The sequence below is a fragment of the Pseudopodoces humilis genome, chromosome 5 (genome assembly GCF_049639895.1).
Source record: "Pseudopodoces humilis isolate 2021_Gansu_Grassland_sample_001 chromosome 5, ASM4963989v1, whole genome shotgun sequence".
Classification (NCBI taxonomy): domain Eukaryota; kingdom Metazoa; phylum Chordata; class Aves; order Passeriformes; family Paridae; genus Pseudopodoces; species Pseudopodoces humilis.
The window spans coordinates 26,572,532-26,696,298 of NC_142204.1; the positions used below are offsets into that span (position 1 = coordinate 26,572,532).

At 44.3% G+C, this 123,767-nt stretch overlaps 25 protein-coding genes across 26 annotated transcripts; 10 read left to right on the plus strand and 15 right to left on the minus strand.

Annotated features, from left to right (window-relative positions):
- The first annotated feature begins 1,369 nt into the window (after positions 1-1,369).
- On the plus strand, positions 1,370-2,083 carry LOC102110955 (histone H4). The gene has a single exon (XM_005519498.3). The coding sequence runs from the start codon at positions 1,391-1,393 to the stop codon at positions 1,700-1,702; it is 312 nt and encodes a 103-aa protein (XP_005519555.1). The 5' UTR covers positions 1,370-1,390; the 3' UTR covers positions 1,703-2,083.
- A 1,257-nt stretch (positions 2,084-3,340) lies between these two features.
- LOC102111138 (histone H3) lies at positions 3,341-3,796 on the plus strand. The gene has a single exon (XM_014248832.2). It carries the CDS (start codon positions 3,342-3,344, stop codon positions 3,750-3,752), a length of 411 nt encoding a protein of 136 aa, XP_014104307.1. The 5' UTR covers position 3,341; the 3' UTR covers positions 3,753-3,796.
- Positions 3,797-7,738: 3,942 nt separating this feature from the next.
- Positions 7,739-8,160, minus strand: LOC102111509 (histone H3). The gene has a single exon (XM_005519501.3). It carries the CDS (start codon positions 8,147-8,149, stop codon positions 7,739-7,741), a length of 411 nt encoding a protein of 136 aa, XP_005519558.3. The 5' UTR covers positions 8,150-8,160.
- Positions 8,161-9,254: 1,094 nt separating this feature from the next.
- Positions 9,255-10,420, minus strand: LOC102110757 (histone H4). The gene has a single exon (XM_088055429.1). It carries the CDS (start codon positions 9,837-9,839, stop codon positions 9,528-9,530), a length of 312 nt encoding a protein of 103 aa, XP_087911555.1. The 5' UTR covers positions 9,840-10,420; the 3' UTR covers positions 9,255-9,527.
- A 9,321-nt stretch (positions 10,421-19,741) lies between these two features.
- On the plus strand, positions 19,742-22,705 carry LOC102110566 (histone H1.01). Its single transcript, XM_005519496.3, has one exon. It carries the CDS (start codon positions 21,426-21,428, stop codon positions 22,089-22,091), a length of 666 nt encoding a protein of 221 aa, XP_005519553.1. The 5' UTR covers positions 19,742-21,425; the 3' UTR covers positions 22,092-22,705.
- Positions 22,706-23,245: 540 nt separating this feature from the next.
- LOC102110189 (histone H2B 1/2/3/4/6) lies at positions 23,246-23,968 on the minus strand. The gene has a single exon (XM_005519494.3). It carries the CDS (start codon positions 23,954-23,956, stop codon positions 23,576-23,578), a length of 381 nt encoding a protein of 126 aa, XP_005519551.1. The 5' UTR covers positions 23,957-23,968; the 3' UTR covers positions 23,246-23,575.
- Positions 23,969-24,218: 250 nt separating this feature from the next.
- Positions 24,219-25,170, plus strand: LOC102110382 (histone H2A.J). The gene has a single exon (XM_005519495.3). The coding sequence runs from the start codon at positions 24,282-24,284 to the stop codon at positions 24,669-24,671; it is 390 nt and encodes a 129-aa protein (XP_005519552.1). The 5' UTR covers positions 24,219-24,281; the 3' UTR covers positions 24,672-25,170.
- Positions 25,171-30,099: 4,929 nt separating this feature from the next.
- LOC102110010 (histone H4) lies at positions 30,100-30,647 on the plus strand. Its single transcript, XM_005519493.3, has one exon. The coding sequence runs from the start codon at positions 30,116-30,118 to the stop codon at positions 30,425-30,427; it is 312 nt and encodes a 103-aa protein (XP_005519550.1). The 5' UTR covers positions 30,100-30,115; the 3' UTR covers positions 30,428-30,647.
- Positions 30,648-31,456: 809 nt separating this feature from the next.
- Positions 31,457-31,875, minus strand: LOC102109710 (histone H3). Its single transcript, XM_014248830.2, has one exon. It carries the CDS (start codon positions 31,873-31,875, stop codon positions 31,465-31,467), a length of 411 nt encoding a protein of 136 aa, XP_014104305.1. The 3' UTR covers positions 31,457-31,464.
- Positions 31,876-32,837: 962 nt separating this feature from the next.
- On the plus strand, positions 32,838-33,332 carry LOC148184311 (histone H3). The gene has a single exon (XM_088055393.1). The coding sequence runs from the start codon at positions 32,838-32,840 to the stop codon at positions 33,246-33,248; it is 411 nt and encodes a 136-aa protein (XP_087911519.1). The 3' UTR covers positions 33,249-33,332.
- Positions 33,333-34,258: 926 nt separating this feature from the next.
- Positions 34,259-34,609, minus strand: LOC148184312 (histone H4). Its single transcript, XM_088055517.1, has one exon. The coding sequence runs from the start codon at positions 34,595-34,597 to the stop codon at positions 34,286-34,288; it is 312 nt and encodes a 103-aa protein (XP_087911643.1). The 5' UTR covers positions 34,598-34,609; the 3' UTR covers positions 34,259-34,285.
- An 11,113-nt stretch (positions 34,610-45,722) lies between these two features.
- LOC102109043 (histone H2A-IV) lies at positions 45,723-46,513 on the minus strand. The gene has a single exon (XM_005519487.3). The coding sequence runs from the start codon at positions 46,425-46,427 to the stop codon at positions 46,038-46,040; it is 390 nt and encodes a 129-aa protein (XP_005519544.1). The 5' UTR covers positions 46,428-46,513; the 3' UTR covers positions 45,723-46,037.
- Positions 46,514-46,764: 251 nt separating this feature from the next.
- Positions 46,765-47,251, plus strand: LOC102109228 (histone H2B 8). Its single transcript, XM_005519488.3, has one exon. The coding sequence runs from the start codon at positions 46,789-46,791 to the stop codon at positions 47,167-47,169; it is 381 nt and encodes a 126-aa protein (XP_005519545.2). The 5' UTR covers positions 46,765-46,788; the 3' UTR covers positions 47,170-47,251.
- Positions 47,252-48,150: 899 nt separating this feature from the next.
- Positions 48,151-56,931, plus strand: LOC102109405 (histone H3). Of its 2 annotated transcripts, XR_015772475.1 has the most exons (3): positions 48,151-48,791; positions 51,188-51,283; positions 52,093-56,931. XR_015772475.1 is itself a non-coding variant. In XM_088054892.1 (2 exons), exon 1 carries the CDS (start codon positions 48,380-48,382, stop codon positions 48,788-48,790), a length of 411 nt encoding a protein of 136 aa, XP_087911018.1. In that variant the 5' UTR covers positions 48,151-48,379; the 3' UTR covers position 48,791; positions 51,188-56,931. The 2 variants fall into 2 exon arrangements, 1 of the variants encoding a protein (XP_087911018.1); XM_088054892.1 differs by having other exon boundaries at positions 51,188-56,931.
- A 918-nt stretch (positions 56,932-57,849) lies between these two features.
- LOC148184313 (histone H4) lies at positions 57,850-58,161 on the plus strand. The gene has a single exon (XM_088055518.1). The coding sequence runs from the start codon at positions 57,850-57,852 to the stop codon at positions 58,159-58,161; it is 312 nt and encodes a 103-aa protein (XP_087911644.1).
- A 262-nt stretch (positions 58,162-58,423) lies between these two features.
- On the minus strand, positions 58,424-58,942 carry LOC102108132 (histone H2B 7). Its single transcript, XM_005519482.3, has one exon. The coding sequence runs from the start codon at positions 58,822-58,824 to the stop codon at positions 58,444-58,446; it is 381 nt and encodes a 126-aa protein (XP_005519539.2). The 5' UTR covers positions 58,825-58,942; the 3' UTR covers positions 58,424-58,443.
- A 368-nt stretch (positions 58,943-59,310) lies between these two features.
- On the minus strand, positions 59,311-59,624 carry LOC102108316 (histone H4). The gene has a single exon (XM_005519483.3). It carries the CDS (start codon positions 59,620-59,622, stop codon positions 59,311-59,313), a length of 312 nt encoding a protein of 103 aa, XP_005519540.1. The 5' UTR covers positions 59,623-59,624.
- Positions 59,625-63,548: 3,924 nt separating this feature from the next.
- Positions 63,549-64,350, plus strand: LOC102108497 (histone H2B 1/2/3/4/6). The gene has a single exon (XM_005519484.3). It carries the CDS (start codon positions 63,567-63,569, stop codon positions 63,945-63,947), a length of 381 nt encoding a protein of 126 aa, XP_005519541.1. The 5' UTR covers positions 63,549-63,566; the 3' UTR covers positions 63,948-64,350.
- Positions 64,351-64,903: 553 nt separating this feature from the next.
- On the minus strand, positions 64,904-67,258 carry LOC102108678 (histone H1). Its single transcript, XM_005519485.3, has one exon. It carries the CDS (start codon positions 65,945-65,947, stop codon positions 65,291-65,293), a length of 657 nt encoding a protein of 218 aa, XP_005519542.1. The 5' UTR covers positions 65,948-67,258; the 3' UTR covers positions 64,904-65,290.
- A 283-nt stretch (positions 67,259-67,541) lies between these two features.
- Positions 67,542-68,511, minus strand: LOC102107940 (histone H2A). Its single transcript, XM_005519481.3, has one exon. It carries the CDS (start codon positions 68,474-68,476, stop codon positions 68,087-68,089), a length of 390 nt encoding a protein of 129 aa, XP_005519538.1. The 5' UTR covers positions 68,477-68,511; the 3' UTR covers positions 67,542-68,086.
- A 1,385-nt stretch (positions 68,512-69,896) lies between these two features.
- On the minus strand, positions 69,897-81,069 carry WBP11 (WW domain binding protein 11). The gene is made up of 12 exons (XM_005519480.3): positions 80,947-81,069; positions 79,842-79,959; positions 78,962-78,993; positions 78,275-78,368; positions 77,683-77,879; positions 76,704-76,837; positions 75,201-75,400; positions 74,221-74,415; positions 73,602-73,703; positions 72,396-72,710; positions 71,650-71,832; positions 69,897-70,997 (listed from the first exon to the last, which is right to left on the minus strand). The coding sequence occupies exons 2-12, from the start codon at positions 79,903-79,905 to the stop codon at positions 70,564-70,566; spliced, it is 1,950 nt and encodes a 649-aa protein (XP_005519537.1). The 5' UTR covers positions 79,906-79,959; positions 80,947-81,069; the 3' UTR covers positions 69,897-70,563.
- A 2,815-nt stretch (positions 81,070-83,884) lies between these two features.
- SMCO3 (single-pass membrane protein with coiled-coil domains 3) lies at positions 83,885-86,670 on the minus strand. Its single transcript, XM_014248883.2, has one exon. It carries the CDS (start codon positions 85,528-85,530, stop codon positions 84,853-84,855), a length of 678 nt encoding a protein of 225 aa, XP_014104358.1. The 5' UTR covers positions 85,531-86,670; the 3' UTR covers positions 83,885-84,852.
- A 2,694-nt stretch (positions 86,671-89,364) lies between these two features.
- Positions 89,365-93,050, minus strand: ART4 (ADP-ribosyltransferase 4 (inactive) (Dombrock blood group)). Its single transcript, XM_005519478.3, has 3 exons — positions 92,584-93,050; positions 91,329-92,046; positions 89,365-90,499 (listed from the first exon to the last, which is right to left on the minus strand). Exons 1-3 carry the CDS (start codon positions 92,674-92,676, stop codon positions 90,405-90,407), a joined length of 906 nt encoding a protein of 301 aa, XP_005519535.2. The 5' UTR covers positions 92,677-93,050; the 3' UTR covers positions 89,365-90,404.
- A 1,958-nt stretch (positions 93,051-95,008) lies between these two features.
- On the minus strand, positions 95,009-100,096 carry LOC102107223 (osteocalcin-like). Its single transcript, XM_005519477.3, has 4 exons — positions 99,949-100,096; positions 99,412-99,447; positions 97,518-97,587; positions 95,009-96,325 (listed from the first exon to the last, which is right to left on the minus strand). The coding sequence occupies exons 1-4, from the start codon at positions 100,013-100,015 to the stop codon at positions 96,196-96,198; spliced, it is 303 nt and encodes a 100-aa protein (XP_005519534.1). The 5' UTR covers positions 100,016-100,096; the 3' UTR covers positions 95,009-96,195.
- A 3,070-nt stretch (positions 100,097-103,166) lies between these two features.
- Positions 103,167-109,247, minus strand: MGP (matrix Gla protein). Its single transcript, XM_005519476.3, has 5 exons — positions 109,152-109,247; positions 106,434-106,584; positions 105,613-105,648; positions 104,412-104,487; positions 103,167-103,540 (listed from the first exon to the last, which is right to left on the minus strand). The coding sequence occupies exons 2-5, from the start codon at positions 106,492-106,494 to the stop codon at positions 103,402-103,404; spliced, it is 312 nt and encodes a 103-aa protein (XP_005519533.1). The 5' UTR covers positions 106,495-106,584; positions 109,152-109,247; the 3' UTR covers positions 103,167-103,401.
- Between the last annotated feature and the right edge of the window lie 14,520 nt (positions 109,248-123,767).

Sequence of the window (123,767 nt, forward strand, 5' to 3'; positions counted from 1 at the left end):
CCAAATAGTTTCTGATATTTTGCAAAGCAAACAGACAGCAACAGACAGAGAAAAATATTACATATAGTGAGAGATCCTAGGCAGAAGCAACTCATTGTGGAGCAGTATTTATATTATGAGGCTTTACCTTCATTTTATTCCATTGGAGAAAAAAACACAAACAAAACAAAGCCCAGAAAGAATGAACTTGTGACAGATCCCATTATTTTCATTTGTTATTGAGGGAGGGGCCACTGAACAGTGATTTCTCTGTTGACAGGTGCAACATCTCTGTCTGTGGTCTACGGGAAGATGAATCGATTACTGTTCAATCTCTTGTTCCATCCTCATGAAAGCATACACTACATAAAGGTGCCCAACCTGTAAGAAAAAAACCCACTATCAAGCAATCAAAAAATTTCTGAGAGGTTATTTTGCTGTCCGTGAGAGGGCAGCAAACACTCAATACAGGAAATATTTTTATCATTCCAGATAATTTTCAGGTCGAAAATTATCTACTTAATAATTTTTACTAAATACTGCTTGATTTCAAAAGCAAAATCTCATAACATTTTCCTCTAATAAAAAGAGCAGAGCCAGAATTAATAAATGCCTGAGAAATGCAAAACTACCCTTCTTTTTAAGAATTTAATTTTTCAATTGCTCTAAAAATAGCTATACTCTTGTCTATTCCACCACTGCTCTGGAAAATTCTGTAAAAAATATTCGCCCAAAAGAATACTTTTACCTTAAAAAATGAAAAATGAAAAAATGAAAGTGAAATATGTAAAATCTCAGTTAGCATACTTGTACTGCTAAATTCACCTTCAGATAACATTCAGAGACGGCGGGAAATGAAGATGTGAAAAAAACCCAAGGACTGGTAGAATTTCTCAGAAACCCGATTGGACAGAATTTGCTGCAAGATTATCCATTAAAAAAAGTGCAGTAACTGTGTAAACGGAGAAGCCACACAGGAAAATCCCTACAAGCAGGTTAAACTGAAATACATTACACATACATCTTTGAAAATAACAAATCAGAGCATAATTTAAATGAATCAATAAGTGAGGTAACTTTTTATGAATGAGCTTTTCCTTCTAAATGATCACGACATATCAAACGAGAATCATTGTAAAAAACAAACACGCTGTCCTTTCTATTTGAAAGACGACGAACGACCCAAAAAGTGAACTCATTGTGCCCCGGGGAAGGGAAATTCACAAAAATCCCGATATTTTCTGCTCTCGGGACACGCGGGAATGAAAGCGGGGGGAGAGCGGGAGCAGGGGCCAAGCCCCGCCCCCTTTGCTCTGCAGTTCTCAACCAGGTCGGACCGCAGCGCATAAAGGCGGCGGCGGGAGCGCCGCTGGCTCAGAGCGGTAGCGGCAGCAGCAGCAGCGGTTCCATCATGTCCGGTCGAGGCAAGGGCGGCAAAGGGCTCGGCAAAGGAGGCGCCAAGCGGCACCGTAAGGTGCTGCGTGACAACATCCAGGGCATTACCAAGCCGGCCATCCGCCGCCTGGCTCGGCGCGGCGGCGTCAAGCGCATCTCGGGGCTCATCTACGAGGAGACGCGCGGCGTGCTCAAGGTGTTCCTGGAGAACGTGATCCGCGACGCCGTCACCTACACGGAGCACGCCAAGAGGAAGACGGTCACCGCCATGGACGTGGTGTACGCCCTCAAGCGCCAGGGCCGCACTCTGTACGGTTTCGGCGGCTAAAGCCTTGTGCTCGTACTGGACCATCTCGACAAGAACCCAAAGGCTCTTTTAAGAGCCACCCACTTATTCTTAAAAGAGCTGTGTTACAGTTTTATGAATATCAGAACGGGGACAACCATGACACCGTTTTATTATCTCTAAAACATTTAATATAATGCTACTAAGTTTTTGAGTGCTTCCTAATGTGTAGCTTCACTGTTTGCAGGAAATTCATGTTTGCTATAGATGATTCCTTTTGTGTTCCAAATTCTCTCAAAACTAATTTCAACTGCTTTGTAATAAAAATATTTTTTGAATGTTTGCTGGTTTAAACATTAAAGTAAAATGCTATTCTCTGTCTTGATTTTTCAATTTTGCATTAAATTTTAAATTTTGCCTTAATTTTGCCTCTTAACTGGATATAGAGAAATTTGGACAAATTTTTCGACTAGGGACAAACCAGAAAGTTGCTCTGAGATAATTTTTTTTTCTAATATTTCAGTTTCAACCCCTTCATTTCTCTGTCTAGGACTTACTTGCTTTTAAAATAATAGTAAATCTATTACGGTTTTCTAGTGATCATTTGAGGAGGGGGATGGGGAGGGGGGGGAAGGGAAGGGCTAGGAGGGAATTAGACAATAAAAGCAAATTATAACTCGAGAGCAGCATCTAAAAAAGTATAAAAAGCCTTGTGTTAACATTTTTTTCATTATCACATACAAAGAGCACTGTAGTCTGGGGCTCACTTCAAGAAAATTTTTCTTGTAATTCACAACTGCAAGGAAAAAAAGTGCTTTCAACTTTATATTAAAAATATTGAAAAAATCACTTGGCACTTGTAAGCAATGATATCAAATATATACGGTCACATCTGGTTTTCTCACTTCGTGCGTAGGGAAAATTAAATAGGAGACTAATATAATCTTTTGCAATTATTTTCACCATAAAATAAAAATGGCCTAAGTATTATCATCATAATCACAATGTTCCTGATGGTATGTAAAGCTTTTCATTCAGAATGTCCTAGTGAAATTAAACATGAAAATATGTGAAAATACTACCTCAAAAACTTCATCATGACAGCCTTGTAAATACTTATCATAGCTACGAACTTGTGTTACTGGATTTTTGGAGCGCCTTTGTTTCAAGGTACCAACCCATCTGTCCTTCGTGTCTCAGTTAATAACGTGCCTAGTCACGTAAGCAGCTTTGTACGGCGCTGAAAAAACCTTTTCCTTCTTTTGTAACCAGCCTATCACTTAAAAAAAGTAAACCGAAACAATTGTGGACACAAAGAAAAAAACCAGGTGCAAGTAACTGCTCAATTGTACCCCCTGCGCTGTTTACAATCTGTCAGGAGGCTGGCAGGGATGTAGAGCCGGAGAAGCAGGAGGGTTACGAGCGCTGTGTCCGGAGCACCCGGCCCGCCCCGGGCCCTGGGAGCGATCGGAGCGGAGCCGAGCGGCTCCGGCACAGCTTCAGCTACCCCTGGCCCTGCTGGCATCCCACGGTAGCCAATCAGAGCGCGCGGCTTGCGGGCCAATCAGAGCACGCGGCTTCCGGGCCAATCAGAGACGCGGCAGCTCTTTAAATACCGGCGGTTCAGGCAGCGCCGAGCTTATTTCTTTTTCTCTCCCTCGCTTTGCGTTCCTGCTTCGCTATGGCGCGCACGAAGCAGACAGCGCGTAAGTCGACGGGCGGGAAGGCGCCCCGCAAGCAGCTGGCTACCAAGGCTGCCCGCAAGAGCGCGCCGGCCACGGGCGGCGTCAAGAAGCCGCATCGCTACCGGCCCGGCACGGTGGCGCTGCGCGAGATCCGGCGCTACCAGAAGTCCACGGAGCTGCTGATCCGCAAGCTGCCCTTCCAGCGCCTGGTGCGCGAGATCGCGCAGGACTTCAAGACGGACCTGCGCTTCCAGAGCTCGGCCGTCATGGCGCTGCAGGAGGCCAGCGAGGCTTACCTGGTGGGGCTCTTCGAGGACACCAACCTGTGCGCCATCCACGCCAAGCGCGTCACCATCATGCCCAAGGACATCCAGCTGGCCCGCCGCATCCGCGGAGAGCGCGCCTGAAGAGTCTCCGACCTCAGGTCCACAGCAAGGGGTCCTGAATTATTTTGCCCAAACCCTAAAGGCTCTTTTAAGAGCCACTACATTGCACAAGAGAGTTGAAACATAGCCTTTCTTACAATACAGTGATTCTAACGTTCTTCGAGATTATTGCAATTCTAGGATAAGCATACTAATAATTTCAATCATTTACCTGGAGCTTCTCTCTTGTTTAGGTAGTGTTGTGTGCTGTTTTAGTGAGGTGCTTGCTAAAGCCCACTGAACCACAGAATAAGTAAATGCACAGAGCAAATGAATGTTCAGATATGCAAATGAAAAATTGCGCTACTAGGTCAGACAGCCCACACTTTACCCCACCCCTTTCCCTCCCCCCACCCATAATTTGATACTTTTTCTGAAATAGACTTCTTGGACTAGCCCCTGTTTTATTTTAAAGCACTGTGGAATGTATAACCTGAGTTAGTATTGGAAGAAAAACATCAAGTTTCACTTTTTATTGACTATTGCATTCTATAGTTGCTTTTGCTGTGGTGTACTCTTGAAATTGTAACTGGATATCTCAGAGCCCTACCTTTACCACGTGACTAAAATAGAAGTGCTAAGATTATAAACTTGATGATAGGATTGAAAATTGAAAAATTCAATAATTTAGTCTAATTGATTTATTTTTTTCCTTTTTTTTTGGTAGCATGTGTTTCTGTGTGAGTGTTATGACTGAGGACAGGCTGGAGAAGATGACCAAGGAGAACCTGGGAGGGCAAAGAGAATCCAGTGGTTGTTTCTGACAGGCCACCTGTCTTCTATTGTCGCAATCCATGGAGATGACTGGCACAGAGGAAGTTCTGTGCCTTCTGTTTGGGACCAGATCAGCTGAAGAAAAGAAAGTGGCTGTGAAGACTTGACAGATTTAGCCAACGGGAGACCCGTAGGAAATAGGATTATATTATTTTGAGCATTAAAGGTAAGTGATTTGTATCTGATGACAAGAAAACTGAGTCAGGAGGGAAACATGCACAGGGAGATCAAAGGCCAACACTTAGCAAAATTTAGTTAATTCAATAAAATTTTGTAGTCAGGAAATTACAGTTGGCCTTTAGTTCAATTTTTGGTTGTGCCAACTCTTAGAGTCTGTCACTGTTTTAGTAGTTTAGAGAGGTCATGTTTTCTACAAATTCACAAATAAAGCACTGAAATTTCTATTGATTTTGCATCTTTGCTCTCACAATGTATTTTCTTCTGTCCTCGACAATGGACTGTCCAAAACCCTCCTGTAAATGTTATCAGCCAAATTGTTCAGAAATTAAAATTCAATTATTTCAGTATAACATGTTGGGAGCCCTGAAAGGGATTTCATATAGTATTTTTCTGAAACAATACATGAGCTAAACATGGTGTATACAAGAAATATTAATAGCATAGGGATGTATGCACAAAAGCTATATAGACACACATATTTAAATGTTATATAACTGTATCCACACTTTCATATGCTCTTCTTCCATTCCCAAATTTCAATTATTTCAGATCCATCCATCTCTTTCTCACTCCCCTCTGCCTCAGCACCATCTGGCATGTTTTTCTGCAGTTCCAATATTATATGGTGTATTAAATAATAGAAAGTGTTTCACAACTGGTACTAGATGATCACTCTAAGTCTCTTCTAGTTGAAATGGTTCTATTATCTTTTATTCTTTTGTTTGTACATTACCACTTGTAGAGTAAGGGGTGAGAATTTATACAGTGGTAGTGCTCCTGCTGGAAGAGTACAGAGACTGTGCCTAAGTGCAATTTAAAAGGAACTGCGTTATTATAATATTAAAATAAACAATATGTCTGCCTACTCTCTAAAACTTTAGTACCTTCCATCCTGATACTACTTGTTGCTACACACTTGCAATTTCTTACTGACTTATAGTTCCTAACTGGTCCCAAATTTGAGGTTAGCAAAGGTTAAAAAGGCTAAAACCTTAGAAGGGTTACAATTGTAAATAAAGAGGCAGGGGTCACTGGTGACTGCTTATTGTGCACACCCAGGCTCTATAAGGAGCCTGCCCTGATAGGAGTCTGTGGAATCTGCTCTCAGAAGCAAATGAGGAAATTCTTCATTATGACTGGCAAGTTTTTCATATCTTCTCTTTGTTCTCAGGTTGCAAAACAGTGACATCCAGTAAAATTGCTAAAAGGGGCTGGGTAGGATCTTACAGTGTTGACATTGTGCTACTTGTTAGAAATAATACAGAGTTTCTCTACTAATTTATTTTTCCTAGTTAGTGTTAAATATGCTCTATTGACACTGAAGCAGAAGGAAGAAAGACTGAGGTTATCCTTTTATTTATTCTTTTCTCTGACTTTTAAGAGAACATGGAATTTCTATGGCCTACTGAAATATTTCCTTCTCTCTCCAGACTATTAGTCCAAAGTTTCTTATAACATTGTGCTGCTTAATCAAGACAAGGAGAAATCTTCATCATGCTACAAGATACAACTTTCCTTCCATTCCAACCTTGTTCCAAAAACCAAATCACAATGATCAATAAAATCATTCAGGGGCCATTATGTGGGAGGAAGAAAAAAAGAAGGGAGGAAACAGATGAAAGGCAGAACTCCCCCCCAAAGAAATCTTTATTCTGTCTGATTGGTACACTCAGCAAGTCTTTCTGCTTTCTTTTCCCAGCCCCCCAAGAGCTGTCTCTGACAGATTGGGTCTGTAGTTCTGTAGTGCAGCATCTCTAAGCAGGCAAATAATGCCCAAAATGACAACAGGGGGACACTTTGTCTTCTAGCAGCAGCCTTCAAGCACTCTCCAGTCCTCAGGACTGTTGCACCCCAAGTACCAGAAGTGAATTTTTGCAGATGGAGAGAAGAAAGGGAAATGGTTCCAAAAATAACTGGAGAAACAACAGCTGCTAATGAATCTGAGGTTTAATTTTTAACTTCGTATTTTGATTCTCAGACTCCTGTTAGAATGTCCTTGTTTCATAGTAAGAATTCAAACAAAGGTGGGTCCTTAGAAGGCTGAAAACTGAAGATGTTTACACCTGTCCTTCCAGAAACTCATAAAGAATCCTAAAGAACTGACTGTAGAAATGATAACTCAGCACATATCAAATATGGAGATCACTACCAGAGAAATACAAATTCAAAGACAAATACTTTTACTTCCACTAGTGCAAGAATACATAAATTTTTGCTCCATGATTTCTATAAAACTTATGAAAATATCCATACCTTCGACAAAAAAAAACACCAGAATGAACAAATAAAACAAAAAAACCACCTACAATAAAAACCCTAAAAAAACCCACAAACCCAAAATGCGCAACCTTTTCCCCCCAAGTTTTGTATTATTATGGTAACAAATCTGGAAAAGCTTGGTATGTTATTCCTGTCTACAGTACTTTTCAATGAGTTTCTTGGCCCTTTCAATTACTTTTCTGTGCTGCAAGAAGCCTTATGGACCCTGTGCCATCACTATGTTCCTCTGATGTTTTGAGACCAGGTGTAACAATATATATCAAACCTGAGATAATCAGAACTGATTTGAGATGGATATTCTTGTCCCTGGTGTTAAGAACTGTCAAAGCAAGGCAGCAGCCCCTCTTAAAGCCATTTGTGTCTGCCCGGTTTGACACTAACACAGGAAGTCTGCTCTGCCTTGAACCAGCCAGCCTGGGCTTAAAGTGCAATTTCCTCCAGACACTGGAATGTCCCTGTCAGCCCCCTTCCACCCCTCCTTTTTCCCTCAGAGCTGTGTCACATCCATCAGTCACAGGGATGTAAACCCCTCCATCCTGACTGAAGCGCTCTAATCACGCTCCTTTAACTAAGATTCATCTCCTTCCCTCATCTAGTGTTAAGTTACTTCACTATTTTCTAAAGCACGGGTGAATTTGAGGAAAAACTTTAAGCAGTGCTACAGCTCTTTTTATTGTGCACGTAGTGGCTCTTAAAAGAGCCTTTGGGTCTAGAGGGCAGCGGCAGGAGACTCTTCAGGCGCGCTCTCCGCGGATGCGGCGGGCCAGCTGGATGTCCTTGGGCATGATGGTGACGCGCTTGGCGTGGATGGCGCACAGGTTGGTGTCCTCGAAGAGCCCCACCAGGTAAGCCTCGCTGGCCTCCTGCAGCGCCATGACGGCCGAGCTCTGGAAGCGCAGGTCCGTCTTGAAGTCCTGCGCGATCTCGCGCACCAGGCGCTGGAAGGGCAGCTTGCGGATCAGCAGCTCCGTGGACTTCTGGTAGCGCCGGATCTCGCGCAGCGCCACCGTGCCGGGCCGGTAGCGATGCGGCTTCTTGACGCCGCCCGTGGCCGGCGCGCTCTTGCGGGCAGCCTTGGTAGCCAGCTGCTTGCGGGGCGCCTTCCCGCCCGTCGACTTACGCGCTGTCTGCTTCGTGCGCGCCATGGCCAAGGAAAGGCACGGAAACCGCGGAGCGGAAGAGAACAAATGGAAGCAGCTCGCTGGCGCGGCCCCTTTTATAGGCTGCTTCCGCTCCCTCATTGGCTGCCAGAAACGCGCCGCTCCTATTGGTTGATTTAAAGCAGGAGAAGCCCGCCAGAAAAGCGCGCGCTTTCACCAACGGCTGCCCGCGCTCAGCTGCCGCCCCAGCCCCTCCCGGTCTCGGCCCCGCCGCTTTTGTTCTAAGGGTGGTCTCTGTCTTTTCAATTTTTACAGCCTCCTTGAAAAATCAGATCCTTACGAAAAAAAGGTTCAAACTGGAAATGAGAAATTGCAAATTATGCCGGGCTGAATGCGTAGGAAATTTATGCTTTTCTCCGTTTGGCTTTTTTTTTTTTTTCTTTTCTTTTTTTCTAAATTGGAGCAATAACGATATTTTGAGGCTTGGATTTTCGTTACTATGGGGTGCATGAGGTTGTGTATTGTGAGGAAGTTTTGGTGGGAAAGGCTGGGTTCCACTTAGTGTAACTTTCATCTGGTAAGGTAAATGCTTTGGTGCCAAAATTAATTGCAAATTTAAGTTTTCTAGTACAAGAGAGTGTTTTCAAACGACTGAATCTTTCAGCATTGCGAAGTATCCTGAGGTTGTCGCTGAAGTACAGTAAGGTGAATTTTCCATTTTCCTTACTCTACGCGTGCAATATTTCCCTATCGGGTGAGCTGCCTTTGGAGCCCGATCACAGAAGGGCTTTCAGGTGAAGGGGAGGAACAGACACCAGGTACAGAGAAAACCTCCGGCACCCCAAATTTAAAAAAATGTATTTCCTAACCTTAAACACAGAAGAATCACAAATAATGGACTCTATCCTGCACACCACAATCAGAGGACAACGGGGATCACTTATTTAGAAGGGACTTAGGGAGCTGATACCTCTCACAGTGAATTACAAAGGACATTAATTTAAATATAAATAGGTATATCCTTGTACTGTTTACACAATGAGGAAAATCCCCCCCACATAAGAGATCCCCGCAGGGAAACAGATACCTTTAAGCCTCTAGCACTAAGCAGGAAACTAGACTTAGATTGTTTTACTGTTTTTTTAGCTAAGCACTTTCTTACTAAGTACTGCCCCTATCTAGCTCTGAACATAAAACGCTCCAGTTATCAGCAACACTTCATGTTTGATGTTTTTAACTAAAATGGCTTTCAACGTACTAACAGTGAAATTTACTGAACAGTGAGTGAGAAAGTAATCATGCATTTCAAGTTAAGACGTAACGTTTCACTTTGAAGCAATACAGCTCTTTTTCAGCGTAAGTGTGCGGCTCTTAAAAGAGCCTTTGGGTTCTTGTTGAGATGGTCTAGTACGAGCACAAGACTTTAGCCGCCGAAGCCGTACAGAGTGCGGCCCTGGCGCTTGAGCGCGTACACCACGTCCATGGCGGTGACCGTCTTCCTCTTGGCGTGCTCCGTGTAGGTGACGGCGTCGCGGATCACGTTCTCCAGGAACACCTTGAGCACGCCGCGCGTCTCCTCGTAGATGAGCCCCGAGATGCGCTTGACGCCGCCGCGCCGAGCCAGGCGGCGGATGGCCGGCTTGGTGATGCCCTGGATGTTATCGCGCAACACCTTGCGGTGCCGCTTGGCGCCTCCTTTGCCGAGCCCCTTGCCTCCCTTGCCTCGACCGGACATGATGGAACCGCTGCTGCTGCCGCTGCTGCTCTAAGCCACCGGCGCCCCCGCCGCCGCCTTTATTGCTGCGGGTCCGACCTGGTTGAGAACTGCAGAGCGGAGTTGGGGGCGGGGGGTGTTCCCGCCGTTTTCCCTGCGCGCGTCACCGGTGGTGAAACCTCGTTGGCCGCTCCCTCCAGGGTGCTGGTAAGTCCGGCAAGTAAAACAGAGAATAAACCTCCCCCGCTCACAAAATGCCAGCGATGGTCGTGTTATACAGTTCGAAAGCTTTGCCAGCCCTCCCCTCAAATTTGTATAAACCCTTTGCGTTTGTGAGCCTACTGTATTTTGTTGCACTGGCAGGGGTTGGTGTAAATGTTTTCAAATTCCCATAATTTTCATTCTGATATTCGTTAATAGTTTCGGTTATTTTGTATTCAAAGTGATATAAATGCTGTTTCCGAATTTTTAGTGATTTCAGATCTCTTAAAAACTCTAAATAAGTTTTCACAAAATTTAATTTTGTTGGCTTCTTTATTTTGCTTTCTACCTCCCATTTCTTAAACATTCCAATTTCACATTAGCAACTTTTTGTCTGTAAATACATATTGACCAGAAGGTGGAATATAATCTTCTTTATATTATTAAAGTTATATTAGTTTATGACTTCTGCTAATTTTGCTCATTTTGAGTTACTGCAGTGGGGTAATTTTAGGGTTTTTTTTTTACAAAATGACCTTTATTATAATTACACACTGAAATTTCTGCTCCTTGATTAGGAAAAAAAAGTCACTCTGCTTTTCACTATAGATTAAGCTTTTCAATTTCCCTTCCCTTCCCTTCCCTTCCCGCACCTTCCCGCACCTTCTATATCAATTCTGGAAACAAAAGATATTCTGAATTATCTGTTGTGTAAGTCAGGAGTAGTCTTTGATTTAGGATGTTCCAAATTTCATCATGTGAAAACATCCTGAACTCGGACAACTGAAATCTTATGGGTAAAAAAAATTATTTTTCTCTTGTCCTTTTATGTATGAAGGGCAAACATAATTTCTATGTACCCTTTTAAAGTGTTAAAGTTTAAAAAAATCATTCATTATATGCTACCAGTATCTCAGGGTTTGAATTTGTGTCAACATTAATAAAAAACAATATTGCCAGACATCATATTTTAAGAATATATATGAATAAAATTCTGGAAATACATTTGTACTTTCAAACTAATGGTTTTGAATTTTATGTAAACATCGAATAAGTTTTCATATTCCTTTTTTTCCACCCACTGGCAGCTGGTGCTTCCTTTCCTCCTCAAAATATTCTCTGTCGCTCTCAAAGGAAGAATAGAAATGCAGTGTGACCTCTGTGAGTGAGACAGGCACAGACCCCTGCTTTGCACTGTGTTCATGCTCTTGTGATCTGCCAGGCTGAATGTGATCATATCTGAGAACACAGATCTCATCTGCAGGAAATAAATAAATTCTTCCCTTGTACCTGAGAACTTTTGATGGACCAGCATATTCCCATGAGAGAGGAGAGCTCGGAGGAGAAGGCCACAACCACAATGAGCTGGAGAAAAACGGCACTGTAAAGAAAACTGCACTTATTTACACATCAGGGAGGCTGAAGAGTTACCATGGTTTTAGACAAGAGAGCTGCACCAGTGAATCATCAGATTTCCTCCGATGATTAACAGAGACCAACGTCTTCCTGAGCAAGCCGGATGAAAATGAGGGGTGGGCAGGATGGGCCGTGTGCATGTGAATCAGCCCAGTGTAACTTGTAAAAACTGGAGAACAAATAAAAAAGTTTGGAGGTAGAAACAGGCTTGAGATGATTTCAACCAACATATTCCTTCGCAGGGACTGGGCAGGGGGGGCAGCATTAATATTGAGCATATAGAGACAAGTAATGAGAATTTCACTTCTGCAGTCATTCAACTGTGTATTGCAAATGCTTTATTATGCTTGGCTGAAATTTCAGTACAGTATCCTGCTAATTACAAATACAATGTAACTTCAAATATGCTCATCAGGAAAATCTGAAATGAAACATTAAACCCTTCTCATGTAATATCTGAAAGAATCTGGATGGAGAGTATTCAACTCCTACAGCATGGTGACGCAATCAGCTGGGACCTGCCTCTACACAGAACTGTAAACCGCACAAGATCTGACTTCTTTGGCAATCCTGAAGCTATTTAATCTACCCCAGTGGTCTTTGTTGTCTGTACCCCAGTGGCCACATACCCCAACTTCAGTTCAGCACATAAGCCATGCAAAAGCTGTGCTTACCAAAATAGAGCAGCCCACATCATTTTGGTAAGAGAATTTTTAAGCACAGAAAGCTCTGATTTTGAGACTGAGGCACATAAGTCAATATTTGCTTGTGTGGATTTACCATTTGGAAGGAATCTTCTGGCAGTAGCATAGGTACAGAAATGGTTTATGCTGTGTGGTAGTTTGGCATTTAGAAAAAAAGTGGAAAACACTTCCAAGCAAAACTCACAAATCTCACAAATTTAGTTTAATGACTGATACACTAATAACTAATTTAGTATTTTCCCTGCCTTTCCCTGCTAATTCAGACAGTCAGAGGTGGAGAGACCCATTCTCATCCTTTTTATTTAACCACTCCAGCTGGTCAGAGATAAAAGAGTTTGGGCTGTAGCCCTCGTTTGGGCTGTTTCCAGCTTCCTTCTTGCTGCCAAATTCAGAAACTACGCAGGGACTGATAAATCAAGAAAATATCTCTGTTGTGGTCCAGCATCTTAGGCTGACCTTTGAGGATGCAGTTTGCCATTCACACGGCGTGGCTTCTACATCAGATGATTCATAGAGAGGCAAAATCTTCCAAAAAACTCTCTTGTGAGCGTGTTGTCTGAGTCACTGCTGTGAAGAAGGCTTGCACGGGCCTCACCACCATCACTCATGCACAAGCTGAAATCTTGCAGGCTCGCTGGACAGCTGGAACTGCTGGTATAGCTGAATAGGTCTAGGAAAAAAAGGCTGGAGGAACTCCTAGATCAGGTTTGGGGTGTTGGGATGTTAATGAAATACCCAGTTCTCCACATGAAGCTTTTATAGGATATGGGAGAGAAGGGACAGGCTCAGTAACCTGTAAGGAGGAGCAAGGGCACCAATGCTGAGCAAATTCTGCACTTGGCCATAGCATTCCTGGGCTTCTCTGAGGAAGACACCAAAGAGCGCACCAGTAAGCGATCCAGGGTGGCCTCTGGAGCCCTGAGCTCAGTAACACACCATGGAAATCTGCTCCTGCCTCCCGGTAGAGACGCAGTGAACAGCAAACCAGCTACCCAGCAACCCCAGCCGACACGGCTGCTCAGGAGCTTTGCTTCTCTCAGACCCTTTCTCTTCTTCCTAAACCATCACTTGAGGCAGCACAGGTCTCGTGATGCACTGTCCCTTGATTAAGCTAGAAGATGAATCCAGAAAGAGTTGTAAACACCACATGTTTTGCACTGCTGAGGCTGAGCAGCATCTCTTGTTGCCTGGGCTCGTGCAGAGCTGCTCTGGGCAGTAAGTTTTTCAGCTGAACTCTACCAACCTATAGAGCTGCAAGCACTTAAAAACACTGAAGTACTGCCGTGTCCAAATGGCCTCTCTGGGGCATAGCTTTCCAAGCACAAATCTAATGTGAGTGCCCCTTTAGGAATTTATTGAATGCTGTCTTGGGCCATGCACTGCTGGAGGAAGCCAACTCTGAAAAATAATGATATGCCTTCTGTTAGTGACTCCAGACACCGCTGCTGTGCTCTGTTTTTGTTACAGCCATACTTGACTGGAAAATTGAAAAATTCCAGTTGAAAACCCCAGCCACTTACAGAGATTTATTCATGGTCATGCTCTGGATAAAGCAGCTTGCCTTTAAGGATACAGCAGTTAAGAAAGGCAGCACAATGCACAATGTCCAGGTCCTGCCCAGGTCACACCAGTCATTACCTGGACTATGCTGAGGCAATAGCATGGAAGTGTCTTCATGTGCAGAAAGTGGCACTTCTCTCTGACAAACTGCACAAGATTTCTGTTGGCCAATATCTCAAGTTTATTAATGTCCCTTTTGTCTGGAAGTATTATTTTTGACCCTGTCTAGCCTTCTTCACTTGGTGCTATCCACACTAGCTAAGTGTACATTCTGTCTCATCACCCAGATTGTTCCAGAAAACACTAAATAATACTAGCCCTGGAGCATTGGTTTGATTCCTGGCTCTCTGCAGACACTAAGTTGTTAACTATAGCCCTTTGGCCCTGTGCTACAGACAATTTTCAAATATCAAAGAGTCTTCTGATCCTGCCTGGAGTCCCTCTGATCCCAAACAAGAACGCTTGGGACATGGTTCCAAAAATATCATGAAATGTCAAGTATATTGCATACAGCATTCCTCCTTTGTCCACACAGATATTCTTTAATCAACAGTTCTATGATAATTACCTACACTTAGACATGATCAATTTTTGTTGCACTCCATCCACTATCAAGTCAATAGAACCCATTTTATTTCTGACACTTACTCTGTCACTGTTTCTTGGAGACTGTTGTCATTCCCTGAAACATTTTCTACTCCATATTAGAATGTATTTCCTTAGTGCTAACTTGCTGCAAAGAACATCTGTTCCTGTGTTTTCTACAACGTATAATAAGGAAAAATTACTTCTTTCTCACAGTGTTTCAAGTTTTTAAGAGGAAACTTCAGTTTTTCAGCATTCTCCTTCAGTCAGGCTACTTCAATAGTACATGCCTTTTCATCAAGGAAGAATTTTTAGACATCTGATAATCGCTATTTCTCTCTTCTGTGTATTGACTTACTGTTCACTTCTCATTACCTGAAATTTGGAACTAAAAACTAGGCCTAAAACTCCAAATGGGAGTGTACCATTCCTGACCACAGAGGAAGATCATCTTCCCCTGTCTTATAGAAGCCTTCATTGTGATCCTTTTCTACTAAAATACTCGTTTTGATTTAATATCAACATGGAACTATAATATGAAGATCCAAATCTACTCAAGTGCTTGTCAGCTCTGCAATATTTCTTAGTATTTGTAAAACTGATGCAATTTATTCCAGATGAAGAATCTAACACATCTTTGAAGACAGTGTCTCTAATCTGGCATGTTTCAGTACATAAAATGTACTCAACCATTTTGATTATTTTTCTGAGTTGATACTCACAGTATTTGCATACAAGCTCTGCAAACTTTAATTCAGATCATAAATAAAATTATACCAGGCCTAGGACTGATCCCTGCAGTCATAGGCTGTTTGAGACTGCAGTTTAATTTTATAGTTGATAAACATAAACATTTAAATATAAATTTCTACCCTGGAAGGGTTAGTGTTTCTGCTAGACCAAATTTTCCTGATTATTACTTTCATTTCTAATACTTTTCTAAAATGAAACAAAATGAAACTGAGAGAAAATCTGTAGTGTATCATCAAGTTCTAGAGGAACATTGCACCCTGTACTGAGATTCTTCTTAAAGTAAATTTTGAGAAAAGCCTATTAAACATGGTTTTCATTTCTTTCTTTATATCTGTTTTGAGTAATATAAAATTTAATTTTTATTCATATCTTCCCTGAAATTGTTTGACCTTGTAATTAGTACAACTCAACATCAATGAGCTGTCCCTTCCTCCGTGTGTGCTGTGTCTGTAACCTGAGAAATGCATTGATCTGTAACCCAAAATGACTGGTTTTGTACTAAGGTCTTGGCCATACTCTTCAGATACTTAAAGAGTAGGAGAGGTTGCATAGGCTGGGTGCATAGCTGGCCCTGCTGCACATTGTGCCAGGAAAACTTTCAGCATCCTGTTTCCCTCCACTCAGAATGAAGGGCTGGAATTACCTTTGCTATCTTAGGGAATGGCATTTAATAACATGTACATCCTGGGTCTCACTGAAGGGGCTGGACAGAGTTTTTCTATACTGATGGCACTGGTTCAATTTGCATTTCTGACTGAATCAGTATTTACAACCTCCATCACAAAAAGAAATAAAAATGGACTCAGTTGTGCACCTGGGAGAATAGACAGCATGTCACATAGTCTCAAATACCACAGTCCAGTTCCTTTTGGGCACTCTGTAAAAGTTACAAGAAGTTACAAAAGTAGAGTTACATTTCCATATTTTTGCATGTAGATCGCTATATTTCCTCATCTTTCTGCACTTTCTTCCCCATTTTCTTCAGCTGAAATCAATACAAATTTAGTTGCTCTGTGGAATAAGGTAACACAGAATCCTGCTCATAAATGAGGTTCCTAAGCATTCTAACACTACTACTGCTACTACTAACAGTAATTCTCAATCCCATGGAAGGATGGAGAGAAGTCAAATTTGGTTAGAAGAGGATATCTGATCCAAAGGCTTTCAGAAGCCAGGAGAAATGTTTTGATGTTTTATGCTCATTGTATGGGGGAAAAGAGAAGATTTGGGGGGGTCATTCATTAAAATGCACCGCCCTTTTTTGCTGGTTGGCAAACATTAGCAGCCAATGGTAGAAAAGTCACTTCTTTGATCAGTCAGTCACCTTTTGATCACTCAAAACTGTAGGAATTTAAGTTTTGCTGAGACTCTAACTAGCCTTAACAAATCCTTTGGTCATATACAGCATGAGCACTGAGCCAAATCAGGGATTCTCAAACTCATCGTGACAAGCCTTGAAACTAAGGACTGTGTGAGAGGTTAAAGTGGTTTTTGAAGCTTTCTCTATTGAACTACCAAAATTTAAAAAGTCATGTGAGTGTCATTCAGGGTTAATCTATACACAGATTCATAAATTAACCTGGAGAAGGACTATGTGCCAAATGGTAGCAAGGGAAATAATTGTTTCCCTCCACTCAGCACTGGTGAGCTAAACTGGAGTGCTGTGTCCATTTCTGACCTTCCCAGGGCAACAGAAACACAAGCAGAACTGGAGTGGGACCACTGAAGGGCCACAAAATTGCTGAAGGGACTGGAGCATCTCTCACATGAGGAGTGTCTTATTAATGTGTTCAGAAATCCCGTGGGGGGAATAGAAGACACAGATTCAGTCTTCTTAGTACTGCCCAGGAAGAGAGGCGATGGGCACAAACTGAAACAAAAGAAATTCAATTAAAATGTAAGAAATAATTTCTTGGAACATGCTCCCCCATGAAGGTTTTAGTGCCCCCCTGCTCAAGCTGATCCTTCTTGGAGCATGGCCAGGACCTATTGCATTAGGTGTTAGATTAAAAGATGAGATACTTTTTTTTTTAGATTTGATTGTCCTAATGCTGAAATAACTGTCCATATATTTTTGTTAGCTTAGTTGAAGTATAACTAAAAGGATGCAGGTTTCTTTACTACTGAAAACTCTTTGACACCTTGAATCTTCCCTACATATAAACTTTGCTGTTGCTGAATCAGTATTGTCAATATAGTTTCAGCATGACAGAGACCTGACTAATGTCTTTTTAGAGAAAAGTTATTGTTATGATGTTTTTATTATTAATATTGTTGAGTGACTGCAAAATTATTATTTATGGAGAAGTCCTCATGCTTCAGTTAAAAGTTTTCAGTTTCTCTGTATCTTCACCATCCTAACTATAGTAGTTGTAATTAAGTGAGTGTAGGCTTTCAGCTAAATTTGTCTAATCAGCTTATCTGGATTGCTCTCCTCCAGCAGTCTGAATGTCTTATTTTCCTTTATTTGTCTAATGTCTAATCTGTTTTTCCTCCTGGAGAACCTCCTCTCTTGACAAGTAGAAAAGTTATGTATTTTCTCTACTATGCATTTTTAGGAATTCTTACATTATATATATGAACTATTTTTGGTTTTTAAGATCCCCACAGTAGAAAATACTCTATCATTTTGTAGGTTCCTCAGTAATCTGCCCTAGCAGCTACAGAGCTGAGCAAGGAAGCGCGTGTGTGGTGGTGCAAGGGAGCAAGGCCATGTTTTGGGTGCACATTTAAAGAGGGCACAAAAATTGGTTTGAGTTCCTCAGTAAGAGGATACAGATATCACTCAGTGAGAGATAAACAGAGACAACAATTGTACAGGTTGCTTGGAAGGGAAATCAGGGAGAATATTGAAAAATGTTTGCTGTTTAATTAAGTATTAAATGAGTCACATTTAAATATCATCTCTTCACACAGAAAATGCAAGCAATTTTTATTACCAGCTCACTCTCAATTTTTATTCTATTTTCAAGTAATTTTTTTGACACAAAGGAAACTTCTCTGTCTAGCTGAAAAACTGTTCACTAATCTACCACTGATTTGAAAAATTATGTGCTCAGATGCTTGCTTTGCTTTGTCTTTTTTCTCTTATCAGTAAAACACCCAGAGCAATGTCAATGCTATTTGTAATGATCAGTCTCTAAAATACAAGCATTTTCATTGTGGTTCAGTATTGTGCTTAAGAGCTATTTCCAGCAGTGCAAACCTGAAAATTGCTCAAAGCTCCTGACAAGTTTGTTTTACCCAACTAACTAGAAAATGTCTCTGCTTGGCCCAGAGCACAGAAATAACCCCTAAAAAGCCTCCCCTTTTCACACTTCCTCATATTCTAAATTCCTTCTCTTTATTAACACACACACAAAAAAATATATTAAAAAAAAAATTTAAAAAATCGCCCTCCCCAGAAACGGATGGTGAGACCAGGAACATTTTGTCTTCTCCCAAGTAGGCCAGGGATAATTCTCTGTGCAGATAAGAGCCTGTGTGATGGTTAAGGAAAGATACAATAAAGGATGCTGACACACAATGCCCGAGGCCAGCTGCCAAGACTTCCAGTGTCTCAGGCTGCTAGGGAAAATCAGAAGTGCAACTCAAAATAGGGAGCAGGGAACACGAGGATTTACAGCGATGCACCCAGAGCTAAATGTGAAAGAACTCCTATATTCTACCCTTGAAATAATTTAGATGACAACCTTCACAATCTTCTTCTCGTGCTTTTCTTACAAAAAAAAAGGACAAAGAAACCCAAAATCCATCCAGAAACGTTCCTGTGCCTTTAAAAGCTAGCACAGAATAGGGACAACAATCCTTATCTGCTGCGGGTGGAGTTCCAATGACCGCTACTTAAGGAGCAAGATCTGAGATCTCCCATCGCTTTCTTCTTGTGTCTTTATCTCTGACCTTTATCCGGTCTGTTTATGGGGGAAGGGAAGGAAAGATCCCCTCTCCTGATGAGCTGAGAACAGGTTTACTAAAAGTAAGCCTGAATGGAAACTTGCCCAAATGAGTGAAGTGAGGGAGGAGGATGCACCCCTGGGGTTCCAGCAGCATTCCTGCAGGAGCGGCCGCTGTCCGCTCCCTCTTGATCCCAGTTTCTCGAGCACTTTCAAGCGTAATAAAAGCAGTCCCAGAGCTCTAACACCAAACTGTCAAAGCTGCAGGGATTAAAGCACATTAACCTAAGTCTTTATTCTCTGAAGAATGTACATCACATTAAACAGGCTCGGATAGATGACAACACTTCCCGGCTCACTTTTGCATCACTTAGTCAGATTCTGCTTTATCTTTGTTCATCTAGACTGGAAAATATGCATAGTGCCCTCATCCTACTACTTTTTTACCTCTGAAACATATTCATAATGTTCACAGGACTTGCCACACTGAACTTTCAAAATCTGCAGCTACTTTGGACTTGGTCTAGTTGTTTATGTGGGATCAATGTCATGTTCACGAGAAGCATGGCAGATTTCACAGCCCACTTCAATATGCCTTTCAGTCTGTTTTTCACTGTGGAGTCCTGACAAATCTAATTTTTTCCAATCTCTGCTTTCCATTCCTCCCCTTCAAAGTATTTATTGCTTCACCTGCATGCAGGCACAACAAAATGAAAATAGAAATGAAAGAGAATATGGAAGAGCCGCAGTTTATTGTTTTCACTTGTAATTTCAACGTATCATTGCCATTTTAATCTGTCTCATTTAAATTAAAACTGCTGTTTATCCTAACAAGCATAACTTTATTGTGTCTTCAACATTCAGTGTATCGGAATACAAGTCAGGGCCTTTTGTAACATACTTCATGTCATCTTGAATCTCAGATTTATCCAGGTCAGAAAAGATGTTTCATTGTTGAAATAGCCCACTGATATTTTGCATGACAAATTTTTACAAAGTGCATTGTGGTAAAATATTAAGTTTAATCTTAACTTCTTTCAAACCAAGGGGAAAAAAATCTGTCTGCTTTTTAATTATTAACAAATAGAGGCTTTTGTTTTCTGATTTAATAAAAAATTAGCTTAAACAATTTACTGCAGTACTAAAAAATTTTAATTAATTTCTATTGTCAGTTTATGGGACTCAATAATTAAGTGGGATTATGATAATTAAAACTGACTCTGATTTATGAGTTTTGTCTTAAAATTATTTCAATATTCTTAGTCTTGGGATGAAAACCTCAATAGCGAATTTTTTTTCCTTTTCCTCCAAAGAAAAGAATTAGAGGAATATGAAACCTATGGGAAAAAAAAAAAAACAAGAACAAAAAATCCCACCCCAAACACACAACCAAAACACAAAACCACAACAGTCAGTGTCCAAATATTTTTAAGTTATATTGAAACTGAAGCATTCTCTTCATGAAGGCGAGATTTCCACATTATTTTATTTATTGTGTGATCCCTGATGTTTCAGCTGGCTCTATGAATGTTTAAGCAGTATATAACACATAGCAGTGTATCAATACCTGTAAGACATTTTTCCTCTCCGAGTCTGCCTCTGATGTTTTTGTAAGTCATAAAGAATTGCATCCACTATTATAACCGAGAAAGTGTTAAACCAGCAGTTTATCTGGAATTTTTAGGCATTAACTAGGCATTAACAGCTTCATTTTACAGACAGACTATTTGTAAAAATGTCAAAATCTTTCTATCCACTTACAGAACACCACACAAAAACCAAAACAAAATAACGCAAAAAAACCCAAAAAAAAAAAAAGCATAACACTGGCAAGTTCCAAACACTTTTCAACAGTATATATATTCCTCTGAAGGTGTCTTCCTTTCCCAAAACAAGAAAATATGTTGAAATACTGTATCCTTAATAGCTAAAGATATGGTTAAGAGAGCCGAATCTTTATCCATATTCAAAGCTCAGCCATGAAATTGTGTTACTTCCTTGTCTTTGAAATCAATTTACGACAAAAATACTCAAGCTGCTCACTCGGTTTCTGTCCTAATCTGAAGAAAACCCCCCAAAGAGTAAGCCTGCAGTACGGGGGAGACTTTTTATCTACGCGTTTTATTTTAATTTAGAAGGAAAAACAAAAGTTTGCCGTTCCCGGGGTCTCTCTGGCTTCACAACGCGGGGTTAAAAACAGCTTTTCTCTGCCATCTGTGGTCCAAACAGCAAGAAACTTGCCCGAATGAAAGTCCACTGTCTTCTCTTCACTCTCCGAAGAAACCGGGGTGATTTTACGGCGCTCCTTTTACGAAAAATATGAATTTATAACTCCGAAGAAACACAGACTCGGAGGAGGAAAAGCTCTTCCTGGCTAACAGTTAGGCGGGCTCTGCAAAGCACCAATCACAGATCACCGCTTCGCTATAAATTCAGGCATCGGGGTTACTGTAGCCCAATTACTTTCTTTTGATTAGGAAGAAGTCTCTGCAGCGATGTCGGAGACCGCTCCCGCCGCCGCTCCCGCTGTCGCGGCCCCCGCCGCCAAGGCCGCCGCCAAGAAGCCGAAGAAGGCGGCGAGCGGCTCGAAAGCCCGCAAGCCCGCGGGGCCCAGCGTCACCGAGCTCATCACCAAGGCCGTGTCCGCCTCCAAGGAGCGCAAGGGGCTCTCCCTCGCCGCGCTCAAGAAGGCGCTGGCCGCCGGCGGCTACGATGTGGAGAAGAACAACAGCCGCATCAAGCTGGGGCTCAAGAGCCTCGTCAGCAAGGGCACCCTGGTGCAGACCAAGGGCACCGGCGCCTCCGGCTCCTTCCGCCTCAGCAAGAAACCCGGGGAAGTGAAGGAAAAAGCCCCCAAGAAGAGAACAGCTGCTGCCAAGCCGAAGAAGCCGGCGGCTAAGAAGCCCGCCAGCGCTGCCAAGAAGCCCAAGAAGGCGGCGGCGGTGAAGAAGAGCCCCAAGAAAGCCAAGAAGCCGGCGGCTGCAGCTGCCAAGAAAGCAGCAAAGAGCCCCAAGAAGGCGACAAAGGCTGCCAAGCCCAAAAAAGCGGCGGCAGCAGCGAAGAGCCCGGCTAAGGCGAAGGCGGTGAAACCCAAAGCAGCCAAGCCCAAGGCGGCCAAACCGAAAGCAGCCAAGGCAAAGAAGGCAGCTCCCAAGAAATAAAGTGTTGAAGTGGAAATACTTTTAAACCCAACGGCTCTTTTAAGAGCCACCCACTATTGTCCCCAAAAGGGCTGATACACTCCGGCACTGAGCTCGGTGCCTGCAGCAGAGACGACTATTCGCCACTATCTGGGTGGGACGTTCGCCTGTGGAGTGGATGGGACGCTAAACTTCCGACCGTGGTTTTACACTGGGACTTGGAAAAATAAAAGTTTACATTCCCTGGGAAAACGCTTTCTAAAGGCTGGTTTGGTTTTTTTTGTTTTTGTTTTTTTATGTTTTTGGTCTTTTTAGCACCGCAAGTGGGTGTATATGTTAAAGGGACTGCTTAAAGGCGGGTACCTTTCTGGGGCGTGGAGGTTCCTTTCGTTGCTCTAAATCAACGCGATTCCTGACAGCACGGATGCGACTGCCACACCTCTTAGTGACCGCAGCAGGGAACTGTCAGCACGGCTCCTCCGCTTCCTTGGCAATGACCTTCCCGCTTGCCAGCGCTGTCGTGGGGCAGGTTTCAGTTTCGGCGTGATTTCACCCACCTACATTTCCGAGGAGGCGAGTGTCGGGGCGGGAGGAGGGTCGGAGCTGCCAGCGCTCCTCTCCCGCAGCCTGGCGGGCCGGGGCTCTGCCGGGGGCTGTCCCGGAGCCCGCGGGCGGCAGCGCAGAGGCGGAGCGGCGCAGAGCCCCGAGCAGCACCGGGGGCTGCCCGGAGCCGCCTCTCAGTGGCTGCTGGGAGAGGCCCCGGCCGCTCATTGGGCCGCTGGGAAATTTGGAAAAGCCCGCGCTGCAGAGGAAGGGGTGGGGAAGAGGGGGGAGGGGAAGTGGGTGCAAAGAGGGAGGAACAGAACGGGGGCTCGGAGCGCTGCCCGCGCTGGCTCTGTGCCTAACCCTGTTCCTGGGTCCCCCCGTTCCGTGAGATCTCATCCCCCTAAAGCGTCTGCCCCATCTCAGTGGTGTAACTCCTTCCCCGAGTCCTGCAGTCCTTGTCTTTTCATATACGAGGCAAAATGTTTCAGCTTAAGAGAATTCCGAAATATCTATACAAAAAGTGAAGAGGGTCAATTGTTTTTCCCTCCGCCTCTTTGAGAAATTTATTTATTTCCTTTTATTTTCTTGAAGCATGTTTGCTTATTCAACTGTGAAACTCCTAATCTGGATGGAACAAACCTTGAAGTATTATCTCACATCTTTACTGTAAAAAGATTTACTATTTTTTCCGTGCTTTGGAAAACTATTTTAACTTTTATATTTATGAATAGTGAGTGCATTAATCACCTGTAAATTGCAAAATACTCAAGGATTTCATAGATATCATTACAGGATTAAGTAACCGATAAAACGTTTGCTTAAAATTCTATCTGCGATTTCTTAAATGAATTATCATACACAAGGAAACCGAAGCAGTACTGTGTGTTAAAGCTCTTTTACTGAAAATGTGGGTGGCTCTTAAAAGAGCCTTTGGGTTGAGAGTGACGGTCCGAGACGCCCTACTTGGAGCTGGTGTACTTGGTGACAGCCTTGGTGCCCTCGGACACGGCGTGCTTGGCCAGCTCGCCGGGCAGCAGCAGCCGCACGGCCGTCTGGATCTCCCGCGACGTGATGGTGGAGCGCTTGTTGTAGTGCGCCAGGCGCGACGCCTCGCCGGCGATGCGCTCGAAGATGTCGTTCACGAAGGAGTTCATGATGCCCATGGCCTTGGACGAGATGCCCGTGTCGGGGTGCACCTGCTTCAGCACCTTGTACACGTAGATGGAGTAGCTCTCCTTGCGACTCTTCTTGCGCTTCTTGTCGCCTTTCTTCTGCGTCTTGGTCACCGCCTTTTTGGAGCCCTTCTTGGGCGCGGGGGCGGACTTGGCCGGCTCAGGCATTTTGGAAGCACTTTTCCTCCCAGAGAAAGCTCTGCACATAAAATGGCCGCAGCGCCCGCTATTTATAGAGACACCGTATGCAAATTTCAGTCTCCGCACATTGCAATGCGATTGGATCTTCCCGAAGTGGGCGTGTCCTCGCCGCGGATTGGTCACCGTACGATCCGTCCGCTCATTGGTTGTTTCAGCAGTGTCCGGTTGCAGCCAATCACGGAGGGCTCAGCCCGCCCAGGGAAGGGATAAAAGGGGAGGAGCGCTTGCGTCAGTATGAGTGCCCCGGTTCTCCGCTCTGTGTGTCCTCTGTGCTGCATCCAACGCTTCCACCATGTCCGGCCGCGGGAAACAGGGAGGCAAAGTCCGAGCTAAGGCCAAGTCGCGCTCGTCGCGGGCCGGGCTGCAGTTCCCCGTGGGCCGCGTGCACCGGCTTCTTCGAAAAGGTAACTACGCGGAGCGGGTGGGTGCTGGAGCTCCTGTCTACATGGCGGCCGTGCTGGAGTACCTGACGGCCGAAATCCTGGAGCTGGCGGGCAACGCGGCCCGCGACAACAAGAAGACGCGCATCATCCCCCGCCACCTGCAGCTCGCCATCCGCAACGACGAGGAGCTCAACAAGCTGCTGGGCAAGGTGACCATCGCGCAGGGCGGCGTGCTGCCCAACATCCAGGCCGTGCTGCTGCCCAAGAAGACTGAGAGCCATAAAGCTAAAAGCAAATAACTTGGCGAGCAAAGCTTCTCAGACTTTGCACGACGTAACATTTTAAACCAAAGGCTCTTTTCAGAGCCACCCACTTAATCAGAAAAGAGTTGTGTTGCTTTCTTTACAAAGGTGGTCTGGTGCTGAGTCTTATATAGTACTACGTTTAACTCGAACTTGTGTGACAGTGCTTTAAAACCTGGTTTATACTGAAGAGGGCTGATATATTTGCTTATTGACCTGCGTTTTTAAATGAACTTTAGTGTTTTCAATGTGTTTTATTACTAGTATAATGCTCAGTATAGGGCTAGTTCTTTAGGATTCTGCTCACCTGTCATGGTCCCACAGCTTAGTTACGATGTAGAAAACAGGACAGTGACTAAAGCACAGGTGGGAGTGGCAAAAGCTCTGCAGCTTGAAGATAAATAGACCATCCTAAACCCCAGACATAGCTACGTCTAACCATCTAAAAAGGCTTTCTTCATTCCCTCGAAAGGCCTTTGTCCTTTAAAAGATGTTAAGTTCCATATTTCTTAAGTTTATGTCTTAATAAAATGAGGAATTCTTTTGGAAAAATGGCATTTTGTTTACATCTCTAGGTAGTCAAACCTGCACTCTAATGCAACAGTGTAACACTTCCATTGAGGAACGCCTTGTAGTGGTGGTATATTCCCATTTTAAGTAGCATTTTCAAACTTTCTACTCATAATTCTCTCACTATTCATTGCTGCTCCTCTTGTTGCATTAATTAACCACAGATAATATTGTGTTTTCTATATTGTTGGCACAAATATCACCTAAGAGCACAACGTCAGATTTCTTTATGATTATAAACTGAGAAAAACTGGCTAATTCCTTTTGCTTGGATATACCCAGAAGCCTCATCTGATGGTTTGTAGCACACTGCATTGAGGTGATTGGTCTCATCTCTGCTTCACCTCTGCTCCTTCCACCCCTGGAGAGAAGGAGGAGTGCTCTGGGCATGGGGGAAGGCATTGCTCCCACTGTGCCTCCTCACCATCCCCAAGCTGTAGCTGAGAGGCCTTTTAGGCAGCATTGAGCCATGGCCAAAGTGGGGCATCAGGGATCATTTGTGGAGAGAAACATAAAGAAGAGAGCTGCTGGAGGACCAGACTAACCTTTTATAGCAATGGTGTCTGTGTCTCAAGGTTTTGTTTGTAAATGGACACGTTTAAGGTTGTAGTGGTTTTATTATGCTGTTTTATTGATCATCATTTGCTAGTTAAATATCTCCTGGCTCTTACACTTCTTTAAAAACTGCAATGGTGATTAAAATTTTATTTTAACATGCATGAACCTTCTACACCTAATTTCTAGAAGAAATTTCTACATAGGTGTTTGTCAGAAAATTTCAGTCTCAGAATGCTTTGGGTGGGAAGGGACCATTAAAGATTATCTTGTCCAAAACCCCTGCTGTGGGCAGGGTCACCTTTCACTAGCCCAGGCTGCTAAAAGCCCCATCCCACCTTACTCCAGGGATGACATCTTCTAGGGATGGGGCATCCACGTTTCCTCCAGACAGCTTTTGTTCAGTGTCCCACAAGCCTCCTTGCAAAAAACTCCTTACTTTTATCTTTCAGTTGAAAATCATTGTCCTTCCTCCTCTCCCCACAGGCCTGAAGAGAAATCTTTCTGTACTGAAAGATTGCAACAGGGTTTCCTCAGAACCTGCTTTTCCCCTGGCCAACCAGCCTCAGCTGTCTCAGCCTTTCTTCATGGAAGAGATGACCTAGATCTGATCATTTTTGTGGCCCTCTCTGGACCTGCTTGGACAGATTCATGTCTTTCGTGTGCCAGAAGATCACAGAGCTGCATGCAGCACTCCAGGTGGGGTCTCAGGAGAGTTGAGTAGAACAGGAGAATCCCCATCCTCCACATTAGGATGGGCTTTCTGGGCCATAAGTGTGCATCTACATCAAAGCACTGGAATTCCAGAGAAAGGTCAGGGGGATAGATGTATCTAAGCAGTAGTTAGATTTCTCTGGACAAGCTCCTGTATGTGGAGGTCAAAGTTGGTAGCACAAGAGAGGACCCCATTGTCTGAGTGTGGAGCTAAGTCAAGTATATCCCTTGATTTTTCCTGTCATCTGACCAGAAATGCATTATTTGCTTCAAAAATTCATTCCAAACACTTATTGTACTCATTTGTCTTCTCACCTCAGTACCTGGAGTTTCATCCTCTGTGATAGTGATCCAGTCCTTAACACTCCCTGGATTTGTCTAAGCCAGCAGAGGTTTCACCAGTGGCTAACTCAGTGATGCCATCAACACTGATGAGGTCTGAAATGTAAAAGTCTGGTAAATCAGATGGATTATATGGTAGTGCTTTCAAGCAAATTCCAGTGGCTGAAGGAATGCAGCCAAACAAGTTTAAATGAATTAATTTATCTCATTTACATATGCAACAAGCAATAGGAAAGAGGAAATCCATATCACGTGGTACCTTAGCTGTGTCATTGGGTTCCAATGCGCCTTCACATCCCAAAGAATTTGTGACAAAAGAAAAGAGAAACAACAAACCCACAACCAAGGTCCCTCAAATGTTATAGATCACAGTTATGCTTGGGGATAACTCAGTAATGTCAGTCTATATATCAAAAGACTCAAAAAACAGCATAGTTAAAAATTTGAAGAGCTTTTTTACCCATTTTCATCTATATTACTTGCAACACTAGCAGAAATGTATGTATTACATTACTTTTGTTTGCATATTATTATACCTATTATGACAGTTGTAGCAGATACAGATATGGATTTAAATTGCTACTTAAGCTCTCAAGAAAATAATGAGCAGCTTTGAAGTTGGTTATATACTGATGCAATTATTTTTTTTTTACTCATTACATACCCTCTTGTGCAGTCATGGTGAGATGTTGCCTTATTGTAATAGACAAATGCAATTTCCTCATTTTAGTTTAATGAGGAACTGGGGCAACTGTACTAATTAATCCACACTTGAAAAGCTACAGATTTTTTTTTTTTTAATGGAGCTGCATTTTGCAAAGATTTCCTTTCTCATTTAGCCCCTAATGCTGTGTGCCCAAATTCATGAGGAAAATGTAATATCTATAACATGCAGATTGGGCACTAAACTTTGATCCAAAATAAATTATCTCAAATCAACAGCTTTATTAGGGATTATATTCAGCAGCAAAATTTTCTTTCTTCTCTTTTTTAAATTATTTTTGCCTAAGCAAATGCTCTGATCCATGAAAGAACTGAATATATCCCTAACAGACACACCTGTGAAATATCTGTGTACACTTGTAGCAAGGTATAGGCAAGGCAGCCTTCTAGAAGACATGATGTTAAATTATACCTAATGTACTACATTTATTGAGGAAAGGGCTTTGCAGCTGTTTAATTTGTTTTAAACTACTGGTCTCAGCCTCTCCATCACCCATCTCTGGCAGAAATGGAAGGGGATTTTCCAAGTCTTGTAGTGGTTATACTGATGGAAGGAAAATTTATGCTAGGATCCTCGCTACACATTTAGGAAGCCTTAGGACTAAATTATTATTTTGACATACCAAAAGATTTTGCATCATTTCTCTTGGCTTTCTTAAGTAATCAGAATGTTGTTTATAATTGGCTCAGGAAACATAGTAAGACACAGATTTTCAGATACAAAGAACAAAGCACACTTTGTGTAGCCAAAAGGGAATGTTAGGCACCAGCCTGGCAGGTCCACTAGAGACAAATCTTTCAGCTAGTAAATAAACAGTCTTAGTTCATTTTGTTCAGTCAAAAAAGCAAACCTAATCTAAATTAAAGAAACATGTAACTCTTTATACTGTATATATGAGTGGCAATTCTTTAAATTTGAAGGAAAAATGAATTCACAGTGATACTTATAACAAGATTTATACCTCTTTGGCACCTGTAACTGAACACATGACTATCTCAATTGCATTTCCTCCTGAATTTAGGGAATATTTTATTCCCAGAAATATTTTGGAGGTGTTGCCAAGGTTCTCTACATTATATTAAAGAATAAATTTAAATAAATAACTGCACAAATTTTAAAGGATATGAAGTTTTCTAAAGGTAGATATCTTTAAAGGACATAATATACTAATAATGTAAGGATTGGCAAGCACCTTAGGCGTGTCAGTTCTATTCTGTGTAATATTTAAAATCTTAACAGATTTAATTTAGAAATACAATCTCATATGTCTCTCAGTGTTTATTTATTCACTTGACAAATACAGTCCAATATATACTGTAAGCAGCATGGATGCCGTTTTCTGCAAAAGTGTGAAACACAGCAAAATTTCTGGCTTCCTCATTGGAATAAGAATTGTTTGGCTCGCGTTCATTATCCAGATGTCAGAGAGCCAGTTGTTTGAGGTATCCGGAACGTTTTCTCTCGCTCGCTGGATCTCGGTGTACAGCAGCGGACACTCCCTTGTGAGGGTGGCGGGAGCGAGCTCCGCGGGGCTGGGCCTGCCTCAAGGATGCAGGATACCTTCTGCACCCTCCAGCGGCCCCTCCGAACCTCCCTGGGTACACCTTTCCCCCCGGAGCCCCTCACTGAGCGCTTCCCCCGCGGTCAGGGCCCGGCTCCCTGCTCCCCTCGCACCGACCTGCAGCCGCTCCGTGCGAACGGGAAAGCACGGATCGCTCCGTGCCCGGGCCCCAGCACCACTGCACGGACACAGCAGCTCTGGGAGTGTCCGGGCACACAAAGGAAACGCGAAGCCGCCATGGCCGAAGCAAACAAAGACAAAGCTGCCCAAGAGAGGCTCCTCCGTGAGGCTCCCCGCGGGCGAGAGGTGGAGGAGCGGCGGGGAGGGGCGGCAGCGCCGGGCCAGCCCCGGCATTGGTCGGATTTTGCCGCAGAGCCGCGGGAGGGACGAGGAAGGGGCGCTGCAGCCCGAAACGCGGACCGAGGGTCGCGGGTCCCCCTCTTATTACTGACCGAGACCCAGAGCTGCTGTGTCCACCGCAGGGAGCAATGGGCAGCACGGGAAAGCAGCGAAGGGACGCGTGGGCTGAGAGCGGGCAGGGACAGTGTAGTACGGCCCGACATTAACTGAGTTGGTTAGAACCCACTGCTAAAAATGCCAACACTGTATGTTCAATCCTTGTATGAGCCAACCCCTTAAGGTCGAGCTCGACGATCCATGTGGATCCCTTCCCTTCTCTCAGAATATTCCATAATACAATCACTGCGAGAAGCGCGGGACGAGCCCCGACCCGCTCGGGAGGGGCGGAGCCGCCTCGCGCGTCCGTGAGCCACGGCAGGGAAAGCGCCTCGGCCAGGTATCGCGAGAACTCCGTGAGGAGAGGCGCGAGGTGGGGGAAGAGGGAGGGCACGGACGGGCAGGAGCACGAGACCCCGCCTCCTGCTGCAGTCCTCAACCAGGTCGGACCCGCAGCAATAAAGAGAGAAGCGGAGGAGCAGTACGGCGCAGTCTGTCTCGTTTTGAGTGGCTTGCATTATGTCTGGTAGGGGCAAGGGCGGCAAGGGGCTCGGCAAAGGAGGTGCCAAGCGGCACCGCAAGGTGTTGCGCGACAACATCCAGGGCATCACCAAGCCGGCCATCCGCCGCCTGGCTCGGCGCGGCGGCGTCAAGCGCATCTCGGGGCTCATCTACGAGGAGACGCGCGGCGTGCTCAAGGTGTTCCTGGAGAACGTGATCCGCGACGCCGTCACCTACACGGAGCACGCCAAGAGGAAGACGGTCACCGCCATGGACGTGGTGTACGCCCTCAAGCGCCAGGGCCGCACTCTGTACGGCTTCGGCGGCTAAACTTCGTTTTAGTTACAGCTTCGTGCTTTTACAACACAAAGGCTCTTTTCAGGGCCACCCACAAATGTCAAAAAAAGAGCTTTATATCGCTAAATCGCTAAAAAACGCACTTAAATAGTAATCGCTGTTATCGTGCTCGTTTTTTTGTGACCCCTGTGGTTGCAGGAAAACAGGACTGGATTTTGTTTCTCCTGGTTTCCCCGAAGCCCAGAGCTGCTTCTCTCCAATCCTAAAGGAGAAGGAAAGTCTTTTTTGGGTAGGAGAGGGGATATCTCGTCGTTACGCGGCAGAACGAAACGGGAACAATGGGTGTACCGCTTCCCTGGGAGCTCGATGCTATAGGGAAATACTTTCTGCTAGTTACATCCTTGATTTCTCTATTTCACTCCACGGAGCACTGCCCGCTCAACACAGACCCTCTCTCGAAAGGGCAATGGAAGGGACACACAGGCCAGAAAAAACAAAGCGGGGGCACGTCGCGGGGAACCGCGATTGCCGTAGCCGCTCTCGCCGCACCAGTTTTACCGTGACACTCTGGAAGGGGAAGGAAGCTCCCGAAATGGCGGAGCTCTCTCTGCCGTTCGGTGGGCGGGACAGAGCGGGAAGAAGAAACAGCCAAGAGCACCCGGTACCGCCCTAGCGACTGCACAGCAAAGACGCTGCGAGCCCGCCGCTCCAAAGCCCTGCCCTCCTCCCCCGCCCTGCTTCTGGGGCTGCCTGTCCGCTACGGACCGCTCTCGCCTGCACCCCAGCACAGCCCCTGACACCCTCCCAGCGCCGGCTGCTTTGGACGGTGAACCTCACGATCACCCAACACATTCGGGCTGCAGGGGAACGCCAGGGCCGGACACCGCGGCAGACCCGCACCCCCCCCCAGTTACCCCGGAATCGGCACGGCCTCGGCACTGAGCAGTGCTTGGCACGGGCTGGGCTGCCTGTGCCCGCTCCGTCCTAACAGAGACAACAGCTCTTCCCGGTGACCTTGTGGTGGCTCTTAAAAGAGCCTTTCGGTTTGAAGGAGAAGGGCAGAAGACTCTTCAGGCGCGCTCGCCGCGGATGCGGCGGGCCAGCTGGATGTCCTTGGGCATGATGGTGACGCGCTTGGCGTGGATGGCGCACAGGTTGGTGTCCTCGAAGAGCCCCACCAGGTAAGCCTCGCTGGCCTCCTGCAGCGCCATGACGGCCGAGCTCTGGAAGCGCAGGTCCGTCTTGAAGTCCTGCGCGATCTCGCGCACCAGGCGCTGGAAGGGCAGCTTGCGGATCAGCAGCTCCGTGGACTTCTGGTAGCGCCGGATCTCGCGCAGCGCCACCGTGCCGGGCCGGTAGCGATGCGGCTTCTTGACGCCGCCCGTGGCCGGCGCGCTCTTGCGGGCAGCCTTGGTAGCCAGCTGCTTGCGGGGCGCCTTCCCGCCCGTCGACTTACGCGCTGTCTGCTTCGTGCGCGCCATCTAAACACCGCCAGTGACCCACGATAAAGTGCAGAGAACAACCCAAGTGGCGTGGAAAGACGGCTCCGTTCTCCTATTTATATCCAAAGGCTCCCTATGATTGGCTGATGGAAACGGCCGCGCTCAGGGGGACGGTTTGAAAATCGCGCGTTAACCCCTCTAATGCTGAGCCCTGCTCTCAAATACCTAGTCCAAAGCAGCCTTTTCTCTTGGTTTTCCTTTTCTTCGGAGGCGACGTTTTTACTTTTTAACTGCTCGTCTTAGTTAATAATTCTTCTACTTAAGTTAGTTAAAATAGATTTTAATTTTCCCAGAATAACCGATAAGACAACATTTTTGTAGGTAGGTTTGCTTACTGTTGTCTTATTTGCTGTAGAAACTGGTCACTTTTATTTTTTCATCGTATATTTTTTATGGAAGCAGTAATAAAGGAATTGGGTGCTTTGTATGAAATCTGAAGGGAAAACTCGAGTAGTAGGATTTTTTTTTTATTCTGCTTGGGTTTGGTTTTTTTCTGTTCTGCTTTCTTGGCGCTTTTGGGGGTATTTATTTCGTTTGTGGTTTTTTTGGGTTTTTTCTTTGTCTTTTTTGTTTATTTGTTTAGTTTGTTGTGGGGTTTAGGGGGATTATCCTTCCCTTCAATAAATGCATTATATGCAATTAAACTGCTTAAAATGCGAAGCTGCAAGTACCATTCGGAAACAACTTCGGAAAAATTAAATATTAGAAGTAGAAAATATATTAGTAAAACACTAATACATGTTGATTTTCCTCTAACAAAAATGAAGCAGTACAAGATTTATTTTCCAAGACAGGCTGGGAGCGACTTCAGTTAGTACCCAATTAAATTCTTTGCTTCTGTGGCAAATCAGCGGTGGGGAGGCGGGGCCGCCGTCAGGAATAAATACGGCTCGCAGAGCCGCCTTGCAACTTTCTAGTTCCGGTTGTTGGGTGCGGTTGTCATGGCGCGCACGAAGCAGACAGCGCGTAAGTCGACGGGCGGGAAGGCGCCCCGCAAGCAGCTGGCCACCAAGGCTGCCCGCAAGAGCGCGCCGGCCACGGGCGGCGTCAAGAAGCCGCATCGCTACCGGCCCGGCACGGTGGCGCTGCGCGAGATCCGGCGCTACCAGAAGTCCACGGAGCTGCTGATCCGCAAGCTGCCCTTCCAGCGCCTGGTGCGCGAGATCGCGCAGGACTTCAAGACGGACCTGCGCTTCCAGAGCTCGGCCGTCATGGCGCTGCAGGAGGCCAGCGAGGCTTACCTGGTGGGGCTCTTCGAGGACACCAACCTGTGCGCCATCCACGCCAAGCGCGTCACCATCATGCCCAAGGACATCCAGCTGGCCCGCCGCATCCGCGGCGAGCGCGCCTGAAGAGTTTTCTGCCCTTCTCCTTCAAACCGAAAGGCTCTTTTAAGAGCCACCACAAGGTCACCGGGAAGAGCTGTTGTCTCTGTTAGGACGGAGCGGGCACAGGCAGCCCAGCCCGTGCCAAGCACTGCTCAGTGCCGAGGCCGTGCCGATTCCGGAGTAACTGGGGGGGAGCGCGGGTCTGCCGCGGTGTCCGGCCCTGGCGTTCCCCTGCAGCCCGAATGTGTTGGGTGATCGTGAGGTTCACCGTCCAAAGCAGCCAGCGCTGGGAGGGTGTCAGGGGCTGTGCTGGGGTGCAGGCGAGAGCGGTCCGTAGCGGACAGGCAGCCCCAGAAGCAGGGCGGGGGAGGAGGGCAGGGCTTTGGAGCGGCGGGCTCGCAGCGTCTTTGCTGTGCAGTCGCTAGGGCGGTGCCGGGTGCTCTTGGCTGTTTCTTCTTCCCGCTCTGTCCCGCCCACCGAACGGCAGAGAGAGCTCCGCCATTTCGGGAGCTTCCTTCCCCTTCCAGAGTGTCACGGTAAAACTGGTGCGGCGAGAGCGGCTACGGCAATCGCGGTTCCCCGCGACGTGCCCCCGCTTTGTTTTTTCTGGCCTGTGTGTCCCTTCCATTGCCCTTTCGAGAGAGGGTCTGTGTTGAGCGGGCAGTGCTCCGTGGAGTGAAATAGAGAAATCAAGGATGTAACTAGCAGAAAGTATTTCCCTATAGCATCGAGCTCCCAGGGAAGCGGTACACCCATTGTTCTCGTTTCGTTCTGCCGCGTAACGACGAGATATCCCCTCTCCTACCCAAAGAAGACTTTCCTTCTCCTTTAGGATTGGAGAGAAGCAGCTCTGGGCTTCGGGGAAACCAGGAGAAACAAAATCCAGTCCTGTTTTCCTGCAACCCCAGGGGACACAGAAAAACGAGCACGATAACAGCGATTACTATTTAAGTGCGTTTTTTAGCGATTTAGCGATATAAAGCTCTTTTTTTGAAATTTGTGGGTGGCTCTGAAAAGAGCCTTTGTGTTGTAAAAGCACGAAGCTGTAACTAAAACGAAGTTTAGCCGCCGAAGCCGTACAGAGTGCGGCCCTGGCGCTTGAGCGCGTACACCACGTCCATGGCGGTGACCGTCTTCCTCTTGGCGTGCTCCGTGTAGGTGACGGCGTCGCGGATCACGTTCTCCAGGAACACCTTGAGCACGCCACGCGTCTCCTCGTAGATGAGCCCCGAGATGCGCTTGACGCCGCCGCGCCGAGCCAGGCGGCGGATGGCCGGCTTGGTGATGCCCTGGATGTTGTCACGCAGCACCTTGCGGTGCCGCTTGGCGCCTCCCTTGCCGAGCCCCTTGCCGCCCTTGCCCCTACCAGACATGACGCCGCTACAACCAAGCTCCGCTCAGTGCCGCCTTTCTTCCCGCTCCTCTCTTTATTGCTGCGGGTCCGACCTGGTTGAGAACCGCGCTGGGGCGGGCTCTGCGCGCGCCCTTCCCCCCGCGGGCCGCCGCTTTCCCGCCCTCTCTCCCCGCGGGGCCGCGCGCGCTCCCGGCTCGCGCCCGCTCCCGCCCCCGGGAGCCCAAAGGCGGCCGGGCCCCGAGCGGCTCCCGGCGGGGTCACCCCGGGCCCGCCGCGCTCCGCCCGCCCAAGGAGCTCTCTCTGCCCGCAGGGAGCGGAGCGGGGCCCCGCCGGCCGCGGGACTGCGGCAAAACCCGGCCCTTGGCGAGGGGGCCCGGAGAGCCGCGTCCCGCCCGCCCTGCGCCGCCGCCATCGAGCTGCGCCCCAACAAAGGGCCCGGCCGGGCCGGGGAGAGAGCGGCTCGTGGTCCCGCTTCTACGGTAAATGCACCCTTTTCCACCGAAGGATGAGAAAGGGGGGTAATGGGTTCCGTTTTTGTTTTTTTTTTTTTTTCTTTTTTTTTCCGTTTCGAAAGAGACACCTTTTTTTAATTTTTTTTACTTTTTTTTCTGTGAAGGGAAGCGTTGCCGTGTCCCACATCTCTGTGTTAGTGATCACTTGGCATTGTGTTTATGGGACGAATGAAGTGATTAGTGCCTCTTTATGATGTACCCATGAAAAAAATCTGCATTCTGCCTGCGCTTTTGAAGATGATGCAAGTCTTTGATAATTTTCATATTTCTATTGTTTCGTGAAGCATAACAAAGCCTTACTTTTGCCGTTCCTTTCTTCACATTTTATTACTTTTTGAACACAAAAAATGGTCTGGAAGTGTTACTTTGTGCTGAGTTTCCTCTTGGCTCTGCGAGTCCATTATGCTGCAGTGACTCTTGGAAGCCTTCAAGCTTTTTCATGTGCACACCTACTTTTACTTTTTCTGAGTTATTATTTAAATTTAACCTGAATATATGTTTGAGGTGTTTTTACTTTGTTCTGTAAGGATTGTCAAGTAAATGCTATCCTGTACTGTTCCTATATACCATCTTTCTTAGCAGGAGTTTTCTTCTGGTTAATTATACCTCTGTGCAGTGCACAGATTTAGGTTTTTTTGCTGGTCAGATATTTCCCAATTTGTTTGATCATCCCCTTCTTTTCCCTATTTCCAATGGATGCCTGTTACCATACAATTCTTTTTGAATGTGAAAAGGTTATGTTAGCCCCATAAAAACCACTGTGAAGAAAAATAATTCCAACCCAGCCAAAACCAATGCATTTAGAATCAGTCTTTGCACAATATTTATCATCACACGTATTCAAGGAAAAAAACAAAGATTTATGTGCAGTTGCTCCCCCGCTGTCACTGCATTTATGGGTTACAACATAGAACACAGTAGAGAACTCAGTAAAATGTCTCCATACCTATAAAACATATTATTCTCTGCCTATTACTGCTCTTAGTATTTGACATCACATACCTTTTCCTTGGCAGTGGTGAGTGTGGCTTTCTCTCTATCTATATTCAGATTAAATATTCTATAAAAATATTCTATATTTTGGTCCCTTCAGAACTCCTGTAAGAATTATTTTTCCCTTTTCATGTGGCATATCTGGTTTTAATCAAGTGATTTTTGGCACATCTGCTCTGTAGCTTTGCTTTAATTTAATTTCAACTGTATAGGTGCTAATATTCTTGAAAATTATTCAATTAAAAAATTTAATTTTATTTATGTGGTTTAATGAGAATAGACATTCTGCCTTGCAAAATGCCCAGTTCACATAACTTGCTCGGTGTTAATTGCCATTTTGCCAAAAAGTTGCAATCTCTTTTAGAATCCATTTCTTGATGCTTTTTAGTTTACTAGATCTCTTTGTGTGGTGCTTATTTTGCAGTTAATATTTTCCCCATTAAATTAAGCCTTTGCTCACTTTTAAGTTATATTTTCTTGATCTTCTCTGTGTAAGACCTCTTTAAATAATCAAGTTTTTACCATTATCAAGGGTCCATTACTTCTTAAGTATTCTTAAGACAAACTCGTATGAAGAACTACAACAGGTATCAGTGTAATTTGTTCCTAAGCAATACCTTAGCTTCAAAGGAATAAACCCCACAGATTACTTAGAGTGAATTTTCATTATGGCAAATTTTACGTGGAAACTTTGTAGATATGACAACAATGTACAAGGACATAGAATAGATTCATGCATTACAGTGTGCTTGGGTTATTTGGGGAAATATTCTATATTTCATGGTTGTCTGAGTAATGCTTACCCAAATCTATCTTTTCCACACCAGATAGCTTAATTTTCATGTTTATATTTCAGCATACTTTATTTATGTATTACTTTTCTTACATCTGTGTGTATAAAGTAACAGAGTGTATATTATTGAAGTATTAGGACACTTCTGAAGATAGACAAAATTAAACCAAAGGGAGGAACAAACAACATGTTTACAGCAGCTCAAACTTTTCAATGTTATTGAAAAGAAAAAATGAGTTCTAAGAAATTAGAATTCACTGAATTCTGAAATAACATTTCAATTTCTTTATAACATCTTTTATGGCCAGTCTCATGTTTAATTGCCAGTGTTCATCCTTCACTCCTGGTGGTTCATCTACATGGATTATTATTTTTACTCAGAACCAACAAGTGAGTATGTGGACTATATTTTTTTATCTGTTATCCATCCATCCATCCATCCATCCATCCATCCATCCATCCATCCATCCATCCATCCATCCATCCATCCATCCATCCTTTCCTGTTAATCAAGACAATAGGAGAAGAGATTTTCCTGATTGGGTTGCATTAGTTGGAAGAGCCCTGAGCCTTGTCCCCTGATGTGGGCAGGCAGTCAGGGCACACTGCAGTGCAGGAACAGGTTGGGGCATTGTGGTGTAGAGAGGGTCCACAGCAGGCTGAGGGTCAGATGAAAGAGTTAGCAGAAAGAAGAAGCCAGCAGGATTCTTGTGTGTCCGTGAGAAGAAGAAAAAGAAGATAAAGGTAGAGGAAAACAAGGAACATCTATGCTGAGAAAAACACCATGGAAAAATGAGATCTGTCTGTATTTTGGATTTTTGGGGATACTTTCTCAAAACAGTGCTTCCACCAATGGACTTAAGGGGTGATGTGGTGATGGCAAATTAAATGGGGTGCACTATAAGGCCAGAAGGGTATAAAAACACTGTGTACAGGCACAATAAAATCTTGGATGAAGTTTCTCACAGATCTGCTTTGTGTCATATCTGCTCCAACAGCAACAAGGATGGCAGGAATGAGTGAGAGAATGACTCCACTTCTTTGCCCACTCTAAGAGTGTCAGCAGATTTTAGCATTTATCTTCCTCTCTCCATCTGCTTTCAATCTCTCATCCTGCCATTTCTCACAACATTCCTGTCCTTCCCAAAAGACAACACTCCCCATGAAGAGGCTCTTGAGATAATGTGATTTTTCAAATCTGTTTTTTCTTTAATGATCTGCTTTTCTTTTAAGTAAAGCTCTTAGCTGAGCTGAAGGAGTTACTGATCACTCAGTGGATCTGCCAGCACATGTAGTTTCATGTCCTTAGGAGAATTAATATTAACTCAGGAAGTCCCTGTGGTGTTTTTTAAATCAGCTAAAAGTATCCTGGAAATACTGAAAATTTGAGATACAGATTTGATTCATATCCTGAAGCAAAAGCTTATGATAGTGCAACTTGATTTAGATGAAATATTTGTGAGGGAAAAGAATAATCTTTTTTTGCATCATCTTCCGAGGGAGATGAGCATCCCAGAGCAGTATCATATGAAATGCACAAGCCCAGCTAAAAATAGAGATGGATTTTTGCCAAGAGCGATGATCAACATGACTAGACATTACAGAAGTTGTCTAATTCCATGGAGAGAAAAAGAAAATATTTTTGAAAGTTGCAGTACAAGCAAAATTAAGGCTTTGTGCACCCTTACTGACATGGAGACTCCAAGCTGTCAATCCCTGCCCATCCCACGGTCCAGGATAGTGAGGACAGGCCTCTCAGCATGGCCAGTGGTTATTCCCACATAATAAAGGGAAATCACACCTTTCACACCTCAATATGTGCCTAAATTGCTGCCAATTGCTCCGTCCTAAATTGCTAAATTGCTCCATCCTAATTTTCATTCTCATTTACCTGGACTAATCCAGGTAGCTGTGTGCTCGAGGCCAGAGCCGATACCCTTAGAGTTGCACTCCTCCAGGCAAAGCTGGACACCAGCATGGATCACATGTCCGGTCCCAGTGGAGTCCATCTCTGACAGAGCATTAAAAATCACACTAAAAGAATATATGTTCTTTTTAGCTACGGTGCTTAAAAGCATTCCCTTTTTATGCATTGATGTGTTTATGCAGAAACCCTCAGTGGGTCTTTCTGGTCATCCCCAAATTCAGAGACACAGACAAAGGACAATTTAAGCTGAAAATAAACAAACATAAAATCCAAAACAACACCACACAGGAGAAAGAGAGTTACCAGTCATTTACAAGGTAATAACTTTTCTTCTTTCTTGTTCATTTTTCTATGTAAGTATAGTAATTAAATATTGATCTTATTAACACTATGCACTGCTGCTTTTATTCTGTATGAACTTCTTGTGGCTACAAGGTCCTTCAGCAATTAGCAGTCTACACTCACACACAGGATTAGGAATTAATGGGAACTCCACTGCCCATAGACATGTGGACTCAGACTTCTGGATCCTAATGATTTGGTTGATCTAATGGCAAATCCAACCATCCTTTTGGTGAGGAATTCTTTGCTTTCCTGATATGCAACAGGGAACTTGCTATGACCTGTATTGCATAAACATTTTGGGCTCTCTATCTTTGGTGTTTTGGGTGTCATTAAATAACAGTAGACTTCAGAATTTTCATTTATTTACTTTTTTTATCAACCATAGTTTTCAATATCACTGAACTGTCCTCTTATGCCTGATTCCTAGCTCGCTCTTCAGAACTGTCTCACCACCATTTTCCACCTTTACTGCATCTTCTGGTTTGATCCTAATTAAAAAAAATCTTCCCACATTTGAAAAGCACAAATAAATAAAACAAATGTGTTCAATGCTCAGAAGCACTACAGTGGAAGTTTAATGTCTAGAACCCCCAGAAGAGGAACAGAGAATAAATCAGGATTTTGTATCTTTGTACCATCGCAGCATTATTTGAAATAGTTCCACCCAGCACAATGTGCACATTTCTGGCCTCTAAATAAACTATTGCAAGAGGTAAAGAAATTTCTGTGAAAAGTGATAAAGGTGATTTAATGCTCAAAATGGCTTATCTACTAAGCATACTAGGACACCTTCAGAACAATGACCACTACTGACTGAAGATGTTCTTTCTTATCTTTATCTGACCTAGGAGGTCAGTGGTTAAATCTATCAAACTTAGTGAAGTCTAATCTAATTATAAAATTAGTTACAACCTAAAGGTTACTGGTATCAGAAATGCTGTCTGAATTTCATAGGCATATTCTTTCATTTCCTTAAGTAAATGGATCCTTACTCTGTAGGCTTTTTTCAAACCAGAGAGAAAGATGATGTGTGGAAAGAAGAAATCAGTGCCATCTCTCTTCTCACAGAAATCAGTTCTGGACTACACAGCTTCTTGCACAAGTCCTAACACTGCTGGTAAATATCTCATAAACCAATCCATTCCAATACATGCATGTCCTGAGGATCAAGTTTGGTTTTTCCATAAGGTAAAAAAAAACAAAAAAAAACCCCAAAACAACTAAAAAATCCCCTCCCCAAATACCAACAGTCCCAAGCAAAAAACTGACCCTACCCTTCCCTCCCCCCACTTTCCCCCACCGCAGCCAAAACACAAACCAACAAACAAAAAAACTTACCCTCAGAAAAGCTCCTATTCGAGTGCTTCATTTCTGATATTTTTTCCTGTGCTTCCCAGTTGCCAGCACCCTGATTTGTGCTGGTATTCTCATGATTCTCTCAGAAACTACTTGTGAAGGCCACAGAGGAATCCCATGACAGGAAAAACCTGTAGCTTCTATAAGAAGAGGATTTATTTTCTATTTGAAAGTTCTCCCTACATGAGAAATGAGGTGTCATTTGTATGCAAAGTGCAGAGGCCTGAAACAATCAAAAATGTGATACACAGAGGTGCCTCCTGGAGAGGAAAAAAAAGGTTTGTTTGTATCAGCCTCGTTACTCTGGCAGGGTTTCTGTACCATGCAGCAATGCATCAAGTGTTTTAGGATAGAATCGACACGAGGAAGGGAAGGATGTAATGATCATGGGCTCCTGATAGAAGTATTTATCAGGTAGGATGGTCCATTGCTCTCTCAGCTTTGAAACCTGCAGAACTGAAATAATATTTTCTAACAGAGCAAGCTGGAACATCCCAGCTGCTCCTTATGCAGAAACCCTCAGCAGGTCTTGCTGGTTATCCCCAAATCCAAATGCTCCTTGGCTTATTTTGGTTTCATGGTGGGTTGTTTAGGGTTTCCTTTGCTTTTGTTTGCTTGTTGGGATTTTTTTCCCCCTTAGCCTGGGCAGCAGCCACGGGATTAAATAAACGGCGGTCAAAAACCACCAGCTTGCACTTGATAAAAAGAACACTAGAAGCATTCCGAAAGCACAGGCTGGTTTTCAGAGCAGTCTGACGAGCTGCTGGTCACCCATGGCCGTGTGGCCCAGCGGATTCACCTCCCTTGGCCGAGGGTGAAGGAAAGGAAAATAACTGGTGGGCGAGGGTGGGGGAGCGGAGCAGGGAAGGGAACCACAGCGAGCCACAGGGGAAGGGAGGGAGAAGGAGGAGAAGGAAGAAGAGGAGAAGGAGGAGGAGGGAGGGGAGCTGTTTCCCGGGCAGGATTGGCTGGAAATTGCTGCAGCCCAGGCGGGTGGTGCTGCGGCCCCGCTCCCCGCCGGGCCCCGGAGCGATGGAGCCCCCGCTCCGCCCGGCCGAGCCACAGCGATGGCACAAAGGGAAAAACACACAGGCTTTTAGCTGGGCTTCACGGCAGTCCGCTTCCCTGCCCGTGATAGACGAGCTCAAAGCATTTTTTGTGCAAGCAAACGCGGTTTTCTGCCGCCGTTCTACAGCTGTAGAAGCTGCAATTGGCTTCCACTTTGACCCAAACATCCCGCTGAGCAGCAATGTTCTCAAACCTGTGTGAATGGAGACAAGTGAATTTCACACATGTGCACCAAAGCCTAAGCTGACCTTGTGCTATGTATTTTAGAGAAATAAACAGTAACTCATTCTTTAAAAAGGGCTTTTGGTGTCTAAGCAGGTCTGGGTTTAAGTGTTTAAGTAAATTACTAATACTTAAGGAGTTATTCAAATTATTTATATAGAATAACACCAGATTTGTAAGATGTTCTAACTGTATTTTATTTGGGTATGCTATGTAAGGTTACAGAAAGATACTAAAGAAACTAAAAATTTGAGTGAAGGAATTCAGGAGTCACTTAATAAAAGAACTATTAAAACTTAACCTTTGCATAGACCAGCTGATGCAAATTTTCATTTAAGTTTCACAAGGAAGAGCCTGGAGCATCCTGGGGATAGCATTGTAAATTCCATTCACGTTTGGGCTAGGTAAATAACCTAGCTTGCCTACATTGTTGATAAAATTTCTAGCCTAAAGCAAATTCTCATGAAAAAAAAAAAAATAAAGAAATCTTCCCCCAAGACTTTGGAACACTGCTTGCTATCAAGGGAGTTGGAACGGTATTTCTATCCTGTCCTCAATCAGGTCACTAGAGAAAAATCAAGCATAGATAATCTTCTTATAAAACAAATTAAAAAAAAAACTCAAACAAAAAATCCTCAAAACCAAATCAGCAAAAAACAAACCAAAACAACAAGAAAAAGATTTTTGGGAGAAAATTAATATCCAAGGACATTTTTTCAGCTCTCTATGGTTACTAAGACAAAGCCTAATAGTAAATGTTCTTTTATAACAACGCTTTTTTTAGACTTGATTCTCAGCATCTTTCTGAATATTTCTGCAACTGAGCATAATTTGATCTTGGTTTTTTGTTTGTTTGTTTTTTAATATTGTCTTGTATGTTATCTCTCCCTGCTTTATGGAAAACAAAATGCTATTGGGTAACTACAGGTTAAGTAACATCTACTTGGGAGCAAGCAATCTGAGAGACTGCACTACCTATGTTAAGGCTGGTACTTTACAGCATAAGGATATATTTTGTGTGGACTTCAAGGTTCAAAATGTATTAAGGTCATATGCTATTAAATGTTTATTTCATGACCAAAAGCATCTGTGATGCACTGTTCTTAAATCTAAATCCTTACTCCTTTTTGAGAATTCAGGTTGGCTGGATAGATCAAACTAAATTTGGAAAGGGAAATTCCACATCTGCAACAAAATAAAATATTCTGCTTTCAAAAAACCACCACTTTGGACTCTCATTTGTCACATACTCAAAGAGGTCGTATAATATGTTTCTCTCTTCTATTTCAATATATAAAAATCTTTTAACTGTGGTATGCAGACAGAGAAGGTGTTCATTTATAACAAGCAGTTACCTGAGGTAGAAGAACATACATTAATTGTGAATGAGTGATCAGGAGAAACACGGATATGCAGTATTAATTGTATTAATTTATTAATTGTACAAAAACCATTCCAGGCATAACTGAAGAAAGCTGAAGAAAAAGAGGATTTAGCATCCAGAACTCATCAGTTCTCCTGTACTAACAAAAATACACTTAAACCCATCATGAGAATCCTGTTGGTGGCATAGAGAATGCAAAAATATTTAAAAATCTCTGTATAAGGAAGCTTGAGAGGTCTCAAGGAGGAATCACGGCTAGAAAGGCAGAGAATGAAATTGTGAGTTTAATAAATTACACTACTGAGCTTAACGAGTTTTTAGTGATGAACATAATAGAAAATCAACAAACACTTTACACTAGATTGCAATCTACCCATATCTTATTTGAAAACTGTTAAAAGAGATGTGTTTTCAAATGATTTGTAAAACATGGGGAGAGGGGGTAGAAATAAGGGAAAAAACCAACAAAATAAGTAATTTCCAAGAGAAGCAGAGCATAAATACTGAGGTGCCTGAGAAGGAAATATGAATATTACTCTTGAAAAGAAATGCTCCCTCCTCGCACCGTGTTTTCAAGGGCAAAAATGAAAGCCGGTAGGCCTCTGTTTCAGGATTTTCAAATGGCCCAATCAGAACCTTGCACAAACCAATTCCCTTCTCCAGGCCCACACAATCTCTTCCTTCTCTGCTAAATATACACCAGTAGAAGATTATTTTACCAAATATGCAAAATACAGCAAAATTGAGATTATGAAACAAAACAAAACAAAATCCTGAAGTGTTTTAAGCCTAATTCTAGCCTCAAATTTCAGAATAGTTACTAATAAAGCCCTGCAGTTCCTGCTGTTTCAAAGTCCAGCTTTGAATGGTAGATGATTAATACCTAGTGCAATTTCTTTCAGCAGGACAGAGATTATTTAAAAAAGGAGGGAAAAAAAAAAAATAAAAAGTCCTCTTCCTGTTTTGGGAGTGAAACGAGAAGCCAAAATAACAAACAAGGAAAAAAAACCAAACAAACAAAAAAAAAACACACACACACAAAAAAACAACCAAACACATCCAATGGAAAACAACTCAAACTGAAAATTGTTTAAGAATCATATACCGCTTAGGAACAGAGCCGAGATTCTTATCTTGTTTCCAAGCAAGACTTCAGGCCGGCACTCCCACGTTATCTCCCTCTGCTTGAAAAACATTTTCCATTAACAGAACGCCCCAGTGACTCACTCCTCCGCCTCCTGAGGCAGAACACTGGAAAAAAAAAAAAACACAAAAGAAAAAATAGAAAAATAAAGAGGAAAAAAACAAAACAAAATAAAAAAGGGCAAAAAAGCAGAGTTTTCCTCGCCGTAGTTCTCAAGGGAGGATTTTAAAGAACAAAGAAAACCCACTCCCCAGCCCTTAGGCAGCCTCGTTCGGAGGCTCCCGGCGCTGCATTCCTGCCTTCCCTTCGGGGAGTTTTCAGCATAAAACATTTCTGAACGAAAAGAAAACCTAAATCGTCATTTACCTACATCTATTCTAACAAAGGAGGGGACGGGGTGTTCTTTACAGTGGTGGGGGGAAAGGGAAAAACCCAGAATTTAACCTGTTCAGAAGAAAGAGAGGGGAGCTGTCGCCGTCTCCCAGCAGTGCGGCCACCCCGAGGCACCAATGGCGGAGAAGCTCCTCCCTGTAAATCCCGATCCCTGGAGTATTGTCTTGATTTCTAAGCCCCTGGCACCCCAAGGAGAGGGATGCAGTGGCTGGCAGCTTTAAACACCGCAGCTTTCCCCGTCACCAAGGCTGTGCCCCGGTTCTCGGGGTGCAAGGGGCTCCCGCAGTCAAGCGGGCCCAGGCAGCCGTAGCGACCAAGGGCACCAAAAAAGACAGCTAAGGCTACCAAATCCAAAAAAGTGTTACCGAATAGCTCAGCGAAGCCAAAGGCAGCAGTACCTAGGAGACCATACTGGATAAACAAAGGAAACTTTTGCAGAAAAACAACAGGAGCGCTTTTAAACATTACTCATGCTGTCAGGATGAAGGAATTAAAACATCATTTCCAGTCCAGACTAGCACACGAGGACTCCCTTCCCCAGGTACGTGTGACTTTCCGTAGTGCTTCTCCATGAGCTCTCACACGAGCCAATTCTGCAAACTGCAGTCACCATCACTTCATTCAGAGTACCTGATGCTGCCTTTTGTAACCCTCCGGATCTGCCCGCCAGGGAAGTACTTACGCTTTTCTTATTATTGCCCGGAAGCTCGAAGTTGCAAAAGAGAAAAAAAAGAGAGAACCTCAGAAAGCAGAAAACCGCAGCAAGCACTGCTCGCAAGGCACTGGAATCCCTCTTCCAGCCGGACCCCAGGGCGGCCGGGCCCGCAGGGAGATGCCCCGGTCCCCCCGAGGTTTGAAGGCCGCGCGCTCCAGCCGGATTGGCCGGGGGAGGTCCCGAGCCCGCCCCGTCCTTCCTCCCTCCCTCCCCCGGGGTGAGAGGCTCTTCACCCCCAGCAAGCGCCGGGAGGCAGCGAGCGCACCCTCGCAGAGTTCACATTTCTTAATCCACACAGCGGTGACCGATTTCATCAGTCACAACCGCTACCTTTTATTGATTTTTTTTTTTTTTTTTTCAAAAAGAGGAACTGACGCACGCTTACATAAGTACCGTAACTTCCAAGATAAAAAAGGCAGGAAGCTACAGATCACCAAGGTAGAATGTAAAGATACATAACATTTTAGAAGGCCCCCCACAACCGGGAGATTTCAAGTTTCTAAATACATTGACATATCACGTATTCCCGGGTTCAAGCGTTCCTGCTCTTTCTAGGAAGATGTGGGTGGCTCTGAAAAGAGCCTTTGGGTTGTTTGTCAGATGAGATTTACTTGGCTTTAGCCTTGTGGCTGTCGGTCTTCTTGGGCAGCAGCACGGCCTGGATGTTGGGCAGCACGCCGCCCTGCGCGATGGTCACCTTGCCCAGCAGCTTGTTGAGCTCCTCGTCGTTGCGGATGGCGAGCTGCAGGTGGCGGGGGATGATGCGCGTCTTCTTGTTGTCGCGGGCCGCGTTGCCCGCCAGCTCCAGGATCTCGGCCGTCAGGTACTCCAGCACGGCCGCCAGGTACACCGGGGCGCCGGCGCCCACGCGCTCCGCGTAGTTGCCCTTGCGCAGCAGCCGGTGCACGCGGCCCACGGGGAACTGCAGCCCGGCCCGCGACGAGCGCGACTTGGCCTTGGCGCGCGCCTTCCCGCCCTGCTTCCCGCGCCCGGACATCGCTGGAAATGCAGAGGAAGCCGAGCGAGTCAAAAAAAGCTGAATAAAAGTTACGAAAGCGCCGAGAAAAAGGATAAATGTTCCAAGAGCTTTCACTCTGCCCTTTTATACCTTCCTTCCGAGGTCCGCTTGGACTTCTGATTGGTGCAGACAAGGATTGTGAATTTATCCAATGAGAACGCAGATGAAAAAGTCGACCAATGGAAGAGGAAGCCTATTTGACGTCACGGACAGGAGTTGTCCAATGGAAAAGCACAGTGTTGAGTCATCTCATTTGCATACCGTCCCTATAAATAAGGGGGGAGTCCGCTTTTGTATCTACGTCGTTCCTGCGGCAGCCAGGTATTGACAGACCCGTAAAATGCCGGAACCAGCTAAATCCGCTCCCGCTCCCAAGAAGGGCTCTAAGAAGGCTGTCACCAAGACTCAAAAGAAAGGTGACAAGAAGCGTAGAAAGACTAGGAAGGAGAGCTACTCCATCTACGTGTACAAGGTGCTGAAGCAGGTGCACCCCGACACGGGCATCTCGTCCAAGGCCATGGGCATCATGAACTCCTTCGTGAACGACATCTTCGAGCGCATCGCCGGCGAGGCGTCGCGCCTGGCGCACTACAACAAGCGCTCCACCATCACGTCGCGGGAGATCCAGACGGCCGTGCGGCTGCTGCTGCCCGGCGAGCTGGCCAAGCACGCCGTGTCCGAGGGCACCAAGGCTGTCACCAAGTACACCAGCTCCAAGTAGGGCGTCTCGGACCGTCACTCTCAACCCAAAGGCTCTTTTAAGAGCCACCCACATTTTCAGTAAAAGAGTCGATCACACTTGATTCTTTTCGGTGAGTGATGCTTCTGTCTGGTAGTCCCTGCGTTAGAACATGCTGTTAAAGGATTAGGGGAATATGTTTATCCTGCTTAAGTATTCGGAAAGATTTGGGTCGTTTTGTCTGTCGTGCTCTGACAGATGGTCCCGCAGGTCTATAAAAAGCGTGTTAAGCGCCTAATGAGTTTTAAAGCTATTAAAGGCTTCTTTCCGTTTTAGCGCATTTGTTCTAATTATTGACAATGACAGTTTGTTGCTCCCTTTAAATACAAGATGTCATTCTGAAATGACTTGGCCGTAAGCCAAAGTGGTTTGTTTACCCGGAAAACTAGGGATTAGTCTGTAATAATTAAAAGATGATGTTTAGTGAAACCTATAGCAGCGAGCACAGCAGATACAAAATGGTATAGAGGACAGCATAATTCTTTAAGTCCTTAAGATTTCATAAGGAAGTGCTGTACTACATTAATGTGGAACAGCGGCAGAATTAAGAAATCCCTAAGCGACAACACAATAGGAAATTACAAGTAAATATAAGACTCTAGGAGAAAAAAATAAAAATTAAAAATATAAAAAAGCGAAGATGAGGGCTTTAACGAAGCTCAGGTAGCTCGGGACGCTCAAGGAAGGCTGTATTTGGGTAAACGCCATTTACATATAGGGGGTTAAATCTTGGTCGTCCCGGGCAGAGGCCGCGAGAAAACTACTGCGGAGCCAGAGTAAGAACTCCATGTCTGCTAGCGGGCTGTAGCTGTGAGAGTGCTCCGGGCCGTCAGCAGCCCCGCTCGGCAGAGCGGAGCTGAGGGATGACAGAAAAGGGAGCGCGGCTTCACCCGTGGAGGGACGGCGGGAGAGGGAGAAGTAAGGACGGGAGGGAGGGAGGGAAGGGACGTCGGGCTGGAAGGAGGGGGCGGTGCGGTGCGGAGCGGGAAGCCGCAGCAGCGGCTCCCGCCCGTCCCCATCCGCCCCCCGCTTCCCCCCAGCGCGCGGGATTTTCAAACTGTGCCCCGTGGCCAATGGCAGCCGTCCCTTGGCGCTGGCCAATCACAGCGCGCTGCTGCCCATAAATAGCGGCCCCGTGGCCACTGCTGGCCCAGTGTTCTCTCACTCAGCAGCCGGGGCTCTTGTGCGGGACATGGCGCGCACGAAGCAGACAGCGCGTAAGTCGACGGGCGGGAAGGCGCCCCGCAAGCAGCTGGCCACCAAGGCTGCCCGCAAGAGCGCGCCGGCCACGGGCGGCGTCAAGAAGCCGCATCGCTACCGGCCCGGCACGGTGGCGCTGCGCGAGATCCGGCGCTACCAGAAGTCCACGGAGCTGCTGATCCGCAAGCTGCCCTTCCAGCGCCTGGTGCGCGAGATCGCGCAGGACTTCAAGACGGACCTGCGCTTCCAGAGCTCGGCCGTCATGGCGCTGCAGGAGGCCAGCGAGGCTTACCTGGTGGGGCTCTTCGAGGACACCAACCTGTGCGCCATCCACGCCAAGCGCGTCACCATCATGCCCAAGGACATCCAGCTGGCCCGCCGCATCCGCGGAGAGCGCGCATAAGGTGTTGATTAATGGAAATTTGAGACCATCGAAAACCCAAAGGCTCTTTTAAGAGCCACCACAGCGTCACTAAAGGGCTGTAAATTCCTTGTTAGCGGTGGGAAATTTTTTGGGTGGCCTTGTAGTCAAGATCTACTGTGTTAAGTAAGTACTAAACATACAGTGCTCAGTGTTTATCGTATATAGTAGGAATTAGATCCTGACTTCTGCAAAACTAGTGCAGTTCTTTTAAAGGGGTTTTGCTAAAACCAGATTTTGCTCAGGGTAAACTGCTTTCTATGTGGTTTTTCTCATGTAGTTTTGTATTCGTGAAAGTCTATTGTGAAAGGGACGATGCTTAAAAGATCGGTGGGTTTTGCCTCAGCGTACGTCTTAAAATCATTTGTTCAAACTCCATTCGTAATGGAAGAAACTTATAGGATCTTGCTCTCATGTTTTGAGTAGTTAAACGCTCTATAAATGCCTCTTGTATATTGTGAGTGTTTTTCTGCCTTTGTCCCTCTACTGTTTTTCAGGTTTTTTTGCTTTATTATGCAATATTGTATTCCTCCTCACTCTTGTTTTTGGGAGAGTGCGTGGAATTCACTTTGTTTCTGAAGGCACAAAAACTCCTTTCCCGCCTTCCCCGGAAGCACTGGCGGTAGTTTTTCTCCGTGTTTTATCAATCCTGTTCGTGAGTGATGTCCTGTGGACATTTTCAGCCCATCTCAAGCATTACTATTTATTTCTGAGTTATATGAATTTCTGAAATTGGAGGGAATGGTGTTTGTATGGAATGTAAGGTGGAGGTAAAGAAGTTTTATGATTCTGAGTCCCTTTTCCAAGTACTCTGCTCCTTGCTGATGTCTTGTCTAGGACCGCACGCATCTTTAATTTTTAGAGATTTTGGCATGCATCAATTTTCTGTCTTTACTGAGGCTCTCAAAAAGATTTGTTCAAGATTTATTTTTAATAAGAATTTGTGCTTGTTGAAGCACCAACCAAGTGCTTTCCAAGAAGTATCTGCTTTAAAACGTGGTGTGTCTAGAATAATTTTTAAATGGAGGCTCTTCCCTATTCATCGTGTTCTGTGATTTTTGTGAACCTACCTGGGAAATAGATTTCTCCTTGACTGTAAATTCAGTCACACACACGTCCCTTTGCTCTCCTAGGAAATAGATCTGTTGTTGCCTGATAAATGTACGTTTCTGAAATTATTTCTGACTTTTTGGCACCTTTATATACATTAATTCTGCAGGTAGTTTTATGTAATTTGAGGAGCCTGCTGTTCCATTAAGTTATTGCAAGTTATGTCCCTTTGGCTTTTCGATGCTATAAATCTGTAAAATCTTAAAGCTGTGGCTTTAAGAAGCATTTGGATTGAGTTAGACAGCCTTCATTTAAACTAGAAAATAAAGAGCCACTGAGAAATGCTTAGAGGAAATATTTCTCCTGGAAAGCCTAAGATTGTAAGACTCTTAATTTGCTCTTAATTGCTGATAAGCTTCATTCTAGGAATATTTCTTTCTCTGTGTCAGAAACTTGGACTCTGCAGCAAAATCTGACCAATCCAGTGCCTCGACACCATTTTCTTTCCTCTGTTTTTCTCACTTTCAGCCATTTTCTATTTCTGAACCTCGGAGGGTTAAAAGAAGGGGGAAGGAATCAGGAGTAGTGCTTTGGGAATTAGGAAGTCTGCTGTGATTTCTTTATTCCCCAGATTTGTGCATTGATGTAGGATTTGCATTTTTACCAACAGATTTTTTAATCTCCGTAGATTACCACCGGGATTGCAGAAATGAGTTTTACTGAAAGCGAACTCATTTCATTCTACCGAGATGGCCAAAGATACGTTTACCAGGACATGTTTGGATATGCTTATAATAAAAAAATTAAAACTCAGATAAAATAACTTTTTCTAATAGTTTATTTAGAAGATATTTGATGTCTAGTATCTTAAATAAGCTATTGGTCAGAGTACTTGATTTCAGCAAAATGTAGCATCAGAAATTTTTTTTTCATCTTCAAGAAACAAATTTTTTTTGAGCAGTGAGACAGGGAAACAGGTTTTATTTATTTGCCTTAATCTCTTGTCATTTTCCTCCAGTCTTTTGAAGACCCCATAATGTTTTACTAAATTAAGTATTATTTGGATTCATTCAGAGAGAGTTACATGTTCGAATTGTAATGAAACCCTAACACTTCATCTGCTGAAAAAGAAAGATGTGCAATGCTTTTTATTTTTTCAGGGCTCATATAAACTCTAGTCTGAAGTAGTTTTGGGGTGTAATACACAGGAAACAGGTGGCATGTAGACACAGGTGACTAAGTGCAAGATTCCCTAAATCCAAGTGAGAATAGAAGTGGAGGTTTCTCTGGTTCCAGCAAGGTTCAGCTGCATTTCTTTGCTTTTTGCAGGGGAGCCTGAGATAAAAGAATGCTGCCAAGTCAAAGCTGGAAGCGAGCAAGACCTCTGTGCTGACCAGCTGAGGATTGCCTTGAGAGTTGCTATTGGTAATCAAGGTGCTTTTGCAGGTGATTTTAGATGCTCAGCAAGGTATTAGGCTAGGACTGTAGCTTGCCCTTCAGCCATTCTCCATGGATTAACTGGCTCAAATTAAAATCATGGCTTGGAAGAATATTCTTATGAGTCCAATGGGTAAAATAGAGGATAGCTACTGGCAAATACTTCGTTTCATCCAAATACATAAAAAAGTCTGATGACAGCATCTTTCTAGAACATAAATATTTGAATCTGTCCTACTTGATGGCTATTAGTTTCTGAAAAAATTTGAACAGATATATACCCATATGAAAGCAAGTTTCTCTTTTGGATTAACTATTGTAATGTAAATATTATGTAAAACTGGTTTCCATGCAAGCCAGTATGCAAAGAGAGGTCCTAAACATGTTTTCATCTGCAAGTCCCTCTTGTGGGCTTTTTCACAATCTGAATCACCTGTTGGTTACAAGCCTCCAGTAACCAGCAGCAGTGGAGTTTGAACTTGGCCAGCCACAGATCTCCTACAGGCCTGGTCAGAACTGTCCTGCTGCATCATTGCCTCTCTCTTCTCTCCCACTTTCAAGTCTTGGTGCATCTTCGAGCTGGGTATCAGCATCTGTCAGGTTGTAGATGTGCAAACAACGTTGTCACAACACTCTGAACACTAATTAAGATTTTACATCATATATTATAAAGTATTTTGTCAGCTACTCCTATTATGGAATTAATTGGACTGGCTGCGATAACAGGGTCTGACCCTAGGATCCTGCTAATTAATGCACTTTTCCAAATGAAAGGTTTCCAATTTGTCTTTTTTTAGTTCTCAGGTTACAGCTTGAGCTGGGTGGATCTGCAGAGTGAGCACTACACCAAAAATTAACCTTCAATCCCATTCAAGCCACCCAGTGCTCAACTCCCAGGTTTGTCAGTTGCTTCTGGTCTGTTGTCTCTTTTGTTGGTTTTGTGGGGGGTTTTGGGATTTTTTTTGTGGTTTTTTTTATCTGACATTACCTCAATTCTTGGAGCTGTTTCCTTGGTCCTTCCTTACCTTTTTCATTCTGCTTTGGGCTAGTTGAACATTAACATCATTAGCTTTTAAAAAAACTTTTATTTTGGTCAGCTTATGTGGCCTAATGCTGTAAGCACTCCAGCAATCAATGCTAAAATACTTAATATATCATGAGAATATGGAGAAAACAGTTAATGAAAATGTCCTGTGCAATACTGTGAAGTAGCACAGGATGAAAAGCTCTGTTCTCAGTTAAGTTGTTATGGCAATACCAGTTTTTAGTAATAAAAACAACAAATTAAGGAACATTGATATATATAAGCAATGCAAACTGAGCTTGAATTAAACCAGTTTGTACATAAAAAATGCAAGCCCATCTGGCTGGGGGCCTCAGCCCCCAGTCTGTGATGACTGATAGGGTTCAGCAAAACAAATCCTTCAGCTCCAGGGACACTGGGGTGGCAAAAGCCGTGCCCCAACCTTGCTCACTGCACACTGGTTTCATCTGTGCCACCCATGGTGCCCTGCATCTCAGTCTAAAGGTGCTTTTAGGTTTGGCTCCAGAGGCACTGGGGCCACCAAAGACCTGCTGAGGTGAACGTGGCACTGCCCCAATGTTGCTGTGGGAGCAGACGCGACACAAAGCAGATCCCTAAGAAACTTCATCCAAGCCTTTATTGTGCCCATACATAGCATTTTATACCCTTCTGACCCCATAGTGCACCCCATTCCATTGGCCATCACCACACCACTCCTCAAGTCCATTGGTGGAAGCACTGTTTTGAGAAAGTAACCCCAAAAATCCAAAATACAGATAGATTTTGTTTTTCCATTGTGTTTTTCTCAGCACTGATGTTCCTTGTTTTCCTCTACCTTTATCTTCTTTTTCTTCTCACAGACACACAAGAATCCTGCTGGCTTCTTCTTTCTGTTAACTCTTTCATCTTACCCTCAGCCTGCTGTGGACCCTCTCCACACCCCAACACTGCTTTCTCCACACCTTTCTCTTTCAGGCCATCCCTGGTGCTGGGCACCTCGGCCTCAGCCCAAGCTTGCTCTTAGGGAAAGGTTTCAGACTCACAAAACCCACTCCTGCAGGGACACTGGGGCAGCAAAGAGCATGTCAAGGGCAGGGTGGCCCTGCCCCAACACTGCTTCCTCCTCACCTTTCTCATCTGAGTCACCTGTGGTGCTTTCTCCAGTTTACATGTATTGACAATGTTCAGTTCAATATCTGTTTCCCAGTCCTTCATGTTCTTTTACCCTTAAACACTGTGAGGTTTTGCTACTCCATTAACATGACGATGCTTTTCTAATGGGCTTGATCACTTTGTCTTTACACATCAGCCAAGTCTGTACTCTGTGGTGCTGTCCTCTGTTCTCATGTGGAGGTTAATGTAATTGAGATATTAAAATACCCAATTATATATCCTCTGTGTCCTTATTGCTTCTCTCTCCACATTTTATTCTTGCTCATCACAATCTGTTTCTGAAGATCTTCCATTTCACTGCATGCTATCCCCATGCCATGAATATTTGATGTATTTATGAGTATCCCCTTTCTCTCTGCCCATGGCTTTTTATTTTTATGCTCTTCCAAGCACAGCACTTATCCATCAAGATGGATCTTTAATGCTATACAAAATTTTGGCCTGTAAGAGCTTCAATTTGTGATGCCATCAATAGGAAAGTAATTGATCCAGAGGGCACATGATATACTTTTCAGTAAGTGTTCCATATGATCCCATTGATTTTAGGGCAGTATGCCAATGTTATAATGAAAACAAAGACCTAGAGCCTAAGGTATGATGTAAGAAGCATGACAAAAAAAAACAAAACCAAACCAAACACAAAAAACCAAAAACAAATAAACAAAACAAACAAACAAGAAGCGTTTCTGAGACAGCTTTTCAGGAACAGCCAAAAGTAAAACATAAATCTTTGTGTGTTTTAGATGCCAATTCAGTGTGCTGAGGTCTGAATGTTTCCTGAGTTAATTCAGACTACTGCTAATATAGGAAAAACAGCTAAGATCTCCATTGCACCAATGCAATGATAAATAGCACTTGAGAGATTCTGAATGCTTTGCTGCAGTCAACTAGCTCTGTCAAAATCATTGTCACACTGAGATTGAAGGACTTCTAAGTAACAAACAGGGCCAGCTGCAATTCAAGTTAATTACATTTTCAAATAGAAAATTAAGGAATGTTTTCTTCCCTTCCTTTTTCCTAAATGAAGTATGGTGTTGGTTGCTAAAATTGAATGTTATTTTCCTTATTTGGGCCACTTTTGATCTTCCCATCAGTTCTCCCAGGCAGACTCATCTGTCAGGTTGTTATTGTTTTGTTTGTAGGAAAAAGGAATGTTTTTGGAAAAAAATTAAGATCATTACATGAATGTGGACTAGTCTGCTTCCAGGATAGATGCATTTAAAACTTTAAGAGTGGTAACTATGCAGACACCAAAGAGAAATGGAGGTGTTGCCAACATTTGTCACTCTCAGGCTCCTTTGGTATTCTCAGTCTAGGCAAATACAACAGAATTTTTTCCAGAACAAAAATGTAACCCCCAGCTCTGCATCCAATGTTTGAAAACTAACAGAGTCAGCAGCATTTCCAGGCCAGTCCTTGCTGTTACCTGTAACTGGGATCTTTAAATGGGAAGAATAGGAAGTTCTTAACATCCTTTCAAAATTTATCTTAAATTCATTAAATTTAATGCCCCTGAAATGCATTGCTGTAAGACTACATCAGAAGTATTTCATAATACACAGTATTTTGCAAGCAGTTGTATATGTCGTATTTTAAGAACACTTTCAAGTCCTAAAACTTTATGTCCTCAACAGTTTAGGAGGTGAGGCTGGCTTGGTTTTTTTAAACACATTATAAATAATGTTTAAGAGTTACTTATTATCCTCCTTTGTTTTTTGCTTTCTAAATGTAATAGGCTCATGTGACTGGAGGGTGTCACACACATGCTAATGGATCAATCACTTTCCTGTAGAAAGACTTCAGTTTAAATGTAGGAATTAAATAGGAAGTTGGCTAGTGGTGATTGTAAGAAAGTGATCTATTAGGAAAGCCAAAAGGGCCTCATGTTAGGGAAGAATAAAAATCAATTCAACTATGATACATCCCTAAGTGCTGGAGTTACAATTCCAAAACACGCAGTTGCCTAAGTTATAAAATAGATTCTATCAGTGGACTTACAGCTTCATAAAAGAAGGCTGAAGACTTTTGAACAAAGTTGTCTGCTGTAGAGGGAAATAGAAAAAGAGTTAAAAGATAACCACAGATATTAAAACAAGCAAGTAAAAATACCAATGAACCAAAACCCAGAATTGTTTCATTATGTTCCTGTGTTTGGAAAAAGTAATTCGGATAAATCTATCTTATCTTACAAAAAAACCAGCAAAATCCTATTTGAAGATGTATATGCCATGCTTTTGACAGGATAAGCCAGAGGAGGTAAGGAAGGACATAAATTTCTTACCCTAAAATGTGGGAGTCAATAATAAGAATTAAGGATGCTGGGGCATAGGGGCATTGTTATAGCAGCACATTCTTTTTCTTCTCTTATTCAAAGAAGTTGCATAAAATTTGCCACTGAAAATATTTTATAATGCTGAGTTCTCAGAATATGAAGACCAAATGCAAATTAAAACAGTAACCACACCAAAATAAAAACCCTAAAAGGTTCTTTGGGAAATTCTTCTTTTCACACATCTTGAAGACTTATTTCTATGTTAATATTCCTCTATTAACTATAAAGATTATTTATTATTACCAAAAATCAATAGAAATTTGTGAAAATTTTTGCTATTGGGTAAAATGCCAAATTGCCCCAAAAGTTTTTTTAATTGTGAAATTGAATTGAATCTCAATATAAATTAGAGTATCTGTGTCAGAAAGGAAAAAGCTATTAGTTTATGCAACTCTGCCTTAATCCAGGAAACTTGGTAGTACTAGAACATTGATCTGTAGTTTAGTATTGACGGTTAAAAAGATGATTAGTGTTCCTATTTTAAATGGTGCATGTTTAACAAGGACATAACCCAAAAATTTGTGTGAGAAACTTGAAATAGTCCTTCACTTCCACTACAGTGCAGAACAAGAACAAGTCTCCTACTTCCCTAGTAGGAAATGTTATAGATATTTATTATATTGTTGGCTTTTCACAAATATTAAAATGAATGTTACATGTATAAGGTTAGACAACTTGTTATATTAATCTAGTTCCTTCTGTTATTGATGAAACTTAGAAATAGCAGTATAATATACATATATGTTGAAGTATGGCATAGTATTAAAACAAAAACTACTTTTGATTGTATAAACCAAAGACTGAAAAAGATAGCTGGAGACCCCCCCTCTATTCTTAGATTTTCTTGTCCAGATGAGGACAGCAGTGACCAGAGCTCTGGGGGAGGAATTTATTGCATTTCTGGTATCAGGGAATGTAAATCTCAATGGCGCCAAGAAGATTGATCTATTGGGAAGGGGGCAAGTGAAAACTAAACAGAAGAACACCGAAGATCCTAAGAAGAATGTATGAATATGTATGAGAATTTATGCATATGTAATAAGGTTCTGCTTTTAAGGGACAATCCCCTTTGTTAGTAAGGTGTGCTCTCTTGGCTGAATGCAGACACCCGGCCGTATCTGTATACTTTATTTTTTTCTCTTAATTGTCTTTTTTATTAAAATTTTAAATCCTATAAAAATTATGTTTTTATGAACATATAACGAAATTATGAACCTCGTTTTCCACAGAAGCATTCCCAGAAAACGTTGCTGATTCTTCCTTACAATCTGTTCTTTTAAAATCCTCTAGGCTCTGAGCTTTCCTAGAAATAGTTAAAATGATGCTAGATAGGTAAAGGTATGACAGATAATATGTACATGTTAGCACGGGAGTGCACTCTAGCCATGACACGGCTTGAGCGTTTCCTTCCCCTCCTGTTTGAAATAAAAAGAACTAAGTAACAGAAAGAAGCAGTAGGTCGCAGAGGAGAAGGCTGGCAGACGTTATATAAATTTTCGCGAGGAAGATGTCTATGCAGGCAAATTCTAATAACCAAAAAAAATTAAGAAGGGACACTCGAAACGTCCAAAGGAAAAGCAGAAGCCGGGATAGGCGGGCAGAGAGCAGCGGAGGGGCGGGAGCGCCGGCCGAGTGCCCGCATTGGTAGGATTTTGCCGCAAACCCGCGGGGAAGGGAAGGGGGTGCCGGAAGAGGGCACCGCAGTCCCTGCTCCTGCTCCCTGTCTCCTGGCGGAGACGCAGAGCTCCCGGAGAGCTGGCACGGCTCAGGGGCACGGCCGGGCCGGGAAATGGGGAAGCAGCAGAGAGAGGAGGGGGCGGAGCGCGGGGGAGGGCACGCCGGGGAAAGCGCCTGGGCCGAGTCTCGCGGGAAGCCTCGCGAGAGGGGGAAGAGGGAGCGGCGGGCAGGGAGTGGACTCGAGACCACGCCTGCTGCTGCAGTCCTCAACCAGGTCGGACCGCGGGGAATAAAGCGCAGCTGGGGGCGGGCGCTGGCGCTCATAGTAGCGTTGTTGCGAGCGGTACAATGTCTGGTAGGGGTAAGGGCGGCAAGGGGCTCGGCAAAGGAGGCGCCAAGCGGCACCGTAAGGTGCTGCGTGACAACATCCAGGGCATCACCAAGCCGGCCATCCGCCGCCTGGCTCGGCGCGGCGGCGTCAAGCGCATCTCGGGGCTCATCTACGAGGAGACGCGCGGCGTGCTCAAGGTGTTCCTGGAGAACGTGATCCGTGACGCCGTCACCTACACGGAGCACGCCAAGAGGAAGACGGTCACCGCCATGGACGTGGTGTACGCCCTCAAGCGCCAGGGCCGCACTCTGTACGGCTTTGGCGGCTAAACTAAAACCCTTAAAGTTCATACTGTTTTAAGCACCAAGGCTCTTTTCAGAGCCACACACACATTTCACTACTAGAGCTTGTAATCGCTAAAGCTAGTAATGCAGAGAACAAGTAACTCTTGAGTTACTCAATGTTTCGTACTTTGAATGAGATACTTAAGATTTTCTTGTATTATATAATCTACATGATAAAAACTCATACTGTATTTGTAATCACAGCTCTCATTATGAACGTGTGGTGGCTCTTAAAAGAGCCGTTTGGTTTAAAATTTTAATATTCTTTCACTTGGAGCTGGTGTACTTGGTGACAGCCTTGGTGCCCTCGGACACGGCGTGCTTGGCCAGCTCGCCGGGCAGCAGCAGCCGCACGGCCGTCTGGATCTCCCGCGACGTGATGGTGGAGCGCTTGTTGTAGTGCGCCAGGCGCGACGCCTCGCCGGCGATGCGCTCGAAGATGTCGTTCACGAAGGAGTTCATGATGCCCATGGCCTTGGACGAGATGCCCGTGTCGGGGTGCACCTGCTTCAGCACCTTGTACACGTAGATGGAGTAGCTCTCTTTCCTTGCTCTCTTCCGCTTCTTGTCTCCTTTCTTCTGAGTCTTAGTGACAGCCTTCTTGGAGCCTTTCTTCGGTGCAGGAGCAGATTTCGCCGGCTCAGGCATCCTTAACGTTGCGTTTCCAAGATCTTCACTGTAGCACAGCAACCTCGAAAATGGCGCCTACCCCCTCTATTTATAATGGCGTTATGCAAATGAGAGGATTATAACCTTTCAATTCCTATTGGAGTAAAAAGTACAACGTCATTTCATGCACTCCCGTCCTATCACCGCCAGAGCTGAAGCCCTGCATTTACACAATCCCAGTTGCAGTCAGGGTTCTGGATCTAAGAACATAGAAATGCAGTGCGCGATGCGAACTGCACTGTGTGGACATGCAATGGTGCATTTAGTTATTCAGTTTTACAAGTATTTATAATCTTGTGAATTATACAGTTTAACTTTAGCACTTTAACTGCTTCTCACGTGTTTTGAAAGCCTTAACATACACACAAATAGGCCAGTAATAAACAGCTCTTATTGTGAGATTTGTGGGTGGCTCTGAAAAGAGCCTTGGTGTTTTCAGACAGTATGAGCTTCAACGAGTGGAGTTTAGCCGCCAAAGCCGTACAGAGTGCGGCCCTGGCGTTTGAGAGCGTACACCACGTCCATGGCGGTGACCGTCTTCCTCTTGGCGTGCTCCGTGTAGGTGACGGCGTCGCGGATCACGTTCTCCAGGAACACCTTGAGCACGCCGCGCGTCTCCTCGTAGATGAGCCCCGAGATGCGCTTGACGCCGCCGCGCCGAGCCAGGCGGCGGATGGCCGGCTTGGTGATGCCCTGGATGTTGTCACGCAGCACCTTGCGGTGCCGCTTGGCGCCTCCTTTGCCGAGCCCCTTGCCTCCCTTGCCCCTACCAGACATGACGCCGCTACAACCAAGCTCCGCTCAGTGCCGCCTTTCTTCCCGCTCCTCTCTTTATTGCTGCGGGTCCGACCTGGTTGAGAACCGCGCTGGGGCGGGCTCTGCGCGCGCCCTTCCCCCCGCGGGCCGCCGCTTTCCCGCCCTCTCTCCCCGCGGGGCCGCGCGCGCTCCCGGCTCGCGCCCGCTCCCGCCCCCGGGAGCCCAAAGGCGGCCGGGCCCCGAGCGGCTCCCGGCGGGGTCACCCCGGGCCCGCCGCGCTCCGCCCGCCCAAGGAGCTCTCTCTGCCCGCAGGGGGCGGAGCGGGGCCCCGCCGGCCGCGGGACTGCGGCAAAACCCGGCCCCTGGCGAGGGGGCCCGGAGAGCCGCGTCCCGCCCGCCCTGCGCCGCCGCCATCGAGCTGCGCCCCAACAAAGGGCCCGGACGGGCCGGGGAGAGAGCGGCTCGTGGTCCCGCTTCTACGGTAAATGCACCCTTTTCCACCGAAGGATGAGAAAGGGGGGTAATGGGCTCCAATTTTTTTCCTTTTATTCCCTATGAGGGTGGCACTTAAAATTCTCGCCATGGGGAAATTCTTTTGCGTGTCCCATGTCTTTGACTTAATAATCACGCAGCTTTGTTTAGGAACATGTGATGAGACTGATGTGTTGATAAAGGAGCTGATTTATGTTTCTTGCTGCTCCACCTATGACAAAAACCTGTACCACTTCATGTGCTGTTAAAAAGTGGTATGTAAAAAGTGGTTTGGTCATTTTCATGATCTCATTATTTATTAATAGCTATTGAACTATTCCTTTCACTGTTTTGGGGATTTTTTTCCTTAGTATTATTTTTTGGTCACAAACCAGCATTTTTTATTTACCGTAGTTCTACAGCTGCATTCATTTTAATGAGTTACATCATTTTAATCAACTTTTGTAGCTTCAAGTGTCCATATATTTAGTCGGGTTTTTTTTAAAAATTATTGACTTCCTCCCCTCGTTTATTCTTTTCTTTCACCTTGTTCTTTTTTAATACGCTTATTTTTTGCTGTCGGAATATGACATATTGTTGGGGGTTAGGTGTCCTTCCTTTAGTTCTGGCTCACCTGTGGAATTTTTACCCATTAGTTGTGGGGGGGAAAACCTGACTGCAGGTTCTTGGTGGGTGCTTGAGAAACACAAAGTGTTCGGCTGGGCCCAGGGAGAAGGGGAAGCAGGAAAAAAAGGGAGTGCAGGGACAGTTTTGCTGGCTTCTTCAGCTTCAGAGAAGGACACTTTTTGCTGGAGCTGTTGCGGTGGGGAGAAGGGAATTTCGCCATCACCCAGACGGAGCTGCTGCTTCTTCTCCTTCTCCCCTCTTTGTTGGTGGCCTCGCACCCCCTGTCCTGCCGGGACGTGTGGCAGTGCCAGGCACCGCCGCGGAGCTGCTGATACACCTCAGCCACCGGCCCAGGATCTCAGCTCATCCCTGCTGTTCCAGCCGACTGTTCCTCGGAGCCCCGCAGGAGCACCGGGACTGACTGCCCGAGGGGGTTTGTGAAAACAAAGCCTCTCCTCCATCCCGTCTCAGCCAAGAAAGCTGTCACGGGGTCCCTGGTTCTGTTTTCTTGTTATTGCTGTAGTTATTGTTGTTTGTTTGCCTGGCTATACTAGTAAAGAACTGTTATTCCTATCCCCAGATCTCTGCCTGAAAGCCCCTTGATTTCAAAGTTGTAATAATTCGGAGGGAAAGGGTCTACATTTTCATTCCAACACAGGCTCCTGCCCTCCCTAGCAGACACCCGTCTTCCAAAACCAAGACACATACATATTTAATATTTCTCCAAGGAGTTAAAGGGTCTTCAGCTGATAACAACACTCAACAATTTACAAAACTAGAAAACTTGCAGCTACAGGTGACAAAGTATGGAGCAAATCCTACAATTATGCTTAAAATTTCAGTCTCAAATTATGCCTTAAGTTTTAGCTTTCATATTTTACAGATTCTGAACTGCATTGGTATATAACTCTGAACTCCATATAAAGTTTTAGCAAGTTCTCTTCACAGGGGAGTTAGACAAAACAATCCTTTTCCAGCCTGAGAACCAAGGACACTGTTACAGCTTCAGGCCCAGTAAGTACAAACTACAGGGAATTGAGGAGAGCAATCTGGGAAGATGGGATTTCATAACCTGAAGCTGTAATTGGACAATTAACCCCAATATTAAACGGACCAAAACTTATAAAAGTGTGAAATCTTGTGTCTCAGGGACCATCTTGGGTCCATCTTGAGTGTAGCCCTGGCCAGGCTCTTATATTGCCCCAGGTTTATCCTTTAAAGGCCTTTTAATAAATACCTCCTTTATTCCTTTAACTCGGACCAGCTTCTGTTGCAGGGAGCCTCTGTAGGCATCACAAGAACTAAAATATCTACAATATCTACCCTCAGCCTTGCAACCCAGCTTCTCAAATGTGATTCTAAGGTTCATGCACTTAATTTCCCAGAAAATCCCAACCACAGATGGGACACAGATGTGTCTTATCAGTAAATTTGTGATTTACCCTATTGCTATATGCTGTCTCCTCTTGATTGCCAAGTTGTTCTTTAACTTTACCTGGGATTTCTTGGTTCTTTTTTCTGTGTTCCCCATAGAAAATTACACCACACCAAAATGAAATCATGTTCAGAAACTAATCTAAATCCCCTACATATATCTCTGTTCTGGATGAGAGGTTGCAGGGCTGTGGAGAGAGCGCAGATATTAAAACAGAGCAGCAGGATACCTGAGGTAGCATTAAGCTGCTCTTTTCAAACACTGCTTTGCCTCCACAGTTTAGGAGAAATGTATAGCACCTTCAAGCAAGCCTCTCTCACTGGGAAGGAAAAACATCCCACCCTTTTTCAGTCTGCTTCCCTTCAGATACTATTATTTTGCACACAGGCTGGAAATCTTTGAGGATCTATCCTTCTGCTCAGCACAGGAAAAAGGAAAAAAGAGCACAAGCAAGCCCTCCTTCCTAAGATCTCTTTTTTCACTTGTGCCAGATAGGTGGCATGGGACTATACAAGAAACCTTTCTCCTCTGATACCAGGTCAGTCCAATCTTTGAATAACCCTTGAAGTTTCCAAAAGGAAAAAGCATCATGTTTTCTTGTAGAATGAACTGATATTAACAAGAAAACAGCTTGGTTTTCTGGCTAATGATAATTTCAAACTGCAGAATAAAATTCACATTTAATTTTTAGGGTTATCATGGTCTTGACTTGAACACATAGTTACAATATTTATTACATCTTAGGAGAAATCAAATCATTTCATGTTACAAATTAATTCACAGCTTCCATCTCATTTAAATCGATGAAAAACAAGCAATGCTCTATGGGCCAAGAAGATTAATTCTAAACACGATTAACAGTGTTTGTATTCCAGACTCTCTATATCTTTTCTGGATGCATCTTTTTCTCTTTTACATTTATCTTGTGGCTGTTACAAATGCAGAGTATTGTATGAAGCATGCAGGTATGCTCCTTCTTGTAGAAGAAAAAAAAAAAAAAAAGAGTAGCAGATGCCCTCACAAGTTGTTTGTTTCTGGTTTTGGGTTTGTTTTTTTTTACCAGTAGAAATGTCCATAAGTACATTTTGTTGTTCCAAACCCCGCGGCTGCTGCGGGGGGCACACGGGCTGGGTGCTCCTGGGTGACCCCGCGCCGGGAGAGGCCGCGGCTCGGCCGCTCGGGCTCCGAACGCTGGGATTGAAAGAGCCCGTTCTGATTGGCTGATAGCCTTCGACTCATCGACCAATCCTAGCGTGGGCTTTGAAAAGGACCAATAGGAAAGCGCTTCGTGCTCTGGATGACGTCGTACGGCTGTCGTCCAATGGAAGCGCTGATTTCTGATACCAGCGATTTGCATAAGGGCCCTATAAATAGGGGAGTAATCGCATTAGTCGGCATTCCGCTGCGAGTGAGCAGTCAGAGTAGTGCAGCCATGCCCGAGCCGGCCAAGTCCGCCCCCGCGCCCAAAAAGGGCTCCAAGAAGGCGGTGACCAAGACGCAGAAGAAAGGCGACAAGAAGCGCAAGAAGAGCCGCAAGGAGAGCTACTCCATCTACGTGTACAAGGTGCTGAAGCAGGTGCATCCCGACACGGGCATCTCGTCCAAGGCCATGGGCATCATGAACTCCTTCGTGAACGACATCTTCGAGCGCATCGCCGGCGAGGCGTCGCGCCTGGCGCACTACAACAAGCGCTCCACCATCACGTCGCGGGAGATCCAGACGGCCGTGCGGCTGCTGCTGCCCGGCGAGCTGGCCAAGCACGCCGTGTCCGAGGGCACCAAGGCTGTCACCAAGTACACCAGCTCCAAGTAGGGCGTCTCGGACCGTCACTCTCAACCCAAAGGCTCTTTTAAGAGCCACCAAATTTTTCAATTAAAAGGGCTGAATCAGTGCTTTCAGTAGGGGAGGTATGTAAATAGCTTAACCCCATTTGCACGTTAATCAGTAAACAAGGTCTTTTGTAGCAAGTTTCTGTGTACCTATTAAACCAGCTAAGCTTGCATGTGCGCGGTATGTAAACCTGTTCAAATCCTGTAATTGGTTTAATCTTAAAAGGGACTTGAAAACGGCAGCAACTTGTCCCGTTCAAGTCCCGTGGGGAAGATAAAATTGCTTAAATTTTCTCAGCGTTAAATTCCTTTTGCTTGGAAGACCTAGCATTCAGTTTCAGTGCACTACAGCAAAATAAAAGGGTTTTTTTTCTGTCTTGGTTTAATTTTTGAGGCGGCTTTGTATGTCTTCTGGGTTGTTTATTATTACATGTACCCAAACCTACCACGTTACCCTTATTCAATGCTGGTTGTTATCATTCAAGTACGTTTCCGGACTCGATTAGGTTACAGGAAAATTGCTTTACACGCGTGGGTTTTGGGCTTAAAACACCACTGTCCCAAAGTTAAAGAAGGGAGCGATCATTGATTTATACTGGAAGGTTTCCTGGGAGCCGGGGAGAACCGGAGAGTGGGGCCGCAGCCCTTCCTGCCCCGCCGCGCCACTGCGAGAGCGGAGCCGCGCAGCAGCTGCCGCCGGACAGGGCCGTGGCACGGCCCGCACGTTTCCCCATCCCCTCTCTATTCCACTCCCCGCCTCCCCCGGCTCCAAGGCCGTGAGCCAGGGGAGGGAGGGGGTGAGGGAGGCAGGGAGGGAGGGCCGAGCGGTGCCGCGCGTCCCCGGCGGGCCAGCGCTCGCTCCCCGCGCGGGGCCGGCACCGGAGGAGCGGGGGGGCCACCGCCCTGCAGGGCGGGGCCTGGCGGGAGGCGGTGCGGGCCCAATCACGGCCCAAGGCGGCACTTTTTAAACTCCCCCGGGCACCGGAGCCCAGGGCGCTCGCCGGGCCGCCCACGCCGCCTCTTCTCGCTCTGGTCTGTGAGCAGGGGGCGGGGCGGGCGCAGCTGTTATCGCAGGGATCCCAAATTGCACGTAGGGACAAGTTTCCTTTTAAAGGAAGCCCCGATATCCCACGCGGGCGTTACCGAACGCTCGCGTACCCAAAAATCTGAACTTTATTAATGCCGTGTAAACTCCCCTACCGAAATCGCTGAAGTGATTTGGGCTGATGTATAGTGTTTCAGCTCTTTTTGAGAGCAAGTGGGTGGCTCTTAAAAGAGCCTTTGGGTTTATTTAAATGAGTAGACTCTCAATTTCTCTCGGTCATCTTACTTCTTTTTGGGCGCCGCTTTCTTTGCCTTGGCCGCTTTGGGTTTGGCTGCCTTGGGCTTGGCCGCCTTGGGTTTCACCGCCTTCGCCTTAGCCGGGCTCTTCGCTGCCTTCTTGGGGCGGCCTGCCTTTGCGGCTTTCTTGGGACTCTTGGCCGCTTTCTTGGCAGCTGCAGCCGCCGGCTTCTTCGCCTTTTTGGGGCTCTTCTTCACCGCCGCCGCCTTCTTGGGCTTCTTGGCAGCGCTGGCGGGCTTCTTAGCCGCCGGCTTCTTCGGCTTGGCCGCCGGCTTTTTCTTCGTTGCCTTTTCTTTTGTCTCGCCCGGCTTCTTGTTCAGCTTGAAAGAGCCGGAGGCGCCGGTGCCCTTGGTCTGCACCAGGGTGCCCTTGCTGACGAGGCTCTTGAGCCCCAGCTTGATGCGGCTGTTGTTCTTCTCCACATCGTAGCCGCCGGCGGCCAGCGCCTTCTTGAGCGCGGCGAGGGAGAGCCCCTTGCGCTCCTTGGAGGCGGACACGGCCTTGGTGATGAGCTCGGTGACGCTGGGCCCCGCGGGCTTGCGGGCTTTGGAGCCGCTCGCCGCCTTCTTCGGCTTCTTGGCGGCGGCCTTGGCGCCGGGAGCAGAGACTGCGGGAGCGGCAACAGGCGCGGTCTCCGACATTGTGTCGGCCTTCGTCCACGATCCAGGGAAATCACTGGGCCTGGAGCAAGTCGGCGGCCTCGTATTTATAGAGCGGAGCCGCGCGGTGATTGGTGCGTTGCAGAGCCCGCCCCGCTGCACGGCAGAAAGGTCCCTTCTCGCCGCTCATTTTGTGTTTCTTAGGAGCCAAAAACGGCTGTTTTTATCAGAATTTCCGCCACCGACCCCCCCCCGGTTCGCAGCGGCGTGGAAAAGAAAGACTCTTGTTCCCCTCGGCCAAGTTTCCTTTCGAAGAGGCAACGGGTGAGCTAAAAAAGAGGCGATAAACACCGAGTCCTGGACCTGAACAGACCTCGGGAGACAGAAACTTTTGTTTTTCCTTCTAAATAAAAACCGCGATGTGGGGAACTAGATTTCCAAAGTAATTAATTAGTATTCTTTAAAGGGTCTTCTCTTAATCTGAGCTGAAAATCGTGGATTTAAATCGATATTTTAGTCGCAATTTGATTTCAAAGAGGAGGAAGTAACACAGGCTCATCTCGAGCACTGCATATGGATTGGAAATTAGCTCCTTTGTCCAAAATCCTTTACCTCTTTCAAAATAATTGAGATAAATTAAATTAGTGCGTTATCTGGCAAGGCGAGGAGCAGGTTAAAGTCCTGTGAAGGGCTTTTTGTCCCACCAAAGGAGGTGACTTTTTACAGCCTTAGCAGTTTGTGCTGCTTTGCTCAGTGTACACAAAGCAGACATGGTTCCCTCGTCCTCTGCTACAGAAATACTTCCTTAATAAATAAGGTGATATAAAAACTTAACACGACCAGTTTTTGTTAATAACGATAACCAGTATCCTATCGTTTGAGAATATGTCAGTGTTTATATTTTGATACAGCCGGATTGACAAAAATCTGAGTCATCATTGTCTAAGGAGACGCTGCTGCAGCTGATTTTCCCACTACCTGAACATAATAAAACCTGCTCAAATGATCATTTACGTTTCCTCTTTCACAGCACTTTCCCAAATATTCAATTTTCTTACTGTCCAGCCACAGTAAGACTGATCCCTACATTGGAATTAATACTAAAAATGGCATGTCTTGATGTACCTGCTACACTGAAACAACTGGCTGCTAAGCGAGAGGGGGACAGTCTTCAGATGCATTTTTCCAAGACCAAGCTTCAATTAAAAATAAATGCAATTTGGTTTTCAGAGTACAAAGAATTAAAAGAAGTACTCTCTGATATGTTCATTAATGCCTACAACTCACTATTTTGAAAAAGGCCTGTAAACACCTTTTTACCTCTTGCTGTTGTAACTGCTGGTGATAGTAAAATTCTGGACAATGTAATGACTCAAGTTATTTATGTTTTCAAATTGTTAAAATATGTTTTTTTACAAATAATAGCAGGTTTTCTGTTTCAACTTATTTATGGTTTATACTTAGCATATGTGTGAGACAGACTCAAAACTGGCAAGTCTTTTTCACCTCAGATTGCCTGTGCATTCTGATCAACAATTATTCCCAAACTCCTTCAGATTTGAGGCAGAAAATTAGTTCAGCAGCTCAAAGATTATTAATAAGAAGAGTTAGTAACCAGAACGCCTTTTAATACATACAACAACAAAAAAGCCAAACCAACAAAACAAAAAAAAACCAGAACACCTCCAACAATATCTGTAGGTCTGGTAGTCGTTTAGAGGGGGCAGGGCTGTTTTTAAAGACATCAGGGAACTACCTGAACTTCACATAGGGCCGAGCTGAAAAAGGGGAGGCATGATGGGGCTGTGGGCTGTTTCCTACACTCTTATCAGACTTTCTCGCCCCTACCAGCACAAAGTGATTTATATCACATTAAATAAATCGTGTTTATTTTAATAGGCATATCTCATCTACGTCTTGCTATACAGTGGGTTTTTCAAAATTTTAATTTAAGAGCTAAAATACAAAGCGTTTGGGGTGGTTTGAATTTTTTTCAACAGCTAAGGTAAAAGATTTGGGGTGGGGGGGGTTGATCATTTTGGTTTCTATTTTGGCTTTTTAGAAAACGGTATGGCGTTTTATTTTTCTCTAGGATGTACAGCTCCTTTTTTGAGTAAGTGGGTGGCTCTGAAAAGAGCCTTTGGGTTACTTTTTGAGGCGGGGACGCCCCTCGGATTTGTTTCACTTGCTTTTCGCCTTGTGGCTGTCGGTCTTCTTGGGCAGCAGCACGGCCTGGATGTTGGGCAGCACGCCGCCCTGCGCGATGGTCACCTTGCCCAGCAGCTTGTTGAGCTCCTCGTCGTTGCGGATGGCGAGCTGCAGGTGGCGGGGGATGATGCGCGTCTTCTTGTTGTCGCGGGCCGCGTTGCCCGCCAGCTCCAGGATCTCGGCCGTCAGGTACTCCAGCACGGCCGCCAGGTACACCGGGGCGCCGGCGCCCACGCGCTCCGCGTAGTTGCCCTTGCGCAGCAGCCGGTGCACGCGGCCCACGGGGAACTGCAGCCCGGCCCGCGACGAGCGCGACTTGGCCTTGGCGCGCGCCTTCCCGCCCTGCTTCCCGCGCCCGGACATCGCTGCCGACGCTGCCGCTCCGCCGCTGCCCGAACTGACGCTGTCACGTGTCCCTGCGCCCCGCGAGCGGCCGCTTTTATAGCCCCTGCGCGCGCCCCGCTGGCTCTCTGATTGGCTGCGGCGCGCTCCGACTCGCTCCGACCAATGGCGGCGCGGATCCAAATCTGACCAATAAGAGCCGGCGGTCGCCGCTCCCGCGGAGCCGCCCCCGCTGCCGGCCCCGGCCCCGCTCGGAGCCCGCCCCGCGCGGGGAGCAAGGCCGGCCCCGGGAAACGCCTCCCCGCCGCCCCCGGGGAACGGAGGAGAGCAGCTGCCTCCCCGGAAGCGGGGAAACACCCTCTAAAAGCCATCGCTGTCGATTTAGAAATAATCCCGTATTTTAAACCTCAGAAATGCTATTACAGCGATACTTTAAAAAGTATCATACTGCTATGATAAAAGAGAAGCTTTACTTTCAGTATGAGCATTTACACCTCACTTCTACTGATGTGTGTAGAAACTAGGCAGGAACACCTAATACGAAACGTTTCTCTGGCTCTAGAGACAAACTACTCCAGTATTGCTATAATCAAACCCGTAACTAGTGTTTACAAGCTGAATTATGTCTCCTGGCTGATCTTCTCAACTTTTGTAAACATAACTGCTGTCATCTGATAACTTCTACAATAGAAGTTGCTTAATAAAGAACTAAAGTGTTTCAAGAATTGTGTAAAGTTACATCACACAATATGCATTAGGTAGGCGGGGAATAAGCACTAGTGGGTGGGTTCATGTAAATTTTACATTAACTGATTAGTATAGAGTATTATATATATATATCTGATACATTTCTGTGCAAACCTTTTTGATTGTGTTCAGAATTTGTGAAAACAGATTCAAAGTTTTCAAGTGTAATTTTAGTTACTAACTAACTTTGTCTCCTTATAGCAAATTTAACCTCAAAACACAGTGCATTCAGCTAAGCCTTAAACTTAGAGCAAACTAAATGTATTCTTTGAGGTATCTGCTAGTCTGGTATCTTAATATTATTAGCCACAAGTAAAATTATCTGTCAGTCAATCTTTTGACATTAAAATTTGTACTAATTTTTACTTAAGGCAGCCTGTCCATCATGCACCCTGTGGTTATCTGAGGCTTGATATGAAGCAAACCTCCCAATCAGAGTATATAAATTGTTCTGTAATTAGTAGTATTTCAGGACTTATGTTTTGACTAGCTATCAATAAAGGTTAAAAGAGATAAAAACAAGAATACAGCAGAAGTTTAGTGGGGAAAAAGTAAGGATATATTACTTACAACGTGATTATTGCTTTTCTTTTCCGAGGTTCTGAATGCCTCTATCGCCTCCCAAGGTGAGCAAAGAACCCTCCCCGCCCTCTACCTGCCTGCTAGTTTTACACAAATCACAGGGAAAGCGGCATTTTGATACACTGAATGTTTATTGTCTTTCACAAGACAAAATGAAGTTTCCCCAGCCAACAAAAATCCATCAAGATGATCATAAAGGGGATAGGGTGCAAAATTCCAGTGTACAGTATACGCAACAAATTACCTCCCTGACTACCCTGGAAGAAAGATGATTGATCAACCTCACTGCAACTAAAAAAAACATGATTATAAAATATTTACAGAAAAAAAACCCCAACAACAGTACAGAAAATAAAAACCGGACAACCATCTGTGTATGAAATGCTGCTAACACTTTTCTGGCTCCTTGAAAACCTGTTCCACTACCCTCACCAGAGCACTCAGGGTGTGTAAGGATTCAGGCAGGGAATAGTCACCCCTGTTCCCAGAGTATCATTATCTTCCTCCACGGAAGGGGGAGTACTTGAGGGGAGCAGCATCGCCTTCTTTACTGATTTCCTTTCACCAAGTGGACATGGTGGCTCTCAAAGGTGGTCCCAGGCACACCTCAGCTGCAGCGGTCTCTATTCACAGCACACTGGCAAGTTAACCTGAGGGTAGGGAACTATTTCCAGTCATGCCCTTTCGTTGTTTGCAGGAGGACTTTCCCTTCTTCTCCCTCCACAGTGATGTGATCCATGTTCAGAGGGGCAAGGAAAGCTGACTAGGACTACGACAGGTCACAGGAGACCTTCCATTTCTTTCATGAAGGCTTCATACACATCATCCTTTGTCTGTACAGAGATAGGGGCAGATGATCCAGCCTTAGGGGCAGCTTTGGTTAACGGGAGGGCAGGCTCATCATCTTGTTTTCTCTGGGAGGCAGCGGAAGCCCCTTTATTCTCGCGGCGCACTCGCAAGGCAGTGGGCACAAAGCGTGTGATCTCTGCCTTGGGGTTGGTGATCTGTGGCTTGGCGCTGATGGTGGCCGTGGCTTTCTTCTCGATGGTGGCCGCACTGGTGTCATCCGCCTTGGGCCGCTGAATCAAGCTGGGAGGGGCGCTCAGTACCCCAGGATTTGGAATGGGAGCTGGTGGAAAGAGCCCAGGTGGGGCAGGTCCTAAGGGAGGCACCAGAGGTGGCCGTAACATGCCTGGGCGAGGAGGAGGGATACCTGTAACAAGAAAAGCAAGCATGAGCTGGCTCCACATCTAGGAATTTCAAAATATTTGAGCAAAGAAGTGCACAGGCTCAGAATGTTAAGGACAAAAAGCAAAACGAAACAACCCCCAACAAGATGCAGCAGCACCGGTTTAAAAAAAAAAACAAAACATTTTTAAATCTGCACTAAATGCTGGGTTGAAAATGCTGCTCTTCAGACTCTAAAAGCTACAGGAGTTTGTTTATTGCTCCCTTTTAAATTTAAAGTTATAATCTGAGAATAAAGTTTCTTGACAATCCATCCCACTGGAATTTCAGTCATCAGAAATGCCTGACCCGGGCACAAAAAATAAATATTCGGATCTCCAACTCATTTAGTGGAGCATCATTACAGCACCCAGAGGCTGTTCAAAAAGAGTCCAGCAGAGCAGAAGTTAAAACTCTGAAATTCCCTTTTTGAGGGCAGATTTCCTGCTACCAAACTATGCACAGCACTTACTTGTTATTGCACAGAATAATGTAACAGCACATAGCACAATGCAGCCACAGATGGGAATAAAGACCAATTGGCAGCCCATTATACCTCGCTGACTTGATCACCCCAGCCAAGACTGCAAAAACAAAGCAACAAGGCCCTTGGCACTGAAACAAACAGAAGCCCTTACCTGGTGGGGCAGGAGGGGGCAGACGAGGAGGAGGACCACGTGGAGGAGGACCTGGGGGCAGACCTGGTGGGGGGCCTGGGGGAGGACCAGGCGGTCGTCCTGGGGGAGGACCTGGTGGCAGCAGTCGAGGCAAAGGCCCACGCAAGCCTGGTAACCCAGGAGGTCTCAGAAACGGAGGAGCTCCTGAAAGCATTCATGAAACAAAAGAAATTTAATTCACAGTTAAAAATATATCCCAGCAACTATCTCATCAGCTAAGAATAAAGATCTTCAATGAATGAATGCTGTATTGCATACCTGCCATATTAAATAGAATTTCTAAAAATTTCAAGCAGAGGCAGCAGTTACACAGCTAAAGCATCTTTATGAAAGTCAAACATATCATGGAAAAAGGGTTCCTCCCCATATAATTAAGCAGTAACTGGTAACAGCTCCTGAACTGAGTTTTTCAGAATTTAAAAAAGATAAAAACCTTTCTCTGTGGCTTTTGATTTTTCCTCTAGCCTAAAAATAAGTCCTTTTGCTCTTTCACTCCACTTCATACACTGGCTCTAAGAAAGACAACCATCAGGAAGGCTACAGCTACAGGAACCTGAGGCCTCAATCAAAAGCAAGGTACAGCAATGATAATGTAGACAGGTTTGGGTAACTGGGTACATATACTCCATCTGCAGCACATTCTGCAGCTGCCAAACTCCCAAACTGAGAACCTGCATCCTTCAAAGCAGAGTAAATCAAGTATTCACCTGGTGGAGGGCCAGGAGGAAGGCCAGTGGGTGGGCCTGGGGGTCTCAGTGGAGGGGCTGGAGGTGGTCCCAGCGGAGGAGGCCCAGGCATGGGAGGTGCCTGTATCTGAGTTGGGGGCACAGCCTGTGCACTCTGCTGCTGCTGCTGCGCCTGGGAAGTCGCAGTAGAAGACCCGGTCTCTGCAAGTGCTTCCTCACTGAGCTGTTGCTGCTGCTGTTGCTGTGATGTCTCTTCAGACTCAGAGTCCTCCTCCTCCTCCTCCTCTTCTTCTGAGTATTCCTCCACTTCTCTCCCTTCTTCTGGAATTTCCTGACCTGGATATGGAGATACACTTATAAAATCTCTGTACGCATAACATCTTTGTGAACAACACAGAAAACTGAGTACACAGAATAAAATAAAAAGAAGCAAAATATAAACCTTACTTCAAAGGGAAGAAATCTGATCACTTTTTACTGTTAAACATAAAATCAAAACAAATAAAAACAGTAATAGAAAAATCATTGCCGTTCTAGAGAGAGCTCTGACAATAAGAAGTTATGTGTTACTCTGGGACCTGTAATTTGTACTGCCAACCCAAACTGCTGCTATTTAATCTCTGCCTTAAGGGAGTTTGTGGAGGGATGAGGCAAAAGGAGGCTGGGGACACAGTGCCACAATAAATATAATCCCCATGTCAAATAAACTTCTGCAGCTTTGAAAGATACTGGAGTTTCTTCTTAAAAAAACAAAGTTTGTTTTATTAGTTAACTTATCTCAGCAGAAGGGTATTTTAGGGAGTATAAATCCTTACAAGTTATATGCTGAGCACATAAACAATGTCACCCTTTCTCTTTCACCAAGAGATTCGTATTTCATTTGAACAACTGTTTAAAAGTTAAGCAAGAAAAAGTTTAGAAGAAAAAAACAGTAAATTGCTACTCTTAACTTCAACTCTGCTATGCAAAACACACACATTACTTAAACAAAAAAAAAATTAAAATAACCTACAAAACTAAAAAAAACAAACAACAAAAGAAAAAAAAGAGCAAAACCCAAACTATAACTCAAAGACCTGACAAGAGCTGATACTTTCAGCAGAGCCTCCATTATGACCATAAAATATTTACTCTATAAAATAAAACCTGTGCAAAGTGAGCTGCCCAAAGAAACCTTAACTGGAAACCTAATGGCATATCACCACATATTACATCCACCTTACTCACCTGCCATTCGTAACATCATGGCCTGGAGTGGAGTCAGTTCTTTCATGTTCTTTTTCTTTTTTCGTGACTTCCCAGGCATGTCTGCAAACCGAACACTGTGACCTGGGGAAAGCAGGGTACAGATAAGGGTGACAGGAGGTGGGAAGAAAGTAAGAAAAAACAGATAGTTACATGAATACCTAGTATGGATAGCTTATCAGTCTAACATAATGATGCGACTTAGATAAGAGGTCTTTCTGATTGCTGGAAGTTTTGCTAACCTAGTACTCTCTACCAACTGGTCTCGCCCAAGAAAATGAGCATATTTTACACTGAGGTTTAATTTTGTCACGTATCTTACCAATGATGCAATCAGTGCAATGATTATCAATGCAATGATTCAGGTGAAAAATGGCTTGTGGCCATGAGCTAACACATCTTTTAAGAAAACAGGTTTATCAGAAAGTTGCTTCACTTCTAAATAGCCTCCTTCTGACCCATTTATTAGTAAAAATCCTTTAGCTGGAATTTAGGTGAGTTACTAAATAAACTAAATAAATTATATACACACCCTTAACTCTATCAAATAGTGTTTTTCTTTTGAAAAATCAACCCCTAGTCTCTCATTTCCCCTTCATACCTGATTTCTTTTCTTCACCACCTTCCCTCTCCTTGTCATTATCACGATGCAGGAAGTCCTCTCCTTCACTGTCTGCATCTGACCTATCGCTGTCACTGTCATCGCTGCTCTCATCGTGCTTATCTTGATCCATATCCTCAGGGTAACCTTCATCCTCACTAGTGCTGGACATGTCATCATCATGGCCTCGCTGTCCTGCAGAAAGCAAAGTAAAGTATTAGGAAATGCATGAACTCCAAATACAAAATATTTTTTCACACCGGTGTATGTTTACAGTCACAGCATTCCCCTTAGCAAAAGCATGGACAAACTGTCATCCCTTTATTTTTTATCCTTTTTAAAGGAGATTTTGGAAAATCTGTGAGATTTCACATTAACCTGATGATTAATTTGCACAGCAAAAAAGTGAAGGCAACTGCTACTGCAACTCATTCATTAATTTCTATTCAGCAATTGCCCAACAATGAAATATTTTGATGCTTTCTGGCATGAAATAAAGCTAATGATACAACAACTGTATGAAAAAGAGGACGTATGTTCTCCTAGCAAATGCACACTCAGGGCTGGTTGTGAGTTTTGTAGTGGTTTTGGTTTGGGGGTGTTTATTTGATGAATTTTTTTAAATAGGAGATTACTCCAAGAGCAATTGGGTTTTTTAAAGTTAATATGAACAATGTTTCAACACTGTTAAGGGTTGATCCAAAAAAATCTAGTCTGTGAAACCTAGTAAAAAAAAAAGGACCTGAGACATGTAATTAAATTTCAGCATTTAAAAATACAGCTGGTAGCAAAATTGCAGATATTATGAATATATCTGAATTAGCTCACAGGAGCAATGACTTAGTAAGAATCCTTCAAATAGTGCTAACACTCATACTGCCCAGAGAACACTGTCAAGGGCGAAGTGTATTCACAGCAGCACAATCCATAGCAAAACAGCGTTCAAGGAAAACCCCAGAGAGGAATAGGAAAGCCCTTACCTGCTTCAGAACTGTAAGAAATCTCCTCCTCTCGCCTTCGAGGAGCCACATCCAAGGTGAAACCCACTTTACGGCCATACATCTGCAGGACCTGAGGTGGGGGTGGCCCTGGTGGAGGCCCAGGGGGCTTCCTGCCTGGAGGTAAACGTGGAACACCAAGCCCCGGAGGAGGAAGCACAGAAATGGACCGAACTGGTGGTCTGGAAATAAGAAAGGAAATGAGAAATGTAGGAACACAATTAAAGTAAACATGCCTTTAGTAGAATTATTTAGCCTTCTCTCACCACTGCTTATACAGACTTCTAAAAAGGAACATCAAAAATCCTTCTTAAAAGGAACATTTAAAAAGTATAGATTTAACACAAGGAGTTTACAACCTCATACAAAGATATGACTGCAGAAGATCAGACAAAAGCTCCTCTGTGTCTTGGGTTGCAAAGCAAGATGTAACCAAAAGTATGTATTCTATTATCATCTGTTAAAACCAGAAGGGGCAGTGTTCTTTATCTCTTCCATGACCCATCCCTCATAATTCCAAGGGGGATATCTTCTGTTAATGGGCCACTGAGTCACTCACCATCTGACTGATAAAAGTACATCATCCCATTGTGAGATGCTCCACCCAGCGAGAGGAGGAGGAAAACTACACCCTTCTACACAATCACTGCTTCAACAGAACCACATTTGTCGCTCCAGGAGGACTGCAGCCATCATTTAATCAGACTGCTATCAAAAGCCTGACCAACAAGGTGTCAGGTTATATTCTGATTCTGTCAGAGGTTGTTTTTTTTTTTTTGTACTACTGCATTTTTATATTTTAATCTTCCTAGTAAAGAACTGTTATTCCTATTCCCATATCTTTGCCTGAGAGCCCCTTGATTTCAAGATTATAATAATTCAGAGGCAGTGGGGGGTTACATTTTTCCATTTCAAGGGAGGTTCCTGCCTTCCTTAGCAGACACCTCTCCTTTCAAACCAAGACACTCTGAAAGCAACTGAAGACAATACTAAAAAAAATCAGCTATTGAATCCTACCACAGAAGAATGAAATAATCACAGGGTTAGTGAAAACAGAAGGCTATTCAGAAAGAAATAGAAAAAAAACTAGCACTAGAATGAAAAAAAAAAAGCAACAAAATAAAACCAAGCAAACTAGGAGTTTATATGAACTACTCATTTACACTGAATATGCCAGCAGGACAAAAGAACGCACATATGGCCATTTAGGGGGCATTTATGTTCAAAACAGTAAGGCTCTAAGTTTTCCTGATATGAAAAAGACAAAAACAAGAAGGCATAATGTATAACTCAAAGAAATTTAAACAAAAATCTGCAATCGTGGGGAAAGATTAGAAAGGGCTTTGGTTAAAAGAAAGCACAATTCACTTGCACAGAATTCCTGTCAATACGAGTCAATATTACCTCTGCTTCTATCCCTAGCTCCTCTCCTATAATATGAGTGCTTCCTTTTTACCTCCCCTGTAAGTTTCTTTTTCCACTTACCCATAGGCTGATGTCTTCTTGAGGATAGAAGGTGGCTGAGCCCCTGGAAGGGGAATGTCCTGTATGAGGATGTTGGAGGGAGCATGAGGCATATCTGGTAAGGGGATACTTTCCACTTCAACATGCTGAGCATTCTGGAAGGGAGCGGTGGAAAAAAAAGGAGAATGGGTTACTCCCACAGAAGCTACTGCACAAACTCACTACTTTTTAAAGTATAGAACATATGGAACCTGCCTCCATTTGTCAAATGTGTTTGTTCTTAGGGTGTGTTATCTTTCAGCAGTCCATGAAAGAAATTTGGGAAAGTGTCAACAGTAAAAGCTTTCAATGCAAACCAAAGCACATGCACCCATGAAAAGCTTTAGTATTTCAGTAAAAACTCAGTCAGGTTTCCATCGTCTTTTGGACCTTCAGTCTACAAAATGAAGAGGCTGCAGAAAAGCATGGCTGTGCTTTTGTGGTTTTTTTTAAGTATTCAAGTTACAGACTGCTGCATGTTCCAAAGGAAAGGGGGGGAAAAAAAAAAAAAAGTCTTACAGATCCTTGCACTTGCACAGCACTATGCTCTCCAGCACAGTAGGGAGGAATAGTAGAGAAAGATCTTTAAAGGAATGACAAAGGATCCTCATTATTTCCAGCAAGAGATTTAGCAGAAATTCATAGAAGTATCAACTGCACACTCACAGGCTTGTTCTCTCTTTAATACAGAAAACAAAAGGCTGACATTGTTGATCTGCAACACAAATTTCCCTTTCCTCCTTTCATGTTGAATGAGACCAGTGTATCAGACCCAAACTGTGACCTGACAATCAACACTGTCCTCACTGAAATGCTCTAATTTGAGGTACTAAGCAAATATTTCATATGGGCCACATGATGCTGAACTCATGTAAATCTCCTTTCCTCTGTAATTGTCACACCTTATGAGCAAAGAGAATACACTACCACAGTTACAAGACTCAAATACAGTAAGCATTACCTTGACAGCATCAAAATACTGGCTGAGTTGCGCTCTCTTCTGCTCATACTCTACTTCCAACTTGCGCAGTTCTTTATAGATGTCAGGATTTTCCTTCTCATAGAGCCGCAAGATACGTTCAAAAGTCTCACGGAGCTTTTTGCGTTTATCCTTCAGCACCTTTTCATTAAGTTGTGGCTGCTGTACCGGGTTAAACTCTGATCCAAAGCAGCAAAAAAAGTGACAAAAAATTTGCAAATTACTCTACAGCACAACTATGATGAATGAAACTATTTCAAAGCAAGCTCAAATCCCTGTTTTCAGGAAGTTTTCAGTCTTATGACAATCCCCTCCTTGAACTCTACATCAGCAGCACACACACACACACTATTCATTATTCTTATCAATCATCATCTGGGGAAAAAAGTCCTCTTTGATGGCACTACAACACCTCAAATCATAATCAATCCCCAGATATTCACAGAACCCCACCTTATAACAGGAAAGGAAAAAAAGATTACTCTAGTTCAGTCTCCCCCATTGGCTGTTAAAACTACACTGTGCATCTACATAAACCACTGCCTAAGTCCAACACCTGCTACTTCTCACTCACCCATCTCATCCAATTTTTCCATGTCCCGGATAATCTGCTTTGGATCTTTCATCTTCAGTACAGCTGCTCGTACCATCATCCGTTGCTTTTTGTTCTAAGATCAGAGATCAAGCAGATAGAAGTTTCACAGCAGAAAGACACAAAACATCTGTTACCCCTTTCTCAGTATTTCCAGTCTGAAGAAAAAAATCACACCTCAGAATGCCCTGAAAACATTCACCATGGCACAAATCAGCAGCAAATGTAGCTAAAGCTTCTGGTAATTTTAATTCCACTACCTTGGAAACTGCAAATGCTGCTATCATTCCTTCACTCCAACTAAGACACACACATTCAACACAGTAAAACACATTAAGTGTGTGAGTTTTGGATGTTTTATTTTTTTTTATTTTTATTTAATTTGGCTTGCTGCTTGCTTCTTTGCTTTGTTGTTTTGGGGCTTTCTAATTACTAAGTATTTCCAGCAATGTTTCAAAAATAATTACAAGTTAAAAATCAGCTGGGGATATGTTTACTCCAAACAAGATTTCCATGTTTTTTTAAACTACGTGTTTGGATAGTATTTCCAAAGTCAGTCTTAGGATATCAACCAAAATATCCACAGTCTATTCATGGCCCCTTACAAACACACACATGATACACAGTATAGGAAATGCCAACTAAATGTTCCCTAATCTCTTTATTTACCTTCTTTAATTCCCTTTTCCGAGCCTCCTTCCCTAGAGGGGAAAAGAAAAAGAAAATAAAAACTTGAAAGACAAAATCAAATTAACGAAGAACCCTTCCCTCACCAAGACTAGGGCTGTTTCTCAACAGCTCACTCATTTTACAAAGACTTACTGTAACTCAGCTTCCCAGTGAGAGAGAAATATAGCATGAAATAGATTTCTATTTCTTGTCTTTTATACAGAAAAAAAAAAAAAAAGAAAAAATGAGATACTGCAGTCTTCATGTCTCCAGAAGCAGGGCTTTTTCCATATAAAACAGAACAATAGGCAACCAAAGTCATAGTGATAGGTGCAATCATGAAAAGATTGCTGCACAGAACCTTAAATAGAGTCATCAGACAACACACTTTAAAAATACGTAAGCTTTGAGAATGCCTCTGAAATAAAGCATATCCACTGTGGGAGTCTGGATTTTCTTAATTCGCTGAGCATTGATAACATCTGGCCAAAAGTAGATAACATCTGTTACCAAAAGTAGAAAAAAAACAGTAAGACAACTCCCCCATCTAACCAGAGCACCTGCCAAATTTGACATGGTCCTCAAATTCATGCCCGGGACAGATTAACACTGTCCCAGGAAGCAGCCTGCAGTTTATCCAACAGCAAAGTACAAAGGCCTTCCAACACTGATAACCTGTGCAAAAACAAGAGTTAAATACTTCAGAGGAGCAAAAGCATGAAAGCAAGCAGCCTCACCAGACAAAACTCAGATAATATTATCCAAGTTAGAGAAACTCAGTTCTGATCCACAAATGAGGATTCTGTCCTCAGAAACAGCTTTTTATCTGCTCTTCTAGGCACTCCCCATTCCCACCTGCTTAGCTTTCATGGATACTTACGGGCCTGGTCTGTGGGATTCATAAACTTCCCACTCTTGGTGGATGATGTAGATCTCCGCCCCATTTTGATGTTTTTTCTTCTGCCTCAAAAAACAAAACTTAAAAAAGAGGGAGGGACCTGGAAAAGATGACATGGTTTCAGGTCTTACATACTGGTAGCTTGAGGATGCTTGTTTCTCTTCTCTCAGCAAGTTACTCCCTCAAAGAGCTCAAATACCTTAAAGGTCCTCAAACCTGACTATGAGCTCAGCACCTGTATCAAAATTTCCCTACTCTGACAATGTACTACTGTTTAATTAAGTACCTAATTATTACTACTTTAGTTGATTATAATTTAAACTAACTGATGAGTTATTATTCACACTACAACTCAAACCAAGAAGCTTTGTGCTTGCACTATGGAGGGGTACAGGACAGGGAAAAACACATATTCTATTTTTTTAAGAGCGTATCAGAGTTTAGCTTCTCATTCACTCTCGTTAGGTGCTCTCCAGTTTTCACTTTTCCGTTTCAAATGTTTCCCCACGAATCTCCTCCCTTCCTCAGCACCCACTGTATCAGCAAATGTAGGATTATTCTGAAAAAAAATTATTTCCTGTCTTTAGAAATTTCTTCAGCTTACAGATAACCACGTAAGTGTCCAAACTACAGCCAGGGATGTTTCTTCTCTCCCTCCCCCTCCAAATCTCCTTCCCTGCCAAAACACTTTGGCGGGTTTGGTTTTCAATTTTGCAAGATTCTATCACTTCTTTAGGTGGGAAGCTCACCAAACTGAGGCAGGAGTTACATTAACACCTCGTATTTCCCTTATTTCTAATATTTAAAGGCTAAAAGAAAAGAGAACAAACTCCCGAAGATGTGTCACATCTTCTAAGGACTCAGACTAAAGAGTTTCAAAGCAACAAGCCAAAGGCCGAAGGAAAATAAAAAAACATAATAAATCACGCACTAAATTCATTATTCTTTTGGCCACGGGGAAACGGGGTAGAAAGCCCCGCCTCCTACTCCCGCCCGATGGAAGGAAGAAGAAAACGGGGCAGCGCGAACTGCCGCCTTCTCCTCGCCTCTCTTCTCCCGGCAGCCCAGCCCCGCCGCGCCCCCTCACCCCTGGGCCTGGCCGGGCCCGGCTCCCTCCGGCTGCAGCGGCCTCGCTCAGCCCCGCGCCCGCCGCCGCCGCCCCGCCGCCATCTTGCACCGGCACCGAGTGGCGGCGCGGAGCCGCGCTCCGGAAGCGGCGGCCCCAGCTCGATGCTTCCGCCGCCCCTCGCTCCCCCTCGGAGGCTCCGACTCTATGGTCAGACCCGGGCGGGGCGGCGGGAAGGCGGGATGGAGACGGGAACAGATAGAGAAGATAGAGATGCTAGAGGTGCTAGAGACGATGCGGCATCGCCCGGGCGGCCCCGGCGGGTTCTGGGAGCGGGTGGGCACGGGCGGTGCGGGCAGCGCGGCCTCTGCTCCCTCACGCTCTCCAGGGGAGATCCCCCCAAGTGCCCCCCGTGCCCTGAAACAGGCTGGAGCCGAGGGGCGTGTGGAAAGGCTCTGCCCACGTGGCATAAATGCAAAGCGCGGCGGGAGCAGGGGCTGCCCAAAGCCTGAGGTCTGTGCCGTGGTTTTCTGCAGGCTGGGCCTCAGGCGGCGCTGCTCCCCTGCGAGCGGGACCGGGGTCCCGCTGTTGGGATCCTGCGCCGGCTGCTCCGCCAGGGGACTGCAGGAAAAAAGTGACTGGGTGATGTTCATCGGCAGCTCAGATGTGTACGAAGAGAAAGGGAGAGATAATTTAGATGCCATTGGGGACCACAGAAGTTGCTCTGCTACTTGTCTCTTCCCACAGCCCCCACTGCGGTGAACTGGCGAGGCCGGTGAACGCTTGGTGGGAGCTGCTTCGTGCCATTGTCCAAAGTACAATTTCCGGCAAAAGTCCACAGCACATGAAGAACCAGGATGAAGATGCAGGAAACATCAGTGTGCAAGCATTAAATATGGGTGCAGGCTTAAAGAACTAGCACGTTGGGGAGGAGATGTAGGAAGGAAATTTTTCCCTGGGCAGGTGGCATCTGGGAGCAGAGGTGGTCAGATCTCTGGGCAAGATTTCTAGACTCCCTGCTCCTGGTGAACATACCATGCAACACAATGTTGTTATAGACTCAGTTGGCTAATTTGTAAGGATCATTGCAGGATGGGTAAAAGACTATAAGCTAGGCATCACATTAATGCCAGCACTTAGTCACAAACTGCACTAAGTCAAAGTCAAGGGGCATCCTCAGAGCCAAGGCTCCAGGAGCTCTCAGTGCCTAGGGAATCTTGCTAACCACATGCACAGGATGGTCATCCCCACCTTGCGCCTCTTTGGCATGTTCTCTGTGTATTATTCTTGTCACAGAAAGAATGTTCAGCCGGGCAGATTTTGGTTGCAACCATAATGGTATTCCACATAGGTTTGGAAGCAGCTTAGACTGGTTTGGGCTGGTTTGCAGGTTTTTTTGAGGCTGTTCTTATTTTGAATACATATATCACAGTTTTAATCCTAAATCCTTTGTCCAGAGCAACAGCTTGAGCAAAGGCAGAATGCTCAAGAGGGTGTGATGGAAAGTTATGGCCATACACATCCCAGTCAGGTGCCATGTCACTGTAGAGGGGGATGGCTGAGTCTTTGAAGAGCAGCTGCACCTCACAAGGCTTGGGGTTTTCTGTCCTGGCAATACCGGGCTCAGTGGGGATAGTGGTACTGCTGCAGCCCTGACTGCTTTCTCCCAGCAGTGTCTGCTGATTTGGAGCACAATAGTCCTCCCACATTTTTCACTTGGTACTTCTGCCAAACTGAGAGGCAGCTTGGAGGAGTCTAGAGGGGAAACATCAACAGACTGGTTATGACATCTTTGGAGTACCAAATGTAAGACTGGCCAAAGGATTAGAGAGAACAGGAGTTAACTCTCTTGTGAGGAAACCAGCTTTCCTTTAAGTCCACCAGGAACAAGGATATACCTAGAGGCAAGTAGCAGTTGTTTATCTCTGTTTTCCTCATTGCGTACCTCACTTCCTCCGACACTGCTTAGCATTTGCATTCAAGAACATGTGGGAAAATTGCTTGAAAAAAACCAACAGATTTGTTTCTATGTCCTGGTGTCTCATACAGCAGTGATTGGCAATCTCTCAAAGAGCTGATTTTAATTCCTAGTTTAGAGTGTGCATTTGCACATAGAAAACAGAAGCCAGGAACTCCTACCTCTCCAACAGACAGATATTGCTGTTCTACTGATTCACAGTCTCTTGTCTCTACCCAAGTACCTCTAACCTGTCTGCCACTTGTGTCAGGAGACAAGAGATGTTACATCCTGGAGAAATGATGCCTCAGGTCACCAAGTCATCCACCACAATACCTCCTGTAGGCAAGGCAGTGCTTTTTTTGCCCCCGCTGAAGTGCCTTTCCTGACACACATAGCCCAGTCTGTAGCAGGTCCCAGTTTCTCAGTCCCTGGCATCCATCCACCCTGGGCTTTCTCCCTGATAACTTGGCAGAGCTGTTGAGTGCCAGCAGTTTCGTTGCCCTCTAGTGGCTTTTGTGCATAAAAGGGAAGAGGAGTCAGAAAATATTGAAGTGAGAAGCAGAGGAGAATAAAAACCCAACAAAACAAACAAACGAACAAACTCCCCAAACCCCAGAATGCAAGGGTTGTGAATCTCACCCATCTCTTTATTTCGTAGGCACTATCTAGTTACTAGTAAATTAAGATTGCTAATATTGAATATTAGCAAACATGTATGAATTTGTGCATGGTTTTAGTATGGGGGAAGTGAGTACTAAAAAAGGAACCTATGCACAACCCTACTAGATTGGTCTATCATGGATTAAAAAAAATATTAATTGCATGTATAACAAAGATTTTAATACTTCTTTATTATTTGGTTTAAGATTGGTTTTCAGACAAAAAAAATGAATCAAGCACAGAAAAGAGAGGTTGCAATACTCATGTCCATTTTTATTAATTCTGAAATTACCTTTTTTCCTAAGATCAAGAAAAACAATCCACAGCAAATCAGAGCAAGAGACTACAATAATGATCTTGCCTCCAGCTTTGATTTTAAAATCTGAAAAATAAGGACAATTGGTATCATGTTGTGAAATGCAGAATATGAGCATTCTTGGCAGTCCCACATTGGTGGGATTAAGTAAAGCACTTGAAAATCACTTTAGTACAACAGGGCTGCAATCCTACAGGCACTTCTGTATAATCCCACTTTGATCAACAAAACAGCAACTTTGCACAGAAATTTTTACATGTGGGTTGGCAAGAGCAGAGCATTACAAGCATAAAAAGTTATTCATGGCCAGGCACACCTGGAACACAGCACCTGGTTTCTCTCAGTTGTGGAGCAAGTTTGTGTGTGTTTGCATGTAGGCCCAGGCTTCTCTTACCTGCCAATCTACTGGGATTAGAGTTTATTTAAAGAAGATCTCTGGCTGGCTCCTTAGGAGGGCAGGAAATAGCAGTTAAATATGCTTCAGCTAGTCCTTGTAATGAACAAGGAATTCAGTCTATCAGATTTAGCACTAATCCACACTAAGAGTTTAGCAAACACGGATGTCTTCATAAAGCCTCCAGATGCTGGCATTAATTGCCTTGTTGAAATTGTTTTCTCTCATTGTGTTGTCATATTTGATATAGAAACACACCTCCTTACCACTCCAGTCCAGCAGTCTGTATTATTGTCTCTAGTATTAATTACAGTTCAAAGTTACCTACAATGCTTCCCAGAAAATAAGTTTAAGGAAAAAAGGTTAAGGAAAGGTGCCAAGTACTTGAAATATTTCCCCCCCAAACACCTGTTAAACAATTCTCTATTAATATATTTCAGTGCCAGTTTCCTGAATTGTTATTGTTCTTGTTCTGCTGCCAGAAATAAGAAAATAAAAAGCCATCAGTAGTTAATTTCTCATAATGAATCAAAAAGGTTTCTGCAGGCATAGCTGCTGCAGCTGCTGTCACAGCAGAAGAGAGAACTCCAGCTTCATTTACTGAACTTGCTGTCTCACCAAAGAAGTTACTTCATGTATGGCATGCTGATACTTTTCTGAGGCTGCTTTAAACTCTGCCAGGTGCTTCTCGTAGCTTCTCACAGCTGTCAGAAGCTGACTCCTCTCCACAGCTCCCAGGATGGCATGGAGAATCATTTCAAGGCCAAGCCCAATGATGGTAATACTAACTCCCCCAAGAACAGATGCCCCAATCTGAGCAAGGAGACCGATGAGCTTGCTCACAGTGAGAGTTAAATGATTGGAACCAAGAAGTTTGATTGCTACCATTGCAGCTGTTGAAGTTGCTTCTCCAAAAATAATGGAAAAAACTCTCTGGGCTATTGCAATTTTCTCCAGCTCGGGCTCTTTGATGTCATATAGCTTCTGGTACAGCACTGGCTCAAGCTTTTCCTTCATGTCACTATCAATCTTCTGCACCTGATGCTGAACCTCACTCATCACTTGAATGATAATCTCACAGTTTTCCTTGACTGTACCGCTCTCTCGCATCTCGATGGGGGTAATAGCACAGCCCAGGTGTTCATTCAGCACTCCAACCAGCTCGTTTGTTGCATGGAAATTTGTGGACATACAGTCAAGCAATTCCTGATGCAGATGGATCAGTTCTTGCTTTCTCTTGGGATTATCTGGGTAAAGGAGGTCACTCAATGCCATTCTTCATAAATAGGCTACTTCAAGAGAGAAAAGAAATATCTTAATCTGTTTAACACCCCTAACCGTAGCCCCTAAAGAACAGTGAAATGTGCTTTGTCTCTGCCCCACTGGTTCTTTTCATACTGAGCAGGTCAAATCCCAAGGCATAGCTTGTAAATGTAGAAATCTTAATTGTTGCTTTGGATCTTTGCCGAATGACTGGAAAAGGACCTTGTAAGATGTTTGGTATGCTCAGAGCAACAAAAATATGTTAACAAAAATAGCTAACAAATATGTAATGAGCAGATTGGTAAAATGGATGTGGGTCATTGGCAACTGAAGATTGAAGTTGAAACTGAACCTTGGAAACTGAAGATGGTAGAAGCTGATCTAGTTTACTAAAAAATGAAACAATCTCTTCTAATTAGCAAAATTAAAGACGTGGCTTAAAGATTAAAGCGTTGTTCCAGGCACTCTTTTGTATTAGCTTATTTTTTTCCATCTAGTGGCATCCAATTTTTCAGCAGCCATGATGATTGGTGGATATGGTTTGTGTCACAATAAGGGTATTTTATGACAGTATAGCTTTTTCCTTCTAACATTCATGAGAAAATGTTACTATATAAGCATTCTGTACTTATACTAAGAAGCTCACCCTTGGGAATTCATAGTGAATAGTAAAATTGTCCGTAATAACCCCATCTAATGTATATCCCCTTGCACACATCTCTCACTGTATTTCCCCGATATTTATTTCTTCATAAACTGCATGCCAACATAGAGAGTCCAAAGAGACCGAGTTAACAGTGATCATGGAGTTATTCCTCATCACTAAGATTCTGTAATCAACACTGTCACTTCCCTTTGGCCTATCACCAGCTGCAAAGTGAAAATGCTTTAGCATGATTTCAGCTCAAATGCAAACATCTTTGCTATGGGGGCAAACTATGAATGAGCAGGATGACTCATTTCTTTGTTGGTACTTTTTATATTCTAAGCCCTCTTATTGCAAATCTGGGCCACTTTTGTGCAGTGCTTTGCATTTTTCTAAGATAAACCTCTTCTTGCTGTTGGTCCCTCCACATCACAGTTAGAGCTACAAATAGCTATGTGTAGGGGACTACCCAGATTTTTCTTATTAAAAAGATGACTTTGTGCCATTTTGGTCCTTTGTAGTTCTTGCACTATCTGCTAGCTGCAAATCATCTGACACTGACCCAGCTGTATTTTACTAAACACACCCTCCCCCACAAGGTCACAGTAGAAAACCAGAATGATTTCCACAATTCCCTGCCAAGTTTTAATCTCAGTGTTGAAATACAAGCCAGTCTGAAAAGTTTTTTTCCCCCAATATTTTGCACAGCGCTGTGTATTTCTTTCAGCCACTTGCCTTGTATCTCTGCCAAGAGAATAAGCTCTTTAACACATCTTCTTATATAAGCTGTAGGAAGCAAAATACATGTACAGTAAAGGTTTGTGATTTTCAGGAAACATTAAGCCATGATAATGCAGACTATGATTTCATCTCAGTCCTGCCTCAGGGATGTTGCTCTCTCACTCAATGTGATACTAAAACCTTTCCACTCCAGTGGTGTTTTGTTGGAACGTCATTTGTTTTCTCTTATTAGTAGCAACTGAGAAGACAAATTGTTTTAGAAGGAATAGCACTTTCTTCAACAAACATTTTACATACTAGACAGGTCTTGAGAAGACTTGTTATAGCTTTCTAGCTTCTTATAGCTGCTCTAGATTTTCTATCTCCTAATGCTAAAATTACTTCTTACTCCTCACATTAACACTTTCATTTTTTTTTAATATATTTTTATATTTTCCTTCTAGAATTAGGCAGGCCACATATATTTCTGTACTTCGATTTCTCCAGCTCCAGGAAGATTTACCACAGAGACTTTTCTAATTAAACATTTACACTGCCTACCTGGTTTGGTCTGAATGCTCCTGTTGAAACGTGTACGGGATAGTAACTTCAGCCTCTTTCCCCTCTGCTCGCCTGGTGTTTTCCAGCAGCATGTGATGAGTTAGGGATACAGAGGCTGGGCTTCAGCTGCGTCCTGTGCCTGCCTGCCTGTCATTAATTCTATTGTGTGCTGTTTGCCCAGATTCATCTCATTTTATTCCTCCTCTCCCTTCCTTCCAATTTTAAGAGATTTCAATTTACTTAATGCTGGTTCCCGATTGCTAGATCCTCCAAAGGCCTTCTGTTGGTGGAGAGAATGGGTAGAGCACAAATCCCTCCTGCCTGCAGCAGAGGTGCCATCACAGACACCTACAGCCATGGCTGAAAGGGGACGGTGTTACTTGCTGTCCTCAGAACATAAAAGGTGTAGCACTTCTAATTCCAATAGATACAAGATTATGTTTTCTTACTGGGATTTATAAATTTCTATTGTTTATAAATATCAATGCTTACCTATGCCTTGAAATAACAAGTTTTTGCAATGACTGCTTTTGTATGCCTGCAAATTACAGAAGAAAAATTGAATGGTCCCACATAAACAGAAAAATAGATACCACAGACAGTGAAAACAGGCTTTGTCTGTTCCAGTAAGATAAGCCTGTACATATGCCTTCAACCAAGCTAGATATCTTTCATGTTTTTATCCTTAGAAAGGTGGACCTGCAGCCCACAAGGGTTTCATCAGGAATACTGCTTCCACTCTAGAGGATGGCTGAGTTCTCAGATGAAAATATAACATGAAGCATAAAATGAGTGCTCTGCAATTGTTAACATGTTTTCACCTGAAAGCTGAGCTGCTGTATTCAACCCAAATGAATACACAGTGCCAAACTGTCTTGTTGTCGGAGCTGTGGGCACGAGAACATAAGCTGAAAGAGAACACTAAATGATTTAACTGCTATGTTTCTGGAAATAACAATTAGTTGTGACTGCTGAGTGTTTTCCACTGAAAATGCCCTGTAGTCCTGAAATACTTTGTGTGATATTGAACTGAATTGAATTGATCAGGCTGGCAACTGCCTGTGTCACATTCTGAAAACTGATTGCAGGTCTTCAGTGTTTGCAGTGGATGCAAATTCTTTTCTTCCAGAACCCTCATCATTTGAAATATGGCAGAAAAGATATTTGATCAATATGAAGGCCGTTTTGTTCCTGCTTTACTCTGGGTCTTTTAGGAAGGTTAGTAGCTGTTATTACAGGCCTATTAAATTGGAGGAAAAGACTTGATCTGGAGCATGTCACCCTTCCTTGCTGCAATTTGCCAGGTCTTTGATGCCATGAGAGTAGAAGAAGTGGTGTGGAGGCCCAGACTCAGCTCTGAACAGCAGTGAAAGCTAAAATCAGTTTTGCCATTTCACACAATTTCACACCCCTTTTGCCATGGGAAAGAAATGGAGGGGAAGGCGGATGGTTGAACTTTAGAAGTACACAGTGGGACAGGAAGTTAGAATTGCTTGCACACTTCTGACTACACATCTCTCCACAGTAATAGCTGATGAAACATGTCTGCTGCAACTGATCTAGCATTACAGGGCTCTGGCACAAGCAAAGGCAACATCAGGAGCAGTCTCTGAGCCACACACTGCCCCTGGACTTTATCTCTAGTTGGCCTTGTGAGAACTTGTAGGTGCAAACTGAAGGACATAACTTTCTTAGCAGTCAAAATGCTATCATGATGGGCACCCAAGCAAGGAGAATGTTTTTGTTTCCACCTATCAAGAGATGCTTGCACCACCTAGTCTGTGTATTAACTGACTAATATAAATCACTTTTAAGGGAACTGTAGCCTGAAAAAAGTGGCATTACTCAGTCTTCAATTGCTTTGTCCCTTGAATGTAGATGCCATGCGTTTGACTTTGCTATGTCTATTTCCCCCTCCCAAAAACACGAGGTTAATTCTGTGTAGACCTACCAGTATATACAAATTGAAGGATTATAGTTCTGAGGATGATGGAAAGTAGTTTTCTGACTGGGATTTATACAAATTTACCAATTAGGACTTACACAAATTTACCAAAAACCACCAAAATGTAAGATTCACTAATTTACAGCACTTGCCTTACTTTGAAGACTGCAGGTCAAAGTCATACTTCCTGCAGCCATCAGAGTATCCATACTTATAGCTGTTTATACCATATTTTGCTGGCTGCTTGCCAAGATCCCAGAAAACACTGTCAAGAAACTTTTCTATGTTTTATTCCAACTAATGTCTTGGAGAAGAATGGGTCAGGTGAGTTAGCAGTTTGGATAATTGATTTCAGAAATGTAACAATCTAGTCAAAAATATATCCACCTTTATTCCTCTGTAATTCTCCTGTAATAATGCCTTCTGGATTTCCTCTGTTTGCTTTTCAGAGTCAGACACCACTCCAGAAGTGTTAGCCCACCTTGGTTTTAAGAGTGGCAAAGAAAGGCTGTTCAGGGTCTGCCAGCATCTGAACAACTTAATGTACTTCTCTGTCTCTTCAACCAGCACAGTAATGCGACTCTTCGATGCACATCTTGGCACCAACTTTCCCTGCACTCAAAGGAGATATGCACAGCTGCCCAGTTACCCACTCGACTTTACTGCCTTGGTGCCTTCCATATCCCACAGACAGACTCTTTCTCACTAAAAGTAAAGATATTAAGAAATCTGTAAGGAGTCCAAAGTCCCTGTGTGTCTTTTCCTGAATGCCTCAGAATAAAGCTGTCTACAGTGGAGGTTATCCCTGATCTAGTCTTCAGAAAGGCCATAGATAACTTTCTTCCTAATTGAATGGGTCCAGAGAATGTCTGTTTTGATGAACCAGACTGAATATTCCAGTCTTGACTGGAGAGTTACATCTGAAAGCAAAGGGAAGATTGAAACTCCTGTAGCAGCAGGAACTCCAGAGGCTTCTTGCTATTCAAGGGCACATGTCTGGATGCAGCCAGAGAATCAGAGACTGTGGGCCAAGCACAAGGAAACTCCAAGCACACCAGGGAGAATGGCAGAGATGAGTGCAGTATAACCACTGTTCTCGCTTCTTGAAGCTGAAAGAAAGTAAAGAGAGCAGTCATTTAGACCTCTGTTCACTGCCTAAAGCTTTTTGCTTTTCCTAACACAACCTTTGCTCATGAAGGTAATTTTCTCAACTCTATTATTTTGGCTTTGGAGGCACAAACCCTCATTTCTAAATGATTGTTTTGAGCTCAAATATTGCATTGATACACTAGTGTTGTATAAAGCGACAAAAGCAAGAGTCCTGGGCTGGTGGTAGACTCACAGAAAGGCAGGGATGTGAAACAGGCCCCATGAGGTATTCCAGCATAGACCAGGAAACTCAGTGTGTTCTTTGTCAAAGAATACATTTTCTCCCTTCTGCCTCAGGAGAGAGGTCACTGCTAAAGTGACAGTAGCTTTGTTTACACTTCTCTCAGCTTGCCAGAGATAAGTGTAGAAGTAGTAGCTTGCCAGAGTAGTAGTGGACCAAAGCCTAGAATAGTCCTGAGGCTTGAAGCAGCATTGCAAGACACCAGCATAGATTACTTGGTTCAAGCAAGTGTCACCCACTCTTCCAACAAGAATGCTGGGGACCCAAAGGCATGAGTCCTGAAACATCCTTGCAACAAAACATGGGATAAATGGGAGCTGCAAAGAACCCTGAGCCCTGCTGTTTATTCATCTTTAGTGTGCTGGGGGGCTGTCCCAGGTTCCACAGCAAACAGGTAAAATCTGGGTCTTGCAGTCCTTGCAGGCAAACCCAGCAGGCAAGGTACAGCTTTGGCCTTGAGTGTGGCCCCATGCAGGTACAGCTGGGGGCTGCCTGGGGCACTGGAGACCAGACTGTGCCCCCTTTGCACGAGAACCTGTATACAATACCTTCCACCAGCTGGCACTGGTACTTGCTGGAGTTCCCCACAGAATGCAGATGCAGCCGGTTGCCCTGCTGGGTCTGAAAGAAGCTTTTGACAAGAAATATCTCATAAGGGGGAATGAGGACTTCCTTCTCAGATATATGATAAGAAAAGCCTTGCACAGCTGCTCCCAGGCAAGTGGTCACAGTGAACAAAGTTTCATTCCCAAACTTCTGGGCTTCACTCCTGAGGCGAGAGGTAGAAGTGAAATGGCCAAATCGCACCCTGCTGCCTACCTTGGCCTCGATATGTAAGTCCTTTACACCCCTGTGCACCTGGTAGCACTTATGTTCCCCCCTGCTGCTCTGCCATTCCTTCAATATCTGGATAGCAGTTGTTAGGTAGAAGTGAAAATATTTAAAACTGAACTTGTGTCTGTAGTGCTCTGGAGAGATTCCTGCTGTAGATGTAGCCCGGTTCAGCTGCGAGTGCAGGGAGGAGTTCATGGTGTAAGCCATGAGGACTATGGCATGGCTGGCACGCATTTCCCTTAAGAGACCTACAGGGCTCTTTAGCAAAGCCTCCTGAGCCTTCTTCCAGAGACGAAAGTAGTCCTTGTTATCAGCTATTTCCTTTTGAAAATAGTCTCCTTGCTCCAGTTCTTCCATCATCTCCTCTCTGCACCCCAGGTACTGGTCATCAAAGGAATGCAGAGCCATATCCATCAGGGTGGGAGACATAGCCTGCAACATGAAAGCAAATGAAGATTATCATCAGAAGTGTGAATGTCTTGTGTATCTTTGTGGATGCAAGCCAAATTTTTACCCTTTCCTTGCCTCTTTGTTATTCTTGGCAGAGCAAGCAAGGCAGGTAGCAAATCTTTAGCAAGACCTTCCTGAGCAACCTCAGGTTATTGTCTGTACACGAATCACAGGCAAATACTAGTCAGGATGTCAGAGCTCTTATTTGATATGGATGTGCTGCATTAAAATCTCCAGGAGCATTGGTCAATTTAGACAGGCTGGAAAAGGAAAGGAAGGATTCCATGAGATCTACTCACAAACACTCCATGAAATAATCTGGCTGCAAACAAGAGCAAAATTCTAACCAAGTAGCTAAAACAAATTAAGACAGGTAAGAAATGTAACAGAGGAACTGAAAGCAGAAAAGTTAATATTGAACCCAAAGCTCCTTAAAGAACCTGTTTCAAATGAAAAAAAAAATTAAAAAAATCTGTGATATAAGCAATTCCATTATTTCAAATAAAGAACAATATTTACCTCTTTTACCAGTATTTGTGAGAAGATCAGCAACAAGAGGCTACCCAGTGTCACCAGCTTCCCAGAGTCCACCCAAGAGACTGAATAGAACATTTTTTTTTTAAGGAAAGGTATTTTGCACCTGTTTCTTTCTGTTTTTCTTTGAACTGGAAAATTCTGCAGTTTGTAATTTACACTCAGGTTTTGGTGGCTGTTCTTCAACCAACTTCAATTTGCCAAATTCTCACTGCAATTCAGAAGTCATTAATCAATCCAAGCAGACAATTTACTGGTAGAAATGTGCCCAAAATCCATAAGGAAGTGTCTGGTTGCACCAACTTCAGCTGTCATGAGTGTCCATCACCTTGATAGTTCTTTTAATTCCAAGGTACTTGGTGTTGCTCTTGCAAAAAAGGAAGAAAACCGTGGCTTGGAGACGTCTAAGGCACTTCTCCTGAGGACGGATGTATCAGGGTGACCACTCTCTGCTTAAGAGTTTAAAAACCCCTTTTAAAGAAGTTGACTCTGATAAAGCCAACACAGAAATGCAGGGTAGGTTGGGATCCCGTCTGGAAGCAGCGATAACCTAACTCTCCTTCTCCTTATCACCCCCTGGCTTCTACTCATGTGCTGCCAATCCTACTGTCACACCACTGCAGAGTGGCACCTTGTTGGATTGTTTACATTGGGCTCAGGCAAAATGAGGGTGTAGATTCAGATTCTGTGCTGAGACAAACCTTTCTCTAGCAGCTGCTTTCTAGACACCCTTCCAAACCCTGGCAGTGAGTTATTCATCCACAGAGCCCCACGACCTCTGATAACTCTTCTGTATGGAAAAAGAGCCAAGAACTATCAAGGCTCTGGTTCTGACTACAGAAAAGTGAAGCCCATTTTCCATGGCCTGATAATGATAGGCTGGGTGAGGGGGACACCTCCAGATGTGGAGTGATTCCCTGAGATAGGGGACGTTTGTCAAGCTGCTTGGATCCTGTGGACACAGCATCTGCAAAATATTGCTGAAACGGGGTGGGAGGTGGCATAAAGGTCTCATATTGGGCTCCTTTCAAAGCAGTTGCTGCTGCTGACAATATCTGCAGTCCCTGGTGACATGAGATGATGCCATGAAGTGCCATACTAAGTGATGGATGCAGACTACCTATTTCTCCAGCCTGGAATTTCTCTGTTATCTTGGGCTGTATTTTGTTTGACTGCTAAAAGTGAGTCCACAGGAGGGCTCACGAACTTATTGAGACACAACTCTACCTCTCTTTGTGTAGAGATAAAAGAGACCTAAACTGAGACAGGGTCTCATGGGAGCTTGGCAATAATGATAAACACCCCCACTAAAATGTCAGTTCAGCTGCATATATTCCATTTGTAAATGATATCCCTGTTTTTCTCCTCTGACCCATAAGTGAATGTTTAGTATGAAGGGAACCAGCAGGAAAAGAATTTGCATTTTCAAACGCTTCAGAAGCAACTCTGAGTTGTAAGCAAAGTTATTGCTAAATACAACAAATGCAGCGGCCGTGAGATGGCAGCAGAGGATTTGTGGCGGTGCTTAGCGCTGCACTAACCAAGGGAAAATCGAATTCCTCCATTTCAGCGGTAAATTTGTAACGTGATCTGAGTGCTCAGATCTCCAAAGGTCATAATGACTCAAGTCCACGAAGAGATCTGATGACACAGAGTAGATGACATAATGGAGGCTTCCGGGTGTAACTTTTTTTGCCTGAAAAAAATATTTACTGAAAGGGGGAGAGAAAAAATATAAAACTAACAGAAAAATGCAAATACGGACAGGAAACTTTTTGTGCTAGCAAAACCACACAACAACAACAAAACCCCCTATTTTATTAGTACACTGGATGTTAGGATTCTGCTAATCTCTCTAGTATCTTTCCAAGCAAAAATTTCCTTGTTTTCAATAAAGCATTCTTAATTTTTACTAGATGGCCTTCAGAGGAGAGTTTTACTGCAAGCTGTGAAGCCCCATTAGTTTATGTCACTAGAGGAACCAGTCACAGGTGTTTGACCAAGACAAGAAGAGATATTAATTAAGTGTCTTCTCCTTGGCCAAGATCAGCATCGCCAGTGCAAGTGACAGCAGCTTGCTGCAAGGCTCACACTGGCAGCCATCTCTGCACACTTATCCTGTGTCCTTACTTCAGCACAAAGCTTTTCAGAGAAACCCTGATCTGAGTAGATGGTGAGTCAGGTAAAGCCTGGCCCTCCTCTCCCCCAGTGCCACAGAGCGCTGAACCTATGCCCTGAATTTTTAATGTCATCATTTCTGATTCACACTGGGGCATGGCAGGGGAAAAGGAGTCCTCATGCACTGGGTTCCTTCTCCTCAGGGCTCACAAAAGCAGGCTGTGTCTTCCTGTCATCCCTTTTACCACAGGTAGAGGTTGTACAGAGGAACAGAAAGAAGCAGCACACCAACTCACATTACATAAGCAGTATTTATTGCAATTAGCAGTTGGGGATGGTTGCACCAGCTTACATGTAACCAGAGAGATTTGGTCTCTGCAAGTTTCCTGAGCATCAGCAGTCCCTGTCCTTGGAGGTGTGATCTGCCATCCACCTGCCAGGGAAGGAAAGCTGACAGAGTATATTAGTAGTATATTATATATATAATATATATATTCAGCTAACAGTTGTCTTGAATAAACAAAAAACTGCCCCAATTTCAATCCCTCCTTGAACTAATTTTTTTAAATTTCATAATGCTTATAGCTTTCTTTTCTTTTTTTATACTTTTTTAGCTGTTTAGATACTTTCCATTTTCAGCATAAATGCAAAAGCAACAGAGGAAAAGAGGTTATTTTTTTTTTCTGTTCTGTTGGGTATTTTTAGTTTCACTAGAAACTGGTTGGAAAATAAAAAACCAAAACCAAAAACCAAGAGAATTCAAGGCCATTTTTTACAGTCATGAAAAGCAACACACAAATGCAAGGGCTCATCTAAAAGGACTCCTTAAACACACCGTTTGGGATTTATTTATTATTACTATACAGGCAAAGTTTATGACAGAGTAATCAGAAGAGTGTACCAGAAGCTGATTGCTATCTATGCAAGAGTATTTGCACACTTCTAACTTTATAAAATTATCCTACTGCAATGCATATTTAATGTGACTATACTACATAAAAATACTGAACTTTCCCACTAATTGGAACAGGTGTTCTTCCTTCTTCATAGTGAGCATTCCAGGATCAGATCCATCACATTGTGACATTCTTCTTCCATAATCTTCCTGTATTTTGCAGAAGAGGGTAGGAGATCTAGTGATGTTTCTAAGGCATGCAGTGGTTATCTTGAAAGTAATCACCATTTTTCACCTATTGTGTGTGGGGGATTCAGGTGGAAGGAAGCAAGACAGAGTCTCCTGGTGAAGCTCAAAATACCACAAAAGATGTCTGAATAGAGACTTCATTGATGAAAGGAAGAAAGTTAATGTAAACTCAACAAGTGGGATAATCCCTGCCTTGGTGTTCCAGCTGCTTAGGGAGACTACAGAAGAAGATGTTGGTCCAGGTGCTTTCCTTCCTTCCTTCCCAACCACAACCTTCCTTCTCCTGTGGGGTTCGGAGTGCTCCAAGCCAAACGAATGGAGAGACCTTCCCATCCTCAGTATCTCCCAAAGAAGCGGTTGTAGGCCAAGGCAAATCCCACTTGGTCAGAGAGATAGTCACAGGGCGGGTAGTTTTCACAGCGCTCATGCATCTGCTCCATTGGACTTTTATAATACTCGAAGTACCTGGAGCAGACAAAGACAGAAATGCTATTCTCCAGTTTCAGCCAATGCAGCTGGTGACCGCTAACATACCTGACACTGACATGAGAGAAATGACCTCCAGGGTGACCCAAAAGAGGGCTGGTCATGCTGACTTAAACATCTGCTTACACAGGGATAGGCTACTTGATCAATGTTGGGAAATACAGGATTGAACCCAGCTTAAATCAATTTGCTTTTGAGGTTTTATCAGCAAAGGATATCATGGAATCTGTAAGGATTTGGGTTTTGTTGGGGTTTTTTTGTCTTCAATCTCATTCCACAACTACCCAGGATTGATTGATTGATTGATTGATTGATTATTTTATTACTTCCTTCTTACCTTTATTTTTGCCCACTAGCCATCATTTTCATTTAGCTTAAACACTTTCCTCTAATTATCCTCACTTCTGTTGTAGACAGGAACACTATCCCTGTGTAGTTTTTCTCTTCTGTTTTTTTTGCCAGGCTAAGAAAGCCCAAATATTTTAGTCTCCAGCTGCACACTTTGAGTGTCATTCTCAGTTCTTCTTCTAAGTTTGGTTAATCTTTCCTGAAGGCTGTACACGCCACCACAGAAATCCCAACAGTATCTCATGAATTTTTACTTTATTTCTGTATAGGAAAGAGTAGCTTATATTCCAGGAAATATATGGAGAACATCCTTGCATTGCCTGAAATTTCTCGAATAGCTAGGATTTCTCCAAACCTTTGTGTCTACTTTCTGCACAAGTAAATGTGTGTTCTACAGCTTCAGAAGGAACAGCCAATCTGACCTATCCTCATTCCTGCAACAAAGCTGTGCTTCCTTTGTGGGAAACCAGAGGCAATGACCAAGGCTCTATGATTCTCATTATTCTAAAAATTGGTTCTGATGACCCTGTAGGCTGGGGCAGCTTCTAACTTGTATCCCACTGTCTCCATGGCTAGCACAGTTAGTGCTGTCTTTTTCTCTGGGAGGAGTACTAGAGTCCAGCTATGAGCCTTCAAATGGGTTTTAATGAAAAAAAAGAACCATTTTGAACTGAATGTCTCCTACCACCTTTTTCCTTCAATACATGAAGGAAATAACATAGCTGTACAACAAAATAATGCCTTGTCATTCCCTATGGCCTTCCTATCCCCTCTTCAGAACAGACCCAGAGTCCAGCTCTCAGACCAGCCCCTGAGTTGTTACCATTCGTAAGGGCTGGATCTCTTCTTCCTCTTCACAAAGGCATTGGCAACTTCTTTTTTAATCTTGATGCCTGTCAAGAGAGAACACAGCAGGTTGGAGATGAAGCACTGAAGCACACAGACCAGTCTAACCTCTGAAAATTAGAATCTACCTTCTTCACAAGCAAATGATGCCACAAATTCTTCTAATGGTCTGTTCAACTCTCCCCATCCCACTGCCCACTCAAAATTCCCTCCTTACTGCAGCCTTCACATCTTCATGAAGCAAGGTTTTTTCTGTCATAAATTCAATTTCCTTATCACGCAGCATAATCTGAGTCTACAGCAAATGTGCAGAAGGCATAAAATATGAATAAGAAAAAAATTAGAAGAATGACACCCTCTCTCCCTGGCCTACTTAACTTTAGAATCTTGGCTTCCTTTCTGTGTCTTGACTCAGACTAAGAATGATGTGGGATACCAACCAGAAGACCTTAAAGCACCTCCAGTGAGCCATGAGCAACAGGCTCTATGTTCTATGAAAGGTGAAGACTATAAAGCAGAGACAGTAAACATCACCCAGTGAGAAATACACCCAAGATGTGCAAAGATCCCAGCATTAAGGACCTGGAGAACATAAGAGGTGTTTCAGCCATGAGAGCATTTGCCCCTGCTCTCCACTAACACGTCATGTGTGCACCTTTGCTCCTTTGATTTATTGTTGTGCCAACACTCTGGTGCTGTGAAGGACCCCACAAACACCAGGTATAGCCCCTTCCTAGCCCGAGCCAGGGCTCAGCACAGCACAACCTCGCTCCATAGGATGGTCTCACAGCAGCAGAGGTGCCCAGGTGCCAGCACAGCAGCAACACAGGCAGCTGCACACCAACACACATTTCAGCATAGAAACTGGAAAATTGTTGCTGTCTCTGGGGGAAAAAGTTTCTAAAATCTCTGCCCATGGGGAGATGGTGGGGTTTGTCCCTTTCTTCATCATCATGGAGTGTCTGACAGTGTTTCTCTTTGGAGGTGGGAGGTATCCTGTCTCTGGCAAACTGAGGTTTAGTCTGGATCAAAATACTAACTACACAGAAACTTCCAGTTAATGAGTTGTCATAAACTACCACCTTTCCCTGAACAGTCTTTTCTTTTTTTTTTTCTCTTTCCCGATTTGTGTTTGTACTGGCTCACTGGAAAAACACCAGCTTTCATGCTTCTCAGCAGCAATGTTATCCTTTAAAGTGTGAGAAAGGAGAGACACGAGAGAACAAAAAGGATTTTCCGTACAGATTTCTGCCAGGATCAGCTTGCTGCAAAAGCTGTGAACAACCCAAGGTGCAAATCCCAGCATCCCAGGTGACCTGACAGGAGGGACTGCAGCCCTCAGGAGCAGCCAAGGAAGCCCCCTCTTTCAGAGGTTTCCTTGTTGCAGGATTTGTCAGGGACATCACAATCTACAGATGTGGGAGCTTCTGCTCTCAGAACAGCCTGGGGATGCAGCAGTCACTCTGGGCAGGTCTCTGAAGCCAGGTCAGAGCAGGGAGACTCCACCAACACAACTCTGTTTCACAGAAGGCAGGTGCATCCAGCTGCTAACAACCTGCCTCACTCATGCCTTGCCAGGGCACTGCTAAGGGGGGTTGTGGAGATGCAGCCTCTGGTACCAGCCCGCCCCAAGGGATGCTGGCCTTGCTGGCACAGGGACACTGGCTGCCCACGTGTCACCTGCTCGCGTGCTGCTGTGCATTGCTGCACATGCTCCAGCACCTCAGGGACTGCAGACTTAGGGACAGAAAAGGGAAGAGTTAGAGAGAGATTCAGCATGGTTTTTGTTCAGCCCTCGAACCTGTCAAAGGGAAGAAAGAGGGCAGATGCGGGAGAATGGAGCTGAGCATCAGTCAGTATGATATACTCACTGTCAGCGCTGAGAGATGCGGAGGATTCTTTGGGATCTGGAAGACAGACAGACAGACAGAAAGGAGTCCGCTTGTGAGTCCTTCTATGCTTGTGGGTTGTCCTCCTCTGTAACTGAATCTCACCACTGACTGGCCAAATCCAGCTCCCCCCACTTACATAGAAGGTCTGTTTCTCCCAAAATGGTTTCATTAACACCCACCATTTAGGGAGAGACTAAATGATAAACAGTTGAAATATTAAACATATTTAAATGTTCAAATTCTCTGCTGTAATTTAATATGCAACTGAGTGGTGAGTGGGGGTGAGTGGGTATTGACCAGTGGAGGAAATTGCCCAGCAAAAGACAGGGGTCTCAGTTCCCAAGCCCTCTCTCATCCATGACTCTCTCTCCAACAGAGATCTGAAGTCATGAAATGACTGGTGGTGCATCTCCTCCCCCCAAAGCTCTGTGTCTCTCTCAGATTTCAGGGAGGCTGACAGAAGGCTGCAGGGTTCAGCAGCACTCTGAGAACCTTCCTGGGAAGATGTCCCCTTACCTTTCTCACAACAGCAGAGTGCTGCCAGGGCCAGAGTCACGATCAGCAGTGCCAGCAGACTCCTCATGTCTTCTTTGGCTGCGCTACTCTCCCTAACCTCAGAGCTTTCCTGGAGGTTATTGAAGTTCTCCGGAGCTTGCTTTTGGGCAGCAGTTTATATCCTGTGATTTCTTGGAGAGATCAGGGATCTGGCTTGTGTTCCTGTGTCTGCGCTCCAAAACAAAGCCCATCCTTTGGGCCAGGAGATACTTGGTCCTGGCAGTCATTCTGGCATCCATCTCACGACTCAGGGCAATTCCAGAAGATTTTATCTGAGGTTTTAAATGGGGCTGTTGAAGAAAAACAACTTGATCTAAAAACTCATTTTTCTTACAAACTTCAAAGCCATTCAGTCATGCTGGAAAGCCAGGGGAGAGACCAGCACACACTGAAGTAGAGCAATTCTTTTCACGTGATGGGGCTCTCTCATGTGGAGCTTCTAAAATGAGACTGAACACAATGGTGACTATTTCCTACACCCCACCTTGACTCATTACCCTGAGAGTAAAGGAACCTGTAAATTAGTTTGCATCAGGGCAAACACAGTAGCTCTTCAGACAGTTTCATAGTATCACCAAATCACTTCGGAAAGATGAGATTTTTATACTTTTAGGAACTTTGGAAGTCAGTTTGAGGGAAGATCTTTATATTTTCCTCCTGGAAATCTTCGTAATTCAGAAGTTTTATTTTGGCTTCTCTTGTCTAAAAGTCAAATAAACATTTAGACTCCAAAAGTGTTTTATGCTTCAGGACCTGGGTGGCTGAAGTTAGTTGGTACGACAAGAGCCTTGTATGGGCTACTACATGTCAATAACCCCCACACTCCCCAAACCCACTACCCAAGCTACCAAAGCCACATCCCACAAACAGCATAGGAACCACAGAATCACAGAATAAGCTGAGTTGGAAAGGACCCACGAGTATCATCAAGTCCAGCTCCTGGCCTGGCACAGGACACATCAAGAGTCTCACCCTGTGCCTGAGAGCATTGTTCAGATGCTCCCTGAGCTCTGTCAGGCTGGTGCTGTGACCACTGCCCTGGGGAGCCTGTTCAGTGCCCAAACACCCTCTGTGGGGGAAGAACTTTTTCCTGATATCCAATGGTGCTGCCCCTTAGGAGGATGTGGTACACTGCAACGAGGTCTCCTCCTGGCTGAACAGACCAAGTGACCACGTTTGGGTAGCTGTTTTGTGGGTTTTTTTAAAATAAAATGTGCTCCTTCTTTCTGGTAGCGGAGACATAATCTTCCTCCACCTCATATCCAGCCTCCTCAGACCCATGTGCAGGGTTACAGAAGTAAAGTTTAGGAGGCTCCCAAGGAAAATCAGAGCCATGGGATTTTTAGGGATTTTCTCAATTTTACAAACACTGTCTTTTAGCTTAGAGAATTTTCAGGATTAAAATAAACCCCAACTTTTGTCCCTGTTAACTTTTCTGCAGTCCAGGAGAGCTGAATATATATAGTAATGATGTCCAGGAAAAGGTCTTGTATATATATTAATCCAGCAAAAGAGCAACAGTTAAAAAGTAAATATACATCTAAAAATAATAGGTATTCTAGGAAAGTTATGCTTCCAGATGAATATTTTAAATAATATAAATGTACAATTCTAGTAACCCAAATAGCTTTATTTATCCTCCCATCTTTTCCCAAGCTTTCTAACCAGCATGTAGTCTCTTAAATCTGTTTGGTTGTTGTTTACGCTAATGAAATCCCACAGAAATCTCTGGTATTATTCATTATTTATACTGGTTAACTGGGGATTGGAATCACTGGATATTTCTGGACACAGACCCAGACAGCACTAGACCTTGTGCCTTCTGTTGTGGTGGTGCCACAGTGTCAAGTCAAACCCAGACACTGCAGAGCTGTTGATTTTAGCATATGTGAGTTTGGTCCGGTTGGTGATCACAAGATTCACCTACTTGAGAACACAGAGAACCAGTGTGTGTGGATATACCTGGTCTGTACAGGTTTTTTTCTTAAATTATTTCTGTCTCACTTTTTCCTCTAGACAAAACTGTCAGGGTGGAGTTTCCTATCAGAAGTGTTTTCAATAAATAAATCACATTTCTTTCCAAAATTCAGTTTCAAAGCTGGCAAAACCTTGAAGCATGTTTTGGAAGAAAATGCATGTTTCTAATGGGCCAGGTAGATTTGGCTCCAGGCTTAATTTCACAGCTTAGTCAACAATTTGATACTTTATACATCACAGACTTTGATTGCATGCCATGAATCTTTCCAACTTCTATAATTTGCAGGTGCCTGTGTAAGCTTGGAGATGTGAATGTTGAAACCATCTGGGTTGAGCTGAGATAGATGTTATGTCTCCTACACAAATCGCACCAAGGGTTGTCCCAGCTGCTGCCTGGCTGCTGCCAGGCCCAGAGCAGCATTGAATTCCAGGACATGTCAGTACTGGTGCTTTTTGGCCTGGGGACAGGCCCTGGTGATGGTGAGCAGAATGCAGCCATGCTCACTCCTCAGAGGTTGAGGAAGGTGCTCAGTAACTTCTGCACAGGGGCAAGCCACATCTCGATTTCAAACCATTAGTGAACAGTAAAATGAAATTGTTCTATCTGAAAAAAGTTGGGCCTGACCCCAAACATTGGAATTTTTTTTTTCTGTTTATTTACCACCAGGAGCCCCTCTCCAGCTTTTATTTCTGCAGCTTTCAAGTGCTACCAGACTAATTTCAAGTGGAAGGGTTTTGAAAGGGGATTGCAAAAGAAAATACAGGTTAAGTTTGGTCCACACGCTCCTTTCTAAAGGAGCACCTAACATCAGGACCTGATGGTAGCTGGATAAACAAAAAGCAATTTACAGGCTTTTTCTGTCACCTACTCTCACCCTAACTTTGTTTCAAGATTAAATAGGTGCCTTCTGGATTTTGTTTCTCCAACTGATGAAATATTTGATCCTCAAAAAGTGCATCTGCGTTCTGAACGCCCCACTGTTTTTAGATGTCTTAGGATTGGGAGCTGACACTGTCCAGTGACCTCTGAAAGAAGCCACTTGTAGAACCTGGAGCAAGAACATTATAGATTCTTCCAAAGCCATATGCTTGAAAGGTAATGGTGGTTTTCCCCATAATCTGCAACAGAATGTATGATAAATTCAGTTCCTTCATGGAAAATTGCATACCCCCCTTCCAAAATACTGTGAGTCATGAGAAGATAGTATCAAACCAGCGATTTATTTCATAGTAAACACCCACATCCTGAACTCTGTGATCTCTGCTACATCAGCTCAGCGCTAATTAACACAGCGTAGGAATCCATGGCTATATAGGAGAGAAGCAGCAGGAAGGATAACATACAGGGATACAAGCAACTGAGTATGTTTCAGAGCCATTGCGATTTTGGGGAGGATACCCTGGACTCCAGGCCCCAGGGTGGGGACAGGTCATCCTTTACTTAGTCCTCCTCCTCCCAAAATAGTGTTTGTAAGCAGCAGCGTAGCCGTGGCGAAAAGCGTACATTTCACAAGGGTAGTAGTCCTCGCAGAGCTCCCTCTGATGCTCCTGGGGCGCCTTACTACGCTCCCTGATCCTGTAAAGGAGAGAAGAGGGGTAAGTGCTGTCATCTAAAATGTCTGTCTACAGCCCTTTCCTGTCCAGAAACTCCCCACTGGGATTAAGGATCCACCAGCGGAGTCTGTCATCCAGCTACAGTGTTCTTTGCACACCAGCTTCTGTGTTTACCACACCTGGGGAGTGACCTGACTACAGCAGGAATGTTTTGCCTCCTCAGGCAACCTTTTATTGAGGGGCTAAGTAAGGTGTTGGGGAGAGAAGAACAGCTCCTGCTTTATCTTGAGGAAGAGTCCTCCCTTTTCAGCCTTCCCTGACCTGCTCTCTTCAGGTCTTCTGTTCTTTCCCAAAAATATGCATCGAAAAAAGACCTAAATTATTCTGCAAAGGTCCTGAGGAGAAGGTTTGCCTTATGCCTTGCTATGAGATTATTTCTGTGCTTCAGTCCTTATTTTTACAAGCCTTGAATAAGGCATGAAATTGGTTATGTCTATATTTTATAAATGAGGCAAGAAGGCCTTCAGATGGCCCTTTGATTTAGAAAAGGTCATGCAAGTTCTGTATGAGATCTAAGGACTAGAATGAGATCTCAAACTGAGCTTTCTTTTTGACCATCGCACACCCATTCTCTCTCCTTCTGTTGGTTCTTCCTTCAGAAAAATTAATCAGTCTTCTCAGCATGTGACATGTCTCCTAATCAAAGGACCCACTCTCTGTTATCTGAATTCTTGCTTTTCCTGGGATTGGGGATTTAAATGGTACATCACATTAAAAGTGGGACTGAGACTCCTTGCAAGTCACCGTGGCTGCCACCCCTGGTACCAGCCTGTGCTTGGCAAGGAAGAATCCCTTCCCACTCTCAACCTCAGCATCCTGAGGCCATGACATACCTCTCCTGAGTGATGGCTCTTAGTCTTGTGTCAGCCTGTATGAAGTCACTGGCCCTTCGCCTGTTGAGGAAGGGATCTGAGAAGGCAAGGGGTTATTCAGAATGGCATTTTTTCAATGTTAGATTTCAACAAAAGCTAGTTTCCTCCTTTATAACAGCCTCCTTGTCTGCCCTCCCATGTACAATGAAATCCAGGACCTTTTAATATTCCCTCATGTCCCCTGGCTTGTTCATGTGCAGGCTTTCTCTTGCTCTGCTCTTATTCAAATCACCCAGGGGAATGCTACTATGATTTTGCTGCCCCAGCCCTCTGAGTGAGTGGAGAGGCCCAAAAGAGGCTGGCACCAGGCTACACAGACCATGGGACATCTGAGCACTCTCAGAAGAGCTACAAAATTGTGCAATTGCTCACAGGAAGGGCCTGAGTAAGTCTCTCTGCATCCAGGGTTAGACAGTCATTGAGAAGTCTGTGTGGCAGTTTTGGACTGAGGGACCTGAAAGTCCCTTCTGACTTTTTTGAGAATCATTACAGTCCTATTGCAGAGTTCAGGAGTCTGTGGATGTCATTGATATTGGCTTCTACATGTGCCTTTGTGCTGCTGACTATTCGCTTTGTTCTTCTTCCAGATGTCCTAATTTCTTTTTAGTATCAATTCACCTGTTTTCTAACCTGTCCACGATATTGCTTGTTCCAAAGAGAGACTCTCCACCCTTTTTCATGCCTTCCCTGTGACACTCTCCCTCTTCCAGACAGAGGACCCCTCCTATTCACATACCCTGCCTGCTTCCAAGGTGCTTAGAATAAGGCTCTCCTTGTTCTTGGGGGAGAATAAATTCTGTATGTGGCTTCTACAGTGTATCTTTCCATGCTCATCCCAGAGATTTTTGAGCAATCTTATTTTTTTAGTGTCAGCTAACCTGGTTTTGGTACACATAACAGAGACCTGAGCTCTGTTCTCAAATTTTGTTTTCTAATTCTTATTATATTCAATGCAAAATGGAAATATGAGCTTGTGCCAAAACACGTGAAGTCTTCTTTTAACTCTTCCCTTTTCATTCTGAAGCTCAAACACTCAGTAAATTAATTTTCCCTGGGCTCAGTGGTTCTACCTATTTTATCCCTAGTAGAAGTACAAGTAAATGATCTTGGACATGTCTGTAGCACTCTTCAAATTCAATAAAATAGTAAAGCAATCTCTTACTGAGATACTCATGGGACTCCATGCTCTCATGGGACTCTGTGGAAAGAAAGAATGAAACACGTATTATGACACTGTATTGATGGGATTCAGTATTTCATATTCAGATCAATAGAACACACATAGAAATCAGAGAAGCCAGGTTTTAAGGTACATGTTTGAAAGGAAGAGAAAGGGGTCAGTGGTGTGACCTAGAATTTAAATGAGGAGTTTAAAGGACTCAGGAGTTTAATACAGAGCTACCTGGTGATTTACTCAGTGCTTCCAGACTCATGCTTGGTCATCCAGCCTGATTCTCCAGCATAGTTCCTCACCTTCTGCTCCTGACACTACAGTGGATAGGATACCAATTTACCTTCAAAGCTTGCATGTGTTCTTACAGAATGGATTAGCACAGTGAAGTGCACTTGACTCTTGCATGAAGCAGCATCTTAATCTCACCAATATGGAACTGTGTGCCTCACAGGAAAAGGGGGATGATATTACAAAAGGAAAAAGGCAAATCTTCCAATTAGTAAGGAATAATTAAGAATCATCACTCTTATCATAGTCCAGACAAAAAAAGGGACAAAAAGAGGAGCAGTCTGTGGGGTGAGCTGAAACAGAGAGGAAGGGGTTGAAGCATCCTGGACCGTGAATTCCAGTGACTGGAGATAACAGCTCTGTATCAGGACTAGGAAGATCTGACTCAGGGGCAGGAAAGCAGGCAAGAGATCAAGTTAAGGGAAAAGAAGACACAAAGTAAAATAACAAACATCTGAACAGACCCATAAATGTCTTCAGGTTTGGAATTTTCATTCTATCCAGTAATAAAGGTCACCTACCATAGCAAGTGGCAGCCATCACCAAGACAGCCAGGAGCGTGAGGATGACGAGAGTGCGCATTGTGGCAGTGCAGAGAGGAATCTCTCACTCTGTCTTTCTCACTGTGTTTTGCTCTCTTCTCACTGAGGGTAGCTGGAGATCCTGGGCTAACTGCAAAATTAGCAGTAGAACGTTTATTATGAAAACAGAGCAAAGGAGGGAGCCTGCAAAAAAGCCTGGACAAGGTGGCAACTAGCTGGTACACATTCTTCTTGGATCTATTACAGAAGATCCTCTATTAGCAGATTAGGTTTTGGGAAGGAAGGGGCATGCCCCCTTCCTGTCTTAGTTCAGGGCTGGGGGACATAATCCAGAGGCAAACATGTCACTAGCACTCCACACTCAGAAAAGCTGGCCTAGGCAAGTGGAAGGAATTTCACAGGCTGTCAGGGGCCCAAAGGCAGAGGTGTGTGTTGATCCCAAATATAAATATTTGTTTTTCTGATTTTTCCTCTGATCTGCTCTCTTCCCTCTCATCATACTCTGTCTGGATACAACCAGCCCAAACTCTTCTGTCAGCTTTGCCGATGGAGACTCTGAGCCTGAAGCTTCAAACATTCCTGTCCCACTCAGTCCCCCCCTCCCCAGCTGGCTTCTGCTGCAATTCCAACCTGCCAGCTATTAGAGGAGGAATACAACCCTGCTGCTCCCTTTCATCTCCTACTTCATTGCTTCAGGAGTGACAAGTAAGCCAGAACTTCATCTTTGAAGGCTCTCACTGTGGTGCTGACCCTAGGCTCCTCTTGCATCCCAAAGGACAGCATCTTGGTGGAGTCAGAGGCAAACATTTCCCTCTCTGGTCTAGCCCTAGCAGCCCTTGCCTCACTGGACACCGAAGTCACATGTCAATATAAGGCTTTTCCTTTGGGATGAATCTTCAAGGCCAGCAGTCTCAGAGAGAATTACCTTGCCTTTTAACACCTGAGAGTTTGACTGGATCCAATATCATGGGCAGCAGAGATGGACAAAACATCAGGTGATCCACTCTCCAACTCTTGGAACAGTAGAAGGCAGTGAAAGAGAAAAGGAGTTACAGAGATGGCTATCCCTGCTGGGTGAAAAGGAAAGAGTTTGCTAGAGGCAGGGGAGGAAGGGAGGGAGAGAGGGAGGGTGGGTGTCCTGCAGTGGCGGTGATGGAGGTGGGCCCCCACACACTGCCTGGGGATGAACCTAGGGCACAGGAACCATTCTTTTGTCTCATCCAAGCTATGACTACTGCCTGTTTTGTCTATGTGTATATGCAGGATTTCTCACTGGCAGGATGCAAAGTGAATGCACTTTGGTGCAGACCATTCTCCCCAAAGCACTGTGCCGTTGTCACTGCTGTCACCTTCAGAGGCCACTCCGTGAAGCCGCACTGAAGGTAACACAGCCAAGAACTACAGGAACATATAGCCAGAGCCTAACACTTCATCAGTGAGGAGTGAAATTCATTGGAAGAACATCACTCAGCTTTGCAATTTACCCTTTCAGTGCCAAACTCATGACCCTTTTCTGAAGCCTCCTGTCTCAGGAGAGAGAAAGAAAAAACTGACCAGGGACTTCAACTTCAGACCAAAGAGAAAGAATTGCTCTTCATCCCCGTTATCCCACCCCATGTGGAGAGCAGGTCAGTCCTGCACCATCAAGGTCCCTCCACACACATCAATTTCTTGCCTGTTCAGTGCTTAGCCTAAAATGAGGAGGAAAACTTGGGGAAAAGCCATAAGTTTGCTATAGACACAAGGTCAAAAGGGAACTGAGACTTTGCTGCTGCCACCCTGTGCCTTGCTACTCCAGTCTCTTTAAGGAAATTCCCTGGTCTGGGATCGTTTTAATTTCTTAAAACTTAGAAGTTTTGGACTTATTTTTTAATTTGGATTTTATAGGTTTCCCAAATATCTTGTACAGTAGCTGCTAAGAAAGGAAAACATGAGGGAGAGGTTTGAGGATTGACCACCGTGGGAAAGCAGTGGGGCACAGAGAGAAAGATGCTGGGTGTACTTTGGAATGAAAGTGAGGCTGCCCAGTGGGAAACTCCAACACACTTTTGAGCCAAACCCTTTTTACTTGTCTTCACTCAGGGCAGAGCTTTCTGCTCCCTAGAAGACTCTGCTCCCATTTCAGAGGACTCTGATTCCAGAATGCCTGGAGCATACCCTGCCATCAACCACAGGAGAACAGCCACAAACACCACTTTAACCCAAATGTTTCATTCCTCACCACAGAGGCAATACATTTTTCAAGGGATGAATGAACATGCCAGATACACAGCCTTATACCAACAAATCTCTTTCGGGGAATGCTTCCTCTTGCAAAAGCACTCCTTTCTACTCCCCCTGCACTCCATATTTTCCCAGCACACATCTCCCCTACTCAACAACCAGGGCTGCCCTGAGGGTAACACACCATGCAGCACAGTGAACCCAATCCCTCTGCTTTCTTGCAGCATCCACTGGATAGAAATACAGAAAGGAGCTTAAAAAAACCGGCATATACCAGGGAATTTTCTGTAGGCTCACAAATAAAGGAGGGGTCAGAGAAGCAGCCCTGATGTGTCTGCTGCTGGAGTGGAAAATCACAACACTATACATGCTGTAGCAAACACTTGTAACATTTTACAGCGGTGAAGCACCAGCAAGGCAATAATAATAATAAGCAGCTGTCCAGGAAAAGCAAGGCAGTCCCTGCATACTCACTAAGCTGTTGCTTCCCTGCCAGTCTGCAGCTCCGGTCTCAGGGGGCAGCTCTCTTGGCGTCTTGGACCCTGGACTGAAGAAGAGGGACCTTTTATTTATTAGCATCGATCAGTGACTCCTCCCCTCTCCAACTCTTGATCCACCCCCAGGCTACCATCAGAACCACCTTCTGCCCACAGCCAGGAAGCCAGCAACATCAGAGAACTGAGCCAGAAGGGAGAGAGCCAGAGCACACACCAGTGGCTAGTGGGGACACAGCCACATCCAGGCTGCCTTTCTGTGCCTGAGAGCAGTGAGTGGACAGAGATACGAGAACAAGCTCCAGTCTCCTTCTTTGTTGCAAGAACCCCCTCACCTTTCACCCCTCCTTTTCTGGCTGTGCTCTATCTCAAGCTACAGTGCTAGCCAGGGCACCTGTTTTTCCACAGGGAACAGTAGGCCAGGAGCCTTTTTCCATCTCACGTCATGCTGCTTTTACAACTGACCCCCCTCTCAGCAGCAGGCTAATATCAGACTGAAAACTCACATTAAGAAGGTGTCAGCTGGGAAATCCCAAAAGTGCCACACGGTACAAGGCAAAGAGCTGGCTTACACAAACCCAAACCCCTGAGACCCTCTGCTCACATCAGACTCACAGCAGTGCTGGGCAGCCCAGGACACGTGACTGCTGGACTGGACTTTGTGCTTCTGGCCCAAAATGAAAATGATAGCATATCCATGGAGATAGAGAACCATCACTGTTTGGACAGAGAACAAGGAGAAGCTCCTGTCCAAGGGCTTTATCTTTAGCTCCTATAGTGCTCTATGAGTTTGGGGAAGGTTCAGACTCCACTGTGACAATGAGGTACCATGTTACTTGTGTCCTTGTACAAGCAGCTGTTGGTCCTCAGAGCCTGAGAACAGGAGTCTTGAGTTTTCCTCAAGACCAAGGGCATGTGATCAGGAACCACCTTTGAAAAGTAGTGCAAACAGGAGGCCATTTCTTGCCCTTGTCTACCACCCTTCAAAGTCATCTAAGTTTTCAGTCCTATGACATGCTGAACCCTGAAAGAAATCAGGACTCAGAAGATCTGGTCACCCTTATCTACCTGGATACTGGTAAACCATTGGCCCCAGTGCCATCTGACAAACTCTTAGGTAAGTAGGAGAAAATGGGCGTTAAAACAAAAATGGCAAGGTTGTAAGGAAACACACAAATGGGGCAAAAACTTGAGCAGTGGAAAGGAGAAATTGTGAGAAACTGCCGATTTAATTTCTCTTGGGACTAGCTTTACTTTACTTTACTTTACTTTACTTTACTTTACTTTACTTTACTTCTGTTAACGACTGGCTCTAAAAATGAATGCTTGCTGAGGAATTTTGTCAATACACAAAGCAAGACGGCAACAGCAGTGAAAAAGAAGTCTGAGAGCTCATACAGAATTAAAAGGATGACCTTTAAATCTTCATTAACAGGAACAGAATAATATGCAATAGGGCAAAGGCAAGGTCTGCCCTCAGGATTAGCAGTAGGAATCCTGCTGTAAATTAAAATCCCATAAGCTGGAAGTAGGGAACAAAACAAAAAACTATGAATCAACAATCACAAAGGCAAGGACAGAATACTGATTCTGAGATGTCTACTGAAAGTGTGCCAGTGACATGGGGCATCTGTCAGTGCCACTGAAGGAGTTACCAGGAAGACCTCAGCAGGATTCCTCTGCATACCCTAGGTCACTCCCTTCATGGAATAATTCTGCTGGGAAGTGCTATAGATGAAGACTAAAAGACAATAGGATTTGCACTCACACCCAAAATGACAGACCTTTTCACCATAGCCTGTGGGAATTTCTTCTCCATCCCTGCATTGACCTCAAGGCCTTTCTAGCAGGACAATGGACTAGCAGTCAGGTTTTGTTTCCAGTACCCCCCAGGGGCCGTTTCACAGTCCACAGCTCTCGTGATTAGCAGAAGTCCCATTTCCAGCCTCTGTGTTTAAAGCCATGATCCACATCTATGTGTCCCTCACTGAGTGCCCAGCTCATGCTAAGAAGGCTTCAGCAGAGTTGCTGAGCACTCCGGTCAGGGAATAAACCCTATCAGCTCTGCAACAGAGCAGGGTTTCCAAACCCAGGTTGCCCAGAGTGTCAAGTAACTGGATTTACCAATGTGGACAGACCTTTTCAAATTTGTTTCTGTGTTTCAGGATGTAAGTTAGTCAACCACCACATGGTCTATGGCTTACAAAGAGATTTCTCAACATAATAAACAAGTGCTTCTTAGAACAACTAGTTCTACAGCACATGAGAAAACAAGACTTTATTTTTACTTTTCCATCTAGTCCTAAGTAATACCTAGGAACTGATCCAAGAAGCAAGAATAATTGAGCCACTAAGTAAGAGTGTTTGAGTATCCACAATATAATTAAAGTCAACAACCTCATGGAATAAATCGTGCTGAAAACTAGCATACTGACACTAAGCTTTAGAAAGGGAGATGTTTTTTAAACACAGAAGCTAGTCAAAAGACTATGAAATAAAAATAAACAGAACACATTTCAGACATTTAAAGAACTTGATATACATATCTGAATGTGTGTTAGCTCTGGCAGCAAACTCACTCAGCTACTCAAAATTAAAACTAAAACTAGTTCAAATGCTAGTTGAACATGGGGAAAAAAAGGTTTCAGAACTAGATTTAAAATTTTCCAAAGATTAAAAGAAAGAGGGAGCACATAAACAGGAAAATCTAGTTTCATATCAATCAAACTTTTTTTTTCAAAATAACTGCAATGACTAATTTCCACTTCCATGATGGAATGGGGGAAAAAGAGTAATTTCACAACAAGTAAGTGGTGGGGTTTTTTCTTCAAAAATATTTAAACACCTTTCTTGAATCCTGTTTTGAACTTTCCCTGAGGAAAGTTTTGCCCTGAGCATTACAACTTTGTGAAAAAATAAGTTTCCAGGGTGAAAATGCATATCGTTTGTAACAATGTGGATCTATGCATAGCCTTAGGACTGTTGTAAAAACCACTGTCTGAAGGTCACAGGTAGTGTCAAGTCTTCTGTGAGTGAGGAAGGTTCCCACACCATCTTACAGCTATTTTCTTTCATGCTTCCTCCAACATTTTGGGCAGTTTAGAAGATTCTCTTTCCATCTTACGTAATAACTTTCAGTAACTTTATCCTGCTCATGGATGTGGAGTACACCTGCATGTCCAACCTGAAGGATGTCACTGGGCTCTGGGACAAATGGTTGCCCAGTATCCCAGGGCTAAGGAGCAGGGCTGAAAATAAGCACCATTAAAAGGCTCAGATCCTTCTTCCCTGAACAAATTCAGAGGGTGAGATGATAATTCTTCTGCCACTTGCTCTGACTTACAGAATTCAAGCCTGTCTTCGCATTAATCATGACCATAAAGAGAAGTTTGTAGTTGGTCAGCTGTGGGAGTTGGTTGGTTGGTTGGTTGGTTGGTTGGTTGGTTGGTGAACTGGGGAGGTTTTTAGCCACTGTATTATGTTTGTGGTGGCAAAATTAAATTTCATTTAATCTACTGAAATTCAGAGATTAGTGTCCAGACACAACCTCTATGCAGCTGTGATCCTCAAAGTTACTTCCTGTAATCCATCAAGCTTCAAAACAAAGCCCAGTGTCCTAGAAAAATCTCAGTGTGGCTAGGAATACAGGAGCATTTGGAGTCAGCAGTGCAGTCTAATAGGAACTCATTGCTCTCCAGTTCTGCTTGTTGGAAAAAAAGTGAGCCTGGCTCAAGCCTTCAACTCCAATGCTCAGCACACTCCATGGGATATCACTGAGTTACCTCAAAGACTGACTGTCTCCCTTTGGCCAGGACTTCCCAGAACAGCTGTGTTTGGCTGGTAATAGGAAGTTCATGAGCAGAGAAGACTAAAATTTCACAGAAGTCAGACCAAGGTTATTCAGTTCACTGAATAAAGCAACCAAAACATTTCAGGGCTAAGAGCTAACTCTGTTGCTTCCTTTGGCTTCACCCCCACCCACCCACACATGTCCACATACACTGATCAGCATATTTCTCTTTCAGTCTGGGAAGGAAAGAAGAGGCAGGATAATATTAATGTTATTTGGATGCTGATAAAATTGGCAGAGGCTCTTCTGTAGAGATTAAATAACCCATATAAGAAACTTGCATTTCCTGTACTTCAAGAATCCAGTTAAAAACAGGGCAAGCAAAATGTTCAAACTTTGTCTATATAAACAGAGCATGCTTCTGGGTTGCACTTTTATGGGAAAAGGGAACAGAAATCTCTCTTTCCACACCCATCCCACTTGCTTCACCACATGAACACAACAATGTCCTGACCTGATTAGTTTTTTTGGGATCTAATGAGATTTACCCGCCTTGTTTCCTGTACAGACATAGGAAGAGATAAGAAAGCAGCTGTGGTTTCATTCTTCTCATTAATCTGGTAAATAAAAAAAAAATAACAATAATGCTGCTTTTATTTTTTTTTTAGCCAACATATTTAGGATAACATCTTAGATCCCAAATCTGCCAATCCTTGTGAAGCCAAGATTAGATGGAAACATTTATGTTCTGTTTGTCTTGAATGCAGGAGGCCACTGAAGTATTTACAAGCATCCCTGTCGTATTATATCCATTTCTTTGTTCTATCTCAGTTCAGTATCTAAAGGATCATAAATGTTGTCTTAATAAGCAAGTAAATTTTTCTGTGGCACATCAAGCCTCTGGTCTTAGCCTCTGTTGTTAATATCAGATAGAGTACAAAGGAATGCTAGGGAGTGGAGGGAAATACACAATACACAGCTAATTGTGAAATGCTGTTTGTGGCAAGAAGAAAGGCATTCTTATTTATTGAAGTATGAAATCTGATTATTCTTATCTTCTTGTGCGTAACTACAAATTATATTAATGTTCCTAACATCACATGATAGTCAAATAATTTGACTTGATGACCTGCTTTAGTATTCATTTCACACTGTTTACATGCTTTTTGGATACACATTTTTCATTTATTTGTATCAAACTTGGCAACTGATTATTTTTATTAAGAAATGTTGTGTTCACATAAAGCAGGAAAGAATTTTAAAAGGAGAAGGAAAGAGAAAAGGAATTCAATAAACGTTTGGACAATGTTTTCAGGCTTATGGTGTGATTCCTGGGATTTTCTTCTCAGGGCCATGAGTTGGACTCAGTGATCCTGATGGGTCCCTTCTGACTTAGTATATTCTATGATTCTGTGATAAATCAGTCCTTTTAGATTAATTTTTCCTTCTTCCTAAAATGGCACTGAACTCCAAAAGCCACCACTCTGCCAGAGGTATCTTTGACATTAGTGGTCCCAATTTTCTTTACATTATAAAAGAAACAATAAAGTAGTATAAATGGAGAACAAAGAAGATGTCTGAGTGTGGAAGCACTGGGAAGAAAGGCATAAGAAGGGCTACAAGAACAGCTCATATTGATGGCAGATGGATTAGCAGGTCATTAAGATCCCAGCATATTGACACAGATCCTCGTGAATATCCAAACTGGGGAAAAAAAAAACCAAATCACAGCTTAAAACCAGATGAATCCTGAAACCAGAGGCAGAGTACACCTAAGACTTAATAAAAGAAAAAACCAAACTAGATCTCTGGAGAGATCAAGAACAGGATTGAGCTCTAAGACACCTAGATGAGGAGACAAAGGAGGATGAGTTCTAATGATGCATCTAAAAGATGCATCTAAAATGAGCATATGGTGGCCAAACTAAGAGAAACACCAGAGACATAATGAGAACTACAGAGCCTATGAATTGAATCTTCTATGTGATTGCAAGAAAATGGAATGGTATGAACAAATGCCTTCTGGTGCCTATGAATATGTGATTATGAAGGTGTTCGTCTGAGTGAGTGAAATCAGTGTGGTTTGAAATAAAATAACCTTTCCTTTCTATAGTGTCTTGCATTGCTCCCTCTTACTTCAATATTGCAACAATAATCACTACAAAATGAAGTATCAGAAGGCAGTACAAAGACCTCTTATGATGTCCTCAGTATGGAAAACTCTTTATCCAAACCCAGCTCAAGTAGTCCTGCAGCTTTGGAAGTCATCTGCTTGGTAATAAGTTTCTTTCTGAGCTCTTTCCATTTTGTCTCGTGATCTTTTTAGCCAGGCACTGGGAGGAAAACCAGGATAGGTGTACAAGAAGAGCAAGGCTCCAGTGCTGCAGGCATGAGGTGAAAGTTTTGGATTCAACATTCCCCCTCATTTGCTCAGACTGGGGTGTCCTCTGCTGAAATTACCTGTCCTTTTTTTGTCTACTTACATGACTGAGGTTGTAACTTTAAGATACAATACAGATGTCAAAAAATCACATAAGAACACACATTTTACTTACAACATGTATCACAGAAGTTGCATTCTACTATTTTCCACAGTAGAATCTTCCTTTAAAGACTTTTGTCAACAAAGACACTTTTGTCCTTCCTGGGCTTTAACTAACGTGGGTTTTTTTTTTCCCTCTGTTCCAGTAATAGGATCTGCTTACAATACTTCCTGGCACCAACTGAATTGGATTATTTGGGATTATTTGGGATTGTTTTTCACTGTCTCCCACCTACAGCCATGGCTTCACTGGAAAATGTTACTGTAGATTTATCAGGAAAATACACTGCATGAGTCACATACTGGGTACAGAAGCAGTTAGAACCCTGCTGGCTGGTTGGTAAGATTAGTGACAATGTTGTTTACATTTTCATACAGCAGACATTGAATGAGAATCTATGCTGAGCATATATTATATACCAAATATCTGTACATGTCTGAAGAACGCACCTTCCCCTGTGTTACTTGACCAAGCATCTGTCTGTCACTTCAGCTCTTTGAGGCAGGTGATTGTCTTTCTTGATGGCCATTTCACTAGTGAACTGGAGGACCTATTAAATAACCTACTGGAGGATCCATTAAATAAAATAGCAATACTACACAATAGATAGGACATACTCAGTATCTCCTAAAAAGACCCTTGTCTATTTTGAGACCAGAGTGTAAAACTGAAATGAACAGTAATGACTGCAGTCAGGACAGTCATTTCATTAGAGTTGCCCAGGGATCTCATTAGGATTAAGGTCCTGTTTGTGCCAAGTGCTGAACAAGCTGCAGAAGGGAGTGACTTGTGATTATGTGCCTGTCCTCAGCCCTCCACAGGAGAAGAGGTCTGTCTGGCAAGAGCACGTGCCTCAGCCAAGGGCCCTTTTATCACTGCCTGGGGCTTGCTGATGACAAACGATACACAGATGTCCCAAGTTCAGTTTCTTTTTCAGCCCCTGGAGCTCTTCTGCATTGTTGGACCTGTCTGGGCTCCCTGTGCCGTCACTCCAACAATGATTGCTACTGCCTCCATCCTCTATTGCTAAACAGAAATCTCTGTCATTACCCTAGCTGGGAAGATCTTGAGTAAGTAAGAACACAATAATTTATCACACTGGGTTTGCACTTCCAGAAAGGGACACCATCAGTAAAATGGCAGCAGGAGTGCTATGAGGTGCTCTGTGCTGCCACTGGAGAGATCTGCAAGGTTGGTATGACAGCAGAGACCTCACCTTTAGCTCCTTCTCTCCTGCCTGAGAGCAAGCACCTGAAATCCCAGATTGGGTTTCTGACTCCTCCATGCAAAACTTAGCACTGAGGCACAAAGTTTACCTTAAGCTGCTCCTGAGAAAAAGATTCCTGATGTCTTATTGCTGAAGCTTTCTTCTGCCTATCCCTGCCTCCCTGGTGGTTGTCCTTCATTCTGCCGAATTGTGTGAGCTCCCTGAAAAGCTACTGGGCCTCAGGAATGTCCCTCATCCTTGTTCTTAGTGGGAGCTTTTGCTGCTTTTGTCCGTGATCTGGGGAATGGGTTCCCTGGGATTTCTCTAAGTGGGTGGTGGAGCTTGGGGAGAAGCAGAGGAGGATGGTGCTTGTCCAGAAAAAGAGTCCCCTCCCACTCATGTTGCCCATCTGTGACATCTCTGTCTGTGACAGAGAAATTCAGAGAGGCAGATTTAATATATTGAACATAAATAAAACAGCACCAAGTCTTTGGCTGATTGTCATGGCTAGAAATAGAAGCCAACTACTTCAGGAACTTTGGGTTTGCGTGGATTCCCAGCCTAAGGACAGACACTCAGATAAACCCAGCCTAAGCTGAAGTAAACAGTACTGCATGAATTTTCAAGGTGGCACTGAAGTGAGTCAGAGCACGTTGGTACCATTGAAGGCAAGGAGCAAAGAGCAGCTCTCAAGCAGCTCATCCTGGGTGACTTGAGGATCCTAGCAAGGATGTGAGGGCATGTTACAAGCAAGACTACAGTACCCCTGACATGAAAAAGCTAATCATGCAGTTTGGGGACTTTCCACTTCTGCCCAACACATAGTCTCACCAAACCAGTAGTACCATAATACCTTAGAGACCACTGCCCTACATTCAGGTGTATCTGATCATTTGAAAATGGGACAGGACAAGCAGACACACAGACCACCTGATTTCCATAGGAACAGCCAAAGAAAGAATCCCACCCTATTTGTAAAATGCTGGTAAAGCAGTTTCTCAAGTTTGAAATGTTCTGGATGCAGTTATCTATATTATTAAAAGAAAAAGGGTTTTATTGTCCTAAATCACAAAGCCAGACTTGCCAGGAAGGAGTCCACTGAAATACCAGTCTCAGGACTCAGAGACCAAACAGAAACCTTCAAACAGGGCCCCCAGCCAAAGTGATAATCCATTTGCTTGTGTCGCTTAAGTCTCTCTTCATCACCCTCTGACAGAGGGTGCCTGGTGGGTTCTCTCTGCTCCCCTTTTACATAGGATATTTGTTCTTTTTAAAAGGGAGTGCCTGGAGCATAAGCGCTAAGGCAGGAACTTTTACCTGGGAGCAGCAGAGTTCTGCTTGAGGCAGAGCTGCCTCCAGGGCATGGGTATGGAAAAAAAGAAATAAAATCACACCAGGGTCAGAGGACCCATCACTCACACAGAGGCAGGGAGCCAGCAGGGAGGAGGAGGGTGCAGTGAAAGCCAGACTGAGAGGGAACCTGTGGAGTGCCTTGTACTCTCAAGCCTCCAAGGTGCTTGCAGATTGCAAGGCAGAGAGACCTTGGTTTGGGATCAACCTTAAACGGGGTGATTCTCAGATCACCCTGCTTCTGCCTGCTGCTCTGTGGGAGCACTGCGTCTTTTCAGAGTGGTTTATCTCCCTGTGGCAGTGAGCAATCTGGTCACAGCAGGGACACCACAGTTGTGCTGTTCCCATGCTAGAGACCTGCAAGATGGAAGCACCTGAAAGACCCAATAACCATGGCAGCATCCAGACTACCAGATGGCAGAACAGGTCTGTGAAAAGAAGATTGATGAACATTTAAAGACTGTTGGTCATTTGATACAAGCATTACTACCTCAGTTATAGCATAAGAAACTGCCTTTCACTTTAACAATACCTCCCTTTCTGCTACTGTCTTGCCATGACTAAATGTACCAAGCAAGGGCTCATTCACATTTTCTTCTCACCTGCTACTTATACTTCTTGATTATGTAAATATACCTTCTTAATATCTTTGTAATAAAATATTTTAAATACAATAATATTTAAATATTTGCTAATTATTCAAAATAATATTAAAGTATTGATGACACAAACGTATATTCTTCATATCTGCTTAACATAATATTTTCTCTACTGCTATTATCTCAACAGAGCAAAAAACGTGAAAATATTCCTATGAGATGGGGTCTGAGACCCCGGATGACCGGGGATCCAAAAAAGCACGGCAACGGCTTGGAGAAAGCATTGTAGAAAGGAACCACATTCACCATCAGACCTCAAAAGAATAAAGCAGTTCATCCAGGAGAAAAGGTCTCACTGGCAAGAAGTGAGAGATGAAGGGAAAAAAATGATCCAGATCTGTTCAGCTTCAGCTGTGTCAAACAAGCAACCAAGTAAGACAGCCTTTTACTCATGGTGAAATACTGCCATTTCAACTTTAGAAAACAGCCATTGAGAGTCACAGGGAGAGGGAAGGTGAAGGGAAAGTGTGGCCATATGGCTTACATTCAGGAGACCTGCATGAAGAGGATCTGGGCTCTGTCTCCAGCTCCGCCTACAGGCTTTGTCAACAGGCTGGAGTAAGTTACTGTCTGTCTCTTCTGTTTCTCAGCCAAAGAACAGAAAAAATTGGCCAAGGGAAATAAAGTCTTGATTGGAATGGGAAGTCATGTTTTATCCAGGATCAACACCCACATTGAATTCCAAGATGCCAAAGAATACTCTGAGCACAACAGATTTATATTGGAAGTATCACCTCTGTATTTTAAAACACAATCTTTCAGGCATACAACCTTCTATAATTTAGTGAAGAAGAAAACAGATGAATACTTTTTTCTTGAGGTGATTATACTATTCCTTCCAGCAATTAACAGCAACAGAGCAAAAAACCAGGAAAACTGCAAGTTCCCATCCTGCCCTTCTGATAGCTGATTAGAACACTCAAGGATTTGACATTTGTCTGCAGCTGCCCACACAAACAAAAGAAACTAGATAATGTAAAAAGTAATGATGTGCTGTATTAAGCTGGACTGAGAAAGTTACAGATAGCAATACCACCAATGCCTCATCTATTAGGTAAAAGGCAAGAAATAATGCTGGTGATGTAGACATACAAAACACATGACATGAGTGGCATAGAATTACATCCCTAAGAAGATGATGAAATGTGGACTCTGGCCTAGGAACAGAGGAAGGTGGGAGACATGAAGAATATATAATACTCATAACACAGGGATAGGGAAAAACCTGGAGTTTTTCACACAGCCCATGTGTTTAGGCTGGAGGCTGGATGGGGCTGGCATTTCAGCCAGGATGTGGACAGGATGTGGGGTTCTCCAGGGCTGTTGTGATCTATGGAGGATCCAACAGCTTGAGCCCTGGTGAGCGTGTGGGAAGGAGGATGCAGTGCTCTGGTAGAGGGCAATTCTGCATAGCTGCCATATGGGGAGGCCTGGTGCAGGCAGGGATGCAGGTATCCGTGGGCCTTTCTTCTAACCCAGACGAAATTGCTGCTTTGAGCAGATCATGCAGCACTAGCCTGCCTGCCTGTCTGGATTTGCAGGTACTTTAGCAGAGAAGGGAGAAATTCAAATGAGAGAACAAGTACACTTTTATTCAATGTGCATCTTGTGGTTTTGCAGGTTTTTCCACAGAAAATGTTCCTCTGAAGTTTCCTTAGTGACTAAGCCAAAATGGGTCAAAGAGGTATTTGATTCATAGCCTTAGAAAAAAACACTTCTGTGTTCTCTTCTCCATCATTATCAGTTCTCTGTGGTATCCACCCTGCACCTTCCCTCACTGACCCTTACCTGTTGCTGGCCACATCACTCCTTGGGCCAGTCCTCTCCTTCTCCCAAAACAGCCTTTGGCTCATCCTTGCCCTACTCTTTCACAGTCCTGCAAACCACTGTCCCAGTTGTATCCTATCCTTCAGACAATATTTCCTCCTCCTGTGTCAGCTGTCCCCACCTCTTTGCCAGCCCGTGGGCTGCCACTTGTGGTACTGAGAGGAAGCCATCCTGTGTGGAGGTGACTAGGAGTGATTAAGTCCTGTGATCTGTCCACCAGCAAGAGAGAGTTTGTTTCTAATACTTCTGCCCGGATTTATTGGCTTAGCTTCCTTCCAGATGAACTCCCCTTGGCCCCTCAGCACAAGAGAGACATGGAGTTCCTGGAGTGAGTCCCGCAGAGGATAACAAAGATGATTAGGGGACTGGAGCATCTCTCTTATGAGGAAAAACTGAGGGAGCAGGGCCTTTTCAGTCTCCAAAAGCGATGATTGAAAGAGGACCTCATCAATGTCTGTAATCTGAAGGGGGTGTGTCAAGAGGATGGATCCAGGCTCTTCTCAGTGGAGCAAGCAACAGGACAAGAGGGAATGGACAGAAAGTGATGCACAGGAAGTTTTGTCTGAATATAAGGAAGAATTTCTTTATGGTGTGGGTGACCAAGCACTGGAACAGATTGCCCAGAGAGGTTGTGGAGTCTCCTTCACTGGAGGTATTCAAGAACCGTCTGGACACAATCCTGTGCCATGTGCTCTGGGATGACCCTGCTTGAGCAGGGAGCTTGGACCAGATGACCCCTTATGGTCCCTTCCACCAGACCCACTGTGATTCTGTGAACAGAGGTGTCAGGCAGCCATGCCCTTCATCCATTTATGATAAGAAGGACAATGGTTCCTACCAAATGTTGTTCTGAATTGTCACTATCTCCTCATCCTGGGAACTCAGGCCCAGCTCAGTGCTGGACTTCTGTGCATGAGATGGGATCTGACTTAGGCACCATAAAGTTTATCCTGTGACAGCTATTCTGGGAAATGTCTGAGAGATTAAAAAAATTCTTTATTCAAAGTTGGCAGGATCCCCAGAAGAAAGAAAGAAGTTCAGTCCTGCCTTGCTGTGTTGGTGGTTGACCTCTGCATGCATAAGGCACCAGGGCTGCCTGGCCTGGGAGATGTCTCTTTCCTTTGTGCTGGCAGTCAGAGACCTCTCAGCATCTCCCAGCCACTGCCAAGAGCAGGAGCAATGCTGAGAAGGCAGACTCACATGCAGTGCCTGCTCCTCTTCTTCAGGGTAGGTGCAAAGATTGTTCAGTCCTTCTGCAGTCAGATTCTCTGCAGCTCAGCAGCCCCCACAGCCACATCCATAACTCTGTGTGCAGTGAGCTGACAAAGCTGAGGCACCGATTTTCATATAAAAAGTCTTGGTTCAACCTGCAGCAGATGATGGCTAGTTCACCTCTAAGCAACACCTTGCTGCTTAATGTCATACACAACGGTTCAGAAGAATAAAATAAAAAAAAAGTTAGTCCCCTTACTGAACTTCCAGGGATCTGTAAACTTCTGCTTCTGGAGATATTTCAAACCTTTCTCACCAAAAATGGATATGAAATTGCATCTTCCACAACACAACCCAATTCCCTATTCCCTGGGGTAAAGACAGCAGCTCTGACAGGCCTCTGCAGCCTCACTTTCCTGCTAGGCAAATTGAGCTTTCATCTTAGATATTCTGAATGTCCTTTGAGTTCAGATGCTGCTGCAGAGTATGTCCACAGTGCTGAGGTGAAAGGGAACCTCTCCATCCTGCCCTCTGTCAATTTGCATCCAGCATTTCCTCCATTTGCAAACCAAACCAGCCTCCCCAGACAGCTCAAAACATCTGGGCCACATACATCACAAGTTCAGAGATAACAAAAAGGGGCACAAAACCCAAAACTGAAACAAACAAGAGATTGACCCACGCACATGATTCTGCCTCTGGTTTCTACCTCAAATGCCCTGTCGCAGTGGCTAAGCCCACCAAAGCTGCACTGCAGAAGCCTTTGAGCACAGGGATTAAAGTAGACCACCTTACTCCACTGCCACCACATCTGTGTGCAGCACCCCAGGGCTGTCTGTTCTAAGTCCTGCAAAATACTGCAGAACAGCTGGAGGAGGAAGAAGAGGCTTTTCCTGTAACTTGCTTGTGACTCCCAAGTTTGTTGGTTAGATGCAGAGCTCTGTCAGGTGCAGAGGGAATTAAACTCCCCAGTGTACATAATGAAGCTCCTGAAAAGTTATCTCTATAATTAGCTGTGTACAGAGTGAGCACAGTCACTGGGGGCACTGCTTTTACTCCCAGGCTTGTTTGCAGAACCAGAGCTTCATTTGTGTCCTATTTTCTTTCCCTGCAGCACTGAGAAAGAGTCACGTAGCTGTGCCCAATTTCTGCATCTGGCCGAGACACAGACTTCAGGCATTTGTGCAGCAGGTCAGGGTCCTCACACTCTTCAGTCTAGACCAAAGACAAATGTGCATGACACTGGAAACACCTACGGTGCAAAGACTCCTCACAGATGTCTCCTCAGAAGACCATCCCTCTCTACCTCTATACTGCAGAGAAAGGAATAAACCCTTCCTAGGGAGGAACAAGCTATCACTGTAAAAAGGAGCAGTTTTCCAACTGAGGGAAAGTGAGCAGGGTCAGGCAGGAGATACAGCCCTGCACATTCTAGGACTGGCATAAAACCAGGAGTTCAAAACCATCACACATCACTGACATAAGGATTCTGGAAGGCAGGTGTGAGTCTGCTCTGCCTGGGTTCTGAGCCACTAGGAGGTGAGACATCTCTTATCCTCAAAGCTGTAGTGTGACAAGGTCTAGGATGGGACTGGCTCCTCAGTACTTCAGAGGTGCTGATCACACCTTCACACAGATCAACAACAAAGTTGCTTCATTCGCAAGTCATTCCAGTCCAGTACAACCTCTGGCCATACCCAGGGCAAAAGCAGCAAGGTATTCTGACACCTTAGATCCTTCCCCTCTCTCTGGGGCTCAGCCTCCAGCTCTTAGAATCTATCCTGTACTTCTCTAGTCTTTTTCAATGCATAAAAGCCACAAGGGCACCCAGCAGAATTCAGGCATATAATTTTATATTTTATCCCTGTACACACACTCATTCAAGAGGTCATCTGGTGCAGACAGTTCTCTTCCCAGGCTGTACAGATGGTGAGAGCATGCCTTGCTCTGATCAACAACAACCTCTTCTGGGTAAGATTTCTGACTGCAACATCTTAGGCTCATTCAT

What these genes read in the sequence shown, in the direction of transcription:
- LOC102110757 (XM_088055429.1), bottom strand. Translation starts at nt 9,839, where the DNA reads ATGTCCGGTCGAGGCAAGGGAGGCAAGGGGCTCGGCAAAGGAGGCGCC.
- LOC148184313 (XM_088055518.1), top strand. Translation starts at nt 57,850, where the DNA reads ATGTCTGGTAGGGGTAAGGGCGGCAAGGGGCTCGGCAAAGGAGGCGCC.
- LOC102110010 (XM_005519493.3), top strand. Translation starts at nt 30,116, where the DNA reads ATGTCTGGTAGGGGCAAGGGCGGCAAGGGGCTCGGCAAAGGAGGTGCC.
- WBP11 (XM_005519480.3), bottom strand. Translation starts at nt 79,905, where the DNA reads ATGGGGCGGAGATCTACATCATCCACCAAGAGTGGGAAGTTTATGAAT. An exon ending in AAGAAGACATCAGCCTATGG is followed by an intron (nt 75,401 to 76,703) that starts GTAAGTGGAAAA and finishes TCTTATTTCCAG; the next exon opens with ACCACCAGTTCGGTCCATTT. An exon ending in CATGATGTTACGAATGGCAG is followed by an intron (nt 72,711 to 73,601) that starts GTGAGTAAGGTG and finishes CTCCATATCCAG; the next exon opens with GTCAGGAAATTCCAGAAGAA.
- LOC102107223 (XM_005519477.3), bottom strand. Translation starts at nt 100,015, where the DNA reads ATGAGGAGTCTGCTGGCACTGCTGATCGTGACTCTGGCCCTGGCAGCA. An exon ending in CGCATCTCTCAGCGCTGACA is followed by an intron (nt 97,588 to 99,411) that starts GTGAGTATATCA and finishes CTCTCTTGACAG; the next exon opens with GCATCAAGATTAAAAAAGAA. An exon ending in AGATCCAGCCCTTACGAATG is followed by an intron (nt 96,326 to 97,517) that starts GTAACAACTCAG and finishes TGTCTGCTCCAG; the next exon opens with GTACTTCGAGTATTATAAAA.
- MGP (XM_005519476.3), bottom strand. Translation starts at nt 106,494, where the DNA reads ATGCGCACTCTCGTCATCCTCACGCTCCTGGCTGTCTTGGTGATGGCT. An exon ending in GATGGCTGCCACTTGCTATG is followed by an intron (nt 105,649 to 106,433) that starts GTAGGTGACCTT and finishes TTCTTTCCACAG; the next exon opens with AGTCCCATGAGAGCATGGAG. An exon ending in GGAGTCCCATGAGTATCTCA is followed by an intron (nt 104,488 to 105,612) that starts GTAAGAGATTGC and finishes TTGCCTTCTCAG; the next exon opens with ATCCCTTCCTCAACAGGCGA.
- LOC102110189 (XM_005519494.3), bottom strand. Translation starts at nt 23,956, where the DNA reads ATGCCTGAGCCGGCCAAGTCCGCCCCCGCGCCCAAGAAGGGCTCCAAA.
- LOC102110566 (XM_005519496.3), top strand. Translation starts at nt 21,426, where the DNA reads ATGTCGGAGACCGCTCCCGCCGCCGCTCCCGCTGTCGCGGCCCCCGCC.
- LOC102109043 (XM_005519487.3), bottom strand. Translation starts at nt 46,427, where the DNA reads ATGTCCGGGCGCGGGAAGCAGGGCGGGAAGGCGCGCGCCAAGGCCAAG.
- LOC102108497 (XM_005519484.3), top strand. Translation starts at nt 63,567, where the DNA reads ATGCCCGAGCCGGCCAAGTCCGCCCCCGCGCCCAAAAAGGGCTCCAAG.
- SMCO3 (XM_014248883.2), bottom strand. Translation starts at nt 85,530, where the DNA reads ATGGCATTGAGTGACCTCCTTTACCCAGATAATCCCAAGAGAAAGCAA.
- LOC102109405 (XM_088054892.1), top strand. Translation starts at nt 48,380, where the DNA reads ATGGCGCGCACGAAGCAGACAGCGCGTAAGTCGACGGGCGGGAAGGCG.
- LOC102107940 (XM_005519481.3), bottom strand. Translation starts at nt 68,476, where the DNA reads ATGTCCGGGCGCGGGAAGCAGGGCGGGAAGGCGCGCGCCAAGGCCAAG.
- LOC102109228 (XM_005519488.3), top strand. Translation starts at nt 46,789, where the DNA reads ATGCCGGAACCAGCTAAATCCGCTCCCGCTCCCAAGAAGGGCTCTAAG.
- LOC102110382 (XM_005519495.3), top strand. Translation starts at nt 24,282, where the DNA reads ATGTCCGGCCGCGGGAAACAGGGAGGCAAAGTCCGAGCTAAGGCCAAG.
- LOC102108132 (XM_005519482.3), bottom strand. Translation starts at nt 58,824, where the DNA reads ATGCCTGAGCCGGCGAAATCTGCTCCTGCACCGAAGAAAGGCTCCAAG.
- LOC148184312 (XM_088055517.1), bottom strand. Translation starts at nt 34,597, where the DNA reads ATGTCTGGTAGGGGCAAGGGCGGCAAGGGGCTCGGCAAGGGAGGCGCC.
- LOC148184311 (XM_088055393.1), top strand. Translation starts at nt 32,838, where the DNA reads ATGGCGCGCACGAAGCAGACAGCGCGTAAGTCGACGGGCGGGAAGGCG.
- LOC102110955 (XM_005519498.3), top strand. Translation starts at nt 1,391, where the DNA reads ATGTCCGGTCGAGGCAAGGGCGGCAAAGGGCTCGGCAAAGGAGGCGCC.
- LOC102111509 (XM_005519501.3), bottom strand. Translation starts at nt 8,149, where the DNA reads ATGGCGCGCACGAAGCAGACAGCGCGTAAGTCGACGGGCGGGAAGGCG.
- LOC102108678 (XM_005519485.3), bottom strand. Translation starts at nt 65,947, where the DNA reads ATGTCGGAGACCGCGCCTGTTGCCGCTCCCGCAGTCTCTGCTCCCGGC.
- LOC102109710 (XM_014248830.2), bottom strand. Translation starts at nt 31,875, where the DNA reads ATGGCGCGCACGAAGCAGACAGCGCGTAAGTCGACGGGCGGGAAGGCG.
- LOC102111138 (XM_014248832.2), top strand. Translation starts at nt 3,342, where the DNA reads ATGGCGCGCACGAAGCAGACAGCGCGTAAGTCGACGGGCGGGAAGGCG.
- ART4 (XM_005519478.3), bottom strand. Translation starts at nt 92,676, where the DNA reads ATGTTCTATTCAGTCTCTTGGGTGGACTCTGGGAAGCTGGTGACACTG. An exon ending in CACAAATACTGGTAAAAGAG is followed by an intron (nt 92,047 to 92,583) that starts GTAAATATTGTT and finishes TTCATGTTGCAG; the next exon opens with GCTATGTCTCCCACCCTGAT. An exon ending in CCAGTGCCAGCTGGTGGAAG is followed by an intron (nt 90,500 to 91,328) that starts GTATTGTATACA and finishes ACTTTCTTTCAG; the next exon opens with CTTCAAGAAGCGAGAACAGT.
- LOC102108316 (XM_005519483.3), bottom strand. Translation starts at nt 59,622, where the DNA reads ATGTCTGGTAGGGGCAAGGGAGGCAAGGGGCTCGGCAAAGGAGGCGCC.